Below are 130,218 nucleotides of genomic sequence, written 5' to 3'. Positions count from 1 at the left end.
TGTGCTTAGCAGTGTTCAGGGCCCTGAACATTAGGGTCTGTTTTATGGAGGGAATAAATACAGGTCAGAGGGGTGAGGTTATCCTTGTCCTCAATGAAAAATGCGCCATGACTTCTTTAAATACTGTCTAGTCAGCAACCAGAGAGACCTCACCGAAAGAGACTCTTCCAGCTCTTTCAGCCAGATTACTTTTCAAAGGTAAAATATCTGGGCTGATAATAAAGGTATTAATCTAAAGTGCTGCCTATGCATTTACCTAAATGCCCATAAACTGTCAGGCTGTAAAAGCAAAATGTTTTATTTAATTCCAAAATAGACTTGCATAACCTTAACTCTCCAGCTTGTCGAAAGGAAAACATCATGCGTGTAAAACAGGCTATCTGAGATCCAAAGGCAGTACAGTTTCAGCCTCAGGCTTTTCCACAACTGTTGTGCTTGGGGCTACAATTAAACTTTTCAACTTCAAAAAGAAATATTTTTAGAACGAGAATAATCCTCCAAATTATTCTGACACAAGCTAGAATGTTTACTTTGCATAAATCAATAAGGAATATTTCTATACTGCTGAAGAACTTTAAACAGGATTCAAGGTGCTGTGAGAAATTTACCACCTACAATATTCAGGCCAAGGCAGCATGGGGAGTGTTTCAGTGACAGGCAGGGGTACACGATGGAATTAGTTAGGGGAAAGATTTATTTTCTTCTGCTTGTAGCAAATGGATTTCCTAAGATCTTACAGCTATTGAAACACAGTTCCTAACACTTTAACAATCTAGGTCATACATTATGTACATGATACTCCCTTGCATATTTTACAAAGGATTAAAATGATTAGTAGATATTATAAGAAGTTGCTGACATGAACAGTATGTGCTACAGATGGTTATAAATGCATCAGTAGGAGCTTGATTCTAAAGATCTCATTGACCAATGGTATCTGTCTTCCTTTTTTTCTAAGCACAGTGAAACACTTCGAGAGTTGAGGAAGGTTTTCAGTCTAATCAACACTTAGGCATTGAATAATCGATCATTAAATGAACAAGAGAAAAGCTATCAGGGCAAGTATATAGACTTTTAATATATGAAAGCAGCGTGATCAGAAGAACTGTCCCGACGCCCACCACATTCATGTTTCTGGGATGGGGCAGAAGGGCAGCTGTACATCCATACGTACAGGCTCTCTGCTAGCTCACCTTGCCAGGACTGGCTGTTCACAGGTGTTTAGGGAAGGCATACACAGAACAGGGTTAGTAAAACATGCCCCTTCCCCAGCAAACCATCTCTACTTCCAGGCATCAGAGGGTTAGAGACAATAAGAGGCACTTTAAACCACAAATTTAAAGAAGTCAAGGGTCTTTCTTTAAAGTCTGCTCTAACTACTTGCTTCCCAGATAAATCCTTCCATACTTTAATTCCCAGGATACTTTACTAATTTTCATTTGTTGAACTATTTCAGTTCAATCTGAGTTTAGAGCAACAATTTCTCTTTTGCACTCAACTCCCCACTTCTTGCCCTGCCCCACGATCAGAAGCAAACTGTGATATTGAGTACACAGGGTGCTTTTTGGCTAGTTTTTGTTTCTTGTTCACACAAAAATGAATGACAAACCTGTGCTCTGAGGGGCCTGACCCACCCTGGGTTATGTGTTCTCCTCTGCCCCAGTGCAAGCATGACCGTCTGCACAAGTGGGACATCTGCCCCCACGTGACTGATCAATTCATATACCAAGGCAGGCTGATTGCGAAAACAGTTTAAACCATTTGGTCTTTTCAAAGTAGTACTTCTTTCTGCTCTTGCCAGGCAAGAGAAGAATTATGTTCCCCTTTATACAACAATTTTAAAAGAAGTTCATTCAAAGCAAACAGTAAAATGAGCTTAGAGGAATTCCTGACTCTACCACAGGACGATGTATGTAGCCTTCGGAAATATTTGCAATTTATCAGAATCAACAAATTGCCTAAAGAATCAAACCATCCACCAGACAAATCATTAGGAGTTGACACGATATTATGGTTTCCTTGGGCTCCATCTGCCCTTCACTGGCTTGCCTTATACTCATCTTGCAAATTCTCTGGAGCGAGGAGCATCTTCTTACCCCCTGTTTACAGTGTCCCCAGCACAAATAGGTCCCAGCTAAGACTGCTGGGTGTTGTCATCACAGAAATAATTGCAAATATCAGATTTACAGTGGAGCCTCCATAGCCCTTCTTGAGGTTACGCAGCAATGTTTTCCTTAACTTTGCAGCCTGATTTGCAAACCACACTTATTCTGGGGAGTTTCTGACAGAAACCTGGCTTTTAGCAAGGACTTAAGCCCATGAATTGTTGCTATTACACTGAAATGCTTTCTTGAACAGGGGGGTGGGCTGAAGTCCACACATATATGTTTTGCTGTAGGTGTTTTTTAAAGCCCACTTCCCTGGAAGATATGTTGCTTGTCTTACTCCTCTCCAGGCCCTAATTTCATGTGTTTATGAGCCAGATATTGTTTCTCTGAGGTGACACAGTTCCTCTTCCAGAGTCTGCAGTGGGCTCCCAGCCACGTCATCAGTGCCCTCGGGGAGGAAGTGTGACCCCATGCAGAATGAAGCAGGCTTCCTACCCTGGGCCTTGAATTACTGGAACTGCAAACACTGTACTTTGCATTATTCATGAAAAACAGGCCTTTCCTCAAGATCCCTTCTGCCAGCATCAGTGGCCAATCTGAAGCATCAACTGCATATGCTACTATTCTTGCTGGGATTATTACTAATATGCATTATAATAAGAAAGCTGCTCCCCATTCCTAATGAACAGAGAGGATTTAAACATCTCTCTTCTAGAGAAAACAGGTGATTAATCTCTCTTACTGGGAGGAAAGACTGACATATGCTGAGCATATTGTACCCTCTCTTGTGAAGTTATAAAGCTTCCTCTGTAGGCAAGGATCACTAAGAAGAGAATGCCTTCCTTTGCTCTCCCTTCACACCCAATGGAAACCATTTGATCCTTCCCTACGCCATAAACAAAGCTGCCTGTGTGCAATTGAGAAGAGCTGTTCAAAGATGTGAGATGTACAACTGAAGTCAACCACAGAAAGAATAGCTGAGGCTTGGCTAAATTTAATTAAAGTCATTCCCTTACTTAGGCTGGAAACCCAGACAATCTAAAAACACTTTGGCCCTTTTTTCTGACTCTGATTTTAGGCATGTGCTCTGTGTTTATTTCTTTTTGGTGACAGAAAATGTTACCTAAGAATTTGTTGGTTTTATTTTAACGTGGGCTTTCCACAAATCCTTTTCTGAAAGCTGGGGCATACATTTTACAACAGCTGGGGAATAGCACGTGTTCTATACATTGGTAAGGTATGTTATAATCTATAGCCATTTGTCTGTTGAAAAAAGGCAGGTGCCTGGTTTATGGCGGGATTTTTTTAGCCTGCAGGCTAGCTGAAGCAAAATTCTTACCCTTATTTTTTCCAGCTTGTCACACAATTCTAATGCCATCAGCTGAGCTTCTGCAAAATGGTCCCAAAAGTGCTTGCACCCAAATTTTCTCTTTGAGCAGAAGGACTGGATTAACAAAAAGAACACTGCTTTACACCATACTGACATCTGTGTATGTGCAACACTGCCATCTCTGAGAGATGCTCTGATCTGATCTTTCTGGCTAATTTTGAAATAAGTCAAGAGGAATTCTCCAGCTTCCTCTGGATGACTTTGTTTTGAGACCTGGATCATAAAAATATATTGAAGATCATGGAATCCAAAGGATGCAAGCTGAAAAGTTTTCAGTAAGTTGGTTGATTGTCATTATTAGAAACAGAAGGAGAAAGCAATTTTTTATAACAGTTTTTAGGTTGTTGATTACTCCTTTCAGTTTTATTAACTACTGAGAAAGAAAGAAATGACCTGCCAGTCACACTGACACATAAAAGACATGTAATCGCAAAATCTATTTTTTCCCAAACATGATAATGAAAATGCTGTATTTTTAACCAAAACTTCAAATGTCAACCAAAACGGTGTGTCAGTTTCAATTTTTTGTAAGCTTTATAGCTGATTGGAAACAAGATTATATTTTCAATCTTTTCAGCTGAAATCGTTGATTGAAATTAAATATCTAGACCAAACCAGCAAATTTTGCATAGTATATGAGCAAGAGCTCATTGTTGTGCATATAAAAGTAAGCATCTCACGGTATGGCCATAATACCTACATCACAATCCAAGATGTTATGAAAGAAGAATGCAATTAAAATAAAATTTAAAAAAAAACTACCTAGTGAATGGACAATGGTATGACAAGAATAGGAGATGGCACGACTCATTCTTTCCTCTTATAGTCTTAAATTGAGATGCTCGTTCTCACTCTTGCAAAACATTGATCCTCAGGGGATTTTCACAGAGCACTTAACATACTGCCACATCATTTTCCTAAAGCGCCTTCAGTGTTTCTCTAAGGGGATGGAGGCTTTCCTGTGGGTGCTCTGCCCCTGCCTTTTGGGAGCAAGTTCCCCACAAAGCTCTAGGAAAGCAGCTTTCTCACTCCAGCGGTCACCCTGGACACCCAGCGCTCCTCTCTTCTGACCTTTCAGGTCGATTTCCCAAGCCCAGACACTACTGCACTAATAAAGGAGCTCCTCCAAAACAGTTCCCTCTGGAGTTAGCTCTGCAGTCCTGGCATCTGCCTCCCCCTTCCCTTCTCCCACCCTCTTCTCCCTGGCTGTTTTCTCAGCCTCTTCCGGGCCCACCAGTGGCTGGGGAAGAAATTGCTGCTCTGACAAATGTGTTTATCTCCATTTGGATAGTCTGCAAAGCTACACATGTGTGGGAGAGCCCTACTGTATGTACGCACCCAGGCACTGGCAGTACCCCTGCACAGAGAGCTGCTGCATCACTACTGTGCTTCGAAGCTTGAAGAGACAGTGACTATCTGCAAAGTGGTGTCATAGACTCATAGAAACATAGAACGGTTTGGGTTGGAAGGAACCTTAAAGACCATCTAGTTCCAAGCCCCCTGCCATGGGCAGGGACACCTTCCACTAGATCAGGTTGCTCAAAGCCCCATCCAACCTGGCCTTGAACACTTCCAGGGAGGGGGCATCCACAGCCTCTCTGAGCAACCTGTTCCAGTGCCTCACCACCCTCATAATGAAGAACTTCTTCCTTACATCTAATCTAAATCTACCCTTTTTCAGTTTAAAGCCGTTACCCCTTATCCTATCACTACATGCCCTTGTAAAAAGTCCCTCTCTGGCTTTCTTGTAGGCCCCCTTTAGGTACTGGAAGGCTGCTATAAGGTCTCCCTGGAGCCTTCTCTTCTCCAGGCTGAACAACCCCAGCTCTCTCAGCCTGTCCTCATAGGAGAGGTGCTCCAGCCCTCTGATCATCTTCATGGCCCTTCTCTGGACTCACTCCAACAGGTCCATATCCTTCTTATGTTGGGGGCCCCAGAGCTGAAAGCAGTACTGCAGGTGGGGTCTCACAACAGCAGAGTAGAGGGGGAGAATCACCTCCCTCGACCTGCTGTGTCACATCCTTCCCAGGGATCGCCCTATCCAGGGAGTAGGATGCACGGCGGCTCGGGTCAGATTTTCTGGGCTGCCCAGGGGGGCACCAGCAGGATGACCCTGGAGGCTCTGGGTGAAAGCTGCTCCCCGCAGGGACAGCGGCAGGGAACACTAGGATGGCAGACTGCTCACCTAGACACAGCTCCTTAGCCACACCGGCAGCCCCAGCCTTGCAGGGACTGCATGATACACTCCCGCGCTTGGCTCCTGCAGCACCTCCCGCAAGCTGGAGGTTTCACCACATCTCCTTGCCCCACAGAGGAGCTGGGAGGTGACAGCCCTTCCAAAATGAGAGCTGCACCAATACTGCTGTACAGCTATTGCACATCCACCTGAGCTACCTGCAGCCAAGCTCCGCTGGGTACTAGAGAAGCCCAGCTGTGGCAGCAAGGGGCCACGAAGGAGCTAAAAAGCAGATGAGCCTCACGTGGGCTAAGCCCCACATCTCGGGGTCTGCCAGAGGGGAGTGTTAGTTACAGTGCCAGCTCTGCCCCGTGTGGCCCCGCAGCCTGCCCAGTCTGTGGGCCATACCCACCCTGCAGCCACATGTCCCTGGAGTAGCCAGGGTCTCAGAGGGGGAAGAGCGGGTCCCTCACCCCTCTCCCATTGCCGCCCGCAGGTATTGTGCTTGGAAAGCTCCTTCTCCTGCCGGCATGGGCCTCCCACACGCTCAGCTCGTAAAACTCCCTCTCCACCCCTCCACCCTCCCATCACCTTCAACTGCTGCGGTCACGTGCTCCGGGGAGGCATCACAGCTTTCCCAGGTGATGCAAGCGATGGTGAAATAAATGCAGTAAAAACTTGATTAAAAAGAGCTACCTCCTGTCAAAACAGGTCCTGAGCTCTGAATGGAGACCAGACTGCAGAGGGGTTTATACGAGGAAAGAAAAACACTAGATTTTACTTCTTCTGCTACAAAAATATATGAATAACCACGCTTATACTAAGCATATAAGCACACATGTGGAAAGACTTGCAGTAAAGTATGATTAAGACCCTCAGCATTGCCAAAGCAGAGCAATGGCAAGCAGATGTTTCGTAGGGCCATTTGGTACTCCAATATCATGGCAGCAGGGAGTGGCACGGTCACTGAGACTCTTAAAAGCCCCTTTGTGGCTTGATCCTATATGCCTGCGAGTTTTGTTCCATTCACAGTGCCCCTGAACGTAAAGGAGATTATGAAATGCAGAGATATACCTTGACTTGTCCAGTCCTGCACATTAGGTCAATATTATAGTCCAGAAACAGCCCCAGGCATAACTTCTGGGATGGACAGTCTCTGCATGAACTGAAATAAATTACTTAAAGTGACAGCTTGACAAAAGGGTCAGGGAAAATATGTTAAGTTAGTTTCCATAGCAGTGGCTGCTCAAGTACTGAAAGCTGAGAAATCTGAACCAAATACACGAAAAACAGCTGCTGTCAAAAAAACCCAATAAGGTAAGAGGAATAGGTATGTTGTTCAGGGTCTATGCGGTTGGCATTTGAGCTGAACTTTGAGTGGTTGCGTGCCAGACAAGGCACAGAAATTTACCGCAGTCTGTCAAGTCACACCGTTTGCTCCCAACCCACGCTTTCCTTCAAGGTCCCTGCCCAGTGCTACTGGGGAGCTCCACCTTCCAGATGGCGTGGGCTACCCCAGCATGGACCAGCTGTACATGGGCATGTCGGGAACGCTGTGCCCCGGCAAGCTTCCCTGCAAAGCCCCCGCCGTCCTTGCAGCCTGGAAGGGCAGCCTGTCGCCCGCAACGCAGCTCCCAGGTCACTGCGGGGCCAGAGCAAAACCCTCTGATGCCTGGCAGATGGAACGCCCGAGTGCACGGACCCCCTTATCTTTCCTTCCCGCGTATTTTTTTTGGACTTTCTCGTGGGGAAAGAAAGCAAACACTACATTCTTAAAACAATAAGATTTTGCATCTCTAGGGGCAGAAACTGTCTTTTCAACAGGCGTGTAATCTCTTCCCAGCCAGATGTTATGAGTCAAAAATATTTCCCTTTTGGGTGTTCTTTTTTACTCCCTGTCTGTGGCACAGTAAAAAAATGACCGCAATAACTTTCTGCCTCTGCTTTTGCTGGTCCCTGGTAAAAGGTGTGCAGCTGGCTGAGATTCTGAGTAGTTAATCACAGCAAGTGAGGCTTTAACTTCTAGATATCTGAGAAGGGACCACCCGTAACAGATATAAGGCTTGAATTTAAGGTCACGTTACAATTGAGAGCTTATGGCACTTTTTCCCACCATTTTTTTTGTGTTACTGCCATGTTGAAATCATGCTACATAAAAACTGTCAAAAGACTTGCAGAAAATGGACAGGAAAAGGAAAAACAATTGAATTTTTAAAGTATAAATAACTTAAGAAAACAAATCAGAAGATTCCAATAATAGCTGAAACCTTGGGTCAAAGGAACTTTAAAACATCGAGATAAATGTCAAGTACTCTCCCCCAAAAGTTAGAACACTTAGAGCAGGTGACTATTTTTTTCGAAGCAATAAAATCACAGAAAAATGTAGTTCTAGGTTAACCAAAGCTATTCACAACTTCAGGTCAAAGTATCATACATTGTTTCAGTTTAAAAAAAAAGGGGGAAAAAAAAAGCATTCAGAGAATTTAAAATGTTTCAGCTTCTATTTTCACAATGACATTTTCAGCTTCTCATTTCACAATGACATTTTCATTTCAAATTGACCTTAAAAAAGGTTTTCAAAAAAGGGATAAAACATTTGAATCATCCTCAGGCAATTCCCTCCTTTGTCCTCCCTTTCTTTACTGCTGAGGATCCAAATCAAACCCCCAAACCATTATTCCTTTAGCTGCATGGTTTTTAAAGAAGAAAGAAATCTTCCCAGAACTGGAAATCTTTTGCATACCAGTCACCTCATATTTTTTTCCTGAGTTACAGAAGTGACCAATATAGTAACAGATCCCTTCAGACTGTGGACAGACCTAGTAAGTGCCAAACTCATTTACTCCAGAATACTTGCAGCAAATGCCAAGGATGCCCTCATTAATATTCCACAAAGGTTTTAGGATCAACAGTAGCATGCATAATAGCATTTAATGACAGCAGGGCTTATTATCAGAATGATTTGGCCTCATCTGGCCTCTTTTGGCAAAATAATGTGCATAATAAGGTATGTTAATATTCGGCTCTTTGGCAGGTCTCAGAAGATGAGACAGTACAGCTGGCAGGACGAAATGGGAGCAGCTGGAAGAGGAAGACTTGGTTTCTACATATTAAAACATTTGACATTTGGTATCTGAAGGGAACATTGTTTGTTTAGAGCTAATAAATAACTCACAAATGATGACAACCTGTAATGACAGCTTTTATTATGGTCTGGTTAATCCTTAAATTCAGCTTTGTCCTATTAGACCATCTGCCGTCAATTTTTTTTATTATTATTTTTTTTGCTTTGTTAAGTGTCATGCACTTGAAAAGTTGTAGCCATGCAAATACGGAACGTTTGTCTTGGAGTCATTGCTTGCACGGGGAGGGGAACTAGCAGCAAGGCTCAGAGGAAAAGATGCAGAAATGAGCGCACAAGCATCCGAGTGGGGAAGCGGGGATTTTGCCATAGATCGTCTAGTGTTCCCCCCCCAAGATGACAGTCGATGGATGCTGGCTTGTGTGCAGGTCCGGTTGAATGCACTTTTCTTCAAGCATTCGCATTTCTAGGCACGGGAAAATGCCACTTTTTTCCCACTGAGTGAACGTGGCCTGTTTCTGCCAGAGAAATTATAAGCCTCTCTCTCTACAAACATCAAACATGTCAGCACCAACAATTTCTTCAAAGCCTGAGGTGATAACCAGGCAAGGCCATACATATTCCTTGCAGACACATCTGGTCACCATGGATGTGGTGTTACTGTGTCTCTCACAGTCCTCATGATGTCTGTTGTCACTCATTTTTGGTACATTGTCAGATCTAATAACTCTGCCTGAAAGACAAACATTTTCACAGATAACCAGCCAAGATGCCAAATGTCTGGGAAATCCAGACAAAATGCCATAGTTCCTCTTTGAATTGACTACAACGTGTGCACAGTGTATTATTGTGTGCATCTTGGAAGTGATAGACTCGTTGCAAAAGTGCCATAGAGCTGATTTCCAGGTACACAAACAGCACCAACCAGGAATGACTGCAACTCTCAGAGCAGAACATGTACTAAAGAAAAGAAGGAGTAATAAGAAAATTATGAAAAGAGGGAAGTGGTCTGGAAGGGACAACACCTATAGCATATCAGGAGGTGTTTGTCAACTTGTTAGTAGTTAAGAAAAAGGCTCACTTGGCAGTGTGATGAGTTAGATGCACTCTTGTCTCAGAAACTTAACTTGGCAGGTTAGGAAGGAGGAAAAGTAGTGGAGGGGATTTTGGAAAGGAAGCCGGTTGCGCACAAGTCTGGAAGTTGCCCATTTCATAAAGCAGCCCATTTCATAGAGCAGGTGTAAATACTGCAGAAGTTAAAAAAGGAGAAACAAGAAAGAAAGACTTTAGGTCCCACTTAAAAACAATAGTTTGCAGAAAAGATTGCTTTGCCCAGAACTGTGCAGACAATGATCTCTGCATTCAAAACCTTGGCTCCAGTACAGTGACAGGACTGTCCTGTTTCCTTTATTCTCTGGGCCTGTGTTTTCTCATCTCACTGAAAAGGGCCACACCATGAATGCCCTCTCTGAGGCCCATGAGGGAGCTGCTGAGGTGCAGCCATCCTGGAAACTGCAGCCGCAGCACTGGTTCTGCTGGAAGTGGATGCTGTCCATATCCTCAGGGCACTGTGATGTGCTTAAACGTGGCAGTTTGCTGGTTTTCAGGGACCTTGAGACAGGCCAGAGGCAGCCAAAGCCTTGAAGAGCATGTCCCACAGCACATCTTCATAATCCTGTGGTGCCTCAGACACCTTAGCAGATCTGTTGGTGTTTTCGTGGCTCGTGCTTCTGAACTATGTAGTTTGCACTTCAAACTTCCACTGGATCTCCGCTTTCGGAACCGGTGCTCTGCTCCAGCTTTGCTGGATCTCTGCTTTGGGAACCAGCGCTCTGCTCTCGCCTGCTCTATAGATTTCCAGCATGACCCTGAGTGAAGTCTTCAACTTCTTTGTCCAACAGGGTTCCTTCCTGTAAAACGGGAGTAACAACCTTTCCCCATCCCAGACAAGTTCTGTGAGGTTAACTTCCGTCGCATTTGTAAACGCCTATCTGCACAGCATTTAGCATATAGGATGTACTATAGAAACAAAAGTTTTAGGCCAAAAAAGAGGGATTTATAATACTGTAGATAGTATATACTTTAAAAATACTCTTTAGCTTCCCTTAGGGAAGAAATTAAAAACTTCCAAATGAATGGTTCAGCCTTCATCTGTGTGGGTTTCCTTTTGTTGTTTAATGAGTAAGATCCCAAGGAAGAACTGAGTGCCCTTTTCAGATAGTGTTTCATGTACCAGCATGTTTTTTCACCTGTTAATTGATTTCCATCACATTACTCACATTGTGAGGTATGCGTCACAGCAGCCGTCTCTGAATATTAAGTGCAATGTATAAAAACAGGTCTGTCTACTGATCGTGCACTTAATCATATCTAATAATGCTTAAATAGAACCATAGAGAGTAATTAGAATCAAGAGTGAACATCTTACTACTGATTTCACAGCATTTTTTTCTGTGAAGTTTCCTTTGGATACTGAATGAAATGAATCAAGCAGAATATTTTAACACAGTGCTGCTTTATGAGTAGCCTAGAAAGACCAGCATTTCTAAACGATTCAGAAACAGGCTCTAATTAGGCCACTTACATTAGTCAGGCAAAATCAATGTTTACATAAAAAAATCCTTCAAGTGAACACAGCAGAGTGAAAAATATTATCTTTTTTCCACTGGGACAGATTAGATGGGGATGCCTGCCAGGTTATCTATTATATGCATTTCCATCAGGGCTGAGAATTTGCAGAGCCAGCCCAGCTCGGTGGCGTCTGACCCACCTCAGCACTGTTCAGCCCAAGAGGGGACAGGCTGCGAAGAAACAGATGCTGCACAGGAAGGCACTTACATCACCTAGTGCATGGTTTCCTGATAGCACGCAGTAGTCATCGCACTAGGAGGACAGCAAACAAATGATTCCTGTGCTATACCACTCCATTCTGAGCAGGCTGATGACTCTCCTGGGGAGCCTGGCTCAGAGGCAGTCTGGATCTGCTTCAACGTACAAGGAAAAGGCATGGTGAAACAGTCCGGTTGTTCGTCTTTTGCTGCATCCTGTCTCCAGTGTCAGTCCCGCAGGGCTTCCCCAGACACGTGGAACCAGGAGAGCTACCAGACTCTGAGTACAGGGTGAGGGAGAAGGTGCCAAGGGTCTGGAGATAACCTCCCCATCATATATTTTCAAGCGACAGTGATAGGGGAGTTGTCCTAGTATGCAGAAAGGACCCTGAGCATGGCCTCCAGCACTGTGTGCTGGGGAGGTTTGATCTCTGGGAAACACCGTTACTGCAGCCTCTAGGACCAGCTCGGTAATTCTCTTAAACTCAGGAAAATCTCCCTTTCCATGTGCAAGAGGAGTCCACTGTCTCCCACCTCTGCTCTGACTTGGTAAGCTCACAGGGGCAAGAGGCTGGCACTGTGGTGAAGGCATTAGCCTGTGTCCAGTGCACTCAGGGACATCCTCTGAGACATTGGGCAACTACCTGAATCTTTTTTTCCTTTGGGTACCTCTTTGTAAACCAGGCATGAGACTTTCTTGTGTCCAAAGATGGTTTAAATTCAATAAAACTTGTGAGGACCTCAGCCAGCAGAGTTATAGTTGCTGGGGACACACTTAGGATGTGTCAACCCAGAGGTCAAACATATTTCTGCTGTTATGTCCATGTTTTTGTAGTCTGCTTTAAACTAACTATCCTGACTTCCACAAGAGTGTAGAAACATCATTACTGCAAAACCTGTCTATAGCACTGGGCAATTGCCCAGCTGTCCAAGCCATGCCATGGTCCATGGTGTCACGGCCACACTCTTACCAGCTCCCACACTTGCTACTTTAAAGCTCGTTTGGATCTGTCTTCAGAGGCAGTTGTTGCACCTCTGCCCGGAGTGTGGCCTTGCCCTTCCAGATGGCGTTACTCCGGGACGGTGGCTTGCTAGCCCAGCACTGGTGGCTTCAGCAGCACACAGCTTGCTGATGCTGCCTGAGGTAGCTTTCTCTGCTCTAAAATACCTCTTTATAAAGTGCTGATAAATTATGTGACAAACGCTAAGAGAAATTCAGGACACTGAAGGTTTTTTACACTACTCATGGCATGATCATTACAGAAACATACATAGAAAAAGCCTCATACCAGATAGGCTTGCCTTTTTTACACTAGATGAGCCACAGATGTCCTTTACAGAGTAAGTTATAAAATACATGTAAACATTTGTCACTGTGTGGGGTTTTTTTAATGTCTCACTCCTGTCTTCCAGTGAGACTTTGATTTGACTTCTTAGGAAAAGCAATGAAAAACCTTAATTAAAATTTTGCTGCTCCCTGGACATCTGTTCATGAGTGTTACATAAAATATTACACATCGTTACAAATATACATTCATATTTTATTTTAAACACATTAGTAATTGGGATTTTATAGGGCCATAGTGATTTATTAGGCATAGGATTGCAGCAATAGAGGCGTATATGCACACACGCATGCACACATTTCTATATAGATGTCGACATATATGTATGCATGTATAAAATTTTGTGATGTCAACAAAATTCTGGGAAAGCTTTTTGGCAAAGAAGCAGTCAACTTCCACGTTTACAGTGTGTGCTTTGCTTCTGATGTTCATGCCAGACTCACCATTGCTCTTGCCACTGCAAAAATGACTCAAATGTCCTATAAATGAAGGGTATTCAGGGACAGTAATAACCCACAGCATTTTTCATCCTTTTTGATGCTCTATAAATGGATATCTGCTACAAGGCATGCTATTTAATGAAAAGCAACTCCTAAGGATGCATTTGTAACCTCTAAGCCAGTCAAGACCATCAATGGAGAACTTTACAATCAATGCTCCAATATTTAGAAATGATGCAAGGAAGGCTGTGAAGGCTCATCATTCATTTATTCACCTGCTCTGGATGATCCAATAGATGGGATCATTTCTTTTCCAGAAACTTTTGAAGGATCTTGCATTGAGTTTAAAAATAAAAACTTGCCTTCATTTATGAACCAAGTTACCATTACAGCCCTGATCCATTTCTGGAGTAAGTCTAAGGAGTCTCAGACTTTCTGAAGCTTCTCTATGATCACTGCACATCATATGAAAAATGCTTTGCTAATTAATAGCAACTCGTTCTTGGAAACTGCTCCCAGTGTGGTTCACCCCCATTTAATCATCAGCTAAAGTCTAGAAGCAGAGTCCCTTGAGCATGCTGCCTCAGAAGTGCTACTGCATTTCCAAGGCTGCACAAAGTCCTGCTTTCGACTGCAAAGGAGACGACGTGTGGACAGTTTCTCTTTCGACAAACCTGAGCACTCCAGACCAAAAGCTGAACATGATGAATAGACCAGAACAGTGCTAGCAGAAGAAAAATCTCCGTATTTCTTCCAACGTCACATCAGACTACGTGGGACAAGTGTAGGAAGTCAACCGCTACATGGATTCTGTCAGATTAGTTGCTTGTTCAACTTGGGACTTTGCCTGAACTCCTATCCCTCTTTATTTTCATTCTTTTTCCCTTCTGCACCATCTTCAGAGCTGTCTGTCACATTGGCCTCTCCCAGCCTGTGCAGATGCACAGAGCTTTCCAGCTCAACAGCACGAGCTCAAAATGGAAACAGTCTGATGTTGCTGACTCACCGAATAAGGAACATTTTGCCCGAAACAAGCAACTTCAGTGAGCTTATTATCCAGCCCAGTGCACAGGACACAGGGAAGAACCTGGGTTAGATTCACGGCACATTGCCCTGGAGCTGGCGTCCTCATGGGCTTGCAGCCTGGAAATCCACAACAACTAACAGGAAAATCATAACATCTGCAGTACTGCCTGGACCACAGCTGCAGGCATTAGCACCTCTGGGGGTCCAGCTGAGGTGGGATTCTCCTGAGCTCTCTGAAAAACCCTGGTGCCTGAAGTTTTTCATTTCATCTCATAGGACTGTGAGCTGCTGGGCAGCCTTTGTTTGGGACTGTTGTTTTGAAATTAAACTTTCTTGGAATTCCATAGATTGTGGAAAACTGCTAATATTTCTGATTTTGGTCTGGTTTTGGGTCAAAGTCAACTGTAAAAAAAAATCCATAGCTCAGACATCCTGCTTTCTAGCCAGTTTAAGCATCAGTGATGACCAAAAATAGTAATTACACTTTGTCCTGGTTTTGGCTGGGACAGAGTTAACTCTCTTCTTAGTAGCTGGCACAGTGCTGGGTTTTGGATTTAGTGTGAGAATAATGTTGATAACACGCTGATGTTTTAGTTGTTGCTAAGTAGCGCTTATCTTAAGCCAAGGCCTTTTCAGTTTCCCATGCTCTGCCAGCAAGCAGGTGTGCAAGAAGCTGGGAGGGAGCAGAGCTGGGGCAGCTGACCTGAACTAGCCAAAGGGTATTCCATACCATGGAGTGTCATGCCCAGTATATAAACAAGGGGGAGTTGGCCGGGACGGGCAGATTGAGGCTCTGGTATCGGTCAGCAGGTGGTGAGCAATTGCATTGTGCATCACTGGGGTTTTTTTTTTCCTCCCCCCCGCCCCCTTTTTTGTTATATTCCTTTTCATTACTAGTATTAGTATTAGTATTAGTATATTTCATTATTATTATTGTTAATTTTATATTTTACTTTAGTTATTAAACTGTTCTTATCTCAACCCACGAGTTCTGCCTTCTTTCCCGATTCTCCTCCCCATCCCACCGGGAGCAGGGGGAGGGGGATGGGGAGCGAGGGAGCGGCTGTGTGGTGCTTAGCTTCTGACTGGGGTTAAACCACGACACACTTGCTGCTTAGGACTAGAAAAGACTTCCTCTTTACAATTAATATAACCTACCAACCAAAAAAACAACAAAGGGCCAAGTTTAGGATTTCAGTTTTAATGTTAGCTTGGGAGCATGCAATACAAGCCCTAGATCATTGGATTGTGTCCACGGCGCTGCCCTTGACTGCACACATAATATGTGAAGCTCATTGACATTGCACTTGACTATTGCACAGTTAATGCAGCTTATGTCCAGTTCTGAACTACTAAAGCTGCTGTTTCCAGAGCAGGGATTCACAGCCTACAAAGCCATATCAAGCTGCCCATAGTCTTGGGAAGGGCATGAGCCCTGGGGCAGTCTTAAGTAGGAGTTTGACATGGATGCGTGAAAGTCCGTAAGATATGTTGGCAGATGGTCTGTGGGACACACTGGGCTATTGCGCATGTGTCTAATGCCGGATTTATCTACAGCAGAACAAAGATTCACAAAACGTTTGCTTTTCCCCTTTGGTGGTCAACGGTGGGAAATCACATGTGCCTGTTGAGTTACTGCCTCTAGCTAACATGTGCCTCTGCACTGGCAGTGTCAATAGAGGCCCTTTATTTAGTGTTATATATTATTTCACAATTGCATATGAATTTTTTTCCTGTCCTCATTTCTCAAAGACTTTTGTAAGTCAGAGACAAGAAAAAGGTCCGAAGAGGAAAGATCTTCCCCATAAAGGTACCTTAAGGAATTTCAGGGTGGTTCATAAAGTTCCCCAGCCATGCGAGAGAGATTTCCAATGATTCCTTATAGCTAAATGTCTTACCTGGGTTTTGCAGCTCCTCAACATTATGTCTGTACTTGATGGAATTTTGAAGCCTTTAACTTATTAACATAGCTTTTAGGAAGACTTGGGGCTGAGGCCTCGAGCTGACATGAGTTTCGGAACACCCATGCTTATCATGTCACTCTGATTTAATTCGTGTTAAACAACCAGTGAGGAAAATCTGTCCTAATGACACCCTATCTTGGGAAACAGGTATCTCTGGACATGATGTCATTCACAAGGGAGTTAGTTATTACAGTTTGCATCAGATATAGGAGGTGCCTTGCTCCATGAAAAGGGGTTAAAACATGAGTGATCCTCCCTTTTTCAAGCCTGGGAAATGACTCCTGGAACCAGTGAAACTGCCTGAGCTGGTTTGCTGCATGCAGCTTAGCAATCTGAACAGCACTTTGTCCAAGGGCTGTGCGGTCACTCTTGACGGAGCAACCAAAACCTCAGACCACGTATTAGTTCTGGTGAATTAACGCAGGATCTCCTGACTGCCTGGCATAACCACGGATTTCCCTGTCCTTCTCCAAAGCTTGACGGAAGCCCAAGCTGCCTGTCGCGGTGTCATGGTTTAACCCCAGCCAGCAACTGAGCACCACGCAGCCGCTTCCCCCTCCCCCCTCCCAGTGGGGTGGGGAGGAGGAAAGGAAAAAAAAGTAAAACTCGTGGGTTGAGATAAGAACGGTTTAATAACTGAAGTAAAATATAATACTAACAATAATAATGAAATATAATAATAATAATAATAGTAGTAGTAGTAATGAAAATGAATATAACAAAAAAAGGAGGGGGGGGGGGAACCCCAGTGATGCACAATGCAATTTCTCACCACCCGCTGACCGATACCAGAGCCTCAATCTGCCCCTCCCAGCCAACTCCCCCCTGTTTATATACTGGGCATGACATTCCATGATATGGAATACCCCTTTGGCTAGTTCAGGTCAGCTGGCCCGGCTCTGCTCCCTCCCAGCTTCTTGCACACCTGCTTGCTGGCAGAGCATGGGAAACTGAAAAGTCCTTGGCTTAAGATAAGCGCTACTTAGCAACAACTAAAACATCGGAGTGTTATCAACATTATTCTCACACTAAATCCAAAACCCAGCACTGTACCAGCTACTAAGAAGAGAGTTAACTCTGTCCCAGCCGAAACCAGGACATGCGGTGACGAAAGGCAATTCGCACACCCCATATGTAATGCCTTTGGCTATTGTAGCCTCCTCCTTTCTTGGCTGCTTCCCCAGCCTCTGAGCTTGCTCCCACCAAGTCCGTCCAAAACACAGCTGCCTCCCTGGTGTGCTTGGGCTTGCCTGCCCTTGGCCTTTCCCTCTCCAGCTCTCAGTCTTTCCTTGCTAACAGCAGCGAGGCTGGGGAGGAGCCCTCGCCCCTGTGATGACGCGCTCTGCTCCCGGGAACTACTTTAGACCATATGGTGTTATGATTTTAACCCGTGCTCAAGCCTTTGGGAGGATCACTTGCCATGGCCCTTCCCCTTTCCCACTATGGACATGGCGCTTGTGCCCAGTGCCAGACTGGGAGCACTGGAGTCACTGCCACTGTGTCACCTGGACCCCCCCTCCAATGCATGCCTTGGGTTTGGAGACAGTTGGCCACCCTCACAGGCCTGATGCAACCAAAATCCAGCCAGTGCACCATGGGGATGTAACTTTCCACCCGTTTTCTCACCCGAGGCATCAAGGAGCCGTCCCTCAGCCCTAAAGCAGAGCGAAGCAGCCACCGGCCGGCAGGAAGAGCCGCAGGAGGCTGGCCGTACCCTGGCAGCGGGAGAGGCGGTGAGGATGTGCGCACCCACCCCTGGGGAAGAACACAGCTTGTTTCATGCAGAAGTGGACTTGGCAAGCCTGACCTACATTTTGGATGGCTCTGGTGCAGCAGACTGGAAACGCGGTGGCAGCTCCAGATAAATTAAAAATGGGGCAGGCTTTTGTTGGATTATGGAAATGATTAGTGTGAAACATGATTCTATGTCTTAATTGCATTAATTGAATGTTCCCACATCATGTTTTGTATTCAACATGCTGCTGGATATTGTATGGAAAATAGCCACACAGAGGGGAGTTGAATGTTTAGCCTAGCAGGGAGAGAAAGATTGAGATTTTTTGACTGTGAAAGCATAAGAATATATCTGGAATGAGTCTGTACATTGGATGTTTCCACTAAAACGAGAAGCAGGTAAATAGTGAAAAGTGCCAATATTTGCATTTTCATTGTTAGGTTCCAGAGTTAACTGCCACATACATTGAAATGCAAAATTTAGGCCCAGGACTCCGACTCATTATAGGGCTGTTTGCAGATTCAGACAAGCCTCGTCGACAGATTTTTTAGTGTGTTTCTCTGAGCCACATTTCAAGATTTTCTTTCAACTGTATTAGCTAAAAATTAGAGCTGATTAAAAACTGGCATTTTGCGCTTTCACACACAAGTGCTCTAAATCTTCTTACTCCCCTTCAGTTTTGTAAGACACATAGGGTAATTTTGTCGAGAAGGATATTTGTGATGCTAGGGTTACTACAGTCATTTCAACTGGAATAGCCAGTAGTTGTTTGGGGCTAGTTTGGGTATTTTATGTGCACCATTTTCCTTATGAATATGCTCATCAAGGTTGCAAGTAGGCAGTTGTTTTAAGTCTTCCATCAAGCTCTACACAGTCAAATATGTACGCACTTGTAAGGGAGAAATCATTTTTCCTGACAAGCACAATGACTAGCTACTTCAACACAAGCTCTTTGTTGTCTGACTGAAAGGTCAAGTCAACAAGTTCAAGCCAGTATGACTGCTCCAGTCAATCCACAGTGCTCCACTGAATGATTTCCTAAATGAACCCATAATTATTTTAAATTGATGGATCTGAAAGGCAGTTCTATTCTAATATCTTTAACTTTAGCAATTGCAAGGCTGATACTTGGATGTCAATTTTCGGGCTGCTACCACAGGAAAATGCTGAACCATGAGCATCACACTCTGTTTCTATGAACTAACGAGGGTTGCTGAGCACACGGGCAATATGCCTGCAGCACAGAGGTCGTCAGCTGGACATCTGAAGTTACGAGGACAGAAAAGCTGAAACCAAGTTTCTGGAACGGACTTGGGTGCCTGAGTTTTGGCTGTGGCTATGTATGGCAAGTTGGGCAGGTGGTTACCTGTGAAGGTGACTACGCAGTGAAGTCAGAGGGGTGCAGGTGTGGGCCCATCTATGCTTGCTCCAGAACAGTTCCTGGGTGGGTCACAGCACCCCTTGCCCCTGGGAGGCACAGCTGGAACACAGCTGGCAGGGACACTGCAAAGCACATTGCTCCATAATCAGCAAATGCCTTTTAACTTCAGCCTCTCTCAGACTAGGGAAAGCAGGCTCTGGAGCAGAGTGTGCTAAACTCCAGCACTAGCCCTCAGAGAGGAATTAAAACTCTCCTTCCCCGTTGCTGCGCTCTCTGCAGACTCTCCTTTTTACTGTTTTTTTAAGTAGTTATGACTTTTTTTTTTTTTAAGGGGCTGCCTGTTCCCCCTCCTTCGGCCCATCTCCTGGCTCATGAGCTGCTATCCTCATCACACAATGTAAAAAGTTCCAACATGGCAAGATGGTTTAAGTGTCAGTACCGTGTAACTAAGGTCAAAAGCCAGATGCTGTGTAGCAATGGGGTGATATTGCTAGAGTGTTTGCTGTTGTGTCAGGACAGGACACCAGCCCTCAAACCCAGGTGCATTGATCCTGCTAGAGGCATTAGGACAGATCTCAGCAGTTAAACCAAACGAAATGCTCAAGTAACACATGGATATTGTCCAGTCTAGAGAGTTTACAACTGGCGCAAAGCTAGGAGGGAACGCTGGCTGTCATTCCAGTTGCCTTTGGTACAAGGACTATGCTGACAAAGGGGGTGTTTCCGGGCAGCAAGTGATGTCTAAGCCTGTATGTATGGTTACTACATTGCACAGCTATACCTTCTAATCTACCTTGGGACCAATGCTGACAAGTCACCCAACAAAGGGTGACAGTTGCCTGTCCTGGTTTCAGCTGGGATAGAGTTAATTTTCTTCTTAGTAGCTGGTATAGTGCTGTGTTTTGGACGGGTTTAACCCTCCTGGCTGGGGTTAAACCACGACATTGCCCTTAGCTGGGAAATTGCCATTCCCTCTTGGCAAGCTCTGAGGTGTTCTGGTGGGAAGAGGAAACGCGTTCTGCAGGGGCAATAGCAGCCTGTTAGATTTTTATGTCTTCAAGCCCATGCTTTGATTAGCTTTCTCCTTGCCTGTTCAGGATGGCAGTCTGCAATTCTGTATCTGAAAACAGAAATAATATAACCATTACTAGCACTGTCTACCTGTACACAGGAGAACTGCGTTGTTGTTTCCTCCTGGAATTGTTTCAATTGAAATGTTCTTACTTTTAGAGACATTTCAAGGAAGATCATCTTTTATAATAGTTCCTCATCTTGGAAATTACTATCCATTTCCGTGTCATTCATGAGGAAGGCAAAAGATCATCTGCAAAAATGTATCCTTGACTTGTGTGTTTCCCTTCCTGGATTGCTTGCTCATTTTCTTCAAAAAGAGCAAAACACAGTCATACTCTGCTCCTATCACCTGCCAGCTGCCACTGAGCACTCCTTGCTATGCTGGCTCATCTTCCTCAGGTGTTGTGTTTGGTCATAAAATGTTCTCCTCCAGAGGAGGTAACTGAAGATGGTCAGCCAGATGCTCCCCTGCTGGACATGTCATCATCATGTTACCCACAAGAAGTTGTGTGAAATGATTAAACCTCTCCCTGCAGCTGTGTTGCCACTGAAAATCCTTCTCACGTCATATAGGATCTGGCATGTTTTATGTATGAAGAAGCCAACGTTAAGAAACTTGGGTGTACAACATGAGTTTTATAAGCCAGTGCTTGTGTCTCTAAATAACAACAGCATGGCTTTCAGAGGGGACTATCCTCTTCAGCTTTCATTGCCCCCTGCCAGTTCCCCCCCAGGAGCCAAAAGGGTTTCTCTTACTCCATAAGGATCAAGGCTAAAGGACAGAGCCTGTGTGGGAAGGACTTCAGAGACTGAAGTAGACAGATTTGCCACCTCCTAAGTTACACAGGGCAGAATTTGACCAAAGGGGTGAGACCATTAATTAAGTTGATGTGCTGAGAGATAAGTGCCCGGCAACAAGATGGAGACCTTCTCTCCAACTCAGAAAAGCCTTCCCCAAAACAGAGTCAAGGCACCTGCAGGCAGTACTGTTCACAAGAAATTCAGCAAGAATTCAACAAGAGCAAATTGCTCCTTCTTCGGACATAGCTGGCTCCGTCCTGTGTCCTTCCCGCCACCCCAGATTCCCAGCCAGAAGGACGTCATCTGTCAGTGCTGATCTTATTTGCAACACCTCGGGCTTTAGATAAAGGGGAAGGGAGGGACACAGACCTCAAGGAGCATCTTGGAAGGGAAAAAGCAGAAGAGCTTCAAGTGCTGGGTAGCCTGAAGTCTGTGATCTCAAGAGGCACCCCGCTGTTCCCAGGGGAAGTTGTCTCTCTTTAAAAATCAGTGATGTTTTCTACTTCTTCCTCCCCCCGCCCAGTTCCTCCCAGAGAAAAGCCCCCTGTGCAGTGCTGAGTGGAGGTGGAGACCAGCCACTCCAACACAAAGATTTCAAAAGGACCGGACGCTGACAGCCTGAAAGGAAAAACAAAACCCGTGGGATGTTTCCTCCTCACCCGTGAAAAGGTATTTGGGGCTCACAGAGTGTCTTTTCTCTCCTTTTTGTCTGCAGCTGAAGAGGGGCTGGGGCTCAGCCTGTGAGCTCCTTTGCTGGGGAAGGCAGCCGCAATTGCTTTTCCAGCTGGATTGCTCGGCAGCATCCCCTGCTCCCCCCAGGCACCCTATGAATGAGGAGCCTTTATGGAGGCCTTCAGGGCTCTTTTGTTTACATGCCCTGGGCACAGAGGCACTTAGAGAAGGGCCAGGGCATCGACACAGTCCTGCTAGGTCTCTATCAGAAACGTGAAAAATTTCGGGTGCCCTTGCAAAGCCGGTGTCATTCCCATTTAGATATCACTGCAGATGGGTAAGCTCTTGGCTTAAATTCCTGGACAGGGCTCACACACCACTGCAGTCCTTAGGGTCAGGTCATGGATTTCAGGAGAAAGTACAGCATTTGCTTTGAGGAAGAGCTTTAATATCCAAATTAATTATGATATGGTGTGACAGGAAGGAGAGTTGTGCAGTAGGAGAGAAGGGGAGGAAGGCTTTTACCAGCAGACAGCGGTTTCCTCTGCTGCTGTGCCCGGTACAGAGGACACACACAGAGGTTTCCCCCAGAAAGCCAGAAATGAAATAGTGCTGTGGGGGCCTGTTGAGGATTGTCTCCAAAGAGAAATGGGATCTTTTCCTTATGGTGAACCACAAGAGAATGTTACTACATCCTGCTCCTTGCATGGCGTATAAATAGAAGGAGGAAAGGAATGACTAGTTAACTGTTTGACCTCAGTTTGGGGAAAAAAACTCCCAAGAAACCTCAAGAACTCACCCCATTAAGCATACAGGAAAATGTCACAGATCTGGCACCTTAATTATATGCTAATGACATCCTACCAGGAAGAAAAGCTTCAGATGTCTGAAAGAAAAATATATGACTGAAAAGGGTTATGTATGTTCACAGAGCATTTTCTGACAACTATTCCCTCTTTCTTTTTGTCTTTTTTTTTAGCATTTGAAAAACAAAACAAAACAAAAAAGCAGACTGAAGAACTGGGTGAACCTTTGACATTTGTATTTGATTTTCAGCCCCTGGGCATGAACTGAAAACAAAACAAATCCTGCTGCAGAGAGGTTTGTCAAATGTGCAGACTTTCAATGACCCTTCTGTTCATAATATTTTTCTGATTCACTTTTAGCTAAGATTGCAAATAGTCTTTACCCATCACCTTCTGGTGAACTTGCCTGCAAAATACTTATTACTTTGCTATAAATGTATTTGCTCCACGTGGAAAAAAAACCTCAGCTAGCATAAATATGTAGCAAAGTTAATGAAGGTATACCCAGATAGGCAATGCAAGTATCTGGTATGATTTTTGTTGACTTACTGGAAGTATTATTTCCCAAGGACTTCACATTACACCTGAATGCTTAAAGAACCCTCTACTGATAGCAGAAGCTAATGATGACATCTATTTGGATGTTTTTTCTGACTCGTATTTACATCCATTCACATGTGGCACATTTATTTGCACTGAAATTATACTGTATTTGATTGTTGAATATTCTTCTGCAAAGCTTTTGGCTGAGGATCTTGGTTCACACGCCATTTCAAGCCTCAGTTTGACTGGTACTGAAAACCAGGCCTGAACCTGCTGACGAGGAAGCCTGTAACTCCTCTGCTGGACCCCAAAGAGGTGAGAGGCAGCCTGACGTGCCCAAGTCTTTCCTTCAAGAAACCTTTGCAAGCTGGAGATACTCCACAGGGCTCTGGGGGGAGTTAGGGCAGGGTCCTCACCTCGTGGAGCTCACTGCGGGAACAGAGGGGCCTCAGCTCCTGTTTCAAGGTCTGCAAAAATGGTACTGAGCAGATATCAAATGTAAGCAGAGTCAAAGCTGTTTGCATATGTAATAATTGCAAAAAGGAAAGGAAAGGAGTATCTCCAATCAACGTCTGGAAATAATTAGGAAAAAAGAAAAAAAAAACAGCTCAGGAAGGACTACTGAACATTCATGGACAAAAAAAATTAAGTAAAGCCTCCATCACTACAAAAGCAATCCCAAAAATAATGGTAGAAAACTTGCCTTTGTGTGCACCAAATGGAAAAAACGCTTGAGCCCAGAATGGCAGCTCCAATCCCAGCTAGCACGGGGCTCACACAGCAAAGGCTGGGCCTGGCTGCGCGGGGAAACTAACAAAAATGGTGATGGCAGAACAGATACTGTAGTAAAAGAATTAGTGCGTTTCCAGAGAGAAGTCACTATTCTGGAATAAAATAATTTCTATTCAGTAAGAGTCCCCACCCAAAGCAGTTATTCCAGGATAGCCTGTGTGGGAAACCTAATGTGACACTTGCTATTCCAGTTATTTTCTCCAAATCGGCAAGTCTTTACTTACAAGACTAGTCCTGCTGACTTCCCAGGGACGTCTCATACATGGAAATGCTGCAGACTTGAGATCACTACCCTGCTTGTTACAAAACCATGAAACTATTTGGCTTTCGCTCCCATTTTTGTTCCCCTTTTCTCCTCTGGGATGGCTATTTTTGCCTTTCATAAATATGGGGTCTATAATTCTCAGCAAAGGCTATGTGATAATCCCTTTAGGTTTTATTTAACATTCGAGAAATAGCCATGATACTTGTACAATAACTAGGGGTTTGTTTTCCCCTGGAGGACATAAATTGGGTTTACTAGATTTAATTTATTAATTGAACGAAAAAAAATGTTCTGTTTAAATTATACTAAAAATTCTAGACTTGTCTGTGTCACAAGGAGTAGCAGTCATGGGACACAACAGCGTAGTTTTCAAGAGACATAGAAAGGAGACAGCTGAAGCTTACAAGAGGTTTTCTTCATTGCTAAAAGATGTGCTGTTTACTTCGCTATAAGCAGGCCATACGGGCTAGCCAAAAGTGAAACCCCATCGAAGCCATTTGAGGTGCGTTAGCTTTACTTTGAGATAGTCTTGCCAAGATTAGCCTCATCCTCCTGCCATTGGCGTTAACTTCAGCGGGTTTGTTTAAGGGTAAAACAGAAGGACTGGGTTCCTCTTTGATACCTCTCAGGGCTGTTAGCTTTTTGTCTGGCAAAAAAGATTCTCCTTTTGTATCTTCCCATTTTTTAGTAATGAAACCATGCCAGTCTGGGAGCACATTATGGCAATACCTGAGCAGAGCTGCACAGCTCAGCGGGAGCAACCTCAGCAGTTCCCCTCCACCTAAGGGAGTAGGTCCCAGCCCTCCTCTACCATCTTCCTCCTCCCTCCCTGCCCCAGGCCATTCGCTCTGGTTGCTGCACTTCAGGTAGCCCTGGCACTCAGCTGAGCTGAGCTGGTCAGGCAGTCATCAGATTCAAACTCACCAGTACAGCAGAAGACAGCAAAGAAGCAAGCTTTTTTTCTCCCAAGTCCATGACCCAGTTGAGTGACTCGCTCGCCTGCCAGAGTGAGTGCAAAGGAGAGGAAGGATGGCATGGCGGGGAGCAGGTGGAGAAGGAAGCCAAGACAAGGAAAGGAAACTCTTTGTCTGGCTGAGCTGGGCTGATCCTGTAGCCTCTTGTACTTGGCATCCCTGCAACGCTCAGGAGTGGTGGATCCCAGCACCGCCTGCTCTTAGACGTGCCATCCTCCACTCTGCGTCACTTCTCACTACCCCTGCTCCACCTCTGTTCCTTGTTTTGGGGGTGGGATACAAATGCCTTTTGCAGCACTATGCAGAGCCAGGCACTTTCATATCTGGAGGTGCATTTCTCTCCTAATTTATAGCTAAGTAGCTCAAGGACAGGTAAAATAGATAGATAGGTGTTTTTATGGTGAGGACACATGGTGCTAGCGGCCCTGCATACCAAAGGTTAAGCTGGCAATTAGACATTTGCTCTGTGAAATTCATGATCAGTCATGCATTATCAGCCTTTTTAAAAGAAAAATTGCCATGCATTATTAACACCTGACAGACCTCATACCAAGTTTTTCTGCCTGGGCAAGCTTTTAAGGACAAGTTCTTCCTGCCACCTCCATCCCAGATGAGGGGTTGTGGCCCTCACTCCTTATAGGCAGTATTTGATGTTCCTTTTGCCGATTAATAGGGAAGATACTGTACATATAAAGCCTTCCCACCCACAGCATGGCTGTCTCCAGCTGAGGCTAACCTGACTGCTTCCAGCATGAGCTAAGAGCAATCACTGAGCATAAGTGCATAGGATCTACATTAATACTACAAGAGAAAACATGCCTGCATGTGTCCGTGAGTGCATGGGAAAGTGTGTGTATGCTTGTGGACGTGTATGGCTGTGCGTGCAACTGTGTCTGCACACAAGTGTTCACAGGCTTGTACGTGCAAAACCGAGAGAGAGAGGCAGACTGTATGTTTGAAGCAGCTGGAGTCCACGTGAGTGAAAACGAACAACAGGAGCTCCTATTCAATCAAGATGGACAAATGGGGTCAGGGAAGCTCTCCCAAAGTCTCCACTGAACACTTCAGCTCACGCAGCAGCACTAAACACACTGCTCTTCACTCGCCCCTGCTTGATGGGGCTGCTAACTCTTTCCAGATGAATGTTGTTTATTTAGCTTATTGATTAAACCAGCCGCTGCAGCTAACAGGAACCTCACATTTTCCAGAAAGACAGATATGAAACTTTAAAACTGGTGACCATTCCTCTCCGCCCTCCTTTCAAGAGGGTATAACTGCCCTTTGTGAAGAGGGCCAGCTTGCATTACACAAGGCTGCACAGCTACAGAACCACGAGTCTGAAGAGGAAATGAAAGGAAGTTCTGCTTGAAGGAAATTTCTACAGCTTGGGTGGCTGTTTCTTTTTTTTTTTAACACAAAATTACTGATTTCCTTTAGTATGAAAACTGAGATGGCATCGGATAATACAGTCACTAAATCAGCTTGATTTATAAAAATCTTTAGGCTACCTTGCCACACCGGTAAGTGACGTGATGCACTAGACAAAACGCTTTGGGCTTGAATGGAGGAGAACAGGGAATTTCTTTTGGCCATTGCAGCACCGCCTGCATTGAGAACACCGCTCTCGGTGACCATAAGAAGTTACCTGCAGACTGACTTCCCAGGGGGTTCATCACTGGAGCACCTGGTGAGCACTCAAGAGCCAAGGTCCTGTCCCCTCATGGCGTAAAGCTGTCTTCTATCTCTGCTTCCCAAGCAGGGAACAAAGAGTGATTTGGACAAGCCAACACAGCAGCCCAGCAAGGTACCTGGAAACAGGCCTCAGCTCACCTCCCTGTGTGGTGTCCAAGGCACAAAGCCAGCTTTCTTCACTGCTAGCCATGCCTGTGGCCTTCGCTTTTTTGGTGGGAGGTGACGTGGTTTCTTTCTTTAAGGAAGTTGTTGACACATCTGTGCATCTGGTCAAGCCTCATGCAAAACTGCACTGCTCCTGTTTTTACTGAAATCAAAGGCCACTCACTGCGTTAGCTGGCACGCAGGGGGAGATGGTGGGGCAGCAAGCATTGCACCGCTGCCTCCTGGCCTGGTCTGCCTCGTAGCTGCACCCATCCAAACTGCAATCTCATTGTTGGTGGGTCAAGGATTGTGTACTGGCTCCAGCAAAGTAAACTGCCAAGTTTTCCTTGATTTTACCCGGAGAAATCAGAGGCTCAGATCGCTCAGTCTGCCGTTCCCTTCTGCTTAGGACATGCTGGTCTTATAACATCCCTCCAGCATGTGCAAGCAAGGCCTTTGGTTCTCAACCTTCGAATGCCTTCACCTGCCTTTGCAACACAGTTGAAAACCTCTGGAGGACAAAGGGGCAAAAGGATGAGTATTATTATCAGACTGCTGAGTCTGAATAACGGCTCTGAAGCCATAAAGCTGCATAAGTACCCTGACATCTGAAAGGTGAAGCTGGGCAGAATCTAAACCAAACTGCCAAGAACGTAATTTCTTATTATGCCCCATCCACAAGACAGTGAGAGCACACCCAGCCAAGGTAATCAGTTAGACATTAGGACACCCACCATAAACCCAAACATACAGTATAAAAGCTACAGGATTTCTTATGGAGTGATGTCCCTGATCCCCTCTCCCTTTGCTGATGCTGCAGTAGCTCCAGCTGCTCCGTGTCCCCCATCACACCCGTACCAGATGAGAGCTGTCATGTGCTGCAGTTCCTCTGAGGCTATATGAGTCCAGAATGTATAATGATTTAATTCCGCCCACTTTTCCCTCAGTAGGACACTGTATATTGCTTCCTCACTGCACTGCTGAATTTCACAAAGCTTAGAGCGCTCATTTACCTTGGAGACTCTTACCCCTTTCTGAAACTTGGCTGAAATGCCCATCAAAAGTTACTGCAGGGAGAGACAAATCAACAGGCAGGCAGGCAAGCCCCTCTCCTTAAGTAAAAAAAAAAAAAAAAAATCATACACGAGGACTGGCACAGTGCATGTGAAACACATTCAAATGCCAGCCTGTAGGAGACTCAAAGCCATGTGATGAGGCAGTGCCACCGGCTTTCCTGCGCACCACTCCGATGCTTGGTGAGGGAGCTCCCCGTGAAGCAACCACCCCTTGCTTGTTACACTTCCAGAGGGAGGCACTGGGGCTGCTGCAGACAAATGTTGAGCAGCCTGGAAGGAAATTGCCTTCCTGTTCCCTCCTGATAGGGAGCTAACCTCAGGGAGCATCCAACTGAAAGCTATACGTTTTGAACACGCTCCCTTCTGCTAAGAAAACATCCAAGGGAGGACATCTTTCCTGCAGCTTGGAGAAATTCCAGCAGCCTGATAAAACATGATGGCTGTGATATACAAAAATTCCCAGAGGAAAAGATAGCTCACAGTGATCTCCCTGCTGACTGACACGTGGCAGTGAGCGTTGCACATTTCCTCGGGCTCCTACGCTTTAGTATATTTCTTCTCCAAGATTTCTTACCACACAAAGCAGAGACACAGCAAACAACTACTTTGCTGTGAGATGTCAAATTATCTGTAATACATCTAATTGAAACTGATTGTCCTCATTTCTTTTTCTCCAGGAAGGAAGGAAGGAAGGGAGTTACAACTGTGCTAGAAACCAGTGTGCATGAAATGATTGAATTAGTAGTGAGCATTTTCAAAGTTCACTTCAGCAAAAGACTCAGTGTTTGATCTTCCTTCCCTTGCCACCACTGGCGATATTCCCACTAGTTTCAGTGGAAGCAGGGGGAGACCTCCAGAGCTGACACCTCAAACAGCACTGACCTAAGTTACCAGAACAAGAAAACAGAAATGAGCCTGAATGGAAAGCAAGACTTACCCATCTAGGTTAAGGTAAGCAAAAAACACAGATTAACCTAAATACAGTAAAGCAGAGAGACGTAAATGAATGCACTGCACTATTCAATGCTGTTGAAAGTCAGGTAAGTTTTATTCAAGTTTCAGACAGGATATTTGAAAATTTTGGCACTTTGCAGATTGTCCTTCCTCTGCAGTGTGCTTGTGACTAGGCACACACACGCAGGCAGCCAAGCACACCAACAAATATAGATAAGATTTCTCTTCTCCCCATTTAGTACCTCCACACGTTGCAACTTTTTCAAGTCCCATCCTCAGCATAACAGTCTGAAAGGCACAGAACAGCTTAAAAGCAACGTCTCAGCCATGCCAACTGGCATGAGCAGAAGACAGCGCACAAGTGATGGGGACAATGAACAGGGCTGAGTTTTCCCTTATCTTTTTACATAGGCTCCACCAAGCCCTCTTGAAAGAAACAAGCCAAACCAGTAGCATAGTAGTGCTTCTTCTAAACCAGGTTTGCATGCAATTCTTGAACCCTCCTGCAAACACTAACACAAGCTACGCATGGTGTTGGATGGAATCTCCCTCACAAAGCTCTTTTCTTTCTGTCCTTTTCCTTTTTTTAAAAGTCGTGAAGGAAGAGAGCTGGCAGTGACACCCAATCTGCCCTCAGTTCCTTCTGTGTGTCCCTTCCACCCTTCCAAAAGAATTCTCAAGAGAAAACGGAGTGCAGATAGGTACTACTCCCATCCTGTGCTTTGTGACTGAGGGATGACTTGGAACTTGTTCATTTAGAAATAGGAGATGGATGAAGAAATGAGGGAATGAAAGACAAGCTCTTCTCCGCCCCCACAAGAAAATGCCCTCTTCGGTCTCTGAAAATCACTTTTACACTATAGCATCCTGAGGCTTGAAAGCACAACAGGTTTTGCTTACATTACTCTGTTCAACAGAAATATTCTTGCTGACTTTAATGGAGCCAGGCTCTTAGCTGGCTGGTGTGAACCAGCATAGTTCCTATATGGGCAGACTGATTCCCCTAAAACTGCAGCTCCCAAGGGCTGGGGTGCATTACAGAGGCAGCAGGTGAGAGGCACACTTATTAAAGGCCATATTGTTAATGCAAATGAAGGCAGATGGCATCTCCACTGCAGGAAACACAAACCTCTGAAGAGCTTCTGAACATCTTGCGAGTTTTAATGACCCATTCAATGCTTTAGTGATTTTGCCCTTCAGTCACAATTCAATAGCTTTAAACATGCAGGAAGCCTGCTGTCTACAAGGGAGAGTATTTATTAGGTCTTTACTAAATAATAATTTAAGGTAGCTTGCTTTCTTTTTTCTGTAGTGAGTATGATTTTTGCAAGACAGAAATCCAGGAGGAAGATAATGGACTTCACCAGAATCCGTACAGGATTTGAAGCACCTATGTGAATCCTGTGTGAAAGTACTTTTTTCAGGCAGTAACTCTATCCAAGTGTGTATTTTGATCAGTATCAATGTCATTATCTGTGGTAAGGTAGCCTCAGGATGTCTCAGCCAGTCTCAGGGTTTCATTCTCCTGAGCTTTGGTGGCAGCCAGCTGGAGAGCTGTAGCAAATGAAAGGGAGGTAACAGAGAGGAAGGATGGCGAGAAGTATGGATGATTGCATAGGAAAGCGTAGGCATAATCTTGTGAAAAGACTTTCTAAACAATACAGTGGTTTAAAACCAACAAACAAACCCAGCAGCCACCCCATCCCTACAGTGGGTTTTTGTTATTTGTACACTGAATGCCCATACAAACTCCCTTGAGGAAGGGAGCATGAGAAGAAACACACACAAAGCTGTGGTATAACTTCCTTAACCAGTACAGGGCACGGCAGGCTCTGTTATCCGTCTCCAGAGATCAGATGCTTCTCAGAAAATTACACCAACTTCAATTCTCCTCCCTCCAGATACAACAGCCAGCTGTGGGGTCCAGGCTCCCAAACTATGTGAAGCCATTTACTGACAGGCTTACCATGGTATTGTCTGTTTTCAAAGATAACATTCACTTCTTCCAAGCAGAGCAGGAAAAAAAAACAACAAAAAAAACCAAACCAAAACAATCTTCAAGGAGAAGGATGTGATCATCCCCAAAAAAACCCTGTCATATGTCACCAGGGCAGACAGATAATTCTCTTAAGGGTAAACCAGGCAGCAATTTAAGAGTTACTAGGGCTCCTACTGCAAATATTCTGAAGTATACTTGAGAAACAAAGGAGGAAGCAGAAACTAGAAGATGCCTTTTGGATTAGCAGTGAATAAAATCTCGCCAGCAGGCAAAGCATCATGAACAACTGAGGCAGTGCTAGCTCCATGCCAGTTCATGGTGAGATGCTGAAGCTGAGGCACTGGTCCCATGGGAGCCAGCTGGCACTGGGTAGCTTACTGACTCCAGCAGATTCAGTATCTCCTGCCCTGTGTGGTGGCAGCTACTTGCATAGCTGGATGACCAAGATGTAAAAAAATTCTGGGAAACAGTATGCTTTTTCTGGCATTTAAGCTATTTGGGGTTTTTTTTCTGAGCTATCTGGATTAGATAACAACCCCATTTCAGTCTTGTTAATGCTGCTCTCTGCTGCGTTGGACAACTCTGCTCTGTGTCCTGTAGGAGTGCTATCTTTCTGTGTTTCCTGATCAAATTTACAAATACTATGTTGTTTAATAAACTTCTAAAATAGTATTTCCTCCTGCCAATGTGGAAATGGATCTGCCTCATCTGAATGACAGACCCACGTAGTCTTGAATTATTTGGGGCCCCGTGGGCCCATTCCTTGCTGACTCAAAGGCTTTTCCTCTCAGCCTGATGTAACCTTCTGTTAGAAGTTGTGTTTTACCCCTGTAGGTGACAGATTTGACAACAGCAAGCGCCAAGGGGTTTCTTTAGCTTGGGCCAGTACCTCTCTGCGAGGGCCGAGTAATCCAAAGGACGTCACTGTTACGTGCTGCAAACCTTGCAGCCACTCTGCGACTCTGCCAGACCTCTGACCTCCAGCAGATGCCTACAGGTGCCACGAAGCACCAGGACAGCTCTGCACACCTTGGCAGACTGTATCCTGCAGAAAGGCAGCTCCTGCAAACACCATGACCACAGATGGTCCTGGCAGGAGACTGGGTTTCTTTGCATCAGAGACATGGTTGAGGAAAGACTCACTGGAAACGCCCACCCTCCACCGCCACATCCAAGGTGTTTCCCAGGTGGTGTGCATGAGGTTTGGACTAGTGCACCATCAAAGCAGATAATCCACGTCTGGGTAAAAGGCAGCAAAGGACCACTGTGATGCTGGTGAAGCTAGAGAAGAGTTGGGTCCCCATTAAGCAGTGCGAGGCAGAAGCACATCCAGCATCCCAAGCATGGTGTGGACTTACACCAGGGACAGAGGCAGTCCCCAGACAGGAATGATGCTGGTGACAAGGGCCTGAGGAGGCCACAGCTCTTGGTAGCCAGGATGTCTGTGCTCACGCGGTCACTGAGGGCCCACAAAACACCTGGACAGCAGAGGGGAGACCTGGTCCATCCCTAACACCCCAGCTGTGGGAAGAGGGAGGCACAATAGGAGGCAAGCTCCGTAACAGCTCCCTGCCTTTACCCTGACAGAACAGGATTATGTTTTGACATCTGGCCAGGCTTGTGACTGGCCAACGGTTGTGATTGTTTACCCCTGAATTTAATCTTTTTTTTTTTTTTTAAATTCTCTTAAATGCCAAGGAGTCATGTTTGGCCAGAAGCTGGACTATATTTAAAAAATCTGTTGAAGCTGACTTGTTATGCAGAGTGATGTTCGTACTGTATTATCTGACTTCTGTGCTGACGTGGTGTCCAGTGATGAGGCACCACGCCCATGGTTTCTCCTGTGCATGTCCTAGGATCAGATAAGCTTGACCATTTCAAAAGGACTGTACATAACCTGGCCCAATGGCACTTCAGTGAACATTACTGATCTGACCATGTAAACATGAGGCAGTTAAATATCCTAGTTTTCAATGGAAATCAATAACAGTAGGTAAAAAATCTGTGCAAGAAAAAATCTGACAAGTTTTTAGAAAGGAACACAGGATACGAGCACACACAATGTGCAAGTTTTTATACCTCAGCCACTACTGCAGTAGCCAGGGCAGAGGAGAGAACAAAAATGATAGTTTGGGGAAAATCTATTTCTACAAAATGATGAATTCCAGATTGAATTTTACAGTTTCAGTGATGATTTCCCATGCACGTTACTGCATTAGGTTGCATCATCCATCTTGGTTTACGGAAGAGATGATTGCTTGTGCCTAATATTAAGTCAGTAAGCTCCATCAGCAATTCAGTCATCCTGGTCTGATCTGAATCCAGAGTTTCACAGCTGGAGACTATGGACTCAGCAAAGACTCTGGTGGCAGCAGAGAAGGCTCAGTGAGGTGGGGGAGGACTGTGGGCCATCTGAAGCACACTCACTACTCCAAGCAGCTCCAAGTGCCTGTTATTTTTGCACGTGACTTCGGCTCTCCACCACCCTGGCTTTTCCCAACTCCTACATGCTCAGAAGACCCTTTGCAAAGTCTGTGGTGAGCAAAACACAAGCATGAGGGGTGCAGAGTGGTCAGAGGGGTGAGCTGTGAGCTGCAATGCCGCGTGGCAGGTGGGAACTCTGCTTCTGCAGCTGGAGCCACTCAAACAAGTGAGTGGTGGTCTTGGTCCTTCGCAGCTGGGACTGACATCCCAGGGAGGAGGTGCCTGCACAGAGATCAGTGTCATGGCACTATGTGTGCTGGATCCCAGCTCGTTACAATCTCTGGCTAGGGCTCAGAGTCAAACCTTGGGCTGGTGAATGTCCCTACGTGGAGCGATGTGACAGGGGCAGGACAGCCAGGGCTGCAACTGTATGACACTGCCTATTCTTCTGTTTTGAGTTCTGCAGCAACACATAAGTGAGCATGTGGGCAGAAAAGGCAGCCAGACTGGCGAAGAGCACAACAGCAGCTCCCGGGTGGAGCAGGGACCGAACAAATGAACTCACCACCGCCACTGCAGGAGTCTGGCACCACTGACATTTGGAGGGAGAGAAGAGCCTCCATGGACTTTTCTAGTAGCTACAGGTCCTGCTTGCAATTCCCCGGCAGGGGACTTCTGCAACCACACAAGCCTCTCTGTGTTGAGGGCTCCTCTAGCTAAAGCTCAGGTATTGTGGGCCAGGTGACACGGGGTGCAAGGTGGTGACAGGAGCATGTGCCATTGAGGGATGGAAGCTCCTAGGAGGTGGCTCTGCCCTTGCTTGCCTTGTGGTAGTAGGTGCCGCCCAGCCTCTGGCACATGGGATCTCATGGAGACATGGCAGCATTGTGTCCGTGGGGTACGGGCATGGGGTGAGCAGAGCGTGGGCAGTGGGTGGAACGGCTGCTCAGACCGTGAGGGCTGACAGTCTCGTGCCACACCTGCGTCCACGTGCTTTCCTTCTGGCTGACCCACTAATGCTAATGCAGGAGCTTCGAAGTGGTCAGTGAGGACTCTCCATTGCCAAATAACCACCTAGTTTTTTTCAGCTCAGGACAGCTAATAAAGACAATCAGCAGTTTAAATCTGACCGGCCAATTTTGCCAAGGAAAAGTGCCCTGAAGGGAATCTGGTCGCACCATCTTTTGGTGGGTTATTCAGTATGGCTTATTTCTGCTGAATAAAGCCTTTGGGACTAACTAGCACTGCAGTCAAAAACCCATCCAAATAAGAAAAGTGGTTTGCAAGTTGTGTTCCTGAGCCCTGGCTCCAGCTACCCAGCTTTCACCATGCCTAAGGGGCTGCGTTAGTACTGCAGCAAGGGGGCTAACGAGACACCAGGCTAGATGAAATAAGCAGCCTGAAATTTAACAGCAGCATTATGAATGGGGACTTTCACAGCTAAGCCAACCCAGCCCTCTGTATTTATTGGGGTTGGGGAGGAGATGCTTTAAGAAAAGACTTCTGATAGCAACCAGGAAGAGCTTGTGTGTTTGCAAACTGCTTCCAAGCCTTGTTAATTCCTGCTCAAATATGAAGCTTTGTAAGCTTAACTCTTTTTCATCAGCTGCTTTCAGAAAAGCCCTGCTGGCCTGATATAACACAGAGCTTTGCTTATGCAAGGCTTAAAGAACAGCCATTAAAAAACAGCAGTAGTTTCAGAGAACCATTGGTTTTCAGGAGTTCACCTTAAATCCAGCATTCTTCTCTGGATGCGTACTACTCACAGCTCAAAAGAGGGTGCAGAAATTGGTGATTTGAAAAAAAAAAATGCAGAAAATAATTGACGTGTGAATGATGAAGAGCCTATTGTTACTCATACAGGAATCACTGCAGGAAGTCACTCTGTCCCAGGATATTTTTAAATACATATTCAGTGGGTAGATGTTTTGGTTCTTTTAGGGACTGTTTGAGATTTGCCAGCAGTGTTAATTAGCTAGTGGTGAACGGTGTGCAGTTTGTCATTCAAAATTTAGGCTGTGGGCTCCTTTTCTAGAGTATCACAGTGCCACTGAAAACTAGATTATGGTCTATTTATTAAAAAATCCTTAAATAGGCAAGTTTTCATGTTTTCGACCTTACCTTACTTTGCTTTGTAAAGATAAGCTAAATGGTTTTAGTTCCTGTCAAATCATGGAAATTTGCTCCTCAATGTGGATTAAATGAATGCTTGCTACATTTTACCTCTTCTATAACATCTCATATATCAGAAACAAAAGACAGATGTGAGCCCTAATCTACTCTCAAGATTAGAAAAATCTGTCTTGTTCAGGTTTTTTTTTTCATAGAAAGCATCACAGTAATAATAGCACATCCTCCCCAAGGAACCCCCAGGGAGGTAACAGATGAGAGTCCTACGGACTCCTTTGTGGCTCAGACTTAACAGTTTTGAGTCTAAACAGTATTTATTCAACAAACCCACGCCTCTTACCGCCAAGTAACAAAGCAGGGCAGCTGGCATTCTCCAGCTAGGCTGCAAATTCATCTTGAAGAGCAAATAGGTGAAGAAAGAAAGGCAAAAACCCCACAGCACTACGTATTGAAAAACCAAAGTCCTGAGCGAGCAGAATGAGCCGGAGAGGAAAATCCTAATTGTCACTGCTAAGCAGCACTGAAATCTCTTATGGAGATGTGCCCTCTCCCGGCCTCACCAGGAAAGCGTGGAGGGACCACAGGTGCCGGGGTCACAGGCACGGCGGGGAGGTTTGGGGGCCTGTGTTACTCTGCTGTAATAATAGCAAGCAAATAAATGAAATGCATATCAGCCTGGCAGTTACATATTAACAAGTCGTTTGGGTCAAGATTTAAATAAATAGAGGGGCTGCCCAAAGTTCAGCTCCCAGGCGGCCATTTAAGCACTGGTTTTTCACAAGTGCCGGAGCACCTGAGCCTAAAGCGGGCTTCAGCTCCTTAGATTGCATTTGGACGGTTGCCAGCAGCTTGAAAGTCACACCTCCTGTTTGGATGCTTGAAGATGGCTATCTGAACCCAGCTTTTATCCCCGTTTTGTTGTTGTTGTTGTTGCTGCTCTTGTTTGTTCGTGGGTTTAAATTGGGGCCCGGGAGGGAAAGCTTTACCAGAATGGGCCCCAGGGAAGACTGCCCACACACAAGCCCTGCCAGATGGAGCAAGCCCTGGCTGCAGGCCCCGTGCCTCTTGGGGCCTGCTCTGAACCATGCCACCCACACAGCCACAGCCCAGGGCCCCCACAGAAATCCACAGCCAGCTGGGAACAGCGCCTATCTTACAGATTTCCAGCCATGCAGCATCCTTTATTTGAGCACATCGGTGCATAGGAGTTGCCTTACTGATTCTGCTAAAAATCATACACTTCCAATATGATTTTAGCCTAGCTTGCAGTCCAAAGCACTGACCCCTCCTGTGCTGCTAGACTTGAGGGTCCCTGCATTAACAGATCTCTCTTCCTCTGCGATGAACTGACAGACAACACTTAAATTTCCACTCCCTGGATAAGCTAAACAGTTCAAATGGTTAAAATCTTTAATGAAATAAAGCATATTTTGCTCTCCTTAAGACATTCTTGTGCCCTCTTCAGTATCACCAACCCCCTCAAACTACAGACATCAAGCAGGAACGTGGTCTTCCAGGAGCAGCCTCCCTGTCCTAGCCTCCACTAGAGTTAGTGCCCACTATTTAATTCTTCCATCTGAAACACGGTGAGAAACACATCTGTGCCTGATCCTCCATAGAAAATTTTTCTTGGAGAAGAAAACTGCATGGAAAATAATTTTCAGATGTTTAAAGTGAAGTGGCTCTACTAATCGAGTGGATTCATGTGATGTTGTAGTTACATAATGTCATTTTGATAGTCTAGCATAGCTAAAAAGAAGTCAGAAAAGCCAAATGCATTTCTGGTTTTTAATTCCTTATTATTTGAACCTTCTATTTGCCATGCTGAGAGATTTGGGAAGAGTTTTCTCTCAGTTTACAAAAGATTTAGAACAAATCTTCTCCGTCGCCCTAGTATAAGCACTAGCCCTTAGGGGTTAGGGGGGAAATGTAGCTTTCACACCAGCAGAGAGTGAAAACAAGGGGATCTTTCCTGATTTATGTCCCCAGCGCTTTTGCCCTAGCAGTAAACACAAAGCCTTGTACTATAAAATTACATACGTTTGGTCTCCTGGGTGACTTGGCTGAGCTTGGAGTTCTTGTTAACTTAAAAGAAAACACGCTCGTGTTTCTGTGCTCATTTTCAAGCTGACAACAACACTCCACTCCTCTGGCCATGTGGTAGGAAGCCACGGGAGACACAGGGAAAGAATTGCCGGGATGGTGTCACGCTGCTTGGCATTGCGGAAATGAGCCTTACTTCTGTCGTCGCCCCATAGCACAGTCAATACAGCGTGGCCATTGCTGCTAGCAGGCCACAGCCCTTGTAGTCTCATGGCAATAAAAGGCTTAAAGAAACATGGTTGGGGCTTGTCTGGTCTTGAACTTCTTTAGCTTGATTGTAGCTGTATCAGCCTATTGCCAAGTCAGTTGACTAGAGTCTAATTTGTTTTAGCTGTAATGGCAGAACTGTCAAGCAGTTCAATGTTTAATTTGTTTTCAGCTTTAGATTAGTTTTGTGTAACTCCAAGTATTACCCCAAAGCATCATACCATATATGTTCATGGATTTTGCTAGCCTGTTAACATTATATTACTGAATTTGTAGACCAATCAGAAAGATGTGTTAGCAGTCAGCTGCTTGGAAATGTGCATGAATAGCATCAAGCTGTCCCAAGAAACCCCCCACTACCAACATCAGTACATCACTTGGTGAAGAACTTGGACACTGAAATACCTGCACCATCCCATCTGAGGGAAGAAAACCCTCCACAGCAGACCACAGGTGAATATCACAACAGAGAAGATGGGCAGATGGTAGAAAGTCTACATAACAGTTTTAATTGTATTATTAATGGGAATTAGCAGTAATCAGAAAATTTGAACAGTAAGTGCTGATGTCATTAATCAACTAGATTAATAATAGCTGCTTACTACTATTTTGCCTAGATTGCTAAAGCAATTAATTACACTAACAATACATTGCAATTCTTTGCTCCATATAAGAGAAGCCAAGTTGTTCATTCCAACTGTAACATCATCAGTTCCTGTAGATCATATGGATATTGAGTAAAAGAAATCTACTAGTACTTAGCTCCTTTTGCTATTTTCTTCCTGTTCTTTTTTTCCACTGAGAATTCTCATTGACTTTCTCTTTTCAATTATGGAATATATTTTCTGCAATCCTTTCCTGCCCTGAAGACTTGTGAGAAGGGTTTTCAGAGGATCTGCTGCCTTATTCATATAGGGGACTTGACATGCACCTGCACTACAATGCCTGCTCTGGTGTTCCAGCCCTCCCATATAAACACATTTTGTGAGAAGAAAAGTTATTTTATTCCAGAAACAATCTGCTGTGTCAGTTTACTTTCCAGTAGCTGTATCTGTCAGTGTGCCTGTGTACACAATGCCTGAATCTGATGTTCAGATCCCTCTGGAACTAAACCGATTCAGGTGCTTTGCTCCTTTTGGAATCACACATCTATTTTCTTCATGCTTACTCCCACAGTATCATGCTTTCCTGTCAGGATGTTACGTGCCAGTTTTCTCTTCACCTTCTGTTCCTTCTGCTCTGGCACATTTTCTCTAGTTCAGGCTCTTCAGCTTTTCTCAATCCTACCAGCTGAAAAGGAAATGAAAGAGGCATTGATGGGAGGTGGTTTTCCAGCTAGTGGATTCTCAAAGTCTAAGTGTGGATAAACTAGAGGGCACTAGTGGACACCACAGGTTCCTGCCAAATTGTTCATTTCACTTTACACATCTACCTCAGGTCTCTAAATGAGGCAGCCACCTTTGGTCAGGGCAGAAGCCTCTTTCCTTGTGTGTAGAGGACACAGGGACCCTAACCTCCTGATCTAGAAACCTCAGTCAAGGGGTGTTCTTTCTCATGAGCATTCTTAGTACAGCCATGAAAGTGTCTCCACCTTCATCTCAGTCCCCCCCACCCCCAATTCCCTTCTCCCTCCAAGTGGAATCTGTCCCACCTTGAGCAGCAGTTTTGTTTTGCACTTTCACTTCTTTCCTTTCCTTGTGTCTTTTCAGCCATCTTGCTTGGTCTCTTTCCAGGAAGCCTCAGCTGTATCCATGGTGCTTTAAGCTTAACAGCAGCAATTACAATTTTCAGTCCACTGCTAGTGCTATCTACTGGACCTCTGCTCTACTGCAACTTGCCATGCAGTGCACACTTAACTGTTCCCTACACTTTTTCCAAGCCTTTTTTAGAGCAGAAATCACATTCAGACAAGAACATTAATTTTTGCTCCTTTCCTACTCATTATCTCTACTGTTTTTATTACCAAAACAAAAGTTGAACAACAGCCAGGAGAGTTTTGAAACCCTCATCTTTTAGACCTCTCCAGAAACCAAGAGCTATAATTATCTTATGGATTAGCCAGGAGCTGCCACTCTCAAAGAACACTGCCTGTTTGGGACACGTTCCCAGGAAGGTATTTCCAGCCTCTACTGCAGGGCTAAGTTTGGAAAACTAACTAAAGCAATCTCTACCTAACTTATGAATCTCAGCCTAACCTGAAATTTCAGTGCAACAAAAAAATTTTAAAAAATATCAATCTGTGGCTCTGTCACCTTGGAAACTTTGAAATCCTAACCTCAGCAGCTCGATCAGTGTCATCTGTCAAAGATAGAGACACCTGGAAAGGTCACCAAATGCCAGACTCAGCATGGAGCTTGCTAACTGTCCTTGTTGGACACTCCACTTTGCCATGCAAAAAGGAGATATTGTCCTCACATTGGTTCCCTCAGGTTTCCTAGGCCTTTATGGACAAGTATGTCTATGCTGCTAAATGCTTTACAGCCCATTCATCAGTACTTCTACATGGTTAACACGACTGTCATGCAACAGCTTTCCCCCAGCTTGAGAAGATTAAGGACCACAGTAGGCTAGATTTTGCCCACACCAAACATGAAGCATAGCAGGTATTTATCCTCCCAGCACATGCCATTCACAGGGCTATTGTCAAAGCTGGCTTGCTGCTATTTTACAAGGTAGTTACCACCAGTGGAAGCTTTGACCAATATCCTTTGAAGTCATACAAGCATTTCTGCTGAAGATCAGTTTGGGGAAAAAAAGCTGCTAGGGACAGTTTTCAAGTACAGATACATATGCTAGTATAGACAAAATTTGTAAGAAAGGAGACAAATCATTGCTTTTTCAACTAGAAAGAAACACCCTTTTTTCCTGTAACAGTAGCCAGGATGTCAGCAGGTGCTGGGTGGGAAGGTTCCTGTCAGCATTACCTGGGGCTAAAAGACACAGGGAAGGGGGTGTGTGTGTGTGTAAGTTCAATAGTTAAAGAATATAACCAGTATTTCAGACACATTGACACTCTAGCAAACATTACTCTACAGTCACAAGAGGAATGCCAGGACTAAAATACAGCTCACCTGTCTATTCCCTATCCCCCCTTCAAAAACAGCTTATAAAAGCTCCAGTCTCATCTAAGCTAATTCCCAGTTTTCATCTTTCCTAAGCATGTACAGATCTTTTAGCATACTTGTAACAGCTTTTGTGTGTTTGCCACTTTTCTTCAAGTGATGATTCCATAATGTGTTCATTAATAGGCTACAGAGAATGCGTGCAACATTATTATCCTTAAACACATTCTTTGTGCGGAATGTATTGCATTGCCTTCCCCATCCTCATTCCTTTCCTGCTAGTGGATTCTGTACATGTGAAGTTTTGCTTGTTATTCTTACCAGTGTTTTGGGGTCATTTTAAAGTTACAGGAAAGTGTTTTAAAGTTTGAATCAGGGATGATATTGAAACCTCAATTTTAATCCTCTGAAGACATGTATTTTATGTTATACCACTTCGTCTCTACAGGGCATAATTAGAGTGAGCTACAAAGTACTGTTGTACTTTAACTAAACCCCTGCCATTATTAACCGCATACAAAGTTAAAGAACTCACCAAAAGAAGTGGTATTTTTCCCCCTCCCAGCACATAATGCACAAAGTGCCTAGGAGAAGTATAAGGAAGTGTACCATAGAGCATGCAGATTCCCCCAAAGGAGAATTAAACTCCCAGTTTATCCCGCATTCAAGGGTAGAAATCAGGTATAGAAGGAACTGTCACCCAGTAATAGGTACTGCTTATTAAGCAAGGAGCAATACCTTTTACATATGACTGTATACTGTACATCCGGCCAGCACACTAAAACTTTGCTACTATATTTGGTTAGGGAACAACTGCAGCTTTCCTTAATGTTTAAAAATTGTTCAAGTGTACTACAATACACATTTATACATTTGAACAGAAAAAAAATCTCTATTATATTACCTTTAGCCCAGTTAACTACTCAAGATACTAGCTCCTAATCGAACTTCACAGTAAAAAAAATTATTTCAGCTTCTTGGAACAATACACATATCCAAATACACACATTTCCCCATGCAGATATAAATATCTCTACATCCATATGAAATTCATTCTAAATTTAGACTGTTCATTGCACACCTTAGCAAAGCAGCAGCTGGCAACCCTCAAGAGTGTGGAAACACTATTTTAAGAGAGTCTGTTGTGTTAATGTACTCAAGCTCCCACCTACAATATGCTAAGAGACATTGTTCTAAATATACACTGATGCCAAATGCAGGTATTCAATAAAGAAAAGAAATAGAAGACCACAACACTAAACCAAGGTGAAAAATGGTTACTTAACACGCACTTTTAGAATGTGTTACCTGTGTATGTTTCATTGCAGGAACACATACTCTAACCCAGATTCTTTGTAGTCATTTCTGCCTGTGAGTTCAGGGACGTACTGGTGGGATTATGGTTTTTGGGTTCCTTCTCCAGCAGGTTGTTTTTCCCATAGTAGCTAGAAAAGAGGGATAGTTATGGAATTCACATGCTTACCTTAAGATAAGCAACCATTTCTTATTTTGAATACTTGCTTACATACATACACTTTACTTTCATTACACATAGTAGCAATATATAGGAGACAGGTGCTAGGAATCTACCTAAACAAGTCTCAGAAGGAACTCAGCTGGTGAATCTATGTATGGATGTCACTCTGAACCAGTTACCTGCCCTTCATGTTTAATGGAGGAACGTGTTTAAAGCTACAGGTACTGCCTGAGGCCAGCAAACCTGGTTCTTTGCATCAAGGGTAGATGTAAAATGGTTATTTCATAATATAATTGAACAAATACAAGAACCCACTTAGAAAGTACCTCCAGGTTGATAAACATTAGGTTATTCAATCTCCCACCTCTAACATGCCAATAATTTGGCTAGGGAAGCACCAAAAAACCATGCAAGTTCATCTTTGCACCTTTGTGTTTTGCTGCTACTTTGCTGGAATATAGGTGTAAAAGATTATTCTGTCTTGTGTCAATCTTTGGTTAAGAAATTGAACACGTTCATCTCAAAAAAAATCTACAGAGATCTTTATGGGCTTGTGTCCCTGCTCCCATAGTTGTCCTTAATACAAGAAAAAATTCACATTTTAAAAAATACATATATATCTGGAAAAAGCATTTTCTGAAGAGGTAGGCCTATCAAGCCATCAACTGTTAACATTCCCAACACAAAATACTCTGTATATAATAAAAAACATCAACCAACCTTCAATTGAAGGATAGAGCTCATTGTTCTCTTCAGACATCCAGGATGAAGTCCTTTCACTCACCAGCATTCAAAAGTTTGTTAGAGAAGAAACTGCCTCAAAAATTACACTGGAGTAATTTGATTGGAAAGATTAGTACTTATAACAATTCCCTTGGCAGATATGCAAGTAGCAAAATGTTTTAGTTACCAAAACATGAAAGAATGAGACCCATCACTACAGGGTAAACTTGAGTACTACTTCAAAACAGTAAGTAGAGAAAAGGTGGGGGAGAAGCCTTTGTAAGAGAAACAGTACCTACCAATGGGAGAGAACAGTGGGAAATTCATTCTAGGTTTTTGGAGAAAACTTAAAAACTTGCAGTAGTAAAATTGAGTAGTGTTGGGTAACAAAAAAAACCTTTTCAAAGTTATTCTTCCTTTAGACTACAACTGTTTGCTTTTGTTTTATTGAAAAAAACAATTACTTGGAACACTCACACTATATAAAGAAACCCTGACAATTAGTTAAATACACAGAAGATCAAAGACAAATAACTGAAATATCTGCATTAAAACAACAAATACTGACAAGCGTTCTTAATTAGCATTTTGAATTCATTGCTCAAATATACACCAAGCTTTGCTTAAAGGTGTGCTGCTACCAGCCTTGTTTGTTTTCCTCCCCTTGAAGCTGTAAGACGTGTGACCTTCAATACTGCATAGAAAGCCATTTTATCTAATGCTTTTAAAACCTTCTTTTACATCACATTTTAGCCTTGAGCTTGCAAAAAAAAAAAACAAACCACCCCATACAGTTATTGTGCCATTCCCCTCTGAGCACACATCAAGCAAAGGCTGTGGAGACAAGAAAAATGACATGTTGTTCCTTCAGACATCACAGGGATTTTTTTTTTTTTATTAGTTTAGGAAGGAGATGCACACCCAGTTCAGTAGATATTGAATAGCAGGGAAGTCAGGAGATAAATGCTTTGCTTTCAGAAATAAAATTTAAATAATATTTACATATAAACCAAAAGTCTACAGAAACTTGATTAAAAAATTCTATTTCTTTCTGGGGTATCCTTTTAACAGAAAGGAGAGGAACTCCTAGTCTATGGTGAAGACTCATATTCAGCATTGTTCTTCTGCAGCACAAGCCACCAATGTCTTTCAGTTCTTTACACAGCTTTTGCAACATTCCCACAGATTCCAGAGGATTACGAGGACACGTTCCACATACATCATTCTCCTGCAGTTAAACTTCCTGCATGTAATTTCTTTCAGACTTTATTGTGAAGAGAAGCCATACTCGATTCAACAGCAGTCAGTCTTGTCTCCAGGGCCTTTAATACAGTGTCTGCCTGTAAACAGGGAAAGATACTTGGTTAAACAGAACTTGACAATACGAAGAGCAAGTGTAGATGTCAGTAAGTGCTCAAATTTGATCTTGCATCACCATTCCTATTTGATTCTATTTCTGCTGCTTTCATAGTTTGAAAGTTCACTCAACTCTAACACTAACTCTCCACACTTTCTCAAATCTGTAATTGTCTCCAACCTTGGAGTCAGATCCACACATTCAGCTTTTGCTAGACAACCATCAGCTTTCAGAGCTGACTTTGTTACACTATTTGCTCCCAACTCTCCCTACCTGCAAATCAGAAGTTTTCAGTAGAGCAAAATCTCAGCTTTATTTATTGTGTAATATTTCAATACAAAGTTACAGCAAGACAATTAAGTCAGTTTCCGTGAAAGACAGAAGACACATGACTAAAATAAAGTGAAAATCTGGAGAAGTGAATCAGAACTAATTAGAAACGAAATTTCTAATTACTGACAGACACAGATAGGAATCTAAAGCTGTGCTTGATAAACAGAAAATGCTAATTATCATTAAACTTGAAGGAAGAGTTACTGAAAATCTTGCATAACACAAGATATTAATAGCACGAAGTATTACAGCATGTGTTAAAACCCACAGAATTGAACTGGATGAAATAGGATATTAAGATTTCATAGAGGCGATTTAAAGAATGATACAAGGTTAAATCTTACCCTTTGTAGCACCTCTTCCAGGACAGCTCGACTTTCAAGAGTTAAAGGTTCCTCATCAGTAAGAGCTTGCTTTTCTGAGGATCCTAGAATGTAACTGATACACTACAGTTTAGATCATGCACTTTTCACTCTGAAGGCAAAAAAACAAATGTAGGACTCATCCATTGCTCTCAATGATTACGAGATTATTATTAATACACTAGCAAAGTGGACACGATTCCAACGACAACAAGAGATATCTATATTTGGTAATCTTGTAAACAAACTATATGGTGGAATGAAAAGAGTTTTAAGCGCAGAACTACAAGACACCACCACTTTATGAAAGTTAGAACTCCAAGAGACAGTCAGGAATTCTGGTGCTACAGGATATGGTGAAAAATTACGCAGACCTTGAGAACAGTGTAGCACTAGCTGGGAGAACCAGCCATCACCATTACTGCGCAAGAAAATGCCATTTTGTCGCCACGTTAGTGTTTCAGAGAATTTTACTGCCATGGAAAAAGCAAAGTATCATAGCTGTGGAAAGAGAAGAAAAAACTGTCCAGAGCAGGAAGGTGAACATCCACACAGATACAGCAAAATAAACTGGAACTTAACAAAAAGTGGTAACATTAAAACTAGCCCAGACAGAAATAAAGGTAACCTATCACTGTTTACTAGAACAATGCTTGGATAAAAGCACTCTGGTGTGGAGACTTAATTCAGGATATAGTTATTGAAGAATATCTTAAGACCACTTTTAAGTGCTATAAACCAATTAAAACTGATACAATAGCACACCTTCATTTTCTAAACAGTTTTTGACTGTAAGACAGTTAAGTGAGAGCCTCAAGCACATACTCAGTTTTAAGATTTGCTTTTGCCTACCTTAGCAAGGAAAAGGCAGACTTGACCAGTACAGGTCAGACCTCACCCTAAGTTCTGCTTAAGCCCCTCTCCCCATGTTCTCTGCTGATATTTACCTCTAGGAGCTTACAGCCAGGCCTATTTGGTACTACCTATGACTGCAGGCTCATTTTACATTGTCTAAAGCAGAGCACATACGTAGTCTCTTCTGATCAAATGAGAAGGAACCCTCCTGTGTTGTGTACCTAGTGTTATTTTCCTGGGTGGTATGCAACTTCTCATACAAGAGGCAGCCCTGGTATTTTCTTTTTTCTAGGATTTGTCTAACATTACACAGATGATGTTTCTCACACTGCCGCACTATGATGCTAACAGCAGTAACACAGAAAACCACTCTGGAACAAGGCTGCAGAAACAGCTACCTCTAGACATGCCACAAATATTAACAGGAGCATCCTTCAATAAGATGCCTGGTGGGTGAAGCTTAGCTGGCAGGCTTACCAGTAAAAATTCTGCCTTTACCTTTCAACTGAGTCAACACTGAAACAGAACAAATCCCTCTTGTAGTCGAGATGCTTTGGGGTGCATCTATAGATGTTGCCAAGTGTCATTGAGCAGCCAGAGCAGAATAATGTTTCAATCATGCTGTAAGTAAGATATGTAACATTTACTCAGGAGAACAGAAAAGAAACATCTCCCCCTATCCCTATTCTTAAAAAGAAAAAAATCATCTATTATGATTTTGTTAGAGCATTCACTCCTGCTTTACACAGTGTAATTAGAAGCACTCATCTTTCAGCATGCATTCCCAGCGGCCGGCTGACCTCAGCAAGACTCATACATAAGCATTTTGTACAGACCACCCGAAAGAAGTGTTCCAGGCCCATGCTCCCCGGTCCCGCTCGGGGGAACACGGGCACTCCCGCCCGCCGGCCCCGCAGGGCAGGCCGGCAGCACCTGACGGGCCGTCTCTCAGGCTTTTCCTCGGCGCCTTCCCCGGGGCCTCTCGGCTCCCTCAGGAGAGGAAGGGAAGGGCCCGGGTAAGACCGCCCCCCACCCCTCGGGGCAGCAGCAGGGCTCCGGGGCCGGGCCTCACCATCCGCACTCGCCGGGCCGCCTGGAGAGCTTCCGCTCCTCGTCCACCGAGACGCTGGCGGCCGCACCTGCGCAGAGGAGGGGGGGGAGGAAGGGAAGGAGGTGACCAACGGCCGCCGCGCGGGGCTGGGCAGGGCTGGGCGGGGCGGGCAGGACTCACTGCGCAGCAGGATGCAGCCCGCCTCCTCGTCGTTGGTCACCCAGCTCAGCGTGTCGCCCACCGGCCGCTTGCAGCCGGCGCAGAGGAACACCATGGGCAGCAGGTCTGCGTTCTCCGCGGCCGCCCGCCGCTGCTGCTGCTGCTCTGCCAGCGGCGCCCGCCCGCCGCCCACCTCCAGCAGCGACAGGGAGGAGTCCAGCTCCGCCACAAGGCCCGGCGGCGGATAGAGAGCGCCCGCCATCGCCTTCAAACCGCCCGCGCCGGAAGCGGCAGTGACGCCCGCCCGGTTCAAGAGCCGCGCCACGCCACACCCCCCCCCCCTCCGGGGCGGGAAATACCGCCCGCCCCGCCCGCCCCGGCGGGCGGGGACGCCCCGCGCGTGGCCCCGCCCCCGCGTGGCCCGCCCCCGCGCTCAGTGAGGTCCCGCCTCCCAGCCGTTAACGGCTGTGGTGGTGGGCGTGGTGCGGCAGGTGCTGTCTTGTCGCCGTCCCCCGTGGAGGTTGCTCTTGTGGGCCTCAGCAAGGCGTACAGGAACGCGTCGGGGGAGGCTCGAATGCTGTGGCGGTGGGGAGGCACGGAGAAGACGATACGCGTTTTGAAAGCTGCCTTTAACTGACCTGGCGCTTTTTGTGCTGTATTTGCGTACCTTGCTCCCGGTTCTAAATGGCGCCTTGCCGGACCCTGGCCTCCCCAGCTGCAACGTACCCTGGGGGCTTTAGGGGCACAGTCAAGAGCGGGTTGAGGGTCTGTTTCACATTTAGTACAAGCAATTTCAGTTCTGTGAACCTCAGTGAAGCATGTATGTGTGTGTTTGCTTAGGCATGAGACTGCTGTGGGCCAAACACCTTCCACTGGTCTGCCTTGTTCTTGGTTGGGAGCCTGCCTTTCCATCCGTTGCCTTCGGGGTGGAGGGAATGAAGAAGTAGCAAAGCAAAATATATGGTTATTCCAATGCATCCTTTATTTATGAAGCATTTTGTCAGGTTTTACCTACTTCTTTATGTCAAGAGAAATTCAGAAATTTCTTTCAACTCAGCTGTTTTCAGTAGCTCCAGAGCACGCTGTGTTGCTGCAAGTTTCTGAGAGGGAAGGGTTGGTGACTCAGCTGGCACTTGTCCACCCCATTCTTAGGTTACTTGACATCCATCTCAGTTTAAAATATGCTGAGGAATAACGTAATTGCCCACCAGGAAGTGAGGATTACATTTTAAGGGCTGCTGTTACATATCTGTCAGACATTAATATTCATTGCTGCTCAATGTTTTTTAGTACCAAGGCAGTCCTTGAGCTGCGGGACCCCAGAGTGATTTACATAGGCATCAGTTATGCAATCTCTTTCTGAGGGCGCTGAAGTACAATGAAAAAAAGTATTTGGTTGGAGTTCTGAGCTGGTTTAAAATGCAACACTGAAATGGCTAACAGAACAAACTCCTCTGAGTATTTTTGGTCGTATGAATACTATTGGGATTATATAGATCCAATTCCAGTAGATGGAAGCAAGTTGAAGGTTAATAAATGTAAGTATTGTAGAGTAGTAGGTGCTAATCTAGTACAGAAAAAATGTTGCATAGCTTGTCTCACTGACTTACTTTTTGTTTTCCTTGCAATAGAGACCATGCCGGGTTATATGTGCGTGGTTTGTATGGATGGGTGTCTGCCTTCCAAACTGACTATGCTCTAATAGTAGTTATTACTAATACTGAAACTCTTTGCTTTATCTTACAGTATTTGAAACTATAAGACTGCTGATACTAACTCTTATTTAGAAGGACAGATTGTCTTTTTAGCCATTTGCGAAGTGGAAACCTAATGACTTGCAAATCTGTAGTTTGGGATGTTAGTTACCTGTATGCTACTATGAGAAAAGTTGACTGAATGAACACAATTTTTCCTAAGACTATCAGGTTTTTGTCTTGTGACGTAAGGCTTACATTACAACTGATAAACATCCAAAACCTTTGTAAAAGAAGTGTATGTTTCCGCTAGCCGGGAACAACAAGCTGAAAACAGATTCTGTTACCTTTTCTCTTTTGATTTAGTGCTACTGAACTGTAAGATACAGTAATAATATACATTATTGTCAAAATACTTTATTGCCGTGGAAGCTGATTCTGCTGGGTTTAGAAGTTTATTTTCAAAGTAAATAATAAGAAATAGCATTCACCAAATTCACCCTGTGACAGTTAATTCTGTTTCACACTTGGTTTTGCACAATGAGATAGCGATGTCTTTTTATGGTTACTTAAAGTGGCAAGTAATTATTTTTTTTCCTAAGGTAACTGCATTGGTTAGGTTTTGATAAGATAAAATGACAAGCTATGTCATGAGGGATTAACTTAACTGAGTATAGTTGGATGGATTGACGAAGATCGAGGGAGAGCGGGTAGGCATGTTTGAGTCACTTAGGCTATAGGCAGCGTTTTCCCTCGATTTCTGCCAAGTCTCTACCTATGGTTGTATCCTCATTTGAGTGACAAAGCTATGGGGTTTACTGGTTGCTGTTTAGTTTACTGAAGACAACTATGACTGTTAAGATGTGGTTTCAGAGACTAAAATTGCTTTCCCCAAGGTTATTATAGTGATCTGGACTGTAAGGAAAACATGATAGTCTTTCAAAGTACTTTCATATGTCTCTAATTAACAGTGCAAGAAACTGTCTTTCTAATAGTGAAGATTGAACTGGACAATGCTAGGAGCTTCGTGTCCTCCGTTTGCCTTATGAGAGGAAGAATAAGAAAAGGGAGCAGAAACTCTTATTCTGCACTGCCTCTAGAAAAGCTTTTCTGTCCACTCTGATGAGCCTAGGGTTTATTGCCTCCAAACTTAGAGCACAATGCCTTAAAGAAGGTAGTGTAAATATCCACATCCTTCCATATATAAAATCTTGCTCCATAATACTGTAGAGCAACATTTGGTGCTGCTGGGATCAGGCAGGTTATGAGCAGCTTCTCTAATTCTCTTAATTTTAAAGTTAGGGCAGATAATTACCCCCAAATTGCACCGGGGAAACCCCAAACTGCTGAGTTAAGCTAGCTGTAAGTGCCCAGCATGTGGCTGGCTTAGCAAAAAACAAAAATGGGGAATCTAACCTTTCCCCTTTTTTCTCACTAATAACATCTTTCTAACATTTGGGTTGCCTGATAATACTAGAGGTGGAGTTTGTGTTACAGCATTTCCCTCCATGGTGATTTATAGGATATTTCTCTCTACCCAGCTGCCTGTTCTCTTGAAACTTGTAGAAATTGTGCTTCTGAGAGAAGATGCTCACCCTGTTAAATTTGTTGATAGTTTCATGGAGGAAATTACCACACACACGTGTGTGAGTGCTTATGAGTGATCTCATAAGCCTTATTTCCATTAAAAAAGCAGAGTAAACCAATCTCTTGTTGATTTTTTTTTTTTTATTTGTTCTCTCCTCCTAAAGAAGGAGAGAAGTCGGCCACCTTTCAGGTCTTTTTATATCCTAAGGAGATGATTTATGCAAATCATACTTTGTGTTTATGCATCTCATCTGCTCCTACAGTAACTCCAACTTGATTTAGTTACAAAGGAGTGGAGGCCTTAAAGATATAAGTATCTGCAAGTTCCTACAGCTGGTGACTAGATAATAGAGGAAGAACATTGTGAGTGAAGACCTTTATTGACAAAAAGGCTGCAGGGTGAGATCATGCCCTGTTGGACACCAAAGGAAATCACCTTTGGGCTCAGCTTTGGGAAACAAATCTGCAGGAAAACAGGCTTCTGTATTTTAGCTGCTCAGCTCCCAGGCAAAGAAGAAGGAGAAAGATGCAAGCGTAGGGTTTGCGATGTACTTTTTTTTTTTCCCCTCAGCAGGTTAATGTTAAGGCAATTTGAGTTCCCTGGGGCAGCTGTTTATGTAAGATATTTCTAGGCAGCTTGTCAAAATGGAGTTCTGCTCCATGCTTTGTGTCTTTTAAAGAGCCCACATTGGCCGTACCCATTTCTAAACTGAAAATGTTGGGTTTGGTTTTCTGATAGCCAGGGAAGTGAAAGTTTTTCTTTTTTTTCTTTTTTCTTTTTTTTTTTTTGCGTCCTATAAAAATAGACATTTTTTCCATGTCAGCAGTCTAGGAGGAATGGAGACTGCGTCATCTTGGTACTTTTATTCTTCCTTCTCCAAATACCAGTGGGAGAACAGTGAGTTACAAGTTATAAAGAAAACACCAAGGGAAATAATTCCACAGTTGGTTAGTTTTTTCCTTGTTTTGAATAAAAGCACTAGTCAAGCAATGAATATACTTTGTAGGTTTTCCTGTCTTTGCATAATATTTACATTCTTATACCTTCAAAAGCCACTGTTAGGATTATTGTCTTCATGTGCTTGGAAGTATGTAGACGAAATAAGTTCAGCAAGTCCTTGCCCTTTGTGCTGAAGGTGAAATGTGATAATTTCCCCTCAGATAGCCACAAACATTCCAAGTTTGTCAAAATGTAGGATACCTCCAGGATCACAATAACTGCTGCATTGATGTTCCAGAGGGCCTGTGCTGAGTGACTGCAGTGGGACCTGAGCGTTTGTTTAGGTGTATTGCTGAATCAGCCCAAATGAATCATATGGTCGTCATAACCCCTGGGATGGGATTATAGCTCCCTAATTCAGTTTTGCCTGTTTTTTTCCTATTTAATGTAAAACAGATACCTGAATCTCTGCACTTTCTTTCCTCCATTATGTGGCCTGTCCCTGAAGCATTGTGAGACTGTGTTTGTCTCATGAAAATGAATCTAAATCCAGCTATAAAGTCATGGTCTTGCTTTCTATTAATAGCATTGTGCGGTTCTCTCCGTTTTGTATAAAAATAATAAAAAGCTTAATTGGCCCATGAACTAATAGGCTATTTAAAAACATACGCACACACACACACAAAAGGTGACTGTAAAATTTAGCAATAGAAAAGCTTTTTATAGATTGTGAAAATATGTTATCCCAGGTTAAAAAAAATCCTAATTGCAGGACTTGAAAAACAGGAAGTTTCTGTGTTTCCCTCAAGAGTCCAAACTCCCCCTGAGACCTGGAGCAAATTTGATTAGCTTCAGTGAATTCCATGAATTGTATTAAAGCTGCTTTTAAAAGATGAAACCAAAATAGCTCTGATTGATAGGGAATTCTATAAATCCAAACTCTTCATTTCTGTCCCGAGGGCTTTGAACACTTCAAAATTTTTAGCTTTTCAAAATATCTCTGGACCATAAGCTGCTTTTTTTTTTTTTTTTTTTTAACATAAGTCCCCTAATTCTCCCTTTAGGAACTGAGATTGGTCAGTAGCACCCCGTCGCTTTTTCCCATAATAAGTTTGGGAAGAGCAAGTCAGAATATTGGCCCTCACATGCTAATTTACCATCCTCTGAATTAAAGCTTAGTAAAACTTTTTTTAACAGAGGAAGAATAAAATAAGCCGACCCTCCGCATTCATATTTCTCAGTAGCCCAGCCAAAACTCAGCTTTCTGATAAGACTCCGGCTGGGTCGGCTCTAGTTTTAGGTTTAAAAGGAGCTGGGACAATTCCCCCTAATCTCTTTGTGGCTCTGATGACAACACGTTCTGAACTTTTTCACAAAGAAACACCTCATCAAACATATTGGACCTGTTTCAAAGAACACAATGTTTTCTGTCCTTTCAGATGGAAGATTTATTTTATCTTGGTCAATATTTGTCTCTAGAGTCAATGACACTTCTTTTTCACCTCAGTCTAAGTGAGTAGCCGGTTATGAATTCAGGGCATTTCTCGACTTGTGCCCTGCAGAACACCCAACTTTTTCAAGGCTTTGACTGGGATGTTCACCACCGCCACACTGATCCCAGGAAGGAGCATTTTTGAAACAGTGACCAAATGTGCTACTGGGGCAGGAGCAGATTCATCCCATCTAACAGTGAGCCTGTAACTGAGGCAGTCATTTCAGCAGCACTGTAGCCTTCGTTCATGAAAGAGGAACTCCCTTTTTTCCCCAACCAGCTCATACTCCCATTAGCACTGGTCACCCAGATCAGGGATCAGTTCATCTTTTTTTTTCTTTTATTAATTAAAAAAAAAAGTTTTCATCTGAATCAGGGATAACATCAGTGGCAGGGTCTTAGGCTGGTTTAAACCAACTCTGAACCCATACTTTGGTGCTAGGAATCCACTTACTTGTTCCTTAAAGCAACCACTTAGTCTTGATAAGGTAGGCTGCATTTTGAACTATTTTATGTTGATTACAAAGTATTGCAGGTGAACAGGGGAAGGTTCACATTCTCTTCCACTGGACTGATGTGCTGTGAGGGTCACAGGCACTTTTCAATAAGCTTTCTGTGGTATTTCTCTTGGTAGCAAATGTTTTCAAGGCTAGAATTCCCTCCCTAAAAGCATCATCTTAAAGATCATGGATTGTTGTACTTTTTCACCTAAGAGCAGGATTTGGCTATACACTGAGCAGTAATGGCTCAGTCTTGAGTGCCACACTGCTTACCACATTGTGATTTTGTAAAAGAAACTGTATTCCCTGCAAAGAGCTGAAACTGTGAAAGCCATCAGTGCTCAGTATTACCTTTTAAATATATGCATAGTGCTAGTCACCATCACACTTAGTAGATTTTTTTCCCCAACCTCTCCCCCAGCCCTGGCCAGGCACTGTTAAAATAAACTGCTAGGAGGCTCTTAAGACTTTTAACAAATTGGCACTTGGATTGCTCTCTCTCAAGGGTTTAATTAAATTGAATTAATTAAATGACACACCTTTCTTAGAGATCATAAATTATATTGCTGTGTTTTATTTTTGCTATGGTACCAGTGACAGAATTACTGTGTTGTGTCCACAGATTCTATTGTCATAGCCTTTTGGGTTGGGCTTGCTGCGTTTGTGACGTTTCTTTTCCTTATTTTACTGTATATGTCCCGCTCTGGATCAACTCCAGTAAAGTAAGTACAACCAAAGATAAAGTAAGTATAGATCAGTGTGATAAAATAATCTGCATGAAACATTCATTCACTTCTTCAAGTGATCCAGCAATTACAACATTTATAATTGCACACAGAGATGACGCTTTTTCTGTTACTATTTGGTTTGAGTGTCTCACAACCCACGGCTCTTCACTGTTTGTATTAATCACCTGGATAAAAATAAATCCATAACTGATGAGCTTTGCAGGTGACAGAAAGATGGGGGAACAGTAAACCATGAGGATAGGCAGAGCAGTCTGGACTGCTTGGTATGTTGGCAAACAACATGCGTTTTACTTACGCCAGCTATCCAGGTTGCGTACTATGGAAGTAAGAGTGTTTTACACACAGAATAGGAGACTACCTCTTGTAAACCACACCTGAGAAGGAAGTAGGAATCATGGTGGCAAAGCAGGTGAACACGAGCTCCCAAAGCAATTCTGTAAGCCTTGATCAAATTAAGAGAAAATTTATTGGTGAGATCAGGAAGATAATAGTATGGGCACCATTGCTTAGACCATCCCAAGAATGTTGTACTTATGTTAGAATGCACTCTTTAAAAGGACTTTTAAAGAAGTTGGGGAGAATCAGGAAAAAACTGATTTGAGTTCCAGAAACACATCCTACAGTGAGAGAAATCAACTCCAATCGATTAGTTTCTCAAGGAACAGTGGCTCAAAGATGCTCCTTGTGAACTGTCTGCATCTTTTAGAACACTAGTGTCCGATTCAAGAGCCCCATGATAACTATCAATAGTAAAGTACCAACGGCTGGAAGCTGATGCTACACAAACTCAGGTGTACCACATGTTTTATGTGAAGGTAATGATTCACTGGAACAATTTAGAATATTAAATGGGTTGTGATTAATTCTTTTTTTACTTGATGACTGAACATCTGAAAAACATGCATTTGTATTCATCCAAAAATTACTGTGAGGAGCCTATGGTCTATCATTCTCTGGCCTGTTATGCAGAAGGTTAGGCAAGCTTCTTTCTTGCCTAAAATAAGTGTATGACTCAGTCTCTAAATACTTTTAAGTTCTTGTAGGTTAAATTAACTCAATGAAATTACTGATTTATAATTGGCTGAAGATCTGGGCAAATTTTCCTTCTTTTTTTTTGTTTGTTTTGCAAATGCTGGCAGGAGTATGACAATACCTTCCTTCCCAAAGATGGCCGATGTCTGAACTTCTGTCCTTCAGCATAGTAAGCCCACGGTAAAACTACAAATACACTTAGAGAGACTATTAATCAGTTGGAAGTGTGGTGGTGAAATGGCTTGAAACACCTGCCAACCATGGATGTGTAGCATTCACAGTACCAGTCGGCTTAGGAGTGAGACAACACGGTCAAACTGGGTTTTCTGTTGGGGCAGACTCTCCTGGAATTAGCCTCAGGCCATTTCATTAGTGATGAAAGTTTACAGGTGTGCTTCTGTCACTCTTACCTGAGTACCTTAATTTAAATTTCCCTAGAGTACTATTCAGCATTAGGGAGACAGGGTTGGGTCTGAGCTAGTGAGTAGCCCAGTAAAGCATAATAGCATCTTCAGGCTCAGAGTGTGTGCAGCGTATCTGGCTCTACAGGCAGACATCCCAGAGCCCCATGTTCGTGTCGTTTAGACTGTTTTTACAGCTGGGCTTGATGAAACGGAAATATCCTCCAGTGGCAGATAAATGGAATAGCTAATCTATTCTAGTAGGGTGTTTCCACCCGAAACCTCCATGACTGAAAAGAGAGGCTGCATAAATACCTCCCTGTTGACAGGCATGCCCCCAGTCTCCTAAAAGATTATAGACCCTGTCCTCAGAAGGCAGCTGTAGTGGATGTGCCTGATGGAGACGCAGCGCCCGCTGATGTGCAGCACCCACATGTTGAATGGGAATGTAGTTCTAACGCTGCCTGTCATTTTGAACTTCGTCTAAGGACAGGTTTCTGTTTGCAGCTTTCTACATCTGGTTTACTTTGTTTGCTGCTGGCTTTTCTGGCAAACACGTTTTATGCAAACAAGGATGCATTTGCCCACTGCTCCTCCTAATCTGATCAGGACGCAGAAAATTCAGCTCAGCAGATTAGGCAGAAGTTCAAGATTAGGTCACAAACAAGCAGAGGGAAACGAGCATAATATGGCAGTAAAAAGGAGCACTAATATTCCAATTTATTTGCACCCTAAGGCCTCTGGCATGCTCACAAAAGGTAAAAACAACAATAAAAAAGGCAGCTTGCCCGAATAAACCACAAAGCAGGAGGCAAGCTAACAATACAAGAAACACATGGAAATGAACATAAAATTATAGGGTAACAGAGGCCTGTTCCCATTAATTTACTGTTCCTAAAAAACTGGCAGGAGAAGCCTATATACATGAAAATTTCAGAGTGTTTGGAAGGCTTAAACAAAAGTATTGATTTTTTTAAATTTTTCACTTGCATCATGTTACTGAGTGAAATACTTGGCTTAAAAGTATCCATATTTATCCCTAATATGTTCAATTTTGCCCATCAAAAGAGCTGTTGTGAACAAGGCAAGTCTAGGAATGTTTTGTGGAGAGCCCAGGAATCATTAATGGGAAGCAGTACTGGATGAGATTTGATTGGGCTTTGAAATTATCCTGTCTTACCGTTTTCCAAGGCTTGAAACATACTGTAAGAAAACAATTTTAGGACTGAAGAGACTATTCAATCCCCTCCCCCCAAAACTTGCCCTTTTTGATTGAGTTCCATTTGTTTTTTAACCCCCCCCCCTCCAATTACACTTCTCCCAATTCCAGCAATAAAACAAAGTGGGGCGCCTGAAAGAAGTTCTTCCTGTTAACTTCCACCGTCCTCCCCTGTTGTCTTCTTGGTTATGTAATCCACCTGTCACCCTTGGCATGACGATCATCTAATTTCTGTATCAAAATCTCCTGTCTCTTTTCCCGTGATAATTCTCATACATTCACCCGACAAACGTACATACACGTCACTGGTCAAGGCTGGAGAACTTTTACCTTCAGTGCTTCTGTGCTCATCCATCTCTCTGTCAAGCCCAGGGGCATATAGGGCAGCGTGTACTCCTCCAGCTTGCTCAGCCGCCTGGTGAAACAAGCGTGCTTTCAAGTCTGGCGGTTCATGAGAGTGTACCTTCTTGCTTCAGTTGACTGTCGAGCAAACCCCCACCGCCGCGTGTCAGCTGTCTTTTATTGTCAGCTGGATCTCTGTGGGGTCCCTGAAGGTTACATTTTGGCCTTGTATAACATGCGGTGATTATATCTCTTCCACCACTGTGTTCACCAAGGTCTTACTATTTTGGCAAGGGCATGCCATCTGCCACAGTACAGTCTGCTGATTTTTACCTGCATATCCGCACAGAAAAGAAGTCAGTGTCAAAGTGTCTTCTGAAAGGCATATGCAACAACTAGATCTACTTAAGCCACAGCATAATCCTTAGACACTGAGAGGTCCTGGACCTGAATCCATGATCTGATTGCACCACACTCTTCTCTGCAATACAAAGTCGTTTGGTGCCAAGTCAGATGAGTGAGTTTGGGAGAGGGGGGAGGGTTGACGCTTGCAAGAGAGCTGCAGCAAGGAATCCATGTCCCAGTCCCTTTTGTCACCATTATGCTATCCCTACAGAAATAAAGAAAGAAAAAAGGTTTGGGGCATGGTACCAATTATTTCAAACCCATTAGCATGCCAAGGCAGCTGATTACCACACTGCTGTAATCAAGAGCCAGTATTAACATTTGCTTCAACTATGTTTCTTACCATCCAAAATGATACAGAAAAATAAGGGTTAGTGGCTGGAGACAGTTCCTGGCCAAGGCTGGAACTTCACGCAGTGGAAGGGGGGCAGGGAGGTTGCTTCCTGGACCCCTCAAAAGGACAAACCGGTTTCTCATGCATTTCACTGGTGGCTGTGCATTCCTGACAGCCGTGACTGAGACCGCTGTGCACATCCAAAATCTTCTGGCTATCACTTTCCTACCAGGCAGTGTAATGTAGAAAAAAAAAAAAATTGGGTACCCAGAGAGTTGGAAGATCTGCATGTCTCATCTCTTGTCCACATTTCTTCCTGTCATAGTAGTCTCAGAGAGGCTCAGTCAAGGGACTCTGGACTCCTTGGCAGCATGAGGCTTGCTGGCTTCAGACAGATTTCTTGCAATAAGAAACCCAATTCAGTGTTTAGATTTTTTTTTCCCCTGACTACTACCAACTTTTACCCAACATTTCTGGGGCATATGGTGACATAGTTTGAGGATACCACTTGCCAGACAGAGATGTGTGAGTTGGCTTGAAAACACTTGTTCTGCAGCCAGGTTTCTTCTCAGTTTGCAGGTGAGAGTTTCCTTCATGGACAGACAGATAACCACTGATTTGGTGGACAGACTGTACAATGTCCATGTGCTCTTTCAATTTTTTGCTCCATCCAGATCAATTGCAACAGCTGCTTCATTCCTGGAACTGGGGAACTAATTTGGATATTTGACAGCTCAGGGGTTTTGGTCCCTAGGACAGAAAAAAAATCTATAGCAATATCCTAGATCTCACATGAGGGCAGATAATTTTCAGAGGGTTTTTTTTTTTTTTAGCTTACCTTCAAGATTGTAATATTCATTAGTGAACAATATAACCACCATATATATATATATATTACAATAACAAAAAAGTACCTATTCCTGTACACGAAGGCAGTGAATCTGATAGTCAAGGCACCATATTCCTCCAGATGGTGGTAAGACGTGTCATAGCTCTACCTGGGCACGCTACCTTGTCTTTGGGGAGAGGAAGTCCTTTTTAATGCTATAGTAAGAAGATCCTTATGAGAGGTACTTCTCTGACTAAGCAGACTGTGCTCCTGTTCTCTGCTTTCCTAAGGCAGCTGCTCCTGTTCTCTACTTTCTTCAGCCCTTTCTTTCCTGTCACAGTAGACTGTTTCCTGGAATCAAGGTAATTTGTCTCTCTGTAAACTCACTTAAGATATACTCAACTGCAATCTCTACCTACTATCTCACTAGTGGTAATCACATATTCTCACACCCAGCTATCTTGAAATTCATAGCCAAGATTGGCGGAGAGCTCAGAAATAACCTCGTTTCTCAGTAGTACTTAAATCTCATGGTCAGGATGCTCACAGGACCAGTATTTGAGGTCTACGTGACTTGTCTGCATAGATTACAGCATCATTCCTTGTGTCAGAAGAAGCTGAGACAGCTAAGTCTTCACAGCTGGCTTCCCATATACAGTGTTCCTGGGGATCTATCCCAATTTCTCCCCAATACAGTTTCTGAATTTAATCTCAAAGAGCAGATAATAAATCTTGCTATTCTCAAGCCTCTGGTTTCAAGGGATAAAGCTGTCTTTCACACCTCCATCATTAGGAGAGCTTTCTCTTTTTATGTTGACAGAACCAGCTCCCTTTGATGTGAGCAGCTGTCAGACCCACAGGAGTAGAGGCTGTAGAAACGGTTAGCTGTGAACTGTCAAAGCCTGTTACAAGACTTCAGTCACCAGAGCTCAAATTACAGTGTCTTCACAGGAAAGTGTTCTCACTCCTGTCATCTAAAGAAACATGCTCCATACCTTTTAGCAGGTGTCATGCCACTGGAGAGAGGCCTGGGATTGGTATCACACTTGGTAGAGTGGTGCTGGGGTTGTTCAGAGATAACTGATCTCCAAGTGAAAACTAATGGGCTAGGGTTTTATTTAGCACCGGCCACTGTGTGAATGTACGTGTGAACTCAAAGCCAGGAATAGAGGTTGCTTACCAGTAGCCAGTGTCCCTCCAGAAATCCCACGCACTGAGACTCTGCAGTTGAGAGGAGACCATTTGCTGAATGCGAGGTCAGAACATGCCCTCTGCGGCTGCTGCTCAGACACTCTCCAAGCCTGGTGCCACCAGGCAAACATCCATCCAGGCAGGCTGTGCAGTGGACTGCACTGCTCAGGTACCAGGAAGCAGGCTGGCTGTGTTAGCATGAAGGTGCTCGCCGTTGCTTTCTGAAGCTCTTCCTCGTTCTTGCCCTTTCTCCTACAAACTGAAATGATGGGCCTTTTTGTTTTCAAACTGTTAAACAGTTTTAAATGACACAAAAAAGCTTCCATCTAATAGTGACCAGACCGACATTGACAAGTGACAATGAAAAGAGTGAAATAACTCGAGCCATGTATTCAGATAGTGTCCTATGAACAACCATATTATCAAATCCAACATTCTCTCCTCAGGGGGTGCAGAATACTCAGTCCAGGCAGTCCTGAGATTATGTCAGCTCACTCTCAAGGGACATAAACCGAACCACAGACAACTCGTGCACTGGAGGAGATTTGAGAGTGCTGCCCACTGAGGGCAGGGATGCAGGCTCCCGAAGTCTCTGCCCAGGTGCTATACCTCTGCAGAGGAGAAAAAGTTCTTGTATTTATTAAGTTGGTCAGCATTTCTCATTTCTCTGCCTAGTTAAATCACAGTGCCTTGGCATTGCGTCTTGGCTTAACTGATGAACTTCTTCAATAAAATTAGGGCTAAACATGTATTTGTATTAAAAAAATATTATAGTTGTTCATTAATGAAGAGTGCCAAAAAGTGATCACTGTGGATAGACAGTGTGATAAATACATGAAATTTTGGAATCACAGCATCACCTGCTTCAGGCTTTCAAAGATCACGTCTGTCCCCAGAAATCCACAAATACAAAATATTAGCTCTACATTTTTTTCTGAATATCTCAAGCTTTTCTGTGTGCCACGATTCACTGTCTTTAGGGAGAATAGTTTATGAAAAATCTGCAGTTCTCAATGAAAAATATTATTGCCAGGGCTGAGGCTTTAAATTTAATATATTAATATTGTTTGAATAGGTCCATCTTAACTAGCTGTCCAGTCTGCGCTGTATGACTGTTTGCTCCCCCTTGTATCACTGTATCTTTATCTGCATCTTTCATTCAGAGGGACTTTACATTTCCTTCCAGATCACTGGTGAAAATGCTGAACAGGATCGGGTGCTTACGGAGCCCTGCCAGAAACAGCCACAGTCAGAGATCGTTCTCCAGTTACTCTTTGAGAAGCCTAATTCACGTAACACCTGTTTAATGGGGCTTGTGTATAGTTCTTTTAAAGAAGGCAGTATGGCATACTAAGAAGTCAAACGCCTTACTGCAGTTTAAATAGCTACATTTTAACATGCTTAAAGCAGCTACCTTTATCCTCCAAATTGTGTTCCCCTCAAAAAATGACATCAGACATTTTTCACCATACCTGTCTTTCTGTAAAACCACACTGTCTGGCATTAGTTTTTCTGGCCTTTGAAATACTTTTTCAGTTGTATCTTATCTTAGCTTTAATTCCATGATTTTGCCTGGGGCTGAGGTCAGTTGCACTGCCTTGTAGTGACCTGGCTTGACCACTTCGCTCTCTTTGAGTACTGGGACACTAGGGCTCTTCCAGCCTCCTCAAACTTCCCTGCTGTTACAGGGTCAGTTAACGATTAACAAGAGCCGGCCAGAGTTCTCCTCAGACAGTCTCCAGGTCTCTGGGATGCAAGTTCTCCAGCTGATTTTAAAATATGGATAGCTAGCTGATGATACTTAGCTACTTAATGGACTGGAAAGAAAACGTCCTGTTTTGGTAAGAGTATTTTTGTCTTGCTTCTGTCAAACAGAGAGAAGAGAGATGTCTTGAATATGCCTGCATCATAGCAAAGAAAACCCCAAATCTGCCTGCCTGTGGTGGGCCTGTTGCTGAGACTGGGGGTTTGTTTCGGTTTTTTGAATTACCATTAAGCAAAATCCCTGTTGTGTTAGTCTTGTCAGGCACAGATATGTTAAGCTTTCATTAGCAATTAACCAATATAAATTTGAAGTTACAAGGTTTATATTTCCCTTCCTCCGAAGTATTAAAAATAATTATTTTCCTTTTCTTCCCATTTACTTTATCTTGTTTTCTAGATTTTGGTAGTTACATGTCTAGCCACTGAAACACCGGCTTTTAGTCAAAGATGTCTTCTTTCTCGTCTCTGAAGCCATGGCTCCAGGATGTTAATAAGACTTTTCAAAAATTTTCCATTTTCGTTCTCACTTTTGGGTTACATTTTTCTTCCAAATGTAATTTTCCTCCCCACCTTTGAAGCCCTAAGGATATAGTAGTAGTTGGGATCTTGTGTTCAGCCACGTTGAATGGAACTTACTGCTTCTAGGCCAGGACCCATCTGCTATTTATTTTTTAAGGGTGAAGTTTGGGAAGCTGCTGGGAAGAGGGCTGAGGGAGGAGGAGGCAGGGTGCGCTCTGCTGCTCTCATATCATCGCCCCCTCCACCCCACCACTAACTTGTTTTTCTGGCAGAACCATACATCTTTGTATTGTTATTATTTGTACACTGGAAATTTCCTGCTACCCTAGTCCTACCCACTCCTTTTTAGGTCTGTCCCACTTTCTTGCTCAGATCCCCACCAGCCCTTAGAGCTGTGTCTTGCCTTTTCCCAGCCCCAGTTTCAGGGAATCTCTCCCAAATATCACACATCCCTCTTGTTCTTGCCCCCAGTGACACCCATTCACAGTCATACGAAGCTCTTACCCCTCTTCTCTTTCCCAGGAGCAGCCGTGACAGTTCCCTTCACCCTTGGTACAGAGCAAGTCATAGCAAAGTTTCTAGTTTCCTCTTTAAAAATCCAGCTAAAGAACCAAGCTTAAGGGCTGGACTGAAGGTCCCATCTTGCGGGGGAAAGGGGGAGTCACCACATATCAGCCACAGCTCACACTTTTGCTGTTGGTCATACTCCTTTTCCAGCTAAGGACATTATTCTCATGGTAGATAAAGAGGTCTGAAGTCCAAAAGCATCTCTCATGCTGTATTCAGTGTCTTTTGTGTTAGAAGAACCATCTTCTGTATTTTTTAAAACTTTGATAATGTACTTCCTTATGAAACTGCTGCTGTCTTCCAAACAGATGTCCCTGGTAACTACATTTTTTTCCTCTCCACACATTACAGACAAGTGATTGTAGGGAACCAGATAGAAGAAAGCAGTTCCAATGGTGAACAGCCTCACTGTGATGATCTCAGTAGCCCATACTCAGATGTGGTTGCTTCTCAAACACCTACCTCCCTTTCAGATGAAACTGGCGTTCATGGAAGGATCTGAGCCTGAGTTAAAACTGGAACAGGTTAAACAAAACCAGCAGAACAGTTCTCCTGACTGCAGAGAAAAACTCAGTGCTGTGACTGCCTGTTAAACACTGCTACCACAAACCTGAATTAGTTCAGAAGAAGAAAAAGAAAAATGTCTTTCAACAAAGGACAAACCTGAAAAATCCTGGATGCATAAGAGGAAGTCCTAACGGCCATATTTGAGCAGCGTTGCTGGAGCTGCCTGATCAGCATTTTAGATCAACATTTTAGATCCTGATGATGATGACCGTAAAATTTCTCTCTTTTTTTTTAAGCAAGGAGTCAGACTCAAAACTCCTCTCTGAGTTACGTGGTGCCGGTTGAGTGGTTCTCATTAAGACCCATTTGGCTGAGAGCAGATTTACTCCTCCAGCAGAAAGCCTATACCAGTTATGCCCCGAGTCCTGTGAAGAGTTCTGCCTTGCTCACGTGAAAGCACACTGGGTCCTGTTATCCTCGGGGGTGTCTCTGTAGCATCAGTTTTCACTGGGTTGTCTTGCTGTGAAAGAAAGCAGCCTCCCGTTGATCTTACTGAACAGGCAGCATAACCAATATTGTTTATGTATCATGAGAGCCACAAGTCATCTATTTCTGGCTCTGTCCTCAGGTCACACTCATCAGCTGCATCTTAGTGATGCCTCCACTTGGTCATCCTGTGAAAAATGAGCAACAATGTCAAGTGCAACATCAACCATGAAACTTTGCTTTTAGAAGGGTTACAACTTGCTTCACTAACTTAAAGCTCAGCAGTTCCCTCAAGGATAGAATATGCTTTTTATTTATTTTTCTATTGCAAAAAATATTTGGGTTACTTAAAATTTATTAAAACACTGTTTACCTAGAAGAGCCTTTAAAAAGCTAACGGCAGCACTAATTATCTCAAGTGTCTTACTGAATAAAGTCATTAGCTTTACCTACTGCCCAGAAATAAAGTTTTGCTACCAATAACCAATTACTTCTTGCTTCCATTTGGAAATGGTAGATGGAAAAGAAACTGTTAATATTGAACAATCTTGAAATGGTATCTGCCAGTTACCCAGGCATCAGAAAAAGAGAAGTGTGTTTACCATATGATATCAAAGGAAAACGCTGGCAAAACCACAAAAGCAACATCGTATTTCTGCATGAGTTGCCTGATTTCAGCTGTGGCTGACAAATAGTTTAACAGAAGCTACAGCCCTCCATAAGGGTCCCAGCAGCTTTTTGGTGAGGTGGAGAGGACAGGTTTAGCTTAGCTAGAGCAGTCAGAAGGGCCACTCGCACTCCCTCCCCCTTCCGTGGCCTCTGCTCTCTCCACCTCTCCTCACTCGTGGCACCCCACCAAACCCAGGCAGAACCAGGCGAAGGTCCACAAGAGGGTGAGGAACCCTTAGAGCTCCAGTAAGCACGAAGTTGGGGCTGCAGAGTCAGGCTGAGGAAGGCAGCGAGGGGTGGAATAGATGTAAGACTGCATAGCTAGTTGCTGGGCTGAGGAAAACACAAAATTCATTTGAAACTTGAGGAGCAGCTTAGAAATTCCACGTCCCCAAGCAGACAGCGAAAACTCCTACAGTGAAGCACTGCCAGAGCAGCCCTACGCTGTGTACAGGGAGCGTGGGCTATGATGTTACCAGAGAGTGGGTGGGTTGGGCTGTGTTAAAAAAGCCCTTAAACACAAGAGACAGACCAAACCATCAGGCATATGTTTGTATTGTGGGGTTTTTTTTAAATCTTCAAATTTTTTAATCTCTGAGATAAACACTTCTGCAGTTTGCTTTTTGAGCAAACTGACTACTACTGGTGTTGGGCTTGGAAACCTGTCAAGGCGTAAAGTCTGTTGAGTCAGACTGAGTCATGGCAGATGGAGAAAACGAGGAAGGGCTGCAGGAACTGAAGGTGCGACACGGACAGAGAGATAGCAGAGAACCAAACATTTCCATTAGTCTACTCAGATGGCCACAACAACCTTCCCGTCCCCTCAGATACCCTTACCTTTTGCCAGAGCTGAGGTAGTTCTCACAGGAGACATGAAGCAACTCCCTTGTTGGCATCAGCTCTCCCGCTGCAAATCGGGACAGTTATCTTTAACCCCACTGCAATCACACAGTATCATCAAAGACAGTCTGAAGAGGACCCCACCATCTAGACCCATTTTCCTCCTCAAGGATGCAGCAACTGCACTTCGATCATTCCTGCCACGTCCATCCACCCTGAGCTAGAACATCTCTCCTGCAACAGTTCTGCACTGCCTGCCGGCGCAGTCTGCCCCAGCATCCTCCTCCCTGACTCATGACAGACTCGTATCACCCTGTTTTTCAAGAACCTCTTCTCTACAAATGGATTCCAAGGGGATTTCTGAAAGATGTGAATACTCCCATTCGTAACAACTGGTGTTGTTTCATTAGTTGCACTGGGACATGACTCGAAGTACATAACCACTGAAAAGACCTTTTTTTTTCCTTTCAAATTACCTGAAAATGGCAGGCATATAGTATGAAGTATATAAACAGTAATAAATAATATGCAAAATGCAAGCTTATCTTATAGAACCTAACTTGGGAGGAGGGGAGCGGGGGAGAGAGAAATGCATTTCCTTCTGTGACATTTCCATACGTACCCATTTCAAGGCCCTCCAGTGCTTTGCTCTCCACAGTGAGCACTGTATTTCCCCTTCCCCCAGAGCCCTCCATTAACAGAGGCCTTCCCTGTGTGGTCTGCAGCGTTCGTGGATGGTTGAAATGCTGCACCCACCAGTCAACAAAGCGCGACCCAAATCAGCTCATGCTGCTGGTTCAAAGACATAGTTGACTTCTATAAAAATGTTACCCCAAACCACTACCCCCACAAAAGCCGCATCGTTCTGCCCCGTCGGTCATGCTGTGCGCAGTCCTCTCCTGCTAACATGTCAGATGTCCTCATCTGAGCACTGGCACTGGCAGCCCATCGCTGAGATCCCTTTCAAACCCTGAGGAGCCCCACCTGCGACTCAAACTGTGCATGGTCTGTACACCAGGTACAGCAGGAAGCAGTATGTTCTTCTGGGCTGTTGATTTCACTGAGTTTTTGTGAATTTTGAGTAAAAGGCTTAAAAGGCCTGTCCTGGCAATGACTTCTGTGAGAGTGGCCCAGACCGCTGGGCCCACTGCAGAGCGCTCTGGAGCTTCATCCACATGGTTCTCATCACAACGGCGTCAAAGCGAGTAACTTGTGTTAAATAGTGGAAACTCCTTGTTTTAAAATGTAGGCCCATATATGGAGCAAGTTTTCCATTTCCAAATGCTCTCCACAATTTATTTTAATCAAGCTTCATTTCTTAAAATAATGACTCTCCATCTATACAATTTATTAAAATGCATTTTGAACATGTTGGCAGTAATTCACACATACAAATCATTCAACTGCTAACCATCTATGGCTTTTAAAGATACTTGACCATTATTTCCAGGAGGACTTCATAATAATCTTTTAATTGCCACATTACTAGAATCTATTGAAGCTCAGAGGCAGTGAGAGATTAAGCCTTATTTTTAAAAGTTCCCACATGCACAGCTACATTCTCTTTACTGATAAGCACATATCAGCTGTATCTTTTACATGACAGGCTAGTAGCTTTAAATTGTCAGTTCATTTGCATTAATTTTCTCTTTCTGTTTCCAAAACTACCATTTAAAAAAAAAGAAAAGAAATGCGTATGAACAATCCTCTCCTCCAACCTTGAGTATTTTGGTAATAGCAGTATTGGCAATACTAACAAAAAATTACAAGCTAGGGAGAAAGTACTCGCTGTTGGGCCTTTCTGAATACTTAAGGCCATCAGAAAATCATCATTTGAGTATGAACCCTTAGGGTGGATTCATGTGGTCAGGATTTAGATGCACTACTGTAAGGAAAGCATACCAACATGCATGACTGGCCCTAGTCATAGTGACGGTCTCCTGATACTACTTTCCACTTCTATAGCACCGTGACATCTCATCAGCTAAAGCCACTATAGGCTTGAAAGTTACCTTCCTTATTTTAGCAGTGACACAACTGCATTCAGAAATCACTATTTCCATCCACAGAGAGAAATCCCAAGGTGCGCAAATAGCTGTTTAAGCGTAAGTAATTTAGCACGCCTGTTTGCATCGGCTGTACCTATTTCTAGAATCAGATCTCACTCAAGAATCACTCTTCCAACTGGTTGAGCTTCAACACATGAATTCTGCTCCTGCAGGTACCACAGTTATACAGGTTTTTTTAAGCAAACATGGCCACAGGGCATGTGAAAGGCTATTGCAAGGCATGCAAGTGCACACCCAAGAACATTCTGGGCTTGCAACTTGTTGGAGCGTGTGTAACAACTGGGTTGTGGCATTTAGGATTGTTACTTTATCAAGGGATTGGAAGCGGCTACACTACACCACACCACATTACATATTGTGGTGGGTTGGCCTTGGCTGGCTGCCAGATGCCTACCCAGCTGCTCTCTCATGCCCCCTCAGCAGGACAGGGGGGAAAATGGGATGAAAAAGTTCATGGGTCAGGATTAAGATAGAGAGATTGCTTACCAGTTACCATCATGGGCAAAACAGACTCAACTTGGGGAAAATTAATTTAATTTATTGCCAATTGAGATAGATTTGGGTAGAGAAAATACATTTCTGCATTATTGTCCTTAGGTTGGCTGAATGGTCTTACCTCATTTCTTCAATTCTCTCAAGCAAATCGTACTATAAACCACTGTTAGATGTGCTCAGTCCCTCAAGACAGCCGAAAAACTCCTTCCCTAGATGTCATGAGTATTTTCTTTTCCAGTTAGATGAGACAGAAAGACATCTTTTGTTTTGGAACTACTTTGGTTTCATTTTGCCTGTGGTTTTTTTTAAAGAAAATAAGGTTTTTTTCATCACAAAGAAGATTTCCTGATGTCAGACCCTAGGGATTTTATATGACACAAAATTTAGCCTCTAATGGGCTTGCAGCTTTTTCAAGAAATATTTGCTATTTTTAAATCAAGTCTTGATATAGATATTATGGCTTCTTTAGGACAAGAATATTTATATGTAGAAGTAATCCTCATTATTTGCATCTCACTTTTTTTATTAAAAAAAAAAAAATTAAACATCACAAGGAGTGTGCATTTCTGATTTTTGTCCTGTACAGAATTTGTACTAAGTATCTAGGCACAGCACATATTCATGAGTCAATGTAATAAATCCTGTTTTACATTTCAAAGGTTCAAGTTCAGGCTCTGCCTGTTTGCATATCTGGAATGGTATGTTAAACTGCCCTCGAGGCCACGTTCAAGAAATATTTATCAGATTTCACAGAGAATTTCCAATAAAAACCATGTATAATCAGTGAGCAGCAAGTCATTTGGGTTTTAGTTCCATCTCTCATCTTTTCAGAGTGGAGAGAAGATGGGCCTTTGTTGCAAGTCCCAGCAGCGGTGATGGTCAGGGCTTTTTTTAATTAAAAAACAAAACAAAACAAAACAACCAGAAAGGAGAATAAAAACAGACCAGCTCCAATATAAATGGTTTCAAAAGCCATTTAATTTAAAAACAAGAAGAATCCCAGACCATCATGATTCCAGTGTTCAGTCTTCTATTCATACTGGTTTTGGTATCATATATCATGAAAGAAACTGGGTTCTTCAAGAAATAGTGGATAATCATGGTGGCTAAACCTCTGACTACTCGTTCTTTGCACTTATACCACATTGTGGTGAAGTTCTGCAGTCTTTTTTCCCTATCTTATATTGGGACTGAAATACAGTCCAGAGGCAATGCACTAATCAGTCTTTTTTGGGTCTTCATAAAGTTAAAAATGCCTGTAATAAAAATGATATAAATAACATTCAGTGTCCCATACTGTTCAAGGAAAGGGAAATTATAGCTTTAATGTTCCACTGAGAGATGATGAATACAATTTTCCCCCTCTGAGTTTGCACACAGTAATAAAATATTGATCTTCATGACAAAACAAGTTAGATTTGTACGGAGAACAGTTCAGGAGGGTTTCATGGCTCACAGCAACGATGGCAGAGCACATAACGTTAAAGATTAAGTGTCAGTTCACTGAATTAATGCCCCAATGTAGCCAAGTAAAGGGTTTTGCAAAGAGGCATAATAGTTTCTTCTCCTTGTTTATGAGTTTCCAAGTCATCATCGTTTAATTTATCATCTGTACTACTGCAGATCAATTTGACATGGGTTATTAACATATCTGGCTCCTGTGCTCCAAGCCATATGTCCCCAATGTAAACAGAAGTCAGGAATACACAAACAGCTGTGGAAGAAAAATTAGAGGAAAATCAGAACAGATATTCTATTTCCACATAGTAATACAAAACCAAACCATTTTACCTCCAGACCTATGTTTTAAAATAGTTTCCTAACTCTTTTCCTAGATGGAAAATTTGCGGGGTTTTTGCCCATGCAAAGCCAATGATCCTCCTCACACTAAGGAAAGGAAAGTTTCTTGTTAGCACAACCTTCTCACCTCTTCAAATAAAAAAGTTTGAAATCTGACCGGTGGCTTTTGCTATCAAATGATAACATTGAACAGCATATGGATCAGAACCCATATCCACAGAGTCATTTGTTGCAGACTATTTTTCCCCTTGGAATTATATTTTTTATACCTCACTGAACTCCGTTTTAGTCCTAGAAAGCGAAGTTTCTTTGAGGGAGTACAACTGTTGTACTATCAGAAACCCCTACAGTGTGACCCTATTCTGTGCTACCAACCCCTGTGCCCATACCACCAAAGACATAGCCTTTACTTTGTGAAGTTACAAGCACCAACGGACATGGGCAAACTTCAAACTGTTTTGATGAATTAAAAAAAACATGGAACTACCTACTTTCTACCATTACTGCCTTGTAACGTGAGTGAAAAGGAAAGACGAGTTACCTTTCTTGTTCGCATCCTCTTCCGTCGCTGCTGACAGGCACAACGTTTTCACAAGTTCATGAAAGCTGTTGTTGGTCAGGCCCTGAGCATCCATTAGGTGAAGCATGATTGAACTGAACAAACAGAGCTCTTGAAGGAGTCCAGCCGTCCCACTGCTGGCCTCACAGATCTGGGTGTAAAACTTGAAGATGTTGTTTCTCAATGTCTCATCCCTGAGGATCTCCTGCACTGCCACTGGGTGTGGCAAGATGCAGTTCTGTAGCCACCGCAGAGTTAACGAAACATTTTGCATGTTGAGGCTGTGCTCAACCACGGACTTCAGGAGCCATTTAGTTACTACGTAAGCGGACGCACAGGTAAGACTGACTGTTTCATCCGCAGAGGTCAGCAGATTTGAGGGGCTCCCCTCGATGTTTGGTAGGCAGCACTGGGAAAACAGGCTCCCAATGGGCAAATATGGAATTCAGATGTTCTCTGCATTTCTCCAGCTCGGAGACTTTCAGGTCTGCAGCAGTGTCGTCTTCTCTTTCTATCTCATTCTTTTTCCGAATGTGATTATATGCATGAGATGAGGCTTGAGATTTGTTCTTTTCTTTAATATTTTCTGTAAGAAAAACAGCACCAAAACAAACATCAGCTACTCCAAAGGATTTTCTTGGTACAAAATTATGCAAGACAGACGGTATCATGTGTTGTTTCAGTTGCTAAAAGGATAAGTACGAGCCTCATTTAGCAGCCTAATTGAGCCTATGCAATTCAGAGCAAATGGGCTACAGGCAGCTCCCAGTGACTCACAGGCTGAAACACTTTTCTGAACTGGATCGCCTAGCTTTGAGGTGAGCAATAATGCCACCCAGGCCTTGGCCCACAGCCCAGCGAAGCCGAGGCAGTATTTCAGAGGTCCACAAGATGCAGTTTTGCCAGTAAGGCTACATTATTTACGCCACTTCATGAGAAATGCTCCAGCCGCTGTTCTCTGGGCTAGCGAAGGCATAGCACAAGCCTGCCTACGGAAGGAGGTACCAGCACAGCTACGTTGCTTTTGAATGGCACAGGCTAAAGCAGCAAAGTCTGCCTTCCTCCAGCACAGCCGCATCCCGGCTGAGTGTCTGGCTGGCGAGGTGCTGTCAACCAAGGGCACGTGAATTTTTCACACCCCATGGGAAGAGACAGGCAGCCGAACTTTGTGATGCAGGGCTGCCCTCCGTTAGATGCTGCCTGTGTCACGGGGAGCAGCAAAGCTCCCAAACAGCAACAGCACTTTGCCACCACCACACCACCGAGAGCATTTTACAGCGATTTGCTTTCGAGGAGTCACTGAGAAAATCATCAGAAGTTTCAATTATGTTGCACTCTGCAGCTTAAAATGAACTAAATGCATTTCAGCATTTTTTCCCCGGGGCTGTGGGGGATGGGGACAACTCTTGAAATGTAACCTCAGAAACAAAATTTCAGATAAAGATCCATTTTTGTAACTGCTTTATAAGCTCCTGAGGCTTGGAGCAACAAATTTTTTTAAAACCACATATATAGTAAGTTACAGATGTCACTATAACTCCTCTCTAAAAATCCTCAGAAAGACACCAAAAGGGTGTGAAAAACTTCAGAAAAACCAAAGCTTTTATAGCATCCCTTAAATACAGTGATACTTTAAGATACAGAACATTTAAAGAAACCTATAGAAGTTGTAATGTGCACCAAGAGCAGTTGTTGTATTTGCAGGAAACCAGCGTTGTTTAACATCTCCCACTACAAAGTTCCTTCTACATTTTATTCACAGAGATAACAAGAGAAGTCATACAAGTCCAAATGTATTTTTGCTTTCTTCCAACACTGATGACAACAAGAAAGATTAGCTATTTCATTTTTGCTTGTTTTACTGCTAGTTTTTACTCATATTTCACTTTCAGATCCCCCATCCACACTCAGAATGGTTCAAATCTTTGAGCAGAAAGCCTCCAAGCACCGGTTTTTTTTAAAATTTCATTTAAGAATACAATTTTTCAAAGCCTGACTCTAGATCTGCAACTAAGTTTCATTTTAAAGCTCTTTCCCTTTCTAAAACTGTGTTTCTCCAAAGCTTCCAGAATTGTGTTAAAGTTAGAAATCACTACAACGAAGACCTGAAAAATGGCTTTCCATTTCCGTTCCTCCTCCCCCAAGCTGTATCAGATTGTCCAACAAAAGTTATTAATACTACTTCCTATGAAGTTTGCCTCACTTGTATGGCTAGCTTGTAACAGGCTCAACAATACTACTTTTCTGAAATATTTTAGTACTTACTAAGCAATTCTTTGATTTGGTATTTCTGAGCAACAGTGTGCACATCCTCTTGCAGTTGCAGGTCTTTTTCAATGACGCTCCACTTATGCAGCAGCAGCAGGATCTCTTTGTTTGAGAAAACGCTGTCATTCACAGTGAACCGGCTCATTTCTTTGAACGCCTCAACAACTGAAGCACGATATTCCAGCACGGAGTTGAGTGTACTGAAAAACTGAGTCAGTTTGGCTAGGTCTAAATTAGTCCTATGAAAAGAAAACAAAAGTGCCATGTATTTTTCTGCATGCTAATTAATAAAATAAGTACAGGTTTCTTCTCCTTCCAGTCTCTTCCTACAGTGTTCTCCTGCAGTTCTCTAGACACATACTTTTGTTGCTCAGGATGCCAGTGAAAATTGGTTTCATTCCCACTGAATCGCCAGTGCTTCACTCTATTAGTGTTTGGCAGACCAGACCATGAAACATAGTCTTTGCCCTCCTGCCTGTAAATAGCAAAGGCAGATGGCACACAAGGAAGAGGACAGAGGTCTGGAGCTTTACCTACGCTTCTTTATTTTGCATGAATTTTCAAAATTTTGAGGAAATAAACAGTTTCTCCAGGCTGTGGCAATACTTGTCTGCACAAAGAGCTGCAGGTGCTATTATGAAGCCAAACAGAACTGGTTACCCACTCGCTTTCTACTATCTCTGCTGCAACTGCTGTGCTTAGGCAGGTTAAGTGCTCTAGGTCTGGAGAGAAGAGACTGACCCCTTCTTAACACTGTCGTATAGAACTTTGCATGGTTTCTCCTCATACAGTTTGCACTTATGGTACTGTGTTGGGTTTGTGTGGCAGGGTTTTGGTAGCAGGGGAGGGGCTACAGGGGTGACTCCTGTGAGAAGCTGCTAGAAGCTTCCCCGGCTCCAACCCGGACCTCTGGCCAAGGCTGAGCCCATCAGCAATGGTGGTAGCGCCTCTGTGATAGCATATTTAAGAAGGGGAAAAGACTGCTGATAAAAGAGAAGGAGAGGAAGAAGATGGAGGAGGAGAAGGAAGAAGAAGAAGAGCTACAGTGAAGAGAGGAGTGGGATGTGAGAGAAACAACCATGCAGACACCGAGGTCAGGGAAGAAGGAGAGGGAAGAGGTGTGCCGGAGCAGAGATTCCCCTGCAGCCCATGGTGAGACGGCAGGCTGTCCCCTGGCAGCCCATGGAGGTTAATGGTGGAGCAGAGATTCCCCTGCAGCCCGTGGAGGTTAATGGTGGAGCAGAGATTCCCCTGCAGCCCGTGGAGGACCCCACGTCGGAGCAGGTGGCTGGGCCCGGAGGAGGCCATGACTCTGTGGGAAAGCCCACGCTGGAGCAGTTCGTGGAGGACTGCAGCCCATGGAAAGGACTCACGCTGGAGAAGCTCGTGGAGGGCTGACCCCACACTGGAGCAGGGGAAGAGTGTGAGGAGTCCTCCCCCCGAGGAGGCAGCAGCGGCAGAAACGACGTGTGACGAACTGACTGCAACCCCCATTCCTGTCCCCCTGCACTGCTGGGGGGAGAGGAGGTAGAGGCATCGGGAGCAAAGCTGAGCCCAGGAAGAAGGGAGGGGTGGGGGGAAGGTGTGTTTTTAAGATATGGTTCTATTTTTCATTATCCTACTCTGATTTGATTGGTAACAAATGAAATTGACTCATTTTTCCCCAAGTCGAGTCTGTTTTCCCTGTGTCCATAAGTGGTGAGTGATCCCTCCCTGTCCTTGTCTTGACTCACGAGCCTTTTGTTGTATTTTCTCCTCCCCATCCTGCTGGGGGGAAGGAGTGAGCGAGCGGCTGCGTGGTGCTTTGTTGCCAGCTGGGCCTAAACCACAACAGGTACAGACACAGAAAGTCTAAACCTTCAGAGGGTATGAAAGATCCTTGCAGCAAATAGCATTGCTAACTGCAGGCTCTAATCCAGTAGGAAAAATGTAAAACAACATAGCAGGTTAAAAATGGCCAGTAATTAAGGATGTAGAACTTGACAGTAATTGTGCATCAGCTGTTATTTTATTCCCCATGTATTTAAACAGCTAAACCTTCCTGTCAAAGAAATCTCATCAAAATTCACTACTGAACATTCAAACTGAAGGGGAAAAAAAGCATTAAACTACCAGAGATGAAGAAATTCTTCTGGCATTAATAAGTTTCAAACTGGACAGAGGATGAGATGCAAATTGATTAAAAAGGGAAAAAAAAAGAAAAAAAAAAAAGACTTACCGAATGTGTTTGATTAATGTGATCAAAACATACAGAAATTCATTTACAAGCTGAATTGGAAGAAACTTCCTGTTCTCCTGGGATCGATTCTTGCTTTCTCTCTTGCCTCCTAAATTTGTTAGCCACAGAGTATGGAGTAAGGAAATAATTTTACTTAACAGCTTGTTTTCCAGAAACCTGAAAAACAAAAAAAAAAAAAAGCAAACACCCATTTGGAAGGCAGATCCTAACCGGGAACCAGTCCATTACCTAGAGGGGACCACATTCTAGTGTACTTTTGGAGCCATGAATGGCAATAGGTGCCTCTCAGCCAGGACCCCTTCGGGGCAGGAGAGCACACCCCTTTGAAGCCCCAGCCACACGGAGGCCCTGGTTACTGCCCTCCTCTTGCCATGCTGCAGCTGGGGAAACACAGTAGGGTATCACAGTCCCTGCATGAGACTAGTGATTTCTGACTCGCATCTTTCACTCCACAGCTCTGCCAAGTATTCCATTACATTGTAACCATTGCCACCATTTCTTTAGAGCAGTTACTGTTCAAGCTTGGTTCCTTAAGTTCCTAAGACTTTAAGTAATAACAGCAATGCTTACAGCACAGTATCAGGAGCCGTATTTACTTTGTTATTCTAAGGGCAGGGGCGGGAGGGGGAGGGAGCAATCTCATTTTTGTACAGAGGATGCAAGAAGAATGCTTCTCAAAAGTACAATCACAAAGTAAGTATTGGGTGCCAGAGGCCAAATCCAGGCTTTTTCACTTCCAAACGTACCAAACTGTACCAAAGAGAGGTGTACAACAGGGGAGCGTACTGGGAACCTGTTCAGGTCAATCGCACTGTAGATGATCCTGAAACCTTGCTTGAACCTGCCAGGGGAATCTATGCAAAAGAGATTTTGCATGTGTGCGCGCACGTGTGTGTACACGCATGTGCATGTATGTGAGGGAGAGGCAAGGGGAGGAGAAAGGAGTGGGAGGAGAAATGTTATAGACAGCTCAAATTCATTATTGTGCCAATTACTGTGTAGGAGGTCCTATGACAGGATGTGAATTGTGGGTATTTGAAATGAAAGAGTCACATACGCTAAAATAAGGTGCCATGTTGTTTTCTAAGTTTTTCAAGAAAGCGTTATCAAAAACATGAAGCCCCTCTCCACCATCATCCCTCCTACTACACCTGAAAGCATCTTGATTTTGTTTTCAGAAACACACGGGAACGCTTCAGAATTCAGCAAGTTCTGCCAGTATGGCCCTAGGTGCCAAATGTCACAACTGCTGACAGGCCATCTCCGTATCTGTCACCCTTGTTTTCATACTCAGTTGCATAATTATTCTACTGTGGACAGTAAAATTGTTCCCATTTCACTAGTATTTCCCTAGTTACCTTTTCTCTAAGATGTGCAGTATCCAAGTTAGGAGGCTGTGATCTTGTATCAGCTCATAGGCAGCTCTGGTGACATGGGCAGCATTTTGTAGTATCTCCAGAATACGACTCTGAAACAGAAAATATCATTTGCTCTTTTACAAAATTAGAATATAGTCAGGATCTAATGATTATCAATCTTTCAGAAGGATATAATTAGCAATCTGACTGGTATCTGGGATCTGATCAACTTAAAAGTTAAAATGTATTACCAAACACCACATGTTCTTAGCAACCCCAGGGAAGAAAAGACATTCTCTTTTCAAGGCTCCATACACACAGACGCTACTTTTTAAAAGAAGTCTTAAGGTAGCAAGACAATTTTCTCTTTTTGTCCAAGATTTTGATACCTTACTGAGATACTTTTAACAGACTGGATTTCTCAGGGTGAGTGCTTATGAACATGAGAGCTTCTGGCATGTGAGTTTTCTTCCTGCTAAAGCACTGTACAGGTAACATGCTGGTTAGGGAAGAAGGAGACCTAAAAAAGCAAAGGCCCTGACCATATGAGCAAAACTGCGGTATCTGCAATATTTTCCATGAAGCAGTAGAAATACGTCTAGAGCCAGACCACCAGCTGATGAAACTGAGTGAGGTTCCATGATGGCAGGGACCTGTTCCAATTTCAGGGGACAAGGATGTGACTCTGGTTTGGACACAAGCAATTATTTCCCCCTCCACACATACACAAAATCAACAAGGAAAAGATTTTCAAGGGGCAAGGGAAGAGTCAACTGCTCCTTTGTGCTTTGTATTTGTTTAGGATCTCCAAACCATGCAAACTGTTCTGGTTTTGGGGTTTGGTTTTGTTGTTTTGGTTTTTTGGTTTTTTTTCAAATCTTACCTGGGAGCCCTCATCACACAAAGGACTGTTGAAGAAGGAAAGAATGACCTGGAAAATCCTCTGGTAGTCATAAAGCTCGTAGCAATGTTTATCACGCAGCCCTTCTCCAAGAAATCTGAGAATCCACTCTCGTTCTGTTTTGTACTAGAAGCCATAAGAAAAATACCACCATCAGACATTTCGAAATAATGCCTGCTCATAAGAGCACAAAACCTCTGGTTCCCTGGGAGTGCCAGCACAGTGCTTAACAGCTTCTTCTGGACTTCTCAATTTTCATCCCTATCAAATTTAATCAATAACATCCATCCGGAACAGTTACTCTGCAGCCCAAATATGCACTGATAATGGAACTTTAAAAGTTGCTGTTTCTAAAATACCTCAGTTGAACTCAACGTTAATAATCTAAACTCAAATATGAATGTAAGCTAGCTAGGGCAGAACATTCTGTTTGTTGTGCTTACAGAGCATGCACAGCACAACTCATGATTTCATTATGTATTACTACTAAGAAAACAACAAAGAAACCCAGAAATAATACTTCTAATTCCACTATAAAACAAAGATGCCTCTAATTAATTACCTATGGAAGAATAAGATTTCATTGCATTTTTATGCCTTTTTTCTATTATTTTCTGAAGAATTAGTGGATACCTAAGATGGGATTCTTACATTACCTCGAAATCAAAACTGTAGAAAAGCTGGAAAAACCCTGGTACTTTCCTCAGGTCCAAATACTGGTGTGACAGAAGGAATCTGTTTACCTTTATATACATGTGCTCCTCTGAGAAGAGAAACAACAGTTATTGTGGAGGAGGACAACGTTCACAGTACACAACCACACAGAAAAATAAATGGAACCTGTATTGTCCAGTGTTTCAGCTAGCTGTCAGAACAGTACATTAATTACAGTGAGGAGGCCTTCTGCTCTAAGGCTGATTATATTGCTGGCCGTCCCTCCTCTTCTCTTCCCCAAAATAAGAAGCTCATTCAGAGTGCGCACAAAGGAGGTGAGAAGATAAACATTCAACATGGCTCTGATATCAGCAAATCCAACGTTACTTCATTGACAAAACAGAAATCTGTGGCAAAGTGAGAGGCAAATCTCTCCACGTTCCAAGCCTAACACTTCACGTTAGGCAATCATAATTTTTAACCTACAGACCAGACACGTCCCCCACAAGCAGTGGAACAAGTTGCCCAGAGGAACCGTACAGTCTCCATCCTTGGGGGCTTTCTAGCATCAGTCTAGAGGTCTGGAGGTTTCCTCGGATAACACCCTGCGCAAAGTGGTCTGCCCTCATAGCTGGCCCTACTTTGGGCAGAGGGTTTAGCTAGAGACCTCACAAGGTCCCTTCCAAACTGAACTATTCCCTGATGCTATGATTCTCCTTTGCAACAGTGACTTATGTTGATTCAGTGTCTAAGGACAAAAGGAAACTCTGGCCAACCTACTCTGATCTGATGAACAGGACCCGCACACTCATCTAGTTTCACTCATCTAGTCCTCTGCCCACCTCCACCCCAAAACTACGAGGATGTAGTGGCTTCATCCCTGATGGATCAGACTGGTTTTGTACACAAATTAAAATGGCACTTCTCACTTCTCCAGTAAGGCAGTCTACTCAAGCATTGAAAGTTTTTCTTCGAAACACAAGAAAGCATACTTCATGGCTCCTACCAGTGTCACAGCTATCTCATCGTCCCATATCGATCAAGGACAACATGCCCAGTAGGTTACAGTACCTGGCTTCAGAATCTGCTGTGCCACACGAGCAATGTAGAGGGTCAAAGAGAAGGTAAATCTGAGGTTGGGCTGCCTGATTCCATTTTGCACAGCATCCAAGAGATACAGCAACTGCAGCACAAGAGCCCAGGGGAGAAAAGCTTGAACCATAACCCAAACAAATGCAACAGGAGAGCGTGAATACATAAATAAGCTTTTAGGATATTTCATAGGCCATAAATCAAATATCAATCCCATCAGGATTTCCACTCCTACAAATAAAATTCCTAAGAATTTCTAAAACACATTTTCCCCCCTTTTTCTGACCATTGATTGTAACAGGAGGAAACACAAAGCGATAGAGGAGAAACAATGGAATAGAGGATAAAAAGCTTCTTGTAGCTCTTTCACCATGTGCATGTAGATGGATGAGTAAAGCAGCAACTCTCCCATAAGTGTCCATGACCTAAAATGTCTAACCTGGCAAACTATCAATTGAGCTGAGTCTTACCTGACTCTTTTCTCGAAAGCGAGCTCCTTCCAGATGAGAACGAAAGGAAGCCAGGACAAAATACGCAGCTGCTCTCATGTTGGAATCATAGCTGCTAAGAGCAGCTACTGTTAGACCCAGGGCATTGACTTCGACAAACTTGTGACATGCCACAACACACTCTGTGTGGGAAGAGGGAAAAAAATGAAAGAAAAACACCCAGTGCATTATAGCGACATGTCATAGAGTATATAACAGCACTATAATCCTTAACAAAACTTCTATTCATAAACCCCAGTTTCCAGATCTACCCCTACAAACTATTACTTCACTGCATGCCGAAGGCTCCTTCAGCTAACAAACGCATTCTACAAATCACTCTGAACAGGAATTCTTTACCTGAGCTGAAATTAATGTGGTTAGTCTCATTTACGTGAGACAGAGACAATTCTGCCTGCTAGACCATGCAAAGTTAGGAGTAAATTCTGTAAAGACATCACATATCTCACTGTTTCAGGGAAGTTAAGTACAAAGAAGAACAAGAGGCAAAATTCTGCTCCTCAAAACATTTTCTGGGCACTTGACAAGTCTGTGCCTGAAAGAAAGATCAGCATAGCCAATGAAAAGCCCATCTGCACTAAAGAGCTTTTGTAATAGAACAGACAGGAGAATAATACATAAATAAGCCATTAGACACACCAGTTGTTACCGTGCAGGCATGAGTGATTCTGCTGGTAAGGCATGTTCCAAGCAAACTACTAAACTGTACCCCTATGCCCTTCTGCGACAAAAAATCCAGCAATGAACAGTAACCAGCCAAACAGAAGACACACCCTTGAATCTAACATTTATATGCCATAGCATTTTGCCATCAGGATTTAGAGTTTCTCATTTAAGGGCTGTGTGTTTTGAAGAGTTTGTGCCATTTCTACCCACTGATGGCTAGAAATGACTTGATGTAAAACCTCCAGAGTATCTCCTGTGCTATTTCTATTCCATTCATCAGTAAGGAATACAATGGCACCTCAGTTGTATTTTACCAGCTAAAGCGCAAATGTATTGCAGTTCTGAGTTTAGCAATGACATTCACATATCTTCTTGTAATTCACACTGAAGGTCAAGAGGAAATTTCTGAGAAACAGATATTCCTATTTAAGAAGAGGCTGTAGTCTTACTGACAAGTACCTATATTTCGTCCACCGATTTCCTCCCCCACCACAACCACGCACAACTAAAATATATATATATTTTATATATACTTATGTAAAAATCACAGATTATTTATGTCCCTGCACCAGCAGCTGGGCTGTTTCTCTCATCTTTTCCTCAACTGCCAGAACTCCTACTTCACTTTCATGCCTGGCAGTTTCATACCCAGCTCTGCTAGTTATAGGCCAGGCAACGGCAGGGTCTCCACCTCCCAGCACTGCCTCCCAACCAGCCCACTGCTACGTGACCAATGCAAAGGCATCACTGAATTGCAACAACAGATCTTTTCAGTGAGTGGTTTTACAAGTTATTTCAATACTAGCAATTACTGTACACTTCCCTGCACCACTCCTCATCAAAGCACATCAAGTTTAACTGGCGTAATGCAAACCACCTCAGTCATTCTCCTAGTCAGTGAAAGATCCCTCGTTTGTTAGCATGGGATGCCTCTCACATCACCAGAGGTTGTACAGATACAGCTCTACCCCCCCCTGCTTCCAGGCACTGGGCAAGGCCACCACCTGACTGACAAAGTAAAAATGGTGAGAGGAGTAGCAACAACAAGGCAGAAGAAAGAGAAACAGAGCCCAGAGAGACAGACACCTAATCTATGCTTTCTGCTACCTTCCGCCTGTGGCAAAGCAACTCTGCACTTCCCACTCCTCACGCAAGATGCAAGGGTGCGACGTAAGCACTTGGAAACGGATGCTTTCTGTTGAATCACAAGTGAACATGCAAAGATGATCTAAAACTCATCTGCCTGCAGAGGATTCTCCATCACTTACGCACATCTCGCACATAGCCCTGTCCTATACAACAACCTCTCTTCAGTACAGGATCAAATATGTGTTGTGTGCCCTTTCACAGCAAGCCACCACATGGCTCCCCTTCAGACTGCATTTCTTGAGAACTACTAATGTACACCAACTAGACAGACAAAGTGGATAATTTTATGGGGTGGTACCACATAGTGAAACCCAAGGTCCTCACTTCAGCAGTAAAGTTCATGCTGGTCACAGAAAGATTTATTTGGAAAACTTTCTTTCACTGAAAACATGCAGTGGAAATATTTTCCATCCAGCTGACCTTGGAGAGTGTGTTCAACGACTAACATAAAATAACAAGCTATTATTAAAAAAAAAAAGGTAATTCTATGTCTGACATACAGTTTGTTTAAAGTACCTTGAGAACCATGATGGAAAAGCTTTCCACAAGATGATTATCAGAGCTAAAGTTAGACAGAACTTGCTATCTGCCCAACTCCAGACTTACTTTTTACTCAGTGAGCATTAAACACTGTGCAATAAGCCTATGTTTATAAATTCAGCAGTTATATAACATCTGTGCACAGGGCACTGGGCAGCCAGTACAAAGAGCAAATAAATAAAGAGGAACTGGGAATTCCAAGAGCAGCTGACATGGTTTAGGAGCACCATGGGACCTGAACTCATAAATCACTTGGGCCCTTTAAAAATGCCCCTCTTAGGACACAGACTCTCACTCAGCGTGGAGCAGCTAAGAGAACTATTTTTCCCCTCTCCAGTTTTAGAGTCAGCCTATGTCAGGATAGCCACTGCCTCCACAGCTCTGCAAGAACACGATGTGCAAGAGCTCCCTCAACCCCACTGCTTCCCACACAAGCAGTCATCCTCGCCGGCTGACTGTAGCGCTACTGCGGCTGACCAACAGCCACCAAATCCCTCCCACCAGTTAAGGTGGTAGCCTCCAGATGGTGGGTGATAATGACAGGTACATGACAGCAGCGCTTTTTCCAACTATTACATCCAGGTTCAAAGACACTGGCTGTCCATACTCTTCATCAATAACAAGCTCAAAGATCCAGCATTAACTGGATTGTCTAAGATCCCTCCTACTGCAAAATGCCAAATAGTTCTGGTACCTTTTTTCCCCTCAGTAGACTAAAAGACAGTTCTTTTTACAGCTGTCAAAATTATACAAAGCGGTTTACAACTGTAGCTAAGTATAGACTAAGAACACAGAAAACAGGTACTGTTCTATAAGGGTATACGTGAACAAAGAAGGGCTGTAAGTATGATTTCACTGAAAGACAGTTATCAGCCTGCCAATTGCTTCTGATATTATTGTTGTGGAAAGCCAAATCCAGCTGTAACTACACAGTGGTTAACCATAATCAACACAGGGAGGGAGATGGTTAAGAAATTCCTTATACTTGTCTCACTTTGATCTTTAAGGGCTCTCTAAATAGACAGTGTGCCTGTGAAGTACAGCAGGGATATGCATATGCGAAGCAGGGTCATGTCAAACAAGAAAAGTGAGGCTAAGCAACTAGCTTTCAAGCACCATGTAGATCTCATCAAACTTTCCAACAATTCTGAGCACAGGGCTATTCATGACATACAAGGGCCCCATGCATCTCTGTCTGATGGAAAATGAGCTGGCTGAACTTTCCCTGTACTATAACCACAGCCTATAACAGGCCAGATCGCCAGTCAATTGAGTCATGGTGTCCCTCACAGAACTCAATACCCCTGTAGAGATTCACTCTGATCAGGAAACAACTTCACCCTTCCCCAGCAATGGTGGCTTCTGGTTTACGCCCAGAGAACTCCTCCAACATTGCAGGGCACATTCTCCAACCTGCCCTACCTCTGCCCAGCTCCCACTGAGAGCACAGCTGAAAGGAGCCGATTACTGCTCCCAAAAACTCAGCCACAAAGCAGCCCCAGATCAGAGCACTCCTATCAGCTGCAGGTGGGGCACTGCGTGTAGCAGCAGAAGGTACCATTCCTCCCATGCCCGTTTTCCTCATCGCGTTGCTGTGACACCATAGCTGATGCAGAATACAGCTCTACACATTCACCAGAAAAAAAAAATACAACCTTCCAGTGGGGAATATTCTCTACTGATCCCTCTTATGCTATTTTATAATTACATTGTGCTGGTTTTTGTGATATACAGAATGCTGTTCGATAGATCAGAGAACATAAATATTTGTCTACTTTTTGTCTCTTCCAAGCTGTTTCCAGTTCCAGTTTAAAAATCTCTCCTCACCTTAAGCGGATCAGTCCCTCTACATAGGGTTAACCCACTACATTTAAAAGAGCTATGAGTGAGCACTTAGTCATCTGGACAAAAGCAGCTTGGCAGGAATGCCCGTCTGCTGCTACGCTGCTCTAGTTCTGAGTAGCCATATCTCACTAGATATATTGCATTATTTGGAAAACTGTTTTAAAAAAACCCAAAAAACTTTACTGCCAATTATACCTTGTTACTTTTTAAGTCATTCTGAAAATTACAATGAAATGCAGTAGGTGGTTAAATGATGTGTTTCTTCTCTCCAAAGCCAGGTACAAATTTCTTTGTAGTCTTAGCTCTTAGATGGAGAATAACAGCTACAGATGGAGCCATGCAGCTCCCGCAGCAGAGTAAAATGACACTGTATATCAAAGAGAAACATTCACTTTACCTGGTCTGGTCAGTTCACTAAAGAGCTGAAGCAGAAAACAAGGATCGTAGAAGTCATCAAGACTCTTGACACTTTCATCTCTATATAGTGACTCTTGTACCTCCTGAAACCAAATCCAAACCAGTATTTGTAAGGAACAACGCCAATTTCCAGCTTGGTTTCACACTTCCCCAACCACCTCATCCCATTATAAAGCAGCCGATACTAATCCTTGCAAAATATTATGCAACACAGGGTGAGACATGCTTGTGTTTAAACCTGGCCTTCACTATCAGGGTTACAAAACTATTTCCCCTGACTAGTGCAAACAGGTATAGAAGCATGTTAGCAAACTGTATGAAAGACTGAAGAGCCCATTGTCAGTGGATCCTTGGACAGTCAAATTTCACAACTGTTTAAAAGTAAAATTCTCGTCTCAGTTATACACGGCAATCTTTGCAATGCTGCACAATCACACCTGCCAACAAGATGTGGTCCATATATTGCAATTCATTAGAAAAGTGCTCCTAAATAATTAATGCCAGTCCTCCTATGAATTTAAATTACTCTCCTGATGTAAACAAATTGCAATGTATTACATGAATGCAAGAAAGAAATTACTAAAGTGAAAGGCTCTTTTTCTACATCAAAAGAAGGATAATTCAGCGGTCTGAACCAAAGCACCTGTGATGACAGAAGACGGCGATGCTGAGGGAAAGACAGAATTGTCTTCATCATCTTTTCTCGATCTAGCAGACACAGAATCTCCTCCATGCTTGGCTGCTGCCATAGTGACTTCCCCAGACTCTTGCAAGTCTTGTGATGCTCCACAGCGGCTGGACCCCATAGCAGGATTCTTAAACATTGTTAAAAGTAAAGGCATTAGTCAACAGACTGCTAGCAGTGAGCAAAAAGCAATTACAGAGGATATAAATTAGTATTTAAATTTTCCCTTCACTTGTACTTATCATCCTGTGGGAACTTGAAACTAGAACTCGTTTCCCAGGCAACACCTTTTTCATCCATCCAAAAGCTTTTCAAATTCAGTCTGAGGGTGTCTCATTAACTATTTCCTACCCTGTTAATCCAAGTCAGAACTTACCTTCTCAGAAAAAACACTTTTTTATTTAAGCCATAAATGCAGGTAAGTATGACAGCAGCTGCATGAAGAGACAGTGATCAAGACCTGGTCAGACAAGGTTGTCTTAAATGCAATCAATATTTCAAACCAGCATCACAGTGGTTAAGTAAAACATAAATCCTTACTCTCCCCCTCCAAGTTGCTCCTTAGACCCCACTTACTTTGCCATTGTGCTTAAAGTGCTATTGGCATTGTCATTTATTATGTGGGTACTGCCAGCAGCACGCCTCACTGTCAGTGAGGCAGCTGGAGGGATGGTGTTAGGCTTCTTATCACCCAGAACCTGAAGGCTCCCATTTGTAACACAAGTTGGGCTCTGCTGGGTTGCATGTACAGCACTTTTCCTGAATGTTCTCTATATTCACTCAAACTTTTCAGTGCTGGGATCAAGTCTAACCAAGTGTCTGGCTACCAATTCACTTCAGGGTACAGTATGAAATTGTTTCTCCTTTAAAAAGGCTACAAAAGTTTTGGGACCTAACTACCTCTGAAATCAGTCTCCTCCTCACATAACATCCTCCCATTTCCAAACACTTTCAGTAAAGATTTATGCAGGATGTGGCTAGTGCCAGAGCCCTGGCTTCCAGAAGCCACTTCAATTCCCTGCTAACAAGAACCTTCGTTTCCTGTCCCCCTTCACATGCTGCAAGGATTATCTATATTCTCAGACAAAGCTAAGGGAGGTTCTTAATTCAGAGTCCAGTCCTGCTCCAACTGCCTGAGCCAGTACTCTTGCATTGCTGTTAATGTTTATGCCCATACCTCAAAGACAGAAAAGTGCATTTGAGCAAGGCAGACCAAAACCATCAGTGTATGTAAGAACTGTTAGCAACAGACTTTCCTGTGGACCGCTTGGGCACATGGCCTGAAAAGAAACTGATTATTTTATACAATGCATGGTTCACTCCTATGACGCATGTAGATGTATTGCAAGGTTGTGCTATAAGGAGAGCTACAGTCCAGACCGGTGAAAGACAAGGAAGGCATTGATACCATGTTAGTACCCCAAAACTAACAATACATGTGTTAATGCAAGAGGTTATACATCACTCCTCCACTGGCATATTCCTCTGCCCTCCAGCAAAGCACCAGAGCCAAATATCATGCATACAGGGGCAAGATCATTGAAAAGGGGAAGGGCTGCACTGAGTGGCAAATCCTGTATCTCAAGGGAACAGGGAAAGGGAAGGAGTCCTGCACTAGCAACTTGTGCTTTGGCCTTCATCTGTGATGAAATCCCTATAGTGGGTTCTTACTATGGAGAGTGAGGGACTACTGAAATGAGACAGTCCCTCACCCAGTCCACAGACACCCAAAAGTTTGGGCAACACACGAGAATTACATTAAGAATAGGAAATACATAGGAAAAATGTTTCCAAAAGCAACATTCACCTCTAGGTTTGACCTTGCTCACTGTTTATCTCAGTTAAAAATAACGACCCTGGAAAAATGCCAATTGTGAGACGACTCATTTGCATGTAGTTAGTCAAACAAAGGAAGGTGGTCAGCTTACCTGGAATTTATAAGACTTTGATTATTCTTCTCATATAACTGAAGCAGTAGCAGTATCTTCTGATCTAAAAAACAAGATGAAACCCAAAGTCAGTCACCTAATGAAGATGAAAACCAGATCTAGTAGGGAGTACCTTTCCCAGGCTAACACGCTTACCTACAGCACCCAGTGTAGCCCCGTAGGCACCCAGCAACACAGCAAGGTGACTGCTCTCACAGAGAGAAGGGCTGAGTTTCACAACTGTCAGCAGTATATCCACCAACGCCTCTGAAATAAACACAGCTTTAGCTTTGTGTTGCTCTCTCACTTAGATAGTGCGTATATAAATATCCCCCCCACGTATACCCTCTCTGAATAGATGCACACACAGTACTGTACATTTTAGATCAAGATCTATCTCTATAAATACCAAAAACCATTTCCCTGACTACATTAAAGGATGATTACGATGCATTTAATTCAAGTGGAACAACTTTTTTTGAAGAAGTTAAAACAGTATTTCCAAGCTGGACACACAAATGTTATTGTGAGGTGAGGTCCACAATGTGGCATACTACACTGCAGAAGCTTTCCATGTGTATACACTTGCCCTCTGGTTAAAAAGAAGTGCTATACCCTATCCTACCATACCGTAGCTCCCTCCTCTCCCAGGAAGGCATCTTAAATCAGCTCAGGAGTTGCACAGAGTAAAGGCAGACATCCCAGCAACCTCCCCAAGCTACTCAAGAAGTTACAGCAAGAACTTGTACGTTCACACCCCAGCTGCAGTAACTTATCAAAATGCTTCTACACTGTGCATTTAAACAGGGGTCATCACTGCAGAATCCAATTAGTCAGCAAGCTACAGGAACTCTGTCCTAGGCTGTACAAAAATTATCCACCTTTATTTTGTAACTAGCTGAGAAACAGATCAATAAGTGATCAGGTTACTCAAAGGCAAATAGGGTATCTGTGCCAGATTCAAGACCTGAATCCATATTTCTTTACTCCCAGTATCTGAAAAGGCACAGGCTTTTTCCCCTGGTATCTACAGGAATATAAAATCTATGTCAAAACAAAACAGATCGTAAAGACAACAGCCTGAATGAATGCACTCTTGACACCAAGCTTCTGAATTACTGAAGTTAGCCTCAAAGAATCCATCTTGCTGCTCTACAGAAATACATTCAAAAGGTAAAACATATACAGTAAGCAGCAAAATCTATTACTTATTTTTAATTTCACTAAATTTGTGATTTCACAAGAGCTTTTTGCTCTTTTCAGGTGATTTAAAACTTTAAAGTTTGTTCACATGTTGCTCACCAATATACATAAAATTTGTTATTAACATGCTGCCCTGAGAATTTCCTCCCCTTTTCTTATACAGCTCCTTCAACCACTGAATCTCAAAGCCCTGTACAGTGGGAAAAAGCTGATGTGTATGTAGATTAAATGATTGGTTCAAGGTCAAGTAGTATTTCAGTTGGCAGAGACGAAGAAACAAAGCCAATCCTACACATGAACAAGCACCCAATTTATGTTACTCATGGAAGGATATTCCTCATGAAAGGTTGCAATACCAAATACACATTGATTAAATTAACATTTTTGATACAACTTGCAAAATCAACTTAAAATCTTCTGTATCAATCTATTTTAAAATAGGTTTAAACATCACACACGTTTCTAACAGAACCTATATGCAGTTCAGTGATCTTACACTAACAGCCGCACAGAAACCAAAAGAATCAATTCAAGATTTCAACAGGGTTAAAAAACAAATGAACAACCAACCAACCAACCCCAAACACACCTTTTCAGTAGTTTTAGAAACATAAGTGTTTAAAACCAGCAGCGATAAAATGAATGCAACATTTGGATCCAAGCAGAGGTAGAATTTAAAACTAAATGCTAATATTCTGGAATTGTTTAATAGCTCTGCAAGTATATGTAGGTGGATAGGTCACTGGATGGATACAATATAATGCAAGAAAGACAAGATTACTAAATATAGTTAAAGGGAAGAAGAAGATAAAAAAATACCTCTTGTCTGGATGTTTGTGCCATCTTCTTCTCTTGACCTCAGTATGGCTGACAAAAATAGCGAATGCTGCGTGACCATCATGTGAAGTTTGGAGAGCTTGACTAAGCTCTGACTAAGTGAGGATTCTTTCTTGTATAATAACTGAATAGCAATGTTCAGGACTTTCAAAAATGCTTCATCTCTGTAGCGGTACCTTTAGAAGCAAGGATCACAGAAAAGTCAGATCCCAACGAAACCCAAGGAAACTTGCTTGGAAAAAAATCTGTTTAAGAAACGAGAACTTTGCAAAGAAAGCAAACTTAGTAAACCAAAACAAATTAAAAACAATGAACACACATGCACCTCTTTCCCTGAGCTGTTTTGATTTAATTGTTTTTAAGCTATACTGGTATCTAATTATAAAAAATAAAGGAGAATAAAAACAGTGTCACACTTGTAGCTGCACTGATCTTAATAAAGGATTAGAATTTTGCCTACTAACCCTTCAGACAGCAACCCTTCAGATTAACACTTCTACCTCCACAGAAGCTAAGATTATCCTAAACTATTTTTTATTTCTTTTATTTAAATGGTTTACATTTAAAAGTGAAAGATCTGATTCTGTTTTCATATGAATTGTATTTAAGAAATAACTTAAATAAAAAGAAAAGAAGTTATATGAGCATAAAGCTTCTTCAGGCCAGTTGAAAAGAAGCTAGTCCAGCTATCCAGTCAGCTATGTTAGTTACGCTAACTGGAGCACAAAATCCAAATCTGCCTGCAGTTGTGCAGGTTCAGGCTCCAATGAAGCCAGTGGATGTGACACAAAGTGCATCCTGAGAAACAAGGAGCATCGTCAAATCTGACTGAATTCAAGAGAGACAGGGTGTTTCCAGTACAATGCAGGACAAGGCCAAGCGAACAGAACAGTACCTCCGAACAGCATCTTTGGTGCATCTCAAAATTACTTACTTGAGTCCCGTCTTCACAAGGCTGTACCAGTCATCTGGGTCCACTTCTTCAACAAAGCACTGTGCATGTAGTAAGTAAAAACAGATGTTTACATTTAGCACACAGAGCTTCTACAGATCATCAAGACCAGCAATTTTTGTTCAACAGACACACTAACAACATGCAAGCCAAACACTCAGGTGGGATGATCGAAGGATAACAGGGAAGAAAGCTCTTGGATACAACAGTCCTACCTCCTGATTCAAATGAAACTGCAGGTCTTGTTTTGTTGGTCCTGGCAGCAAGGGAGCATATGGGCTGTATGCAATCAAAAAGCAAGCCGGTCCGTAGGTACCAAAAAACCCAGAGTCTTGAAACTCTTCACACTCGAAGTGTGAAAGGAATAAAAAGTCAGCAAGTCAAAGCAAGAGACTCGGGTACTAGGCTTTTGTGTACCTACAACGTGCTTAAGCTAACCAACCTTTGCATGCGGCAAACGGGTGGCCGGGTGTATGTGTTCTTTACAAAAACTGATCTTCCCTGAAATGCTATAAACCACAATAAACAACAATTAGTTTTAAGAAGACTGACAGCTGCACATGCCAGCAGTGCCAGTAATGGTAGGTGCTAATCTCGTCATGCCTGCAAACACCATTAGGATGAACGCTATGGAGGTGGCCCCTCAGGTCCTGCACGACTCTCGTCCTGCACAATCAGTCATGTCCTAAAAGGGAGTCTCACCAGAAGCCAGCAAGAGGTCAAGGGCATTCGCTGCCTGCACAGACCTTCATTTTTATGTCTTATATGGATCTGCCTACCTTACTGAACCACAAAAAACCCAGTAGTACAGAGGGAATGATGAAGTAGTGTTCTTTATGATCAAAGTCTGGATTTCTATCGATGATCAACTGGATTTCTGCCATAGGCTTGGTAGTCTTGTTGAAGTGAGTCTTGTTGAAGTGTCTCTATCACTTTTTTTAAATAAAAACTTCCATTGGCAACCTTTGATTTTTAACTCCTGAACACCTCAAACTCTGATTTTCAAAGGTGACTTAGCAGAAAGCCATCATCAAGAACAACTCAAAACTGCTTCTTATAAAGGATTAGCAGGGCTACGTTAACTCTGCAAAAGCTATGAAAAGCCCATAGAAGCCATAATCTATAAAACAGAAAATAAAGTCCAATCTATATTTACCCAAGATACAAGAGCACAGTAACACATATGCACACAGTTACATTCTGGCAATGCAGATAAAAAGAAGTCTCACCAATAATTCTTCTAGCCTCAGCAGCATGGACCTCTCCACTTCTTGCCTGCTTTCATCTTTACTGCTGTTGTACATGACAATTAACCCCTTCATGCAGGCTGATAACAGGCGTCTCCTCCAGGAATGCAGCTCTTCAGAGTTTTCAAGCACTCTAGATATGGCATCTGCCACTGTCCAACTGCAGAAAGATATTTATTTATTTTTTAAAGTTGTAACATGCTTTTTGTATACATTAAAGATGTCTTGCTGCCAAAGCGTAAAATGACAGATTCTCTGAGGAGAGGATGCTATTATTGTTCACAATATTTGCATTCATGCATATCTGTCACAATGCTTTATAGGACAAACCAAGTCCTGAAACAGGGCAACTGGATTTGCCTACCTCTCGTTATTTTCTGCTTTCTCAAGAGCAGCAGGAAGCTGGTCAATAAGGTTTTGCAGCCCTTTGCTTTCTGAAGATGGCAACAACTTTGAAAGAACTTGCAGTTTCATAGTGGTCTCATGCGACGCTTCTGCATCTTGAAATACACCACAGAGCTCCTTCCACAGAGCTTTCCTCAAGACAGGTGTAACAGCTGAGACAACTGTTGGGAGAGAGCAGGGGGCACAGGTTCCACCATCTAAGTGTGTTAAGCAACAATAGACTTATAATTACAAAAATCCCAAACCACTTTTCTAATTAAGGCCCAGATTACTTAGTTTCTAGGAAATTATACTACAATAGCTGCTAATCTGCTACAGAGAAGTGCACTCTGTATTGCTCCATAGCACCATTAGGAAGTATTTAGCATATGTACCAGACAGCTGCTTGCTACACAGCTGAAATGATTAGACATGGACAAACAATGCAGACCTTCAAAAAAGGGACAACTTCCTGATAAGAAGCCTTGTCCTTGTGTCTCAGGAAGGATGAAACTTTACCAGTTCTCTGACCGTAGGCTCAAAGGAAATTTTCTCTCACATCAACAGACAGCTAACAGATACCTTATAAATCAAGTCAGTCAGACAGCAGTTTCCCCTTCTAGTGTTCAAGCACGAAACCACTGGTGTGCATTAGGTGCTAGAGAAAGGCTTAGTTCTTTAACCATCCTCTACTTTCCTGTGTGTTGACAAGGTCTCTTCACTACTTGAACTTCTAGATAGAGCTAGCCTTCTCCACCAACAGCTACAGTCAGCCTGTTTCTGTTGCTATTTACATTTCTATGCAATAAGAGAAATGAAATCAAAGCGATCCTGTTCTGTCGAGTTGAATCCTAACTCATTTTGCTGATAGAAAATTTAAGAGTCTTGTCAATTTAATGCTGCTGTCGGTTTGGAAAGTTTTGGACTGCCAGCTTAGGAAGGCATTACTGTAGGAAGCTGTATTTGGAGATTTATTTCAGAAGAAAGTTTTGGACTCTTACACTTGTAAAAGTGAAAGCTTACATTCTGCAAAACCATATGACTGTGGCATGCCACTCCGCAGCGTTCTATCTATGCCCAAGAAAAAGTTTTTACCTCCTAGACTAAACCAAGATAAGCATGAAGACAGATTTTCACATGCACTAAGTATTAAATAAGGGCTTCAAAAGAGAAAACAGGGCAACAGCAACTGTAAGAGTACTTTGCTTCAGTCTAACAGCCAAGGTTGGCTGTTAGAAGGTTCATTGCAGTCCTTTACCTTTTATGCTGCAGAGGTACTTATAAGAGAATCATTAGAAGTTAGACACATAAATGTTATCACCTCTGCTTGTTGTGCAGAGGATCCAAGACTTTAAGGCCAGCAGAGCCTACACTGGGAACGTGGCCTCCCGAATCACCAACAGGGATCAGTTGTGCCTTTACCTGCGGAAGGTCGGGTGAAATCATACTGGTCTCTGCATTGCAAATACACATTAATGAGTGGAAGAAAGCTCTCCATGTTTTTCCTGAGGTACTTTCCAGTGGCACTGCTCAGACACCACAGCTCGAACTGCAGCAGGTGAGTCCTACAGTGTTTTATCAGCATGCCCACAATGGCAAGGGAGGTTTCTGACCTCTGGTTAAGGCAGTGAACATGCACCTCTACACTGACTGCGTGTGCCAGGACTGGCTCGCTTTGGAGAGCCTGAAGGAAAACCTTCTCCAAATCTTTGCTGGCTGATGCTGACATCAATATCCCCAAAGCTTTAATGTGCTCTGTGGATAGCAGTAGTTCTCCTCGTTGGGGCTGCCTTTGGTAGCTCTCTGTGAGGAGCTGCACCAAAATCTGTCCATAGAAGCTTAATTGTTTCCCTTTTTTAGGGGATTTTTCAGATTTCTGAGTAGTCAAGCTCATCTCAGGAAGTTGCAGCATGGTTAAAGTGATCTCCTTCAGCTGAGCTGCAGCCATGTATATGTGCAACTCCTCCAGAGCCTCCAGCTGGTGAGACTTCTTGGGAGAGACTTGGCTTCTGTCTTTCCCTGCAGCCTGTAGCTCTTTCAAGACACTTTTTGTGATAGCTTCAAAATACTTCGATAACACATGTTTGTGATCCATGCTCAGCAACATCGGGGCACCCGTTTTCAACAGCTGGAGAACACCACAATTGAGGTGAGCCGACAGGAGCTTCACAGTGACGGGGTTTAAACTGTGCTGAGGAAGAGAACGTTGTTCTAAAGCCAGAAACCAACTCTCCAGCGTAGGATGTCTGAAAATCAACATGAGTGTATCTTCTAGTGTCTGTGAAAAACGGTTGTAACAATATCACTGAATGGATAATTATATTTCGGGGAAAAAAAATAAAACCATTCATCTGCCTATTTTCCAGAGCTTGTTAATTACAATTACTGAACATGAAATTGTCTATTAACTGGTCAGAGGATAAAAATATTAATGAATTACAAGCACATAAATACCATTCTTCCAACATTTATGATGTGGAAGGCACGCCTCCACTGAACATTCTCCACATGTCTAAGCACATTTCCAGGGCAAAACCATATATTCTGGGGTCTGTAAATACAATTCCATTCTAATCTCCACAAATCCACAGAACAGATGAAAGTGGGGCAAAAATTCACTCCTCCAAGTACATAATTTTCATAACCAGGCTTTACATGGGCCTTAGGGAATAGAATTTCTTCTGCAAAGGCAAGTGACCTCTGTCAGGACCTCTCCTGACCGTATTCCAGGTCAGGGGTGAGACTGGGGATCACTGGATGACTGGAGACAGCTTAGTCAAATCTCCAGATAGTAGTTTTGTAACTGCTGGACCACATGCTCAAAGTTCTTAAGTCCTCCTCCTGGACCTTAACAGCATCTCTCTGCATCAACCTGTTTCCATTCAATACAACTCTGTGAAATACACAGTGTATGAAATCCAGTTCACTCCCTGCCCTTCTGAGGACCTGGCAAAAGCTATAGTAATGCTTCTACAAAGCAGTAAAATCCTATTCAAGACCTTATACAGCAAGCGTGTGACAGACACACTTTAATCCTAACTGAAATCCCAGAAATCCTCATGACTATTATCAAGTCACAGCACTCACAAAGCTTGATCCCTGCTAGATCCCCTGTTCTCTGTCACATTTAGCCAGTTTCATGTTTTGGTGATCCGTGAAAATATATCAACATAATTTGTGCTCAAAAATTGTTCATGTTTAAGACCATTTGCTTTAACTAATGGTTCAGCAAAACTTATGACTATTTCCCTAGAGAATAAATCAAATCAAAGTTTACTAACAGGTGAGCTTCTGGCCTGTGTATCAAGGGATTTGGTACCTTGTCATCTGAAGACTCCTCTGTAATCAGAGATTCCTCATCCATAAAGAGATCTGATTCAGTCTGATGCTCTTCTCGTTTCTGCTGATTATCCAACTCTATCCGATTTCCCCGGCACAAGCAGCGGCTCAGCAGGTCCACATAGAGGTCAACAAGGTGAGGACCAAAAGTTTTACTAAGCTGTGAAAATACAGACACCTTGGAAGTTGAGAAAAGAGAAGGATGGGAGCAGGATAATTATCCAACACGAACAGAAATTAACTAAGAACTTCCTAGATTAAAACCTTTTCTAGGGGAAGGAATCACTCTGCTCTGTAGAAAACCTGATTCTAAGAAAAGTCTCAGGGCGCCAAATAAATATTTAGAGATTTTCATCTCTACTGCCACTTTTGGTGTAACATAGGCCAGTGAATTTCACTCTCTGGAAAGGCTTCTTATGGAGACCCAGGAGCTGGATTAAAATCTGGAGTTTATTTGCACTATGCACAGAACAGTAAGGTAACCCATGCAAAGTAAATCCAAGACTGCTCAACAATTAGGACAGACATTTGTTTACAAATTAGGTTCAGGTTTGTCTGGTGCTTTATAGCCTCAGTGAGAGCTGAGTACGTGAAAAAGCTGCACAACTGGATCCTTAAGTTTTAACAGCCAAGTCATTTGTACTTTCTGCATTAAAATAAAACAAACAAACCCACAATATCATCACAATATTGCTCTTACACTGCCAAAGTTCTCTACTGTGGATTTCAGGTATAGCAACACATGCTTTACTCCTAATAAAAGCTGTTCAGGAGGGAGCTGGGAAGCCAAGTCTCTCAATTTTGTCTGGATATCGTCTTCCAGTAAGGTACTGCTTCCTCTCTCATAGGCTTTCTTTAGCAAAGTGGTAAATGCAGAATCCAGGGCCACAGCAGGTTCTCTGCACACCTCTTTGCGTTTTTTAAACTGTTTAATATAGAAAAAACATAAGAGAAGAACAAAGATGAGCATGAATCAGAAGTTTCTTCAGTTATTTCTGTTTTTAAATTAGTTCTGTGCTGAAACCAGGACTGAAGTTCCAGGAGCCCATGTGTGCTCTGCTGTCACAGAGCTAGTCAAAGGTGTCCCATGGGGAATCTGCACATGGCCACTGCTGGGCTAATAGAAAAACACGTCAACGCCTAGCACAGCTGGTCTGTGCATTCCCAACCCATACCTGGGTGAACTCCAACCACTGTAAACTGGCTCCTCGAGCCACGTCACACATTATGCTACACTGTGCCCGATGAGGAGCTGTAGTCTGGGTGATTGCGTACAACCCTTGAGCCCTGGCTTCACTTCCCAACCACAACAAAGACCTCTTGTGTCGTTAGAGAAAAGCTGTTGAGCAAATTTGTGTCCCAATGTGATCAAGAAGCAATACAGAATTAGTTTAATGTAAATGCACTTTCTGATGGAAATGTAACCTTTATACACTGTGAAGTTTTATAGTAATAGTGGCTCAAGCATTCAAGTGACTTCAGGTATTCCATACCACAGGTTCCTGAGATTGCTGCGGTATCCAGAGTTTATAGTACTGGTTAAATCGGTAGAGCTGAGGATACTTAGAAACTTTCAGGGATTGCAGATCTTTATCATAGAGCTGGAACATCAAGCAGAGGGCAAGGGGTTCTCTCTGAGAGTGCAGGAGGTCAGTGAAAACAGCAACAAGATACTCTACGATGTGTGCTCCTAGAAAACCAAAACAAAAAATGAAACTTCTGGTGACAGAAGTAACCTGTATGAGCACAGACACTAGGGCAACCCTCTTTCCTTAAGGCCTGGGCTACAGGCCATATAGCATCATTTAGAAAAGTACTGAATAGGATGAAAAGGTGTTTGTGATAAGCTAGACAAGTGTTCCTGACCCACTGAGGTATCTGGAAAACCCTACATACAGTAGTCCTTGTTGAAGTAACTAACCACCCCACTTTAAGATACATGCTCAGGTTGGCCTGTTTCCTTCCAGACAAGCATAAAACTAACTCCACCTTTACTGTGTTGTGCTAAACTGGTCTGTATTTTGATGGACAAGGACCCCAGCCAAGCACCACCTAAGAGGAGAACTGATTTGTACTGGGGGGAACACATCCAGGTTAACACACACTGGTTAAATATGGAGGATTTTCTTTCAGAACTGGGACTTCCAGTCTCACCCCAGGTGCTACTCAACAGCCAAATATACATAGAACTTAGTGAGGTGCTGTGGGGTTGGTAAATCCTGCTCTGAGGCCAACTGCTGCCCCTGTGTCTCCTCACTCCACCAAATCCTTTCCTCAAGGAAGTGGTAGAACTTTGCAACATTCACCCCTGCAGCTTCATCTCTGAAGAAGTTTTCTTTGGAAAACGCATCCATTTTCCATTCAACAGTCCAGTCCTCTCTCCCCTACTGACTGGTCTCTGTAGAAGAGTTGCCTACAGCCATTGAAACCACCTTCCACTCAGGATCTGCATACTCTGTGCTTAAAACACTCTGTTATTGAAGCACAGTTGCTTCCAGGCCAAGATTGTCCATGCAGGGACAGTGTCTCTGCATGGCTCCTCAGGCCCCTCTATACTGTGCTCAGAGCCTGGGGTCATTCTCCTCCTCCAATTCCCTGCATCTCATAGGGGAAAGGTAGGCTCTCTTTTTCTAACCTGGGCAAGTTTGTTTTCCCACAGTAGGAGCTCCCTAGAGTCAAATGGCCGTTTATAGAATGACTGCATTTCCATCTATTTTCCCTACTCCAGAAACGAAGAGCAAGCTTCTTTAGGGTCAGGAAAAAAGGACAGAAGCACCTCATAAGCTTTAATGCCTTTCTTGAGCAGGGAACACCATGGATCTGCACCTCCTTCTGCTTGCAACAAAGATAAAATGTCTCAAGGAGCTCACTGGGTAAAAATGATCCCACTTCCACTCCACTAGCATAGACAATACATAGAAACAAAAAAGTCTGTACCTGTTCCATTTTCAGTCTGAAGCAACAGTGTATTCCTGGCTTCTAATGCAGCAGGGACAACAGCACTGAATGGAAATGTTTGGATAATCACGTCTTCATTTAAAGTGAACCCAATTTCTTCATCTAAGCCATCACTGCCCTCAATCAGGACATCGACCATATCCAGGACATCTATTAAGTGAAGAAAAAAATGTAAGCAGAGGACTCAGACTAACTAGAAAACAACAGAGGCAGAATCCAACACTCCAGGAATACAAGGCAGCTTCTGAATTCCAAAACAGAAAAAAGGACGAAAGACACATTTGTCTAGCAATGTAACGGTAAATGCAACTGTAAAAATCACTGTCTCTTACTGTGTGCTTAACTACTTTTCGCCTTTCAACACTGCTGTCCAGCTGACAGAGGGAAGGGAATAGGTGCATCACCTACTGCTATCATGATGGCATTAGGTAAGGACTATCAGAGCATAACAGTGACAGGAAATGTGTATGGGAAAGCACGAAGGAAGCAGCCACTTCCCCGTTAAAAGAACATCCTGAGCAGTCCTTGAAGAGCTTCTCAGCTCTACATGGCCAGAGAACCAAATCTTGGTCATGAAGAGTCAAAGACAGCTTTAACATAGGAAGAAGATACCATGTATTCCGTGGCTGGCATCACGTCTCTGTAATACAGTCAACTCAAGGCAACTGATCCATCTGGTACCGAGTGTTAAACTACCTCAATTATCTTACATTTATGTACTGCAACATCCTCTGCATGGACTATTATTGCAGAACAGCTAGCACATGGTAAGTTGTCCAAGTGTCCGCATCTGCAGAATTTTGAGTTTGTCTGCAGTAGGGCTGCCACTGGTCCCACAAAGCAGGAACAGCAAAATTCTAGCTGTGTGGCTGGGAGTAAGAAAGTTCCCTGTGCACCCCAGCCCTTTCCTCCTGGAGGAACAGCTATGAGCAGCCCCAGGGAGAGGAACTGTAATAGTTTTCATTTTAGTTAGAAAATGCTGCTGCAGGAGCCTGAAGAGAGATTTAAAATACTGTTAAAATGGCGTAACTGCATCAGAAATTACTTTTGGAGGTGAAGTGGTAACTTTGCAATTCAGACTTCTGACACTAAATACAACTGGAGGGCTGAATCCTGTAGGTCCTTACTTAAGCAGGATTTCTATAGTTATCAGTCATCAGTTTGCAGATTAGGGCTAGAAAATTTAGCACAAAGTCTTGGAATTCTCTGTTGTTGGGGGAATCACCACATACCGTCAATGTGAGAGATGGGGATGCTGATGTTATCAGAGTCTTGTTTAAACATATTAACTTGGAGCATACTGGCTTCCTGAACCAGGTCTGCTGCTTTATCTGTATATGGATAGGGATTTGTCACCAGTTTCAACAGGATCTGTTAATAAAGGTTGAGAGAGAAACGTAAGTGTACAGGCTATTAAGTCTACGGGAACCATATCTTGTTAAGAAAGACCATGTGCTAAAAGTGGTTGGAAGCTGGGAAAGTTTTAGGAGGACAACTTCCATACACTTCTGCAGGAATCTGCCTATGGTTACTGCTGTACATGGCACACTGGGTCTGATGGAAGAAGAAATGTCCACTGCAGTTTCGCACCTAAAGTGCTACCACAGACTGAGTCCCTGGGGAAACTTCAATGAAAAGGAAGCACTGGGCATTTAACATCCTGAAAAGTAAACAGGAAATGTCAACTTTTCTTGTAAAAGATTACAATTTACTTAGGTCTGATGATTTTGGCAGGTATTGCCACATACAGAAAAGAGGAGGTAAGAGCTACACCACCGCCACCCCCCCCAACACTATACCCTTATATCAACAATGCTGTAATAACAACTTATCTTTCTGGATTTAATTTTCCTCCAAATCATTTCACTGTCCTCCCACCCAAGAGAAGCAAGATGTCAGCTCTGTATAAAGAATTACAAACACTGCTTTTCTCAGAATTCATTCACTGATCTTTGACAGGTTTCTCAACAATAGCAACAAAATAATTAGTTTCCATTAATGCTATTCTTGGCATTGTTTATCCAGCTAATTTGAACAGTTGTTACCCTTTCCAAAAATTTAATCACTGCTTCCTTTTTGTCTTCTTTTGTATTATCCAAGTGTTCCAGCCAAACTGAAAGTTCCTTCCACGTGTACTCAAACACTCCGCTGTCACGTAAAACCTGTCCAGGAAACCAAAGGGGGATAAAAAAACCAAAAAAACTAAAATACAAAACCCAAAAAAAGCACAGATCTTTTTGTATAGCAACTTTGTGTTTTCTTCTTTTTGGAAAGAAAAAAAGAAGAGCAGGTTGATGAAAAGAAGTACCTGTCATTCTCTTCTCACCCCCTCAGTTCAAGAGGCCTTATTCCCACTGACTAGGGCCACTCTTAACTGCACAACGGAGGGCAAAACTGAATGCATTTTTTATAACAAAATCTCCCAAGACTGTATCAGCTGGCCTCAGAGTACCTAGGACCAAGGCCTAGTGCCTTCATCACAGCTGTTTGCTTACTGCTCTCTCAGCAAGAGCAGTAAGAGGTGAGGCATGACTACGTTACAGCTGACGAATAAAACCCGTTGAGCTCTGCCAGACACACACAGGCTCTGTAGGAAAAGGGCAAGAAGCAGGCCTTGGGCAGAGAAAGAAGGGCTTTAAGAATGACCAAAATAAGAGGCAAAACATGGCTTACTCTCTCACAACTGGGAAAATCAGCTGAGAGCAACTTCTTTCTGTTCCTGTCTTCTCAGAGCCCTCCTCCTCTCACCTGCTGTCTGCAGCACAAATCCAGCACAACTCCACTTGGTTCTTGCCCTCACACTGACCATGTGTATGGGATGGATCCCATGTGCACCCCATTCAAGTACGCTGCAAACACCTATTCACCAGACTAGGCACTGAGCACATGGCAATCTCACTGAGAACGTTCATTCCCATGCATTTGGAATATAAGACTCCTACAAGCACTCGGGACACAGGTACCAAGCACATGCTGGGGCAGTACGCACCAGACCTAGAGGCCGTTGTGCTACCTGCAGTGCTGCTCACTGCAGCAGCCTCTCTGCCGCTTCATTGCTCAAGGCCTACAGTGCAGGGACACAGAGGAAGAGAGCCAGCTACAGCAGAGAGCCACAGCCAGGACCAATCCGTCTTGCTGGTCCCAGCCTGCAAAGAGCCTTTTATGTTGGACAGCTTCAATGGAGCTAGTGTGTCCCCTGTCCCATCACGCGGCCTGAAACACCAGATGTGTCCCCTGCAACAGGGGCTACTATGACTCTGTCTCACACACTGGCAAGGAAGGTCCCCTTAAGGCACAGCCAAAGGTTAAGAGCCAGGATAAAGGCTAGCAGGACTTTCGGTCCAACCATGTCAAGTCCTTCTGTTGGCAGTAGTCAGTCAGCACAAACCCTACTGAGGTCAAAGCTGCCTGGACACAGAGCATTCATTCCCTCCACCTTAGTAAATCTTATTTTTATAATTTCAGGGGAGCAGGCTATACTGTTTTAAGAGGGTTGTACATCTTTAGCCCATTACAGCAAGAAAAAAAAGCACCATACCCTTAAAAACAGCCTGTAGGGGGGCTTTTGAAAACTACTGATGTAATATAAAGGAAAAACATTGCTAAATTAAAACTAAATCAGGCTACTTGTGCTTAAAAGAGTTGGGCAGATGGGTAAACAGTCAAATAAACCAACAGTTGGCCGTGACCACAGCAATGTCCAGAGAGAAGCGTAGGCATACTCATGGTTGCTGCGGGTGGTGAGGTAGACACAATTTTACCACAATCAAGTAACAGGCATTAACATATTTAGAAATTTTTGCCCACTTCCATGCTCTCTAAATCCAGGCCCTTACCTGAGGCACCTAAATTAGGAACTTGGTGACCCTATGCTCCGTCTGTAAAAGAAACAAAGGAGGAGGAGGGAGAAGAGGAGAAGGAGGAACGGCTGTCTGAAGGACAATCCAGATGACATGCAATTCGAACTGCACGATGGTAGAACCGCCTGCCCCTCACTCTCAGCAAGAGAAGAAATCTTGACCAGCTTCCTAACTCTGGCACCTACATTAAATGACTGTAATTATGCAGGATGAATCTGTGCCTTTGTTTCTCCCCACACATAAAATACAAAGGAAGCTATCACAGCTCATTTGCTCTACATTTACTCTGTGTACACCACCAGCAGCTATAAAAATAACACTGCTGCTTACACAAATCTGACAGGATAGTTCATTTAAAGAAAGAAAAAAAAGAAAAAAGGATTCATTTTTAAATAATTAACTATTTTTGGCAGAGTCTCGAAATAGAAATACACTTGCAGCTCTCATGAAAACAGGCAGGAACAGAATGTGAAATCCAAAAACATGCTTTCCGATTATATGGCACTGTGTGGAGAAATAAGCAAAACACACTCATTAACATCTATTCTTAGCATCCTTTCCGCTGACATAACTGCCCTAACTTCACTGCTCCTGTATTCTCTTCAGAGAAAATGAAGTGGACTGAATCTAAAAGAGGAAACAAGAATGAGTCAGGCAGTCCATGTCTCCACTCAGCAAAAGAATCCACATACACTAGAAAAACTGTACTGGGTAGCTTTTGATTGAGATATTCATTACTGTGAGACAAAGTTAACCTGACTTTAATCCCTTGCAGGGATGAAGGGCAACTAAAACCTAACTCAATCACTGTAACTTTGGTTTAGTGGATTGAACATTACAATTGCACCCTGTGATTGAAGCTAAACACAGAAATTAAATGCACAAAGCTGTATACAAACTTGTATGCTACTATTACTATGGGACACTGCACAAGGAGCCCTGTTCAGGGCTTAGAACAGCTTTTTGAATTTTCTCTTGGCAGGGACAGTTTTTTGGTTGGGTTTGTTTTTAATGTAGGTCTCTACCTCTACTTAGATAATTAAAAGATGCCCAGTTTTAAAAAGATACTGAAAACAACAGCCACTGGTGCCTTCATGAGACTTGTAGTTGATCAGCACTTCTGAAAAGTCAGATAACTTATTTAAATGCACAGAAGGGGATTTTAATTAATCTTTAAGAAAAAAGTACTCCTTGCATCAGAGCTTGTATCAGACTGTAACAACAGGACTATTTTGCAAGGCCAGAGCAAACTGGCTAAGGCTTTATGAAAGCTAGAATTACGAAGTACAGATTAAATAAATGAGGATAAAAAAGAAAAATAAAAAATAATCTCTTCTTCATCAATGTCAAGACCTTTGCAGGCACAAACTACATTAATTCCAATACCGTAATAAATCAATTCAACCTAGGGGGGTGGGCAAACATTAAAGACATTTTCCTTACTATTTCACCAACTCTTGCAGCAAATTCAGTTGACAGCATTTACTTTCATAGAATATTTAGCCAATAGGTAGTTATCTGACAGCAAATTCCAAGAACAGTCACAGAAAACAGGAAAGAAGACTCTGTTGGCCACACAACTATGCAGTAAAGGTATCTGCTTCAAAAAAAAATTTTACAATACTGAAATATCAGACCAACGGGACATAGTGAATATCCTGATATTTCAGATCAAACACTTACCTTGATGATCAGTTTTTTGGTTGAAATTTTCAGATGAGAATGGTTACTTGTAACAAACATTTTCATCAGTAAATAGAATACTGATTTTTCACCAGATACCTTCTCTGTCTCAGAGACATCCTAGAAGAAAAATATATTAAAATTCCCCTGGTACAGCAACACTGTACAGGATTATGTTGCACTGAAGCAGATATGTAATATATTATTTTATAGACTTGCCCAAAAATACCAAGGCCAGAAATGAATGGAATCATTTATACTACTTTGCATTCGGTGAGCCAGGAAGATGAGTACAATGGTTTTTTGGAAAGTGGAAGAAGAGAGGAGTAACAGAAACACCAACTACTACAAGAGTCCAAGATAAAGCCACCTTCTTCCCCAGTCATCCATTCTACTTTTATTTCTGTTATCCCCAGGAATTCAGATTTCCTACAAGTACTGTCTGAATAAGAAATATAATCATTTAAAAGACGGATCCCCAAAGAACAGGAAAACAATGCAAGTCACGGATGCTGAACACTATCTGAACATCAAATGACAATCCTTCAGCCACCTCCCCTGCTTTTCACACTCACTTGCATTTGACGTCTAACAACCATAACCCTCTGTAATATTGCCAGATTTGGCCTTTATCTTTTCTGTTAAAACCCGTCTATACTAGAAGAAGGGCAAAGCCACAAGAAAATACTTCAGCTTCTTTGCCCACTGTCAGGTTTTCCTTTGCTTGCTCTTAACTCTCCTCACTCTTCCTTTATGGCCAACTGGAGAGGACAGAAAATCTCCTACAAGGCAGGGTCACAGTCGCAACACCCATGGGCCTCTCTGCTTCCCCCCAAAGCTAGGCCCACTCCTTTCTCCAGACATGAAAAGCAGGCTCTCTACAGCTTTCTTATGTTACAAGCCTGCAGTAAAGAAGAGGGCAGGGGCCCTGAAGGTTTCCAGTAATTATGGAGAGGAGGGACAGCCTTAACAAATGTCAGAATCTTCCATTGGAATGGGTGGGATGGCTCCCCTCAGCAGCTCATTTCCTTGGTCTGAAATCTCAGGCTTTCCAGACAAGTGGAAACCAACAAATTCTCACTCGTGCCCCTCTCCAAAGACAAGAAGAGCTGAAGGAACCTTGTCCAGCCCTTATCAAAGAGGCAAAAATTTCTGTCCTTGCAGAAAAACGTTTCAGCTCAGAAGGGATTCTTCACTAACGCTAAGACTATAATTCCTACTGGTTTTACAAAAGGGTCACCTCCTAAAACGACTGGATTGGGACTAGTTTAAAATTAGGCAGTGCCAGATGTAAAGATTTGAGGACAACAGGCCAAAGAAACATAAATCTGCCTTGAAGTCTCTTACCTGTACTCTGAACCAGGCAAATTTATTTGCAGGAAGTTCCAAAGCCACTTTCAGTATATGGTGCTGCAGAACAGGAGGGACCTCCTCTCGGAGGCCCTTTTCAGTGACGATACCTGAGGTTTGAAAGCAATACAATCAATTTTGTTTTGGTATATCTTCCTGAGATCTCAGGAACGGTAATCATTTAGGGTTTCAAACCACCACTGTGAGATAAGCTGGCAATCCACAAATTTTCATACCATGAGATCCCCAGACACCCTATGATTATGTTTGGCCAACCTAAGGTTGGAATCCAGCCCTCAGCAGGGAGAGTCTAACACCTGCCCCTGGCACAAGCCATCACTGGTGCATGGGAATACAAAATCTCTTCTATCAGTCTCAGCAACCCTGCAAAGCTGTGTCCTAGAGGAAGTAAAGAGGATGGATAAACTGGAGACCAAAATACAGAACTTAAGTCAATAACAAATCTTAACTACTACAAAACTACTACAATATTTGTTACAGGCAATGGAACTTTACACTTGTGTGTCTCCCTACATCACTTTTATCACCTGCTCACAACAACTGCTATGGCATAACCTCAGAATTATTCACCTTACAGGTCACAAAGCTGTGCAGAGACCCTCGCAGTGTGGTCCAAAAATTGATCTGCCCACACTTTAACTGCAGTTAAGTTACATACAGAGATCAGCTGTATAAGGCTTTGGTGTCAGTGTGCTTTTCGTAGTCTGTGTAGTATCTTTGTGGTCCACATTAGAGAGAGAACAATACATTTTAAAAACTCACTACAAAGTCTAGCCAACTGTAAGACCAAACAACAAAACTGTACCAGCTGTTTAAAGAACATATTGCTACAAGGTAGAAAAACATGCTGCCTTTGGAGTGTATGTTTCAATCAGGGCGAGGGGAAGGAATGACAGAACTCTCACACTGGAACCTGAGAGAATGAAGTTTCATGATTAATTTACACCATCAATTTCTACCATATCACCTTTCATCAAAATTAATATCCAGGCTCACTTCATTACATTTGTTTGAGAATGACACTTTATTTTCCAGCCTGTTCAACTTTATTATTTCATACTGTAACAGAACATACCATCAAAGAGATTTCTGCCTCACAAAAAGGCGTCCTGCCTTTTGTCCATTTTGAAGAAAGCAGACCAACGCAAGAAATAATGGGATAAACAAGGTATGTGATTTGGTGAGTCACGAAGTATACAAACCAATTAAATATGCTTTGACAGAGGGAGGAAAAACCTCATGCATGAGACAGTTGATTTAGAGAGGGGTTTTGTTTAAAGCCCCTTTTTCCCCTGACAGACTTTAATTAAGGCATTGACATAACTCGCATCCTTACACATCCCAGACCTGCCTAAAACACAGAGAGTTGCTCTAGTTTGGTGGCCTACAAGCTCTGGTGGCCCACAGACAGCAATGATGCCCAAAGAACATTTTGCTCTCTCCTCCAGACTCAATTTTAAATGGCTGTATTTATTGTACTACAAGCAGTATTGGAGGATCTTGCCCACAGCCCATAATATGTCGCTCATCATCCTTGCTGCATTAAGCAGGTACAGAATGTCTCTGTTTACTTCTGCTGTATGAAGAGGAATACCCTCCGTGAACATGACATCAGAGACAAAAATACAACAATATTGCTAAAGTGCTTCCTCATATAGATTTTCCACAGGAGATAATACCATACAGAATACTGTTCTTCTCCCTACACACTGCCAAACTACAATAAAATAATTCAAAACACAGCAAATGGAAAAAATACTTGAATGTTAAGAGATTTTCCAGAGGAGACTGGTGAATTGGTACTTGCTTCTCCCCCACCTCAAACTTCCTGTGAACTATCCTGTTAAAAAAAATTCTGTATCATTGCAGCTAATAAGAGTTTGGAAATAACTTATGTTGGATTGTTGACATAGGTCTACGAGAATTACTCACCCAAATCTCATTAACAGTTGGACATAAGTCTTCCTCAGGAACATTAGAATTAAAACCCCATAAAGACCAAACATTTGCAAGAATATGACACACAATGAGGAAGACTGTAGCGTAACCTACCACTTACAAAAACTGAGCGTAGCAGAGCAGCTATGGAATTTAAGAGGGCAGAGTGCCAGAGCACTGCAGAAATAGCAACAATAAATGCCAACACAATGAAGAAACTAAAATGGGTTACTTTTAGAAAACAGTTCTTTCTCTATCTACACAGAAGAGCAAACATGCCCTTCTGCTGTGGACTTTGTAAATAGCCAGAGAAAACAATGAGAGCAATAGAAATACCCATCACATACCTTTTAGCAGCTTGCTAAAATCAAAGTTGCTCCGTGCTACCAAGTGGGGCACAACCTTCTGATAAAGGCATATGACCTGAAGCAGTGCAGCTTTCAGAAACAGCATCTCAGCATCATCTGAACCTGAACAAAGTGTTTACATAATTAGTTTCTCCTTCCTTCATACCAAGAGAGCACAGTGTGGCACCTGCATTATCCAACATGAGAATTACTAACTATATTTCCAATAGACTTGCCTATGAAACGATCACTTATCTTCCTCACTAACAAGAAGAAACAGAAAACAAAAACCATGGAATCCCCAGTCTCCTTCCTCAGCATTCCTGTGTAAATACTTTTAAAACTAAATCAGCTTATTCAGTGCTTAAATTGGCAGTTGCCATTTCTAATCTGATTCGAAAGTCCTCATACATATAAAAGACAACCTTAACATTTTAACACTCACTATAAGAATCCAATCAGTCCCACTGCTGTTTAAGGCTGAACAACAGAAAAAAGTGAAGGCAAGGATATGGTCACGCTGCTGGTTTCTGGGGACGCTATTTTTACCTAATGCCAGGTAGGTTTGACTGGGGAAGTGCAGGAGACAGTACACTAATTTGTTACTAATTTATTACTTCAGTTAAAGGTTTCTTTCTTTCCCTTCCCTCTTTCAAAATAATACTTTCTCAATGTGACCTCTTGGCAAGAGGAAGACAACAAATATCTGTATGAGAGAAACACCAACCCTAGTTAAGGCAGCTGTTTACTTCTTAGGAAAAGCTATCTCAGCGGCTAAATATTCTTTTAGTTTATAACATGAGGACGCATAAAAGCTACTTGTTATCCAGTCACTAATGAAAGGAAGCAAAATACATGAAGGGCAGCCAAAATTTTTTTTTTAACACCTACTTTTTTCCTGTTAACTGGGTCTCCCTCAGGGAGCTATGAAGAACTGGATGGATGCCATGCATAAACTTTGTCTTTGTTTGCCTGAGTCTCAACTCCCATTAAAAAAGAATTCTCTAGTGGCCAGAGTGCAAATAAAGCTGTAAAAGGTGAGCTGAGAGTACGTGATACAGTATTATCACCCTAGTATGCAGAGGAACTACAGCTACAGTACTTTAAAGATTAGCCGCTCCATTGGTTTCAGCAGGCACTCTACCAACAAAGAACCTTGGAGTGTCAGCGTTGACAACTATTTTGCTGCCCAAAGCCACACACAGAAGGACATACACTGAAAAACTCTCTGCTCCATGAAGTCTCACTGTGAAATATGCCCTGTGAAGGACATGAAACTGGCTGTAGATTTATCTTCAGTCTATAAGTAAAACATTGCTGGCTGCTAGCCAAGCTACAGAGAGTACTAACACTTCCTGTTCCCTGCAATGGGACTATGAAAGCAAGTCCTTCAGGAGGGACACTGGTTTTGAGAAGAAAACTGAAGCCTTCACTCCAACCCTCTCCCTCTTCCAACACTTGCACGTTTCTACTCCTTGCTACAGCAACACAAGCACTTGTGTAGCCACAGTAACTGCTTCAAATAAATGTTCTCATGGTAAAATAACTTAGCCAAACAAAAATCCCTCAAAAAATTATTTTTCAGGCATATCGGTTTCCGTGCCTGTTTTATTGTGTGGTTGCAAAATACTCCTACTAGCATAGGAAGGTCAAGGACAGGAGGGTTAAGTTCAACAAGGGGAACTGCAGAGCCCTGCACCTGAGCAGGAACAACCCCATTTGCGAGTACGTGCTGGGGTCCACCCAACTGGAAAGCAGCTTGGCAGAAAAGGACGTGGGGGTCCTGGTGGACACCAGGTTGAACATGAGCCAGCAATGTGCCCTTGCCACAGAGAAGGCTACCAGTATCCTGGGCTGCATGAGGCAAAGCATTGCCAGCAGTTCAAGGGAGGTGATCCTTCCCCTCTACTCAGCACTGGCAAGGCCACACCTGGAGTGCTGTATCCAGTTCTGGGCTCCTCAGTACAAGAGAGACATGGACATACCAGAGAGCCCAGTGAAGGGCTACGAAGATGGTGAAGAGACTGGAGCATCTCTCCTATGAGGAAGGGCTGAGAGAGCTGGGACTGTTCAGCCTGGAGGAGAGAAGGCCCAGGGGGATCTTATCAATGTATATAAATACCTGAAGGAAGGGTGCAAAGAGGACGGAGCCAGGCTCTTTTCAGCGGTGCCCAGTGACAGGACCAGAGGCAATGGGAACAAAGTGAAACACAGGAGGTTCCCTCTGAACATGAGGCAACACTTTTTTACTGTGAGTGTGACCGAGCCCTGGCATAGGTTGTCCAGAGAGGTTGTTGGGAGTCTCCATCCTTGGAGATACTCAAAAGCTGTCTAGACATGGTCCTGGGCAACCAGGTTTAGGCAGGGGGGTTGGACAAGATGACCTCCAGAGGTCCCTTCCAACCTCAACCATTCTGTGACAGCAGAAAGTCAAACTGCTTAACCTCCTAGTAGCAATGGCAGCCTATTTGTCAAACTGTGTTCTTAGGCAATTCTGACACTGGTCAGAATTAAACTGCCCGAAGAACTGAACAAAGCAAAGATGAATAGTAAATGCACAAGTCACATCTGGACTCTGCTGAAATTAATGACCTTACATGGGATGAGGATTTCACAACACCCACTCACATACATGTAAGAAGGGGTAACTCCACCTGCTTTGCCTACCATGCTGTTCAGCAACTTCTGGTGTCTCAGTCATTGCCTTCACAGCGGAGATATCGCTTTCCCTTTTCTCCTCTTGGCCATCATGGTGTTCTCTCCCTTTCTTCAGAAGGGACTGCCAGACAGCCACTATATTGTTCATGTCTGGTAAAAGCTAAAAGCAAAAAGAGTAAATTGCAATAGCTCTCCTGCATGAGACAAAGCTATTGTGATAAAAATATTCACAACCAACCAACACGAGGATTTGCTGCTCTTCACAAAGGTTGTAACTGACCTAGTATGCAATCAGAAAAAGATCTGAAATCAAGTAGTGTACTTGCGCTTCTGCAGAACATAAATACTGGAAAGAACATTTTATTGAAAAAGTTTCCTGTGAAAAATTTATGTTTGGTTCTTCATCTTCATGGTATATTTTCAACTCAAGTGCTACCTTGTCTAGTAACTTCTACCTCTGAGTGAACCCTGCTGGCTACAATTTACTTGAATCAGGAGGAGAATTTGCTTCGAGCCTGCTCTTGGAATTCATTTGCAGCACAATAGCTGTCAATGTTACAAATTTGTCTCACAACAAAATTTTATTTGCATTTCCATCAGCCAGCTGTGTTAGAAAACATAGTCTACTACCACACCAGCTATTAACACCTTTTAACCCACAGCCTTCCTCTCCTCCTGCCCAAAGATACTATCTCCTGGCTCCCAGGCCACAACCACTTGGGGAGAAAGTGCAGAGGAGTAGTTATCTACTGCAAAATGACTCATGTTAGACCCCAATTTTCTTTTTACTTTGTACCTTGCTGATGGCTTCTCTGTACAGCTGTACGAATTCCTGCATCATTGACAGTGTGTAGATTTCTGACTTTTGCCAAGTTTCTTCATTCAAACAGTACTCAATATTCTTCAAGGCTCTTCTCAGAACCATCGATACAAGTGACAGTATGCTGTGCTTCACTACTGTGCTGGGTAACTAAAAGAAGGAAGTTGAATTAATGACATTTCAGTGCTTCCTCTTATGCTTTGCACATACTCTGTACTCTGAATATATGTTAAAATTTGTTAACAAATTAATTATTTCCTAAACCTTGGCTTACAGGAAAGAATCTGTAAGTTTTCAGATTCCCAGCCTAAACCACTAGCGAGCACTGGCAGAACTGGTGCTTGTGAATGGCTCTTGGAAGCAGTATCAATGGGGTTTAAGTGATTTTCCAGTGCTTCCCCAAGCCAGATTTATGCTGGGACAGACAATATAAAACGTATGTAATTAACCAACTTAAGAAACTTCTTGGATGATCGCTTACTTAAATCAAACAGTATTAACTGGGACAGAAAAATCCACTGAAATACTATAGACTGCTCTTACATTTAGTCCTTGGGTGAACATTATTTTATTGCACACTGCAGGGACTGTCGTTATCATCACCATAGAAAGCAACCTGGGAAGAGGAATAAACTCTGAAGTCTTAAAAGAATTGGAGATCTCTGGTTGAGCCTCATAGATCTGAAATAAAAATAACAATTTAATCAACATTGATATAGCCCTGGAGATAACAGCTTCTTCTGGGGAGCATTTCACAGAAGGGTTTTGACTTGTCAAAAGTAATGACAGCAATGTAAATGTCAATTTTTATGCAGAAATGCTACAGAGCATCCCCCAGACTCCTATTCAACTAAATGGAACATCTTTATGCGACCTACATCCCTGCTAAAGGCCACCCCTTTTCAACAAACAGACTACATATCCTACTTGCCCATTTTAAGCTAAACAAAGAGGCAGAGAAACACTCAGAAAGGACAAAAGGTTCTTCTAGCTGAGCTTCGATGTTGCTGCATCTCAAAAAACATATCATCAACATGATGTTTCCCACTGCTTCTTATGCCAATTCCTTCTTTCCTAGTTTAGTTAAATGTTTATACAGCCTCCTGCTCCGAGCACGGCTTTTTAGCAAGTGACCTTCCAACTCACTCTATGTCTACACTTTTTAAAGCAGCTGTGGCTCTGAGCCATGGCTCATTTTCCTCAGCACCCATAGAAAACAGGATGCCATGTTCCTCCCTCCATTTACCATCTTCGACATTTAACAGCATCCTGCTGCTTCTTTCCTAACATACCTACAGTAATTGATGGTGTTATTTCAGAACCATTAGTCCTTCCTGTTTAGCTCACTCAAACCTCAGTCACCTAACTTCCCCACTGCTGGAGTGGTTTGTTTTCAAAATCATTATTTATGAAATATTGTGCCTGTCTGCTTTCCAGTGACTTTAATAAACTCTAAAGCACTGTGAATTTACAGCTGTGAACACAATACATCTTCAGACATGTGACTTTCCTCTGATACAGAACAGCTGCTTCTGAAACAAAAACCAAAAAACCAACTCCCTGATCCTCAGCTTAGTTCCTCTGAAATCAATGAAATCTTGTTCCTTGTCACTAGGAAGACCTCGGCTAAATTAATTAATTCAGAGTTAGTTTATACCTAACATGGCCACACCACAGGCTGGCCGGGCTCTATACTGCACAGTACCCAAATTGTAACAAATTTTACACAGGAATGGCATTATAGTATCTATCCGTAATAAAAGCAATCAAAGGCAGGTTTACCAATCTACCACCAAGTTCCTTGGCTTGGTAACTTTTCTGTAGGTCAGGAATGTTTGACTTCACCATCTTTCCTATTACAATTTTGTGTAATTCTGCATTACCGTTTAACAAAAACTACTTCAATTTTTGGAGGAAAAAAAGAGTGTTGCGATTGCATATTTCTGTGGAGAGGTGGTGTGCGTCATTCATACTCTCACCTTTTTGAGTAACTTCATATTGTCCATCCAAGCAGACTTCAGTCTAGGAACAAAGGAATACCGGGTCTCCTTAAAGTATCTATTCAATAAATCTGGGCATACTTTAAGAATATTCACCATGAGATCAGCAACCATTTCATCTTCTGTTGCGGTTTTTAAACCAAGCAGAAAGCGCAGAAGCACCACATTTCCTCCCCTATTGAAGACAAAAAAATACTTTAAAAAAAGAAATCCTTATTTCGATACTTTACATGCATTGCTAACTCTGCAACTCCTCTAACTGTTGCTGGGGTAAATTCAAGGCAAGGCTTCTCACCCTGCTGGCATAATTTCTGAGTTTATACTCAGAAAAGTAAGAAGTGAATTTACCTCCAAGTTTTCTGCATGACAAATAGTAATTACTTTTAATTAAAACCACAATGTTTCAGAAATATTCTAACCAAACTTCACAAAGCTAAAAATGTAGAATTAAAACTTAATATTAAACTTGGAAGTATTTTCTGTGGTCTTTTAGTCCCCCTTTTTTTTTTTTTTTAAGTTTTCTTCTGTATGTCCCTAAACAAAATGAGAATACCGCAGATACCAGACAAATACCAGTTAAAATTTTGCTCAAAGCAAGAAACAACCTGCTCTAGCACCACTCAGTATTAGTACCTGCTTCTACAATCTAGTACCTTCTTTGCCCAGCTAATGTGATGGAAGCATAGACTCACCCTATGAGAACCCCTCTATGGAATTACAAGAGTCTCAATTATTTTCTCTATCAGTCATCATCTTAATGCACATGTATTTTAACTAGCTAGCAAATGGAAACAGTAGGGCAAATAGGTGCTTCCAGATTAGGTGTTGCAGGCCAAATTCTGGCACTACTGAAATCAATGTTGGCATTTTGCCAAGATCTGGGCTAAACCATGTCTGGTTCTACAAAATGTAAATTAGACTAGGTATTTTACCACCACCTGGTTAACACTGCAGCTTTGATGCTTTATTGTCACGTCAGAAAAAATCTATGGTCTAAAATCATACCTTACAACAAGAGACTTTGTACCTAGTTATACATGGAGATGACACAGAGAAACATGACCATTGCCTAAGCCCCTATGAATAGGGCAGAGCACTCTCTACTCTAGTACGCTGAGGTATAAGGAGATCCAATAGTTTGATCTTGTGACGTTAAAAACAACAAAAAACCCAATGTATGTCTTCGTCTGCCACAGGAGAGAGAGAGATGGAAGCAGAATTCAGTAAAGTTACTCGCAAAGGCCTGGAAGGGCAGACAAGATAACCAGTGAGGTCCTTCTTGTTCCTAGTACAAAGTTCACATATAATCTCAGCTGTCTGGTGACCTACTTGCCAGAAGTTCCAAGACTTGGATCATAGAAAGTTATGCCATGTTTCAGAGAGCAGCAGAGGTCCATTAAGAAATTATGAACAAGTTCCCGTACCATCTTCTTTCCCACCTCTTCAGAACCTTGAGTCACCTATAAAAATCAAAAAGGAGTAAAAAGGCATACGATTTTTGGTATGACGGAAGAAAAATCTTACATCAAATTCACTCTAAATTTTATGAAGCTCCTTTTACAGAAATGCTAAAAGATAGTTTGGCTTTTGTTCAGATTAACAAGAGAAGTTTCAGTTTCTGTATTAAACACATTAAATATTACAATACTTTTTGTTTCAAGGAAAGCAAACCTCCCAAATTTAGGTACATATGTACTATTTGCAGCACATTACTGCCTTAGGGCATTTGCTAAGAAGACAGGAAAAGATAGAGAAAAATCAAGCTAAAGAAAAGTAGTGATATGAAACTTACATAAATTGGGCAAGGCTATCCTGGGACTTTGAAGTCAAGGCTCTAATATTTAATCTGAAATAACCAACTTTCAACCATAGAGGCCAGGTTCACTATAAAGAAGTTCAGAAAGACCAAAAAAATCACTGAAGCCTTTAGCATAAAGCATGTGAAACAAGCATGTGTATGTTTTTTGGGCCAATTTGGCAGAAGATGGAACAACTTTAATACAGGGCAAGAAAGATGGATAGCTAACAATGCACTGAATATGCCAACACTTCAGGGAAAGGTGGGGCATCCATGCCATTACAGTCACCATACAAAAATGGAAGAAGTGACCAAATATCCATGTCAAGCAAAAAGAAAAAAAAAAGTGAACCCAGATTCCATTAATCTTTTACATCCAGCACAACTCAAGATCCCTACGAATGAGAAGTCTCTTGGAAATTGCAGTTGGGAAATCACAAACCATATGACTCACAAGGACTGCATGGAATTGCAAAAATTTAAAATTACCCAAAACTGAAATGCATGTTTACGAATAGGATCATAGATTTGCATAGCTCCAAGCAGACACCTACTAGAAACAGATCTCCTCCAAAAAGTGTTTACAGTATATCAGGATTGGAATGGCATAGGCATAAACATTCAGTAGAGAAAGTATAAGGCGGCAGTTGTTCAGTGCTACAAGTTTTGAAGAAGAATGGTTGGGCTCCTAAAGATCAAGTAGTAATCAACACAAAGGTGAAAAGTCTACAACCAAAACCCAGTGGAAGCATAAAAGTCTTTCTACTGCTTTGCACTGGGCTCACAGCCATGCCTTAGGTATTCCCACAGTGAAAGGGGGTGAAAAAGAGATTATGTGATTAAGGAAAAAAAGCAAAATTGTAAACTATTTATGAGGAGAAGATGACAAAACATCTGCAGTACTAACACACACCCACCAACTGCGGCCCTGATCCTTGCCTCATCTATGACTTTAGGAATGTGATTTCATGGACCAGTAGAATCAATAACAGCTCAACCCTCAGAAACCCTGCCAACCTCTCAAACAATGTAAGCTGAAAAGCCTGGCAACCATCTTGGGAGTTTAGCTCTCACATCAGATCAGTGCGTAGGATGGGAATGAGGCAAGAACATTGCTCCTGATATATTCTCCTATAGACACACAAATGTGTCCAGGAAATGGAATACAGTACTCACACCCAAAAGACCCATTTCTCCCTGGTTAACAGATCTGCACTGTAGTTCTGGCAATCAGGGAGGGGAAACAAACCCTCCTCCTCAAGCAGTGAGAAGCAGCAGAAAGTGAGGATTTCTTTTTAAGTAGCCTCAGCAGATCCCTCTTCTTGAGCTCATCAAGGTTAGAGTAACCGGCAGCTATTTCAAAACCTGAGGGCTGCAAGGCAGGGGGGAAGAAGGGAGGACAAGGACTAGGAGTTATAAAGAAATACGTTACCAGACCTTTAAATCCCCAGGGCTGACATCAGTAATCCCATTCCACCGGTAAAGTGAAGCAATGTGAATCAACACTTCCGCAGTAAAAAAGCGCACCTTCTGGGTTTTGGTGATATTTTTATTTTGAACCACCTGAAAACAATGAGAAAAAAAACCAAAGAAACAACTCTTCTATTTATTGAAAGTTATCACAAAATAATGGCAAATTAGCAGCACGCTTCACTCTTCTAGTACACACACAACTTGCTCTCCTCACTACAGCAGACAAAAGGTTCTGCCTGTCCTGTTAACACTTCTTTCACACGCTCCTGCTCCCATGTTGATATGGTTGAAGCCATAGCCCTCTACACCAACTTCTGCAAACACTGCACATGCTGGACACGACAGACTTTCAAGTTCAACTAGAGAGCACAGAACGTATTTAGAGTAGCACAGCCACAGACTAGGATCATGGAAACCTGCTGCTAGAGATGGTAGAACCTGCTACAAATAAAGTTTGAAAGAAAGGGAAAACATAGTGGAGGAAGTTCTCAAAAGTTCTCCTACTGTGTTTTCCCGTCTGTATTTTTTTAATTCTCATTTTCCTTGCTAAACTGAAGCAGTCACACAGTGTGTTAGGTTTCATCAATAACATAACAGTACATGATGTATGATTACCACATGGGAAAAGCTTCATTTAGAAAACAAAGTTTCAAGGAGGTTTATTTTACATTTAAGTGCTAGCTTTTTTCTTCTTCTTCTTCCAAGGTTATTGCAACAGAAAAATGAAAGAGTATTTTTGGCTTTAAATTGTCAGTTATGAAAAGCCTGAGTCTGAGGCAGGCTCTTACGGTTACACTCTAAATTTGAAACTATTTTTTCTTCATTCTCTCAATCGGTCATACAACAGCTTGTGCAACATTGCTACAGTAATTCAAAACAGATTTAAAAATCATAGATACTGGAACTAAAAACTTTTTTTGCAACATTTTAATAGAAATAAAATAAATCTCTGGTGCAGTTGCTGCACCCACAGCAGCAACAAGCCGGTGCATCACAGTGAAAGAGGCACAGCCATGCGCAGAAGCTAAGGAACAACAGAGCACAGGAAAGGCAGTCAAGACTAAACCAACTCTGACACCTTTCAGCAATTCCTGCTTTCAAGTTTTCTGTCTCAACCCTGCTATATCACAAGGTTATTTCTGTCTGCTATGAAAGAATCAGAAAAAACAACTTCAAAGGGGAGCAGACTTACTTCTCCAACAGTACTTTCTGATAGCAGGTGGAATGTACCCTTTCTTTTTCACAAAAACTTCTTTGATCTTGGGAAGACAATTTTATCATAAGACTTCCCTTTTCCTCTACCCCACCAAGAAATACCTTTGACCGAATTTATCTCCTGCAGCAGAAACCTTGCCATCCTAACAGTAAACAAGTCCAAAGACCAGCTAACCAGACCACAGGATGTGGCCTCAACAGAGCCCTGCCAAGACTGGTTGGGGAACGGTACCACACACCCTTCAACTGCAACCAGATGGCTCCTGGAAACCCATTTCATGTCACAGTCCCCATACTAAAAGCACACAAAATGCTTTTTCTCCTGGAAAGAAGATTGTACGTCATTACATAGCTCAGGGCTAACAAATCTACTCAAATCTAGCTGACGTCCCCGTTTCAGCATGAGACACATTAACTGAAGGACCAATATTACTGTCACTGGTAGCACCAAAAGGACTCCAGTTCTTTTGACCTTCAGGCTTGGCACTGATGCAATCGCAACACGTGAAACAATCAGAATCTGTTGGACACCACACACTAAAGATGAGCTGAAATTAGCATCCAAGTACAAGCTACTGCAATGACTTCCTTTAAAAGAGGGCATTGGAAAAGCATAACAAGCTTCAGTCCTGGAACAGTAGTACGGCCAAGCTATCAACCTCCAACAAATATTATCAGTAATGGACACACTGACAAATTTTCACCAGCAGCAGCACACTGCCAACATCTTAAAGAGCTGTACATTTTGAGAGAAATTACTGCAAAACTGTTTCCAGCAGCAAAGAAAATAGAAAACAAGAGACAATGCAGTTTCAAGGGAATATCATACCTTAGTTCTCAGTGTGGAAAGTAGAAGATTGACAGTAGAAACTCTGTCTTCCTTTATTTCAGAGCGAAGAATATCTGGAATAAAATCTAAGAAGACATTTCAAATGTTAAGTGAAAACGTGAAAGCTATTTTCATACTAAAATGCTTCAGGGAATTCATACCCATTTCTCTTCAATGTCATATTATTTACCTTGCTGTTATATTTAAGGATGAACCAAAAGGCTGCAATCAGAGTTCAGAAGGATGATGTGTCTGTAACTACAGTGATGAACAAGTAATGCTGCCAAACCTACTCTCACTGTAACTAGCTAATTTGCCAACTTGGTTATTAACACTTATTGCAACAGCATCTGTCAACTTCAAACATATTTTGGGCCCCAATGTGCTATGCAGTATTTAAACTTGAGTAAATGCCTATCCTTCCCATTGAAGGACTCACAATTGTTTTACTGAGCGACTCAAATGTTTGGAGGTTACATCTCCAAACACATGCATCATCTTTTGGCTCACCTGTGCATCCCAAAGTTAGAGAACTTCAGTTTATAGAGAACTTCAGTATCTTACAGGGGAATGAAAGCCAGCTGTGCTGACTGGGTCTGGGTGTGCACTGCCATTCCCTGTCCTGAAAGACCTGAACAACTGTGAGCAATTAAAGGTAATCAGCAGCACCCAGGGTAGCGTGAACAATAGAAGTAAATAATTATGGGCTGTTCTCACTCCCTCACCGTAGAAGAAATTAATTGCTGCCAGCTAACGACTCTTTTTTTTTTTTAAAGTATTTCTAGATCCCTTCTGAATTCTTTCATAACCTTACCAAGGGTCGCAATTCACAACTTGAGAAACATCAGCAGTAGATTTCAAATCACTAAAGTCAACAGAAGTTTTACATTATCTTCAGCACATAAGGGATCAAGTATTAATCAAGTGTACGTAAGATTCAACTTTCTGGACCCTGCTTTTCGTCAGTTCAGTTTGGCCCGCCTCTCTAAGAGACATAGGTGTAACATACTCCTGGACTGCACTCCATGTAATGCCTCCATAAACAATGCAAAGGACATTGCACTGGTCTCCTCACTCATTGACAAAAAGCAGTCTAATGGAGTACGCGACAGTTGTCCTGCATGAGGTAAAAAGGAAACTAAAGTATGCACAGTCCTTAACACTTTATTAAAAAATTTTAATGCAACATATCCACTGTTACTGTGTTATGAGCAAGGCTGGAGGCCACGAAGTTTTTTTCTGCTTACTGACTCTATGGCCTCAAAGTTGTATTACATTTACCTTTTTTACATCGGTGTCACCAAGGGCTTTCTATTTTTGCAAAGTTTTTGCAGATAACAAACATTATTCTCAAGCAGAAGAGGCACTCACTAGAATAGTGAAGAATTTTAAAGCTTTTCAGGCAGTAGATTAAAAATGTGTATTTTGTATCTTATTAGTGCTGTTTAACTGGTTCACATTTTGAACTGGCTCATATTTATTATCACCTATAAAAGGGTCTGCCTAAAAAAAAAAGAAACAAGCAATTGTGAAGTACCTTTTAATTCCAGCACCTGTGTCAAGATTGCATTGTCACCAGCAATTAAAAAGGAGAGAGCAAACTGAATATATGCCATACGGACATCAGTTCTCCCCTAAAAAAGATAAAAGGCACTGTTAGCACACATATTGTACACAACTGCAAAATTAATACTGCAACAATTGATTATCCTTATAAGTACTATAAACAGGTAAATTAAACAACTTCTATAAACATGTTGCACATAGCCATACACATACATTTATATGCAATACATCCACAGTATATTCATTTGAAAAACTTCTTGCGTTAAGCAGATCACAGTCTGTTAAAGTTAACATCAAAAAGGAAGGTGTCCTAGTTCACATATTTTTCAATTCTCAATATAAGAGATAGGCCATAAATAATAAAAAAACCCATTAACAGTAGTTTCATGCCAAACCCTGTACACACATCACTGAACATCCTCACTTCTGCACCGCTTGGTACACCGGTGAATTGACAAAAATACTAAAGAACGGTAATGGCAGTAGTGCTGCTGCAATTTCTTACAGACTTTTCTTACAGGCTTCCAGAGCAGTGCCAGTCTTGGGGACTCTTGCTGCTCGTTGCCATCTTTGAGCTGCAGTGCATTACACGCATTTCTCAGCTATCACAGCTGCTGATGGAGCTACCCAGGTCATGCGACTTAGATCGGCTGAAAAAAAAAAAGCCCTTAAAAAAGGGGCTAATATGTTATAAAACTACAAATTCAGGCACAGTGGTAGTAGTGAAAGCTTCACCTGGAAAAGATCATAGGATACGAACATAGAATCATAGAATGGTTTGGGTTGGAAGGGACCTTAAAGACCATCTAGTTCCAACCCCCCTGCCATGGGCAGGGATACCTTCCACTAGACCAGGTTGCTCAAAGCCCCATCCAACCTGGCCTTGAACACTTCCAGGGATGGGGCATCCACAACCTCTCTGGGCAACCTGTTCCAGTGCCTCACCATCCTCATACTGAAGAACTTCTTCCTTACATCTAATCTAAATCTACCCTCTTTCAGTTTAAAACTGTTACCCCTTGTCCTATGACTACACTCGCTGATAAAGAGTCCCTCCATGATTTGTAATTTTTTGAAAGTTACTGTGCAAAATTAAGTTGCATGTAAAAATGCCTGAAAGAAGATACTGACTAGGCTAAACATAAGGCAGAAGTGACTCGTGAAAGGGTTGAAAGAAGAAATAAAGAAATGAGATTTTGCTGTAAGCTTTGGGCCTGATATTTTTGTATTAAAAATTCACCTCTGATAGCCAGTTGTGACATAATAATTTCACTGAAAGCTGAGCAAGAGTAAGACCTTCAATCCGTTTTTGGAAACTTTTTTCCTTGTACCTTACTTGTATATCTAATAAGCTTGTGGTCAAAAGACTACATCCAAGCATTTAAATTTAAGGGGTGGAGGTACTCCTAAGGACAACTTCTGCAGTAAGGTCAAAAAACATGAGATCTGACATTCTCGAAATTGTAAAAGGTGGTTTCAGGGAAAAAGGTGTGTGTTTGGTTTTTTGCCTTCTACTTGATTGCTTTATATATAAACAGTCTCATTTGTCACCACAGATGGCACAAACCCAACACAAATGTACACATTCATTCTGCAAGTCATCTTTAAAAACTAGAAACAATGTATCAGTGTTGAAAATAATATTGGATTTATTATACACTTATATTTGGAACGACATATAAATATTCTTGTTCTAAAACACTGGTTCAGGTCAACCCTGATTATTTTTAGCAAACGGAGAGGAAACAAGAAATAAAGTTCTTTTTGGAAAAAGAGGACTGACTTTTTCTACTCACTCGCATATCCTCCTTAAGGATTTCCAACAAGAGATTGTTTAAAACTCTTGGTTATATTTTCAAATGCAATTACTCTGACTGTACCAGTACTGGGCAAAATCCTCTCTCCATTAAAACAACTGCAGAACCTCTAACCTCCATTTATTTCAGTGGGACCAAACTGCAATCCTTGCGTTGCAAAAGAGACTGAGCTCTTCCCAAACACATCACTGAATAGTTTTTAGAAGTTTACCATCACTTTCACTGCATTTTAGGTATTAAAAGGGTAGCCCATAGAAACTACACATTTATATTTCACCACAGCTTATTAGAAACAGACAAGGCACTTCAGTGTTTTGCAGTAAATTCTACAAAGCGGTGTAAAAACAAGGTTATCCTGTGGAGCTCTGCACCCTGGCAAGATGAGAAAGACCAGCACAGGATTGAAAACAAAGCAAGCTATACCTCAAGGGTGCAGGCCAGCTCTCCCACTATTGCAGATACTCAGAAACATTCCCTGGGGATTTCCCATGCAAGTAGATGGGAAGCTCTTGCCCCATAGATCAGTTCTGCTCCCAATTAGAAACAATCAAGAAGCGTTTCAGCCTGACACAGGACAGGAGGGAAGAGGTAAGTTCTTGCAGATGAAAATACAGCAAAGAGACTTTGGCAACAGCTTAGTTTTAAATACTTGGCAGAAGAAAACTGATGGAGCCACAGCGCAGCATTTTATGGCACACAGCAGCTTAATTTACCTTCTTACATCTTTTTTTCAACAATCCAGGCAGAAACTTATTATTGAAATCAAAATGGCTATACACATCCCTTGCTGAATCTGGCCCCTGAGCCACCATTGCTGACAACAGGGTAAGGCACACTCGGCTCATCCTAAAACGAAATGCAGAGGAAAACCTGCAGGTTATTTCCAGGATGACAGTTATACAAACAACCAAATCAAGAGATTAAAATTTAAAGAAAGACCTTTTTCCTGTAAAACAAATTATCCCACTCCACCTCCAACATCCACCCAAGCTGTCAGGATTTTCAAGCATGAAGCAGCTCTGAGTCAGTCCCAACTGACTGGCAAGCAAGACAGCCATTAGGAAAGTATCCCTGGTCATGCAAAGCTCTCGCTGCAGTTGATGGGAGCTTTAGTTGAATATGTAACCAACCATTTTAATGACAATCACAATTCAGATTTAGGCCAAACACAAATGTTGTTCCGCTATTCACAAAGAATTTTGGTCGTCTTTGTGAAAAGCCTACTTCTACAAGCTTGTTTATGGGACAGAGCCCCCAGTCCTGCAAATGCTTATGCACTTTACTGCCACAAGCAGGTCCACAGGAGCTACAGCTGATGCTAAAATTAAGGACGCACACAGCGTAGGCCAAAGTAAGACTGCATTTTTGGTGTCGTAGCTGAATGACAGAGGTTTTCTTCAGTTTAAGTATGCAGCATGGTCTTGTCATGAACTAAATCCCAAGATCTACACTCAGTTTTGATTCTTGCTCACTGACCACTGGGAAAATTTGCCTGAGAAAATAGAAGGGAAGTTAAAACAACCAAAACCTTTATTTTAGGCAGTGATAATGGCAACTGGGAAGGAGGGGAGAGGGAATAAGGGAAAAAGGAATGCCTATTTATATTCTTTCCAAAAAGTAAGCTGTAATGAGAGGCTGGATATCCACTTTATAAAGTAGGATAAAAAGAAAAAAGTGCCCAAAATTAAAACTCCTAAATTTGTGGGAGTTTGCCATTTATTTCAATGGGAACATGACAGGGCCATCAGGTACAAGTCTGTAGATGTCCATCATCTGAATAGCCACTACCCATTAAGAGTTTTGGAATCTGTCCATCATGTTTCATTTATGGACAGTCTGTAAGAAAGCCATATGGTTAAAGCAGAGATCCCATCTAGACATACCACCACAATAAAACGCCTTTGCACATCAAAGAGGTAGCACAGAAAAAGCAGAGCATATAGCATCAGAATACCATCACAAATCTGCAGCCTCCTCTATGCAGGTTCTAGAAGGGTTTCTCCAAAAGCTGTAATCTTTAAATGCTTACTAAGAAGTGCAGATCTTGCATAGTTTCAAAATTTATTTACAATATACCTATCCACCCGTATTTGGGATTCTATGTACAGTTAAATTCTATCATAAACATGGAAATCTGACTACAAAAAATACAGGTAAATAAAACACTCCAGCAGCTTTTTTTGCCATCACAAGATAGACTACTCAGCCTCTGTGAACTACAAGAAAGCCTGTTCCTCCCTGTTCCATGCAGTACATTTCACTTCACAAACCAAGTAGCATTAAAATAATAGGACTCAAGATATTATCCACTTTACCTCTCACTAGGACAGACACAACTGATGAAAACTACAGCCTTGGGATAGCATGATATAGCATCAGATTGCATATTATATCAGGGCTTCCACCTTGCAAAGACTTCCACGTGCAATTATTTTATGAAATGTGGAACAGTAGCATTAAATAAAGGTGGATTATTAGCAATAAGTCAAGCTGAATTTTGCAACGTCTTGTACACATGTGCAAGACCCAGACAGCCCCTCAGGATCAACCGACAGAGATTCTCCGCAACAGTATGGAGAAGACTTACCTGTGATTTTCAGAATACAAAGCAGCATAGACCAATCTCATGTAGGAATGAATCAACTTTTTGACTATGTTCATTCCCACAACAGAAAAATGGGAGAGGTCACTGGCTGTCCTCAGTAAAATGGCTTCTAGAGCTTGAAAGATTAACAGCATCTGTAAGATACAGAAATATGTTAATATCTGCCAATATCAGGTACAGCTTGAAATTATTGGCTGAGTAAACAGTAACAAACACCATTAAAAAAAGAGTAACCCCACCACAGGAGGAAAGCTTCCACATACGAAGGTGAAGTTAACTTCTGAATTCTCTCCCAAATGAATGCTTCCTCTTCTAAAGGATTAGCTCTGAGAGTGTGAATTTTCAAGGAAGCCCCTATACAGATACTGTATGAAAGACCAGAAAACCACAGGAGGTCAGCGGACTCCTCTTTTTTTTCAGTTGCTAAACTCATGAAATTCAGTAGCAGGGAGGGACAACCTCCACTGGAAGCCCAAGCCAACGTGCTGACTGAAGGCCTGTACAATCCTGGACAAATAAACTGAATGTAAAAAAGGGTCCCTCCTCACCCATGAATCGAGACCTACATGCATATGCATGATTTATCTGCGTATGCACGACAGCTGCTTCTAGGGATGTAAACACGGACTGCAGTGCAAATCTCAGCACAGGCTGACAGATCTTGAAGGCCGTTTTCAAGCTGGAGGCCAACGCCTAGGGCTAAATGAACCAATGCTTTAAGAGACAACGGCTAGTAAGTGCACAATGAAACAATGAAAGGTGCTGGAGAAAACCACCCGAGCTGCTCCAGTCTTGCAATTAACTCCTTATAGATGAATCCATAGTCCACACAGCACTGAGACTGTACTCATTACAAGTATTAGCCTCTATTAGTAAAAGGATCTTGAAGAAAGCATGTCATTGAACACGACATAGGTCATCATTACACAGACAAAAATGATAACCTAAGGCAAAGACCAACAAGTGGAGGTTAAAAAGAACACTATCCAATTTTACGTTGTAAGCAGATTTAAGTTAATAATGCTGTCCCAGTATTCACAGTGAAAAGAGTTTTTTAATTCTTTAGTTTATTCATCATATTCTGATGAGGAAAAATGAGGTCAACTTTACCAATGGCTTCCTAGAAATATTGATGTATCAAGGAGCTATTTAATTATCTAAAAACAATTACTTTTACTGGACTATTTTTTTTTGTTTGTTTGCTTAACTGCTTCTGTTGACCTCCTTATTTCATAAATGGTCTTTCGATAACATTTAAAGAACCTTAACAGCTTGATTTCGGCAGGATTACTGGTTGTGCGTATCATTAAATCCAGGAACACCTTTGCACTGAAAAGGACATTTCCCACTTGAGCAGTGCTTCTGCCACTGTGACTTCCAGAGGAAAAAAAAAAAAACAAACAAAAAAACCCCCCATACCAAATTATCAGAGTTATTCACGCTGCAAAGCATTTATTTGGCGGTTCCTCTCCCAGTCAGGACGCACGCTGCCAGTCATTAAACTATAAAACCCACGGCCAACTTACTTCACTTTCGGGCTTCCTTTCTCCGTCGAGAAGTTTGAATATTTCAGCACACTCCATGGAAATTTTTACGTATCCCTCCACGACATCGTATATTTCAGGTGATGGCAGCGTCTTTGCAACGGAGACGAAGGTCTCCAGACCTGCAATGCGAGAGTTTCACCCGAGGAGCCAAGGCCTCGCGTGTGACACGCTACGAGCCGCCCCCCAGGGCCCGGACACGCCGGCCCTGCCGCCCGGGCTCTGCGGCGGGCCCACGCCGTACGGGAGCAGCACGTGCCCACGGTATAGTAACAGCAATCATCATCACCATCCTCGTCATCCCCACGACGTCGCTCTGGAGACAGGAGACGTCTCCGGGCTCCCCGGGCAGCCGCTCCAGCCCCTGCTGCGCCGGCGGAGCACGCCTTTACCTCACGATCGCACCGCCCCACCGGGCACGGGCAGAGACAGGCATCGCCCGGCCCGCCGGCCGCCCCCCGCCCAGCCCGTCCCGGCCCCTCACCCTTCCCGGCGGTGGCGGGGTCCCGCAGCAGCGCCTTGAAGCGGGCGCCGTTGAACTCCTCCTCCTCGCAACGAGCTCGCTTGGCCGCCGGCGGGCCGGCCGCGGGCACGCCGCGGCGCTTCACTGCCATGGCGCTGCCGCCGCCCCGCGAGGGCCGACCCGGAAGCGGCCGTAGCGGCGGCGCCGCGCCCCGGCAGGAAGCGGCGGCGGCAACGGCCTCCTCCCCGCCGCGGTACCGCTGTCAGCGACGGGGGGCGGTGGTGCGCCCGGCCCGGGGAATGGGCCTGGGCCCGGGCCCTGAGCGAGGGCGGCCGGCTGGGAGCAGCGGAGCCGTGCCTCTCCCGCCGTGAGGAGCCGAGGCCCGGCTACAGCATGGAAGGGCGGCCTTTCCAGCCCCCGCCCGCCCCGGGCCGATCTCTCTCCGTGAGATTTCCCAGCCTTGCTGCACTTCGCGCCACTGCCCCAGCTGCCTTGCGGCTCGTACACCGCCCACTGCCCAGCAGCGCTGCCCCGCGGCCTCCCCCCGCCTCCCCTTCGGAGCTCTCCTGGTGGGAAATGGCCCCGCTCCGAAATCCACCCTCCGCTGGCACGGGGGATAGTTTTGCGAGGCAGCCGCGGGCATTTGGCCCCTCGTTTCTGCTGATGGACCTGTCCCTGTCACGCGTTTCAGTTGGCACTTCCTTGCACAAAACTGCCCTGTGCGTGGGGTTATTGCTTGTCAGACAGCCGCCTTCCCACTGGGCGTTCAGTCCCCGAGGCGAAAAGCAAAGGCACTTCATACGCGTGCGTGCGTGCGTAAAAGCATGAACTACGCTTTGCGTATTGTGGGTATGCATTTGGTTGTCAGAGCAATCAGGGCCCAAGTTGACAGAAACAGTTATCACACCTGTTCTTTCCTCCCACTTCTCTCTCAGGATGCTTTGGTTGCCTCATTTGAAGTGCAGCCACACAGTCCCAACTGGTACCACTGAGGGGTGAAAGCTTCTGGAGTAGGGGAACTTCGAAAGCAGATCTCCAGCACCCTGCAATGGTCTCTCATCCGTCGCTGCTCGCAAGGCCAAGCAGGTTTTTGTCTCCACTGGCATTAAGAGTTTCACAGGACTGCAGTCCCATGCAGTCCTGAACCAAGGAGACACAAACTTTGGAATAGAAGAGGAAAGCACAGGGTGCCAGGAAGCAGGGAGAGGAGAGAACTTCTTCAGATACTAGGGAAAAGGTAAAATGATTGTCATTTGCAAAAGCAATAGTCATAAACTGCCTTCCAATTAACAGGCCGTGTTTCCATTACATTTTTAAATGTCTGGTTAAAACGTCTTATATAAACACTAACAATTATAAACAAATAATGAGACACTGTACAAGGGTACTGGTCACCTGTCAGCCTGTGAAACACATTACTCAAGGTGGCCAAATACATTGTTCTCTAGACTTAAATTGAAACCAGAGGATTTGCTTTCAGCAAGAGTTATTCCAGGAGAAGCACAGCCATAAGGAGGAATGGAAAAAGTCTTGTTCCAATAAACTGTTAGATATTAAACACCAACAGTTGAAACAGTAGTGGAAGATAAAGGAGATTGCTGTATTATGTCAGTAAGAGAAAATTAAAATCAAATTAGAGATCTATCCAAAATGGATTCTTTTTCCTATTTACGAGTAATAAATAAAAGCAACATTAATATTTTTCTGCTTTTCCTGACATGAGTTTTTGTTAAAACTGTTTTCTTAACAAAATACTGTTAAAAAAAAGTGATCCAGAAGAGGGCAACATTAACAGCCATTCTAAGATTTAGGATGGACAAATGCTTTAACGTTGATGGAAGATGCTGCAATATTTTGAGAAAGGTGGTGGAGTAAAATAAAAGAAGGTGAAGTTAGAAGGCACAGAAGGGTAAAATAGGAGTACATGAGACTGGGGAAAAAAGGAAACGTGAAAATATGAATTGCTAGATACTAGGTACAAGGGCTTTTTTAAAGTAACTTAGAAGAACAAGGCTAAAAAGCATGTTAATGCTGCTAGTTACATCATACTCCAAACTCTGCTAATCATTCATGATATTTCCAGAAATACTTAAATTTTAACTCAGTAGATTTCAACAGTTTTTCTGCTTGTTTTGATGGCAGTTTCATTGGGAATTCACCATAGTATAGCAAATTCTATGCAAAGGCACAGACTGTTCAATTCTTCCATAAAATGTTATTGATGGGTTGTTCTGGATGATGGGAATCCTTTGTTTCAACCTTACAGTTTTCTTGAAAATTAATTGAAGGTATGCAGATATACAAATACATTTGCAATTCTAGAAATTGGGGGGCACATAATATGGAAAGTAAGTAACATTCTCAAGAGGGAGTTGTTTTGGATTTGAAGGCATGAAAAAGAAGGCTAGAGCTAGTAGAACTCAAAAAAAAAAAAAGATTTAACACAGCTTTTAAAAGGCTCAAAGCACCCATACTGCTATCTTCCAGGTAAAAGTCATAGTTGTCAAACTTACAAGCCTCATCACTATCATCACACCATATTTCATATACTATCTAGTATAAAAATATTACTGCAAAATGCTAGTGAAAATTATTTTAATGTCAACTTTAAATTCAATTATTCTCTCCCCTTGCTGCCTGAGTAGCTGTCATAGGCTTTAATGAGGATGGTGAGGAAGACTGTTAGTTTCGCTTCAAGCCATATTACTTCCATGTTCTTGCCATAGTGGACTTTGAAGCCTATCTCCTTTTCTTTCTCTATTATATCTATGACAATTTTCCTCCCCCAAGTCTGTTTTTTGGCAAGCTCCATTCATGGAGGCCCAACCAAAGAATGAGACATCAAGCTCAGACAAAGTTAATCTGCTCTGTTGTGCCTACATGTTTAACAGATGTAAGCAGTGAAGGAGTCAAGTATTAATTTCTGAGCTGCCCAGTTTTCAGTAAATTGAAATATACTTCTGTGATTCTTGCCAGATGAACATATAATCATATCCAAGATACACATTGCCCCTTTGGCATTTGCAAGGCTGAAAAGTAATTCCCAGTCCCTTGCATGAACCTTAGCTCTCGCCCTTGTTCAACGAACAGTTCCAGATACAAAACTGATTGAGCCAAGTGACCCTTTCCTGCATCAGCCATTATCCGATCTCTGAAGCCTTTACTGGCTTGAATAGTATCTAAAGTAACAAGCCCCAGCCCTGCAGTCCTGCCTAATTTGCCTTTGTCTCCCAAACCTGGACATTATTCCTCGCTCTAGGATCCTCACTCATGCAATCCTGAAGACAAAATCTGTTTTGGCAGATTAGGCCACTTCTTACCTGTCCTGGTTTCGGCTGGGACAGGGTTAACTCTCTTCTTAATAGCTGGTACAGTGCTGGGTTTTGGATTTAGTGTGAGAATAAAGTTGATAACATGCTGATGTTACTAAGTAGTGCTTATCTTAAGCCAAGGACTTTTCAGTTTCCCATGCTCTGCCAGCAAGCAGGTGTGCAAGAAGCTGGGAGGGAGCAGAGCCGGGGCAGCTGACCTGAACCAGCCAAAGGCATATTCCATACCATGGAGCGTCATGCCCAGTATATAAACCGGGGGGAGTTGGCCAGGAGGGGCGGATCGCGGCTCTGGCATCAGTCAGCGGGTGGTGAGCAATTGCATTGTGCATCACTGTTTTTGGGGGTTTTTTTTCCTTTTTTTTTCCCTTTTTTTTTGTTATATTCCTTTTCATTACTATTATTATTATATTTCATTATTATTATTGTTAGTATTATATTTTACTTTAGTTATTAAGCTGTTCTTATCTCAACCCACGAGTTCTACCTTCTTTCCCAGTTCTCCTCCCCATCCCACTGGGAGCGGGGGGTGGGGGAGCGAGGGAGCGGCTGCATAGTGCTTGGCTGCTGACTGGGGTTAAACCATGACATTACCCAATAGCTTCATCAAGGTCTATCTTCTGATTTCAGCCAGAAACACTCCTGTCCTGCTCGCCCAGCCCCTATCTCTAGCCTTTAGCTATAGCTCAGCAATACTTGCTATGCCAGCCCTCAAGCTGAAGTCTGTTGATAAGAATTTACATCATTCCCTAACCATGCCCTGGTGACTCTTAGCAAACTCAGCCTGATCTCCTGGCCTGCAACCTCACACTACAGATAAGTGACTATCCCGATGAGTAGGGCTGCTGATAGACCCGTACCTAGACAGAACTATACAGCCCATGCTAATCCCAGACCAGAGTTGACCTTTAAAACCACTGATGTTTGGTTTAGTGGAGCCCCTGCCAGTTACAGTACCATTGCACCACTACTGCTCTCGGTGGTGGTATCACTTAATGGCCATACATGATCTGTGATCCCCTACTCCACACTAACTTTGTTCCAGAGCATGTAGGAAATGCAGTAGTTTCTTATCATAAATTTTTCATTTGATGTATAAATTAATTATAGAAAGCATTCAGAAGGACTGAATTTCATGAAAAATTACATCTTTAAAGCTGCTGTTCTCAATGTTCTTTCATGGTTTACAGAATTGTTTCACAGAAAAGTTTCCTTCAGTTTTTCCCAAAA

General features: G+C 42.9%; 2 protein-coding genes across 2 annotated transcripts; both read right to left on the bottom strand.

Moving 5' to 3' along the window:
* Window positions 1-43,824: 43,824 nt before the first annotated feature.
* On the bottom strand, window positions 43,825-47,773 carry MIS18A (MIS18 kinetochore protein A). The gene is made up of 5 exons (XM_050906651.1): window positions 47,533-47,773; window positions 47,374-47,440; window positions 46,800-46,922; window positions 45,429-45,522; window positions 43,825-44,734 (listed from the first exon to the last, which is right to left on the bottom strand). The coding sequence occupies exons 1-5, from the start codon at window positions 47,771-47,773 to the stop codon at window positions 44,654-44,656; spliced, it is 606 nt and encodes a 201-aa protein (XP_050762608.1). The 3' UTR covers window positions 43,825-44,653.
* A 21,329-nt stretch (window positions 47,774-69,102) lies between these two features.
* URB1 (URB1 ribosome biogenesis homolog) lies at window positions 69,103-125,810 on the bottom strand. Its single transcript, XM_050896027.1, is given in 40 exon segments — window positions 69,103-69,856; window positions 70,484-70,862; window positions 70,864-71,087; window positions 72,767-73,008; window positions 74,988-75,164; window positions 76,367-76,476; window positions 77,250-77,393; window positions 77,924-78,030; window positions 78,993-79,104; window positions 79,484-79,644; window positions 84,120-84,222; window positions 84,783-84,954; window positions 86,753-86,816; window positions 86,909-87,019; window positions 88,775-88,968; window positions 89,727-89,785; window positions 90,974-91,151; window positions 91,356-91,557; window positions 92,798-93,653; window positions 94,695-94,874; window positions 95,415-95,639; window positions 96,208-96,404; window positions 97,652-97,822; window positions 98,905-99,043; window positions 99,718-99,834; window positions 103,216-103,335; window positions 104,563-104,675; window positions 106,872-106,994; window positions 109,539-109,689; window positions 110,326-110,499; window positions 110,893-111,030; window positions 112,329-112,524; window positions 113,679-113,809; window positions 115,585-115,710; window positions 117,665-117,750; window positions 119,202-119,298; window positions 121,761-121,893; window positions 123,635-123,786; window positions 125,179-125,318; window positions 125,681-125,810. Coding segments are annotated over 40 exon segments (6,840 nt in total). The 3' UTR covers window positions 69,103-69,650.
* Between the last annotated feature and the right edge of the window lie 4,408 nt (window positions 125,811-130,218).

The sequence above is a fragment of the Gymnogyps californianus genome, chromosome 1, assembly GCF_018139145.2.
Source record: "Gymnogyps californianus isolate 813 chromosome 1, ASM1813914v2, whole genome shotgun sequence".
NCBI classification, from domain to species: Eukaryota; Metazoa; Chordata; class Aves; order Accipitriformes; family Cathartidae; genus Gymnogyps; species Gymnogyps californianus.
The sequence above is the reverse complement of the archived record's forward strand: the minus strand, read 5'-3'. Positions and strand labels throughout refer to the sequence as shown.

What these genes read in the sequence shown, in the direction of transcription:
- MIS18A (XM_050906651.1), bottom strand. Translation starts at nt 47,773, where the DNA reads ATGGCGGGCGCTCTCTATCCGCCGCCGGGCCTTGTGGCGGAGCTGGAC. An exon ending in CGGCCCGGCGAGTGCGGATG is followed by an intron (nt 46,923 to 47,373) that starts GTGAGGCCCGGC and finishes TCTTACTTACAG; the next exon opens with CATGATTGAAACATTATTCT. An exon ending in AGTGTTGACTCAGTTGAAAG is followed by an intron (nt 45,523 to 46,799) that starts GTAAAGGCAGAA and finishes GTAGTGTATCAG; the next exon opens with TTACATTCTAGGATCCTCAG.